Source organism: Oncorhynchus kisutch, linkage group LG12, assembly GCF_002021735.2.
Source record: "Oncorhynchus kisutch isolate 150728-3 linkage group LG12, Okis_V2, whole genome shotgun sequence".
In the NCBI taxonomy this organism is placed as follows: Eukaryota; Metazoa; Chordata; class Actinopteri; order Salmoniformes; family Salmonidae; genus Oncorhynchus; species Oncorhynchus kisutch.
The window spans coordinates 43,138,877-43,283,055 of NC_034185.2; the positions used below are offsets into that span (position 1 = coordinate 43,138,877).

Sequence of the window (144,179 nt, forward strand, 5' to 3'; positions counted from 1 at the left end):
CTCATGATCATTGATGCCCCACGAGGTGAGATCTTGCATGGAGCCCCAGACCGAAGGTGATTGACCGTCATCTTGAACTTCTTCCATTTTCTAATAATTGCGCCAACAGTTGTTGCCTTCTCACCAAGCTACCAAGCTGCTTGCCTATTGTCCTGTAGCCCATCCCAGCCTTGTGCAGGTCTACAATTTTATCCCTGATGTCCTTACACAGCTCTCTGGTCTTGGCCATTGTGGAGAGGTTGGAGTCTGTTTGATTGAGTGTGGGGACAGGTGTCTTTTATACAGGTAACAAGTTCAAACCGGTGCAGTTAATACAGGTGATGAGTGGAGAACAGGGGGGATTCTTAAAGAAAAACAAACAGGTCTGTGAGAGCCGGAATTCTTACTGGTTGGTAGGTGATCAAATACTTATGTCATGCAATAAAATGCAAATGAATTACTTAAAAATCATACAATGTGATTTTCTGGATTTTTGCTTTACATTCTGTCTCTCGCAGTTGAAGTGTACCTATGATAAAAAAATCCAGACCTCTACATGCTTTGTAAGTAGAAAACACTGCCGATTTTGCAGGTTATCAAATACTTGTTCTCCCCACTGTATATAGATATATATAGAAAATGATATTTTCCTGCAAAGAGACGGAATCACTTAATCATTTATTCTGGTAATTCCCCTATGTAGCTTGTTTCTGATCACAAGTTCAGGAATAGTTAGAAAATCACAACATTCCCTTAAAATGAACCTTACAAATAGCAGTGGTGGGCAATTTGGAAAGCCAAGTCGGTCAATAATAATACTCGTAGGAAATGTTTTCGTGCAATTAGAATGGTTCAAAATGTATGTAAAACATTTACAGCACAATTAAAAAGTATATGGCACATGGAAACCAACCGAGGGTGGTCTATGGTGATGGGTGGGACTAAAGTGCTTATGTTAGGTAATATATTATTGTAATGTGATTGCTGTATATAAAAGTACCATGTTTGTCAAAATTATATGTCAAATGTACAGTACCAGTCAAGTTTGGACACCTACTCATTCAAGTGTTTTTACTATTTTCTATCTTGAAGAATAATAGTCAAGTCATCAAAACTATGAAATAAAACATAAGGAATCATGTAGTAAACAAATCTTCAAAGTAGCCACCCTTTGCCTTGATGACAGCTTTGCACACAATTGGCATTCTCTCAACCAGCTTCATGAGGTAGTCACCTGGAATGCATTTCAATAACAGGTGTGCCTTGTTAAAAGTTCATTTGTGGAATTTCTTTCCTTAATGGGTTTGAGCCAATCAGTTGTGTGCCTCGCTTCCAGACCCTAGTCAGGACAGCCCAGGGGAGCCTTCACTTGCCTGCTCCAGGGCCAGATGTTATGGTGTAATTCCCACATTTGAGGATCTTATCAGCTGCTAATGATGAGTTACTCTGGAATTCCACTGAAGTAGTTAACTTTAATTAAAACTTATACATCATTTGAGGTAGTCCGAATGACAAAATAAAATAGTGGTCTAATGGAGCAAAAAGAGCGTGGCTCACAGTTCAGCTTCATCCCCGTCACAATTGCATCAAAACCGAAAGTTACCGTACTACGTTACCCATAATGCACTTCAGTGTTTTAAAGCTATAACCCTACTTTACCAACACTACCCCCACTCTGGATGGTGATTAGATCTAACACCACTCCAACACTCATACAAAGGCACAATACCCAATGGTTTTAATTTCAGTTACATGGACATTAGATATGTTACCCCTTTGGTTTCTTGAAAGTTAACATTTTCTCTTCTTCTTTTCAGTCCACAAAGACCTCTGAACTTGTCCTGTTCAGTAATAACTCCACTTGAAGGAGCAAGTAGTCCATTTTCCCTAATTTCCCGAGAGCACATGGAGCGGTGGGTAGCACCATACAAGGGCTGTTGGTTTAAGAGGAGGATACCTAGAGAAAAGGAAGGCAAGTCAGTGGTTCCAGTACCTAGCAGTACATTATGTTGTTCCAGTATCTCTTCTGAAAAAGTAAGAAGGTTAACACTGTTCTATTTCAAGAATGTTACTTTCCGTTTACAGAAATACCTGGCTTTCTTCCCATACAAAATTATGGGAAGAAAGTTCCCAAAACATAAATGGCCCACGTCTCAATGCATAGAATATAAAACTGTCACAATTTACAGTCCCAACTACTTCAGTGTGTTTTGTTCTTTTTTATTTTTTAACACACATATATTTATATATTATATATGGAATTCCAATTCCAGAATTCCAGAATTCCAGTACTTAAAACATCTGCTGCCTGGAGGAATCCGGCAGAGATGGTCGCCTCGCTTCGCGTTCTTAGGAAACGATGCAGTATTTTTTTTTTTTTTTATGTATTATTTCTTACACTGTTACCCCAGGAAATCTTAAGTCTTATTACATACAGCCGGGAAGAACTATTGGATATAAGAGCAATGTCAACTTACCAACATTACGACCGGGAATACGACTTTCCCGAAGCAGATCCTCTGTTTGGACCACCACCCAGAACAATGGATCGGATCCCAGTAGGCGACCCAAAACAAAGGCGCCGCAAAAGGGGCAGACGGAGCGTGGTCTTCTCATATGCCTTATGATTAACGAGTCGTGGTGTGATCATAACAACATACAGGAACTCAAGTCATTTTGTTCACCTGACCTAGAATTCCTTACAATCAAATGCCGGCCGCATTATCTACCAAGAGAATTATCGTTGATCATAATCACAGCCGTGTATATCCCCCCCCAAGCAGCCCCCTCGACGGCCCTGAAAGAACTTCATTGGACTCTATGCAAACTGGAAACCACATATCCTGAGGCTGCATTTATTGTAGCTGGGGATTTTAACGAAGCTAATCTGAAAACAAAGCTCCCTAAATTTTATCAGCATATCAAATGCGCAACCCGGGCTGGCAGCATTTCTGGATCATTGTTACTCTAACTTCCACGATGCATACAAAACCCTCCCTCGCCCTCCTTTCGGCAAATCTGACCACGATCTCCCAGCCTATAGACAGAAACTAAAACGGGAAACTCCCGTGCTCAGGTCTGTTCAACGCTGGTCCGACCAATCTGATTCCACGCTTCAAGATTGTTTCGATCACGTGGACTGGGATATGTTCCGGATAGCCTCAGACATTGATGTATACGCTGATTTGGTGAGTGAGTTTATTTTGATGGCAGCATTAGCACAGAACTGAAAGCGCGAACCCAATGCTTTTAATCATGGCAAGGCGACCGAAAACAACATAACCGAATACAAAGAGTGTAGCTATTCCCTCCGCAAGGCAATCAGACAAGCTAAGCATCAGTATAGAGACAAAGTAGAGTCGTAATTCAACGGCTCAGACACGAGACATATGTTGCAGGGTCTACAGTCAATCACGGATTGCAAAAAGAAAACCATTCCCGTCGCGGACACCGACGTCGTGCTCCCAGACAAAGTAAACAACTTCTTTGCTCGCTTTGAGGACAATACAGTGCCACTGACACAGCCCGCTTCCAAAACCTGTGGGCTCTCCTTCACTGCAGCCAACGTGAGTAAAACATTTAAACATGTTAACCCTCGCAAGGCCGCCGGCCCAGACGGCATCCATAGCTGCGTCCTCAGAGCATGCGCAGACCCAGCTGGCTGGTGTGTTTACGGACATATTCAATCAATCCGTATCCCAGTCTGCTGTTCCCACATGCTTCAAGAAGGCTAAGGTAACTGGGCTAAATGACTATCGCCCCGTAGCACTCACTTCCATCATCATGAAGTGCTTTGAGAGGATCATATCACCTCCACCCTACCTGACACCCTAGACCAGTCCTTCTCAAATAGCCCCCTGGGGGGGCTCGGAGCCATGCCAGGGGGGGGTGATCCCAGGGAACATGCTTTTTTTTGCCGCAGGGAGTAGAGTTTTTTGCACCGAATAAGAACACACAGCAGGAGATATGAAGTGCAGATAACAAACCCTTAAGAGACACCATGGAAAAATATTTAACAGGGATGAAAAGAAAGGCTGAGGGAGACGGAGATAATGAGACAAACGTAAGTCTCCCGAAAGCTAAGACGAGGAAATATGACGAAGCGTATGTAGCACTTGGCTTCACTGTGACTATGGTGGGAGACGAGGAAGGTTTGTAGGTGTGTTTACTGTGTCTAAAAATGTTGACAGCGGACAGCATGAAGCCAAATAAATTAAGGCGTCACTTAAAGATATTACACCCCAATCACGCTGATAAGCCGCTTGAGTTTTTTCAGCGAAAACGTGCCGAATATTGCCAACAATCGTCCCGCTTTGTGAACGCAACTTCAGTAAACCAGCAAGCACTGTTAGCATCATATAAGGTGGCGTACCACCAGTTAATGTTGCTGATCAATTTGAATGTATTAATTGATTATATTTCTTTATTTTATTTTTTTTCAGGCGAATTGATGCACTTTGTTTTTTACAAAGTTAATAAAGTTATTCTTTGTTGTAAGTTGATCTATTTCTTTCTTTATTGTTTTTTTGTTTTCTTTAATGTTAATAAAGATACAATGTTATGCAGAGGTGTACTTTTAACAATTTTATAGACAAATTATACTATTTACAGGAGTGGCGGAGAGTTGGGGGGCGCGAAATGTTCACTTCTTCCTGGGGGGGGGGGGGCGTAACAGAAAATAATTGAGAAGCACTGCCCTAGACCCACTCCAATTTGCTTACTGCCCCAATAGGTCCACAGACGAAGCAACTCGCAATCACACTGCACACTGCCCTAACCCATCTGGACAAGGGGAGTAGCTATGTAAGAATGCTGTTCATCGATTAGAGCTCAGCATTTAACGCCATAGTCCCTCCAAACTCGTCATTAAGTGTGAGACCCTGGGTCTCGACCCCATCCTGTGCAACTGGGTCCTGGACTTTCTGACGGGCCGCCCCCAGGTGGTGAGGGTAGGAAACAACATCTCCACCCCGCTGATCCTCAACACTGGGGCCCCACAAGGGTGCGTTCTTTGAGCCACTTCCTGTTCACCTCGCTATCATCCAGAAGGCGAGGTCAGTACAGGTGCATCAAAGCTGGGACCGAAAGACTGAAAAACAGCTTCTATCTCTTGGCTATCAGACTGTTAAACAGCCATCACTAACATTGAGTGGCTGCTGCCAACATACTGACTCTAATCTAGCCACTTTAATAATAAAAAAATTGGATGTAATACATGTATCAAGTTCAAACAGGTGCCATTAATACATGTAATGAGTGGAGGACAGGAGCCTCTTAACCTGTTGCAACGAGAAATCCCGTATCCAGGATCCTATTTATAGCCTCAAAAGCTCATTACCATAACGCAACGTTAACTATTCATGAAAATCGCAAATGAAATGAAATAAATATATTTGCTCAAGCTTAGCCTTTTGTTAACAACACTGTCATCTCAGATTTTCAAAATATGCTTTTGAACCATAGCTAAACAAGCATTTGTGTAAGAGTATTGATAGCTAGCATAGCATTAAGCCTAGCATTCAGCATGCAACATTTTCACAAAAACAAGAAAAGCATTCAAATAAAATCATTTACCTTTGAAGAACTTCAGATGTTTTCAATGAGGAGACTCTCAGTTAGATAGCAAATGTTCAGTTTTTCCAAAAATATTATTTGTTTAGGACAAATCGCTCCGTTTTGTTCATCGCGTTTGGGTAAGAAAAAAACCCCGAAAATGAAGTCATTACAACGCAAACTTTTTTCCAAATTAACTATAATATCGACAGAAACATGGCAAACGTTGTTTAGAATCAATCCTCAAGGTGTTTTTCACATATCTATCGATGATAAATCATTCGTGGCAGTTGACTTTCTCCTCTGAAGAAAATGGAAACGCACATGGAGCTGGAGATTACGCAATAATTTCGACGGAGGACGGACACCGGGCGGACACCTGGTAAATGTAGTCTCTTATGGTCAATCTTCCAATGATATGCCTACAAATACGTCACAATGCTGCAGACACCTTGGGGAAATGACAGAAAGTGCAGGCTCATTCCTGGCGCATTCACAGCCATATAAGGAGACATTGGAACACAGCGCATTCAAAATCTGGACCATTTCCTGTATGAAATTTCATCTTGGTTTCGCCTGTAGCATTAGTTCTGGGGCACTCACAGATAATATAATTGCAGTTTTGGAAACATCAGAGTTTTTTATTTCCAAAGCTGTCAATTACATGCATAGTCAAGCATCTTTTCGTGACAAAATATCTTGTTTAAAACGGGAACGTTTTTTATCCAAAAATTAAATTAATCTCGAAGAAGTTAAAGAAGTTACAGGTCTGTGAGAGCCAGAAATCTTACTTGTTTGTAGGTGACCAAATACTTATTTTCTACCATAATTTGCAAATAAATTCATAAAAAATCCTACAACGTGATTTTCTGGATTTTCTTTTCTCATTTTGTCTGTCATAGTTGAAGTGTACCTATGATGAAAATTACAGGCCTCTCTCATCTTTTTAAGTGGGAGAACTTGCACAATTGGTGGCTGGCTAAATACTTTTTTGCCCCTCTGTACATATTCTTATTCATTCCTTTGTGTGTATAAGGTAGTTGTTGTGAAATTGTTAGATATTGCACGGTCAGAACTAGAAGCACAAGCATTTCGCTACAATCGCATTAACATCTGCTAACCATGTGTATGTGACCAATCAAATTTGATTTGATATACTGCCCTTTTTTACTTTCACTGACTCAGTTGTAGAGCCTGATTGGGGATTTGATTATTGGTCTGTTCGTCAACCACAAACCTTTTCAATTAATCATTTAGTTGGGTTTAGTACCACGTTGCCTCTGACAGGTTCACGGAAGTGTGCGTTCCCGGGCACAATGTACTCATACCCTGATTAGAGAATGGCTGTGCGTGCTATTCTTATGACATGCACCTTTGGTCTGTTCTTTGCGTTGAAGTAGGGCACCTGTTCATCAAACAGCACAGTCCTCTGGCTCCCGAAATCAAGGCATGCCCGTGACTGCTCCTTCTGAGTAGTTTATTCGTCTTCACTGTCAGATCAGATATCTTAATGTACACGCCTGGGCTGCCTACCACGTAAACTGGATCTTGCTCACTTGGGGCGAGACTGTTTTCTTCATTACCTTCAGTGTGCAGAGCATCACTACGGATACATCCATGGCTGTCCTGCGACTTTGAGCGGTCGTTTTCCACAGGAGGCATGACTGGAGAGGAGGGCAGAGCTGCTGGCATCCTGTGTGGGTAATGGGAGTAAACAGCATCTACGGGGTACTCGCTGCATAGAGTATATGGTTGGCAGAGTTGAAAGGGTTAGTGCATCGAGTATACAGCATTTCAGTAATTGGCTGAAACACATTTCCAGAGATAGCATTTTTAGGTGAGCATCTATCATGCCAGCTGGCATAGTTTTGGTTCTGACTTAGCTGTGATTCGATTCCACTGTCACCCCCAATTCTGTTTTTCACATGAGACTTGAATGGATTCGTTTCTCTCCTTGGCTGTTTAGCTGACGTCTTTGACTCACAGCACGAGTCAGCCATATTAGCTGTGGTGAGCTGCATATTAGCTACATCTGAACTTGGCATACAGTTACTGTTAGCATTTGCAACATCATTCGCTCATCCAGTCGGCAAATGAGATTTGTGATTGCCTTTCATCAGTCGCTGTAATAACAAATTTCCTGTGTGAAGTCACCATTTTACAACTTTAGCTAGAACATCAGCCACCACTCAGACAATGATGATTAACTTTATTAGCCGTTGTCTCGTGAAAGTCAAATTGAATTTTTTTTTTCATTTTGAAAAAATATCAAAGGATATTCCGGAAGAATGTAAATAACTCACCGATGCAGTCAGGATAAATCCCAGATTAATCCCCAATGTTACCTTTCCTGGCTGTCCTCCAGATTGTAGTCGGGGCGGCTCAGAGGAGCCTTCACTTGCTAGCTCCATGGCCAGAGCAACTTACGGATGTTCTGGGGTAATTCTCACATTTGGGGATCTTATCCACTGCTAATGACGAGTTAGTCTGGAATTTCACTGAAGTAGTTAACTTTTATTACAAATTGTACATCATTATGGTGTTCCGAATGACAAAATAAAATAGAGAGCTAACGGAGCAAAAAGAGCGTGGCTCACAGTTCAGCTACAGTCACACACAATTGCATCAAAACCAAAAGTTACCTTATTATCTTACACAAAATGCACTTCAGTGTTTTAAAGCTATTCCCCTATTTTACCAACACAAGGTAGGGTTGGTATACAGAAGATAGCCCTATTTGGTAAAAGACCAAGTTCATATTATGGCAAGAACAGCTCAAATAAGCAAAGAGAAATGACAGTTCATCATTACTTTACGACATGAAGGTCAGTCAATCCGTAAAATGTCAAGAACTTTGAACATTTCTTCAAGTGCAGTCGCAAAAACCATCAAGCACTATGATTACACTGGCTCTCATGAGGACCGCCACAGGAATGGAAGACCCAGAGTTACCTCAGCTGCAGAGGTTAAGTTCATTAGAGTTACCAGCCTCAGAAATTGCAGCCCAAATAAATGCTTCACACAGTTCAAGTATCAGACACATCTCAACATACACTGTTCAGAGGAGACTGTGAATCAGGCCTTCATTGTCGAATTTCTGCAAAGAAACCACTACTAAAGGACACCAATAAGAAGAGACTTGCTTGGGCCAAGAAACAAGAGAAATGGACGTTAGACAGGTGGAAATGTGTCCTTTGGTCTGGAGTCCAAATTGGAGATTTTTGGTTTCACCCGCCGTGTCTTTGGATGATCGGATGATCTCTGCTTGTGTATTTCCCACCGTAATGCATGGAGGTGGTGGTGTTATGGTGTGGGGTTGTTTTGCTGGTGACACTGTCTGTGATTTATTTAGAATTCAAGGCACACTTAACCAGCATGGCTTCCACAGCATTATGCAGCGATACCCCATCCCATCTGGTTTGGGCTTTAGTGGGACTATCATTTGTTTTTCAACAGGACAAAGACCCAATATACACCCCCAGGCTGTGTAAGGGCTATTTTACAAAGAAGGAGAGTGGTGGAGTGCTGCATCAGATGACCTTGATTTGTTTAACACTTATTTGGTTTCTACATGTATCCATATGTGTCATTTCATAGTTTTGATGTCTTCACTATTATTCTACATTGTAGAAAATAGTAAAAAATAAAATAAAAACCTTGAATGAGTAGGTGTTCTAAAACTTTTGACCGGTACTGTCCAATATCATGAAATACATTCAAAATAAATGAAAGGTGGACTCAATAATAAAGGATATGTAAAATGTAGTCTGGATGAACTTGTCCACCTCAAAAGAGCTCTATCAGTTCTCCCCAATTAAGGTGCCACCAACCTCCTGTAATTGAGACACAGACCATTCAAATATCTCTATCTTAAACAGATGCTTTTTTATGGGGATTTTTTTAATACTAATTCGATTTCCGCAGGGGAGTGGACATTGACTCTAGGGGTATCAGACTGTGATACAGTGTCTTGGGAAGTTTTCAGACCCCTTGACTTTTTCCACATTTTGTTAGGTTACAGACTTATTCTAAAATTGATTTAACCTTTATTTAACTTCTTGGTGACAGGGGGCATTTTCACGTCCGGATAAAATATATGCCCAAATTCAACTGCCTGCTACTCATCCCCAGAACTTAAGATATGCATATTATTAGTAGATTTGGATCGAAAACACTGAGGTTTCTAAAGCTGTTTGAATCATGTCTGTGGGTATAACAGAACTTATTTTGCGAGGACAAACCATTCAGAATTTTTTTTTTGAGGTCACTCTCTTTTCAATGGGTTTTCATTTGGAATCCAGATTTCTAAGGGACCTTCTTGCAGTTCCTATCACTTCCACTGGATATCAACAGTTTTTAGAAATTGGTTGAGGTTATTCCTTTGTGTAATGAAGAAGTACGGCCATCTTGAACGAGGGTCACTTGAAGTGTACTGTTAGATAGAGGCGTGTGACCAGAAAGCATGCTTCAGTTTGTTTTCTTCCTGTATTGAACACAGATCATCCCGTCTTCAATTTGATTGATTATTTACGTAAAAAGAAAATACCTAAAGTTGTATTACAAAAGTAGTTTGAAATGTTTTGGCAAAGTTTACAGGTAACCTTTGAGATAACCTCTTGGTTATTACTGCATTGTCGGAACTAGAAGCACAAGCATTTCGCTACACTCGCATGAACATCTGCTAACCATGTGTATGTGACAAATAACATTTGATTTGATATTTTGTAGTCACGTTGAGCAAGTTGGAACCGGTGTTTTTCTGGATCAAACGTGCCAAATTAAATGGACATTTTGGATATATATCGACAGAATTAATTGAACAAAAGGACCATTTGTGATGTTTATGTGACATATTGAAGTGCCAACAAAAGAAGCTCGGTTAAAGGTAAGACATGAATTATAATTTATTTCTGCGTTTTGTGTCGCGTCTGCAGGGTTGAAAAATACTTTTCTCTCTTTGTTTACTATGGTGCTATCCTCAGATAATAGCATCGTTTGCTTTTGCCAAAAAGACTTTTTGAAATCTGACATGTTGGCTGGATTCACAACAAGTGTAGCTTTAATTTGCTATCTTGCATGTGTGATTTAATGAAAGTTCGATTTTTATAGTAATTTATTTGAATTTGGCGCTCTGCATTTTCCCTGGCTTTTGGCCATATCCCAGAGAGGTTAACTTCGCAAGTCAGTTAAGATCAAATTCTTAATTACAATGATTGTGTGCCTCCCTATGGGACTCCCAATCACGGCCGGATGTGATACAAACTGGATTTGAACCAGGTACTATAGTGACGCCTCTTGCACTGAGATTAATTATGTGCCTTAGATCGATGAGCCACTCGGGAGCAAAAACTGGTTTTCAGAAAATTTTGCAAATGAATAAAAAAATTTTTTTTTAAAGATCACATTTACATACAGTTGAAGTAGGAAGTTACATACACTTAGGTTGGAGTCATTAAAACTAGTTTTTCAACCACTCCACACATTTCTTGTTGAAAAACTATAGTTCTGGCAAGTCGGTTAGGACATCTACTTTGTGCATGACAAAAGTAATTTTTACAACAATTGTTTACAGAAAGATTGTTTCACTTATAATTCACTGTATCACAATTCCAGTGGGTCAGAAGTTTATATACACTAAGTTGACTGTGCCTATAAACAGCTGTGATGATGTCATGGCTTTAGAAGCTTCTGATAGGCTAATTGACATAATTTGAGTCAATTGGAGGTGTACCTGTGGATGTATTTCAAGACCTACCATCAAACTCAGTGCCTCTTTGCTTGACATCATGGGGAAATCAAAATAAATCAGCCAATACCTCTGAAAGAAATTGTAGACCTCCACAAGTCTGGTTCATCCTTGGGAGCAATTTCCAAACGCCTGAAAGTACCATCTGTGCAAACAATAGTACACAAGTGTAAACACCATGGGACCACGCAGCCGTCATACTGCTCAGGAAGGAGACCTGTTCGGTCTCCTGTGAATGAATGTATTTTGGTGCGAAAAGTGCAAATCAATCCCAGAACAACAGCAAAGGACCTTGTGAAGATGCTGAAGGAAACATGCACAAAAGTATCTATATCTGTCACGCCCTGACCTGAGTATTCTTTGTTTTCTTTATTGTTTTGGTTAGGTCAGGGTGTGACATGTGACATGTGTGATGTATGTGTTTTTTGTACTGTCTAGGGGTTTTGTAGGTTTTTGGGGTTGTTTACTATCTAGGTGTTTTTATACTGTATGTCTATGGTTGCCTACATTGGTTCTCAATTAGAGGCAGGTGTGTATCGTCTCTGATTGGGAACCATATTTAGGCAGCCATCTGCTTTGGGTATTTTGTGGGTTATTGCCTATGTCTAGTTGCCTGTGTCTGCACTGTTTATATAGAGCGTCACGTTCGTTTGTTGTTTTGTAAGTTTGTTTTAGTGTTCTTTCTTCATTAAATATAGAACATGTATTCATATCACGCTGCGCCTTGGTCTCCTCTTTACGACGATCGTGACAATATCCACACCAAAATGAGTCCTATATCGACATAACCTGAAAGGCCACTCAGCAAGGAAGAAGCCACTGCTACAAAACCTCTATAAAAAAAGTCAGACTATGGTTTGCAACTGCAAATGGGGACAAAGATGGTACTTTTTGGAGAAATGTCCTCTGGTCTGAAACAAAAATAGGACTGTTTGGCCATAAGGACCATCGTTATGTTTGGAGGAAAAAGGGGGAGGCTTGCAAGCCGAAGAACACCATCCCAACCTTGGAGCACAGGGGTGGCAGCATCATGTTGTTGGGGTGCTTTGCTGCAGGAGGGACTTCACAAAATAGATGGCATTATGAGAAGGAAAATTATGTGGATATATTGAAGCAAGACATCAGTCAGGAAGTTAAAGCTTGGTAGCAAATGGGTCTTCCAAAATGGACAATGACCCCAAGCATGCTTCCAAAGTTGTGGCAAAATGGCTTAAGGACGACAAAGTCAAGTTATTGGAGTGGCCATCACAAAGCCCTGACCTCAATCCTATAGAACATTTGTGGGCAGAACTGAAGAAGCGTGTGCGAGCAAGGAGGCCTATGAACCTGACACAGTTACACCAGCTCTGTCAGGAGGAATGGGCCAAAATTCCCACAACTTATTGTGGATGGCTACCCAAAACGTTTGACCGAAGTAAAAACATGTGAAGGCATTGCTACTAAATACTAATTGAGTGTATGTAAATTTCTGACTCACTGGGAATGTGAGGAAAGAAATAAAAGCTGAAATAAATCATTCTCTCTACTATTATTCTGACATTTCACATTCTTAAAATAAAGTGATGATCCTAACTGACAGGGAATTTTTACAAGGATTAAATGTCAGGAATTGTGAAAAACTGTGTTTAAATGTAATTGGCTAAGGTGTATGTAAACTTCCGACTTCAACTATTTAGGTATTTAGACCCTCTTCTCAGTATTTTGTTGAAGCGATTACAGCCTTGAGTCTTCTTGGGCATGATGCTACAAGCTTGACACACCTGTATTTGGGGAGTTTCTCCCATTCTTCTCTGCTGATCCTCTCAAGTTCTGTCAGGTTGCATGGGGAGCTTTGTTACACAGCTATTTTCAGGTCTCTCCAGAGATGTTCGATTGGACTCAATTCTGGGCTCTGGTGGGGCCACTCAAGGTCATTCAGAGACTTGTTCCGAACCCACTCCTGCATTGTGTTGGCTGTGTGCTTAGGGTCATTGTCCTGTTGGAAGGTGAACCTTCACCCTCGTCTGAGGTCCTGAGTGCTCTGGAGCAGGTTTTCATCAAGGATCTCTCTGTACTTTGCTCAGTTCATCTTTCCCTCAATCCTGGCAAGTCCGTTAAGAACAAATTCTTATTTACAATAACGGCCTTCCGGGGAACAGTGGGGCTGCAGGTAGCCTACTGGTTAGAGCGTTGGGTCAGTAACCGAAAGGTTGCTGGATCTAATCCCAGAGCTGACTAGGTAATAATCTGTCGTTCTGACCCTGAACCCACTGTTCCCTGGTAGGCCGTCATTGTAAATAAGAATTTGTTCTTAAATGACTTGCCTAGTTAAATAAAAATCCAGTTCATTCTGCTGAAAGTCCTCCCCACAGCATGATGCTGCCCCCATCATGCTTCACCTTAGGGATGGTGCCATGTTTCCTCTAGATGAGACGCTTCGCATTCAGGCCAAAGAGTTCAATCTTGGTTTCATCAGAACAGAGAATCTTTAGGTGCCTTTTGGCAAACTCCAAGTGGGCTGTCATGTGCCTTTTACTGAGGACTGGCTTCCGACTGGCCACTCTACCATAAAGGCCTGATTGGTGGAATGCTGGAGAGAGATGGTTGCGCTTCTGGAAGTTTCTCCCATCTCCACAGAGTGACCATCGGGTTCTTGGTCACCTCCCTGACCAAGACCCTTCTCCCCAATTGCTCAGTTTGGCCGGGCGGCCAGCTCTAGGATGAGTCTTGGTCGTTCCAAACTACTTCCATTTAAGAATGGAGGCAACTGTTTTCTTGGGGATCTTAAGGTAATAAGGTATTTCAATTATTTATTTTAATAAATTAGCAACATTTTCTAAAAACCTGTTTTAGCATTGTCATTATGGTGTATTGTGTGTAGATTGATGAGGGAAATTTTGGGGGGAATACATTTTAAAATAACGCTAACGTATTTTTGACGGGGAAAAGTAAAGAGGTCTGAATACTGTTTGACAGTGTGCTGTTCTGAACCTATTTATATATTACGGACACAGTATATTTTACATTAGTTATGTTGTTATTTTTAGTCCCACCCTTCAGCTCCACCCAACCCCTCCCATCTATCTCTGAACCATCCATATTGGAAATTAGTTTGACATATATTTTTCATCTGTGCTGTGACGTTTCAGAAAAGTTCTGAACCTTTCTATTCTCATAGTTTCTAAAGATTGTAAATTAAAGATAAATATTTTTACTAAGATTATTATTGATCGATTGACTAGGACTTTTCAAATCACCCAGCAGTTCTATTTGCAGATTTAGCTCCAGGTAAATGTTCCAAGTCTTCAGTCAATCTTGAACCTGTGACCAAAAACAAGCTACATATGGACAGTGCCAAAACAAATTATCTAATGATTCTGTCTCTTCACAGCAAAATCTGCAGAGCTGGGAAGGTTATATCCCCCCATATATGTATATAACATTCTATTGGTTGCAAGATTTTGTATAATCGTTTAAATTGAAAAACTCAAAGTTTTGTGTATCAGTACATTAACCATGTGCCATGAAATCGGTACATCAAAAATCTCTTCCCAACTATTTAGCTATCTATATGCCCCAGCTGTCAATTGTTTTATCCTTAATTAAATGAAACTGGTATACTTTTTTATTCATCACAATTATCTTTAACCAATTTTGGTCTAATGCAGGGCTGACAGACAAGTTGCCTCTTCCATTTTTGCAGTAATGCTGCAATTAGTTGGTTGTAATTTTGGGTGGGGCAGACATTTCCATATATTAATGTTAGCTGCATGTATGAAATAACTCCACCAGTCCTATTTATGATTTTTAAAATTCAATTAGTACATTTGAGTTTAACCATAATTGTCACGCCTGCTCCCGCTCCCCCTCTCTGGCGCTCGAAGGTGCCAGGTGGCCCTTCATTGCGCACACCTGTCACCTTCGTTACACGCATCAACCTTCAGCATTAGTTTTTTGTTTTGGTTGGTGACGTAGGGTCCAGGTGCTGCTGCCGAAGGAACTGGGGGTGCTTCATGCTGGCTCGAGAGGTTTCCTTGCCTCGGTTGGCTCGGCAGGTTCGTACCCCACGTCATGCCTCAGCCAGTTGGTCAGGCTCCCACGCTTCAGCCGGCTTGTCAGGGTTCCATGCCTCGGTCGGCCAGTCAGGCTCGCCCAGGTGGGATGCCGGGTGTCTGTTCCCACTCCCCCTCAAATCCGGATTTCATCAACCTTGTTGTCAAGAGACTGGACATTGGCAAGTAGAATGCTAGGGAGTGGTGCACGATGTGCCCGTCTCCGGAGTCTGACCAGAAGACCGCTTCGTTTCCCTCTTTTTCTGAGTTGTTTTTTGGGTCGCTGCATGTAATCCACTCCGTTACACTGGTTGTAAGGCAGAACACAGGATCCGCATCGCGAAAAACATATTCTTGGTCGTACTGATGGTGAGTTGACGCCGATCTTATATTCAGTAGTTCTTCTCGGCTGTATGTAATGAAACCTAAGATGACCTGGGGTACTAATGTAAGAAATAACACGTAAAAAAACAAAAAACTGCATAGTTTCCTAGGAACGCGAAGCGAGGCGGCCATCTCTGTCGGCGCCGGAAGTACAGTTCCAATTGGTCAGCCACCAATTGTGCAAGTTCTCCCACTTAAAAAGATGAGAGAGGCCTGTAATTTTCATCATAGGTACACTTCAACTATGACAGACAAAATGAGGGGAAAAAATCCAGAAAAATCACATTCTAGGATTTTTAAGGAATTTATTTGCAGATTATGGTGGAAAATAAGAATTTGGTCAATAACAAAAGTTTCTCAACACTTTGTTATATACCCTTTGTTGGCAATGACAGATGTCAAACGTTTTCTGTAAGTCTTCACAAGGTTTTCACACACTGTTGCTGGTATTTTGGCCCATTCCTCCATGCAGATCTCCTCTAGAGAAGTGATGTTTTGGGGGTGTTGCTGGGCAACACGGACTTTCAACTCCCTCCAAAGATTTTCTATGGGGTTGAGATCTGGAGACTGGCTAGGCCATTCCAGGACCTTGAAATGCTTCTTACGAAGCCACTCCTTCGTTGCCCGGGCGGTGTGTTTGGGATCATTGTCATGCTGAAAGACCCAGCCACGTTTCATCTTCAATGCCCTTGCTGATGGAAGGAGGTTTTCACTCAAAATCTCACGATACATGGCCCCATTCATTCTTTCCTTTACATGGATCAGTCGTCCTGGTCCCTTTGTAGAAAAACAGCCCCAAAGCATGATGTTTCAACCCCCATGCTTCACAATAGGTATGGTGTTATTTGGATGCAACTCAGCATTCTTTGTCCTCCAAACACGGCGAGTTGTGTTTTTACCAAAAAGTTATATTTTGGTTTCATCTGACCATATGACATTCTCCCAATCTTCTTCTGGATCATCCAAATGCTCTCTAGCAAACTTCAGACGGGCCTGGATATGTACTGGCTTAAGCAGGGGGACACGTCTGGCACTGCAGGATTTGAGTCCCTGGCGGCGTAGTGTGTTACTGATGGTAGGCTTTGTTACTTTGGTCCCAGCTCTCTGCAGGTCATTCACTAGGTCCCCCCGTGTGGTTCTGGGATTTTTGCTCACCGTTCTTGTGATCATTTTGACCCCACGGGGTGAGATCTTGCGTGGAGCCCTAGATCGTGGCAGATTATTAGTGGTCTTGTATGTCTTCCATTTCCTAATAATTGCTCCCACAGTTGATTTCTTCCAACCAAGCTGCTTACCTATTGCAGATTCAGTCTTCCCAGCCTGGTGCAGGTCTACAATTTTGTTTCTGGTGTCCTTTGACAGATCTTTGGTCTTGGCCATAGTGGAGTGTGACTGTTTGAGGTTGTGGACAGGTGTCTTTTATACTGATAACAAGTTCAAACAGGTGCCATTAATACAAGTAACAAGTGGAGGACAGAGGGGCCTCTTAAAGAAGAAGTTACAGGTCTGTGAGAGCCAGAAATCTTGCTTGTTTGTAGGTGAAATTACTTATTTTCCACCATAATTTGCAAATAAATTCATTAAATGTGATTGTGTGATTTTCTGGATTTGTTTTCTAATTTTGTCTGTCATAGTAGAAGTGTACCTATGATGAAAATTACATACCTTTCTCATCTTTTTAAGTGGGAGAACTTGCACAATTGGTGGCTGACTAAATACTTTTTTGCCCCACTGTAGCGATATTTTGGAGATTATTTCATTTTCAAATAACTGAAAGTGAGAGGTTGTAATCTGAATAAAGGGAAAAAGGCTGTTCTTGAACATGGGGTGAGACATTCTTAATAATCTGCTAGAAAACCAGTTAGGATTTAAGTATAACTTTGTATGACTGAAGCCTTTAATGAGAGGTTTAATGCTTTAATATTTAATAATTTCTGCACTCCGAATTCATATTCATTATATAAATAGGCCCGTTATATTTTGTCTGGCTTGCCGTTCCAATTTAAAAAACAAGTCGCTAGGTTTAGTCAAGGCCATAAGCAAATAGATCACCTGGGATATGACTAAAGCGTTAAGGGCGATTTTTTTTCTTTTCTTCATGGTAGCAAGATATTATCTAGTTGTGTTAACTTTCTATTAAAATGTATTGTTGTGAGAATGTATTTATTTTGGGATATGAATATCGAGTATGTCCACTTCACCGTCAGACCCTTTTATTGGTAAACTAAACGTTAATGTAAAAGTTGTATTTCTTTGTGATCCAATAAGGTAGCGGCTACTCTTCCTGGGGCCCAAACACATTAACTTACACTTAGCACTTACATTACATGTAAAACAAAAGATAAAACAGTACATCATATAACATTATTATACCACCACATATCTACAATACAAAATGTATAATACCACCAGACAACAATATTACAATGTGTGTGTAGAGTGCGAGTGCTAGTGCTTGTGTGCAAATGCGTGTGTCTGTACCCTTGTGTGTGTCTCTTCACAGTCCCCACTGTTCCATAAGGTGTATTTTTCATTTTTTAAAATCTGATTCTACTGCTTGCATCAGTTACCTGATGTGGAATAGAGTTCCATGTAGTCATTGCTCCATGTAGTACTCCCATAGTCTGTTCTGGACGAGCATTGTGAAGAGAGATTGGTGGCATGTCTTGTGGGGTATGCATGTTTGCTCGAGCTGTGTGCTAGTAGTTTAAACAGACAGCTTGGTGCATTCAGCTTGTCAACACTTCTTACAAAAACAAGTATTGATGAAGTCAATCTCTCCTCGACTTTGAGCCATGAGAGATTGACATGCATATCATTGATGTTAGCTCCCTGTGTACTTTTAAGGTCCAGCTGTGCTGCCCTGTTCTGAGCCAATTGTAATTTTCCTCTTTGTGGCACCTGACCACACTACTAAACAGTAGTCCAGGTGTAACAAAACCAGGGCCTGCCTTGTTCATAGTGTTATTAAGAAGGCAGAGCAGCTCTTTATTATGGACAGACTTCTCCCCATCTTAGCTACTGTTTTATGAATGACTATGACAGTTTACAATCCAGGGTTAATCCAAGCAGTTTAGTCACCTAAACTTGCTAAATGTACACATTATTCATTACAAGATTTAGTTCAGGGTTTTAGGGTTTAGAGAATGATTTGTCCCAAATACAATGCTTTTAGTTTTTGAAATATTTAGGACTAACTTATTCCTTGCCACCCATTCTGAAATGAACTGCAGCTCTTTGTTAAGTGTTGCAGTCATTTCAGTCGCTGTAGTAGCTGATGTGTATAGTGTTGAGCCATCCGCATATATAGACACACTAGCTTTGTCTTTAGAAAATATTGAAAAAAGTAAGGGGCCTACACAGCTGCCCTAGGTCATTCCTGAATCTACCTCGATTATGTTGGAGAGGATTCCATTGAAGATCACCCTCTGTGTTCTATTAGACAGGTAACTCTTTATCCACAATATTGCAGGGGGTGTAAAGCCATTGGACATGTTTTTCCAGCAGCAGACTATGATCGACAATGTCAAAAGCCACACTGAAGTCTAACAAAACAACCCCCCCAAAATATGTTATCATCAATCTCTCTTCATTTGTGTAAGTGCTGTGCTTGTTGAATGTCCTTCCCTTGTAAGCGTGCTGAAAGTCTGTTGTGAATTTGTTTTCTGTAAAATAGCATTGTATCTGGTCAAATGCATTTTTTTCTCCAGACGTTTTCTAAGGGTTGGTAACAGGCTGATTGGTCAGCTATTTGAGCCAGTAAATGGGGCTTTACTATTCTTAGATAGCAGAATTACATTTGCTTCCTTCCAGGCCTGAGGGCACACACTTTTTAGTAGTTTTAAATTGAACATGATATGCCATTGATGTTTGGATTTCTAAACTTTAAATATGATTAATCATTAGTTAAGTTAGAGACATGAGGGGTGCCATAGTCTAGGGTCTACACCAGAAGTGAGTGGGTATCTGTAGGAGGAATGTATGTGATCAGTGCAATTAAGTTTGGAATGTACTGAGTGTAGGGAAAATGATCACATGTGGCAGCACTGATAAGGGGAGAGAGCCGTGGATTAGTGATGAAGGGGATCGAGGTCAGTTCAGGTCACATTAAGGGAGAAGGAACAGTGTATTGCCCATATCACTTAATTTACTGCCTAGCAATAAATTGGGATATATGGGTAATTCTGCAACTACGGGAACTTTTATGTCCACAGGGTAAATTTTGTGGATGTTATAAAATTCTTTATTTGTTAAGTTCACACTACAATCACGCCATGTTTTTTTCAACACCTCTCTATCAAGTATTTTAGCTACTTTTCAGATGCATTTTATACCTCAATTTCACTGTTTTGCGCTTGTCCCTGACAGACTTTCGAGCTTCTACTATGTTTTTCTATGAGAAAACATGAATAATTACACATTAATGTAATGTTATCTTCTAGAGAAAGAGTCAATTAAATAAAATCTGTATCAATATTTATTGTGAGTATGCCCTTTATATTGTTATTTACACAAAATATACCCGTCTTTTGGTAGTGGTGTCATTTCCACCACTGAGAGCAAATTCCTCTTTAATAAAGTTTTGTCAAGAGAATGTTAATTGAGTTACCATGGAAACATTGCGACACTGACGCACATGGCTGCAGAGGACAGTTGTTCCAGATATGATGTCCAGAAGTTGAAGAATATTTTAGAGAATATTTTTATTATCAGTCATTTCCAACCGGGCTGTAATTTGTGGTAGAATTTAGATTTTTTTAAATATATCTGATGTATTTAGTCTAAACCATACGCTAGCTGTAATACTGGCCAAAGCATGCTAAGCAGTCTGTCATTTTTCTCCAATAACAGCAGAAGTTTCTTTTCCATCACAAACTTAACTGTGATCGAAATGTCAGAACGTTGTGGAAATGACAAAAATCCATTATTATTATTATTTTTAAACTTTAGGCTTATTTAATCATTTTAAATTACTTTAATCTAGAAAATGCTCCAAGGTGTGCACAATTGCAAACCTTAAGTAGTATTTTTCTTTGTTTTTAGAAGATGCCACAAAAAAACAGCATAGAGGTCACAGACATAAAAACAAAATAAAAAATGATCCTATACGATACCAGAAACATCTGCAAAAAGACGGGGAGAGATACTGGAAGAAAAAAGAGATATCACTTATCCCTTCTATCTATGAACTTACAAAGCGAGAACAAAGAAGCAAGAGAGGGCAATGGAAATGCAACCAACGGAATAGAAGACAGACTTTAAAGAGAACAGCTGATAGAATTAACAGTGTATCTGTGGAAAGAGATCATTGTGCATATTGACTTTGCAGAGAACTCAGGGGTGCAACTTTCACTGGGGATGGGGGGGCATGTCCCCCTCACATTCTGAAATTGTATTTTTGTCCCCTCCAGTTTTATCCTTTGAATGAGATGCAAAATGAGGCAACAGTGTGCTTTAGGACCATACAGACACCTCCGAGTGGTAGGCTGTTTGGAGTGTTTATTCAACTGGATAAAACAAATTCTAATAATTATTTCAACCCCACTTCTAAAACCAAAGTTGTGCCAAAGAGAGAACTACCTGTGTAAATACACCAGTGAAATCCAGGCCGTTCACTTTGGTGATTCTCACATGCAGGTGACCCTACACACCTGTGTTGGTGTCATGCATAGGTGTAATAGGTGCCAGGGAAGTCAGGCGCAGGAGAATCAAATGGAGTGAAAAATTGAGTCTTTTAATAAAGTCCACGGAGTATGCTCCATAACACTAAATGTACATAAACAAACAAACATGGGTACGAGGACCCGACGCGCACCTATACAACAATCACACTACACTGACAATAAAACAATCTCTGACAAAGACATGAGGGGAAACAGAGGGTTAAATACACAACAGGTAATGAATGGGATTGAAAACAGGTGTGTGGGAAGACAAGACAAAACCAATGGAAAATGAAAAAAGGATCAATGATGGCTAGAAGACCGGTGACGTCGAACACCGAGCACCGCCCGAACAAGGGGAGGCAATGACTTCGGCAGAAGTCGTGACAGTTGGACATACCACAAATGATACAGTTTCACTTTGCTCACTGAGCTCTTCTATGCGGATGACCCCTCTGCAATCTGGGCTCATCTCTCAAAAACACTGGCCTACTTCCTTGACCTCTGCCCACGTTTGGAATCTTACTTTTTCTTAAATTAATTAAATGTTCTACAGTGGTTGTTCAAAATGTTTGCAATAAATATTGCTTTCAAATTTTTTTGTGTTTTACATAGATTTCATTTCCTCCACACTTTGTCATTTCTACCACACCCACAATTTTATGTAAATTAGTATATTGTGTATAATTTACATTGATTGATTTGTTTTAGATAGGGAAATCATATGGTTGTTATCATAATCTCACAAAAAGGCTAGGTGGAAATATCTTCTTTTTTAATGATAAATAAACTGTCTCAAAGGCAAGTTTATATATTCAAGCATTGTGTTGAATTATTAATTTGAGGAAAACCTTTTCAAATAATATTCAATGCAAGTTAATGTACAAATGTATAAGAAATGTGTTATAAAATAATTGTATGATATTTCATTTTCAACTAAAATGGATGTTTAATGATGTGATGGAAATTTGTCTATGGCTGTATGAGAAAAATGATTGCAGCCATTATCAGATATTATTTATTTATAGACAAATCAAAGACAATTATAATACTGGTAAAATGGTGTTTCAATACATTTTAATTTCTGAATGCCTGCCGGGCCAAAGTGCCCAAAGTTGCGGAATCACCCATATATATACCACCACTGGTGGAACCAGTGTCTTTGATTGTTCAGCTGTTCGATCCTTTGGGATGAATAATCTTGGTTAAAGATTTCATAGCGTCCGTCGAGTTCTTACTCTGAAATACAGAACAGTTGGCACTGCGAGCAGGGTTCAGCATGATTCATAGTCCAACCAGAGTGTCCAGATCAATAGAGCAGGATCTGGCAACAAACAAGGTAGTCCTACACCTGTTTCCACTAATTTTGACATCTTGGGGAGATGAGAATCGTAGACTGAACAATTATAGGATACGGACCTAGAAAGCCTGAGTTTATTCAGTAGGCCCATTGTGTAACGATCGGTCGTAAATATATGGTGTAGGGTAGGTTCCTTTAAGGACAGGTCCAGAGTGGAGGTTTTCCTCTACGAGATCCAGGTAAAAATATGGTGTAGGGTAGGTTCCTTCAAGGATAGGTCCCGAGTGGAGGTTTTCTTCTGCAAGATCCATGAGTAACAATACAGTGTAGGGTAGTCTAGGATAGATCCCTAGTGGGGGTATTCCCCTGTGAGATCTGTAAGAGGGACGAAAGTCCCAGCCATAGTGGAAGTGAGGCAGCAGAGTGTATGTGGATAGTGATAAAGAGTTGCCTATAAATTCTGAAAGAAAGCCACAGTCATGATTAAAAGAAAGTAGCAATATGGAGAGAGGTTGGTTTATGCCCTATTGCGGATTATGTGGAAATAAGAAGACAAGTGTGAATAATTTTGGTTCCCTCCGCAAGGCAATCAAACAAGCTAAGCGTCAGTATAGAGACAAAGTAGAATCTCAATTCAACGGCTCAGACACAAGAGGTATGTGGCAAGGTCTACAGTCAATCACGGAATACAAAATGAAAACCAGCCCCATCACGGACCAGGATGTCTTGATCCCAGGCAGACTAAATAACTTTTTTGCCCGCTTTGAGGACAATACAGTGCCACTGACACAGCCTGCAACCACAACATGCGGCCTCTCCTTCACTGCAGCCGAGGTGAGTAAAACATTTAAACGCGTTAACCCTCGCAAGGCTGCAGGCCCAGACGGCATCCCCAGCCGCGCCCTCAGAGCATGCGCAGACCAGCTGGCTGGTGTGTTTACGGATATTTGTATATCGTATTCAATCCATCTCTATCCAGTCTGCTGTTCCCACATGCTTCAAGAGGGCCACCATTGTTCCTGTTCCCAAGAAAACTAAGGTAACTGAGCTAAACAACTACCGCCCCGTAGCACTCACTTCCGTCATCATGAAGTGCTTTGAGAGACTAGTCAAGGACCATATCACCTCCACCCTACCTGACACCCTAGACCCACTCCAATTTGCTTACCGCCCAAATAGGTCCACAGACGATGCAATCTCAACCACACTGCACACTGCCCTAACCCATCTGGACAAGAGGAATACCTATGTGAGAATGCTGTTCATCGACTACAGCTCGGCATTTAACATCATAGTGCCCTCCAAGCTCGTCATCATGCTCGAGACCCTGGGTCTCGACCCCGCCCTGTGCAACTGGGTACTGGACTTCCTGACGGGCCGCCCCCAGGTGGTGAGGGTAGGCAACAACATCTCCACCCCGCTGATCCTCAACACTGGGGCACCACAAGGGTGCGTTCTGAGCCCTCTCCTGTACTCCCTGTTCACCCACGACTGCGTGGCCACGCACGCCTCCAACTCAATCATCAAGTTTGCGGACGACACAACAGTGGTAGGCTTGATTACCAACAACGACGAGACGGCCTACAGGGAGGAGGTGAGGGCCCTCGGAGTGTGGTGTCAGGAAAATAACCTCACACTCAACGTCAACAAAACTAAGGAGATGATTGTGTTTCAGACATAAGGAAGTGGATGGCTGCAAACTTTCTACTATTAAACTCGGACAAAACAGAGATGCTTGTTCTAGGTCCCAAGAAACAAAGAGATCTTCTGTTGAATCTGACAATTAATCTTAATGGTTGTACAGTCGTCTCAAATAAAACTGTGAAGGACCTCGGCGTTACTCTGGACCCTGATCTCTCTTTTGAAGAACATATCAAGACCATTTCGAGGACAGCTTTTTTCCATCTACGTAACATTGCAAAAATCAGAAACTTTCTGTCCAAAAATGATGCAGAAAAATTAATCCATGCTTTTGTCACTTCTAGGTTAGACTACTGCAATGCTCTATTTTCCGGCTACCCGGATAAAGCACTAAATAAACTTCAGTTAGTGCTAAATACGGCTGCTAGAATCCTGACTAGAACCAAAAAATTTGATCATATTACTCCAGTGCTAGCCTCTCTACACTGGCTTCCTGTCAAAGCAAGGGCTGATTTCAAGGTTTTACTGCTAACCTACAAAGCATTACATGGGCTTGCTCCTACCTATCTCTCTGATTTGGTCCTGCCGTACATACCTATACGTACGCTACGGTCACAAGACGCAGGCCTCCTAATTGTCCCTAGAATTTCTAAGCAAACAGCTGGAGGCAGGGCTTTCTCCTATAGAGCTCCATTTTTATGGAACGGTCTGCCTACCCATGTCAGAGACGCAAACTCGGTCTCAACCTTTAAGTCTTTACTGAAGACTCATCTCTTCAGTGGGTCATATGATTGAGTGTAGTCTGGCCCAGGAGTGGGAAGGTGAACGGAAAGGCTCTGGAGCAACGAACCGCCCTTGCTGTCTCTGCCTGGCCGGTTCCCCTCTTTCCACTGGGATTCTCTGCCTCTAACCCTATTACAGGGGCTGAGTCACTGGCTTGCTGGGGCTCTCTCATGCCGTCCCTGGAGGGGGTGCGTCACCTGAGTGGGTTGATTCACTGTTGTGGTCATCCTGTCTGGGTTGGCGCCCCCCCCCCCTTGGGTTGTGCCGTGGCGGAGATCTTTGTGGGCTATACTCAGCCTTGTCTCAGGATGGTAAGTTGGTGGTTGAAGATATCCCTCTAGTGGTGTGGGGGCTGTGCTTTGGCAAAGTGGGTGGGGTTATATCCTTCCTGTTTGGCCCTGTCCGGGGGTGTCCTCGGATGGGGCCACAGTGTCTCCTGACCCCTCCTGTCTCAGCCTCCAGTATTTATGCTGCAGTAGTTTATGTGTCGGGGGGCTGGGGTCAGTTTGTTATATCTGGAGTACTTCTCCTGTCCTATTCGGTGTCCTGTGTGAATCTAAGTGTGCGTTCTCTAATTCTCTCCTTCTCTCTTTCTTTCTCTCTCTCGGAGGACCTGAGCCCTAGGACCATGCCCCAGGACTACCTGACATGATGACTCCTTGCTGTCCCCAGTCCACCTGGCCATGCTGCTGTTCCAGTTTCAACTGACCTGAGCCCTAGGACCATGCCCCAGGACTACCTGACATGATGACTCCTTGCTGTCCCCAGTCTACCTGGCCATGCTGCTGCTCCAGTTTCAACTTCCACCTGACTGTGCTGCTGCTCTAGTTTCAACTGTTCTGCCTTATTATTATTCGACCATGCTGGTCATTTATGAACATTGAACATCTTGACCATGTTCTGTTATAATCTCCACCCGGCACAGCCAGAAGAGGACTGGCCACCCCACATAGCCTGGTTCCTCTCTAGGTTTCTTCCTAGGTATTGGCCTTTCTAGGGAGTTTTTCCTAGCCACCGTGCTTCTACACCTGCATTGCTTGCTGTTTGGGGTTTTAGGCTGGGTTTCTGTACAGCACTTTGAGATATCAGCTGATGTACGAAGGGCTATATAAATAAATTTGATTTGATTTGATTTGATGATTGTGGACTTCAGGAAACAGCAGAGGGAACACCCCCCTATCCACATCGATGGAACAGTAGTGGAGAGTGTAGCAAGTTTTAAGTTCCTCGGCATACACATCACAGACAAACTGAATTGGTCCACCCACACAGACAGCATCGTGAAGAAGGCGCAGCAGCGCCTCTTCAACCTCAGGAGGCTGAAGAAATTCGGCTTGTCACCAAAAGCACTCACAAACTTCTACAGATGCACAATCGAGAGCATCCTGGCGGGCTGTATCAACGCCTGGTACGGCAACTGCTCCGCCCACAACCGTAAGGCTCTCCAGAGGGTAGTGAGGTCTGCACAACGCATCACTGGGGGCAAACTACCTGCCCTCCAGGACACCTACACCACCCGATGTTACAGGAAGGCCATAAAGATCATCAAGGACAACAACCACCCGAGCCACTGCCTGTTCACCCCGCTATCATCCAGAAGGCGAGGTCAGTACAGATGCATCAAAGCAGGGACCGAGAGACTGAAAAACAGCTTCTATCTCAAGGCCATCAGACTGTTAAACAGTCACCACTAACATTGAGTGGCTGCTGCCAACACACTGACTCAACTCCAGCCACTTTAATAATGGGAATTGATGGGAAATTATGTAAAATATATCACTAGCCACTTTAAACAATGCTACCTAATATAATGTTTACATACCCTACATTATTCATCTCATATGTATACGTATATACTGTGCTCTATATCATCTACTGCATCTTTATGTAATACATGTATCACTAGCCACTTTAACTATGCCACTTTGTTTACATACTCATCTCATATGTATATACTGTACTCGATACCATCTACTGCATCTTGCCTATGCCGCTCTGTACCATCACTCATTCATATATCTTTATGTACATATTCTTTATCCCCTTACACTTGTGTGTATAAGACAGTAGTTTTGGAATTGTTAGTTAGATTACTTATTACTGCATTGTCGGAACTAGAAGCACAAGCATTTCGCTACACTCGCATTAACATCTGCTAACTATGTGTATGTGACAAATAAAATTTGATTTGATTTGATTTAGCAATTCGGCTCAAATATGGGAACATTTTGCAAACTGGATAAAATTGGTCAGCAATTCCCGGCTAACAGAAAATTCCAATCTAATAGAGAATTCCGGGAGGCAATTGTGACTTGGCACAATGACATAAAACCAGAATCAAAAGCGCAATATACCAGCGTTTTGATGTCAGCGTTCTATCAACAAAAATTACAAACCGATAAACCCGGAATTAGTAGATGTACTCAGCCTCAGAAAGACTGGGTACATGAGTACATTGATGGAATTTGTACGTCGGCTTGATGGTAGGTTTGAAACCTATGATCAAAACTGCAATTGCGAGGATATTTGACCAGCATTCTCACTGGCATGAAATAGTACAAGCTGTGTGGGAGAGAAGCTAATTCCGTTTACTCCGCAGATGTATGAGCTGTTAATGCAGCCACAGTGAAAGTCACTAACAGTGGTTTCAATGGCCCAAGTAAGACAAGGAAACAGGGAGGAAAGGTGTGGGGCTATTGGTCACTGGAAAAGAGAGTGTAAGGTAGGAATTGAGCCCGCTGCATTCAGGGATGCAAGCATTGCATCTTTGTCAAAACAAATCCTTTTGAAAGCAGCGGGACAGGAAAATGTTATATAGCAGTGTATGGCCTCGGTTCATCGATAGTGGTTCATAGATATTACAGTTTCTATGTGAAGGGAGCCCAAGTCTCAAACAACATTTTAGAAAAGATGCCAGGGATCAAATATCATGAGAAACGGGCTGAATTTGCTACGGGAAAAAGTATTTTGGATTGAAGAATCTAGGCGAAATGCCAGGGGGATGAATTCTAAAGGTAACAAATTAAAATGATCTGGCCAAACATTCCTTGCAAACTCAGAAAACCTAATCTCATGAGACATTAAATGTTGTTTTATTATGAAATAGATTTACATTTTATGTAATCTTATTCTGAAATAGATTTATAGAATGGACGAAAAGGGTCACGAAGAATTAGCATTGGGTTTACCAAACCTAAAATTAACTTGACATTTTATGGGGAAAAGAGATCAGTGTATCGTTAGACTCGGTGGCGAGATAATGTCGGCATGTCTAAGGATAGTACATGCTAAATAAACGATGGGGTGAATTAAAACAAACGTTTAATGATTGGAGTATGGGCAGTGGATTTACCATTATCATGTTTGGTTTATAATTAATACTTCTGGATTGCTGATTAAGATTTCGCATAGTTTAATTTCAGTTTTATTTCACCTTTATTTAACCAGGTAGGCCAGTTGAGAACAAGTTCTCATTTACAACTGCGACCTGGCCAAGATAAAGTAAAGCAGTGCGACATAAACAACAACTCAGAGTAACACGTGGAATAAACAAACATACAGTCAATAATACAATAGAAAAAGTCTATACAATGTGTGCATATCGTAGGATAAGGGAGGTAAGGCAATAAATAGGCCAGAGTGGTGAAATAATTGCAATATAACAATTAAACACTGGAGTGATAGATGTGCAGAAGATAAGTGTGCAAGTAGAGATACTGGGGTGCAAAGGAGCAAAATAAATCAAATAAATAACAGTATGGGGATGAGGTAGATGGATGGGCTATTTACAGATGGGCTATGTACAGGTGCAGTGATCTGCTCTGACAGCTGGTGCTTAAAGCTAGTGCAGGAGAAATGAGTCTCCAGCTTCAGTGATTTTTGCAGTTCGTTCCAGTCATTGGCAGCAGAGAACTGAAGGAAAGGCGGCCGAAGGAGGAATTGGTTTTGGGGGTGGCCAGTGAAATATACCTGCTGGAGCTCGTGCTACGGCTGGGTGCTGCTACGGTCACCAGTGAGCTGAGATAAGGCAGGGCTTTGCCTAGCAAAGACTTGCAACCCCTTGGGTTGTGCCGTGGCGGAGATCTTTGTGGGCTATACTCAGCCTTGTCTCAGGATGGTTGGTGGTTGAAGTTGGTGGTTGAAGATATCCCTCTAGTGGTGTGGGGGCTGTGCTTTGGCAAAGTGGGTGGGGTTATATCCTTCCTGTTTGGCCCTGTCCGGGGGTGTCCTCGGATGGGGCCACAGTGTCTCCTGACCCCTCCTGTCTCAGCCTCCAGTATTTATGCTGCAGTAGTTTATGTGTCGGGGGGCTGGGGTCAGTTTGTTATATCTGGAGTACTTCTCCTGTCCTATTCGGTGTCCTGTGTGAATCTAAGTGTGCGTTCTCTAATTCTCTCCTTCTCTCTTTCTTTCTCTCTCTCGGAGGACCTGAGCCCTAGGACCATGCCCCAGGACTACCTGACATGATGACTCCTTGCTGTCCCCAGTCCACCTGGCCATGCTGCTGTTCCAGTTTCAACTGACCTGAGCCCTAGGACCATGCCCCAGGACTACCTGACATGATGACTCCTTGCTGTCCCCAGTCCACCTGGCCATGCTGCTGCTCCAGTTTCAACTGTTCTGCCTTATTATTATTCGACCATGCTGGTCATTTATGAACATTTGAACATCTTGGCCATGTTCTGTTATAATCTCCACCCGGCACAGCCAGAAGAGGACTGGCCACCCCACATAGCCTGGTTCCTCTCTAGGTTTCTTCCTAGGTATTGGCCTTTCTAGGGAGTTTTTCCTAGCCACCGTGCTTCTACACCTGCATTGCTTGCTGTTTGGGGTTTTAGGCTGGGTTTCTGTACAGCACTTTGAGATATCAGCTGATGTACGAAGGGCTATATAAATAAATTTGATTTGATTTGATTTATAGATGACCTGGAGCCAGTGGGTTTGGCGACGAATATGAAGTGAGGGCCAGCCAACGAGAGCACACAGGTCGCAGTGGTGGGTAGTATATGGGGCTTTGGTGACAAAATGGATGGCACTGTGATTGACTGCATCCAATTTGCTGAGTAGAGTGTTCGAGGCTATTTTGTAAATGACATCGCCGAAGTCAAGGATCGGTAATGATAGTCAGTTTTACGAGGGTATGTTTGGATTGGAGATGCTTAATGTGAGTCTGGAAGGAGAGTTTACCGTCTAACCAGACACCTAGGTTTTTGTAGTTGTCCACATATTCTAAGTCAGAACCGTCCAGAGTCGTGATACTGGACAGGCGGGCAGGTGTGGGCAGCGATCGGTTGAAGAGCATTGAAGATTTACTTGCATTTAAGAGCAATTGGAGGCCACGGAAGGAGAGTTGTATGGCATTTAAAGCTTGTCTGGGGGTTAGTTAACACAGTGTCCAAAGAAGGGCCAGAAGTATACAGAATGGTCACATCTGCGTAGAGGTGGTTCAGAGAATCACCAGCAGCAAGAGCAACATCTTTGATGTATACAGAGAAAAGAGTCGACCAGAGGACTGAACCCTGTGGCACCCCTATAGAGACTGCCAGAGGTTCGGACAACTGGCCCTCCGATTTGACACACTGAACTCTATCAGAGAAGTAGTTGGTGAACAAGGCGAGGCAGTCATTTGAGAAACCAAAGCTGTTGAGTCTGCCAATAAGAATGTGGTGATTGACAGAGTCGAAAGCCTTGGCCAGGTCGATGAATACAGCTGCACTCTTATCGATGCCGGTTATGATATCGTTTAGGAGAAATGATCGAAACAGGTGGGATTTAATTATAAAATGAATGAGAAGCACCAGTCACTAGTCTATTTTATCATTATCTTATGGGATACTATTATTTCCTCATGGAGTTATCAAGAGTTGAGATGCCGATCTTTCATTACCATGCCACTCGAGACAGGAAAGCAGGGACAAATGGTGGTTATAATGAGAAGAGTTATTACCGGCAATAAAATTTCCCGTTTATAAATGTGCACTACCGTTCAAAAGTTTGTGGTCACTTAGAAAACTCCTTGTTTTTGAAAGAAAAGCAATTTTTTGTCCATTAAAATAACAAAAAATGTATCAGAAATACAGTGTAGACATTGTTAATGTTGTAACTGACTATTGTAGCTGGAAACGGCACATTTTTTATGGAATATCTACACAGGCATACAGAGGCTCATTATCAGCAACCATCAGTCCTGTGTTCCAATGGCACATTGTGTTAGTTAATCCAAGTTTATCATTTTAAAAGGCTAATCATTAGAAGAAAAGAAAAACAATCACATGTAGCAGCACTGATAAGGGGAGAGAGCCGTGGATTAGTGATGAAGGGGGTCGAGATCAGGTCACATTAAGGAGAAGGAACAGTTTATTGCCCGTATCACTTAATTTCCTGCCTAGCAAAGCAGACGCAATGTTTAGCTAGGAGACTCCACCCCAAATTGAGGTATATATATATACCTCAATTTGGGGTGGAGTCTCCTCGCTAAACATTGCTGGTAGAACCATGTCTGGAGGAACCATGTCTTTGTCTGTTCAGCTGTTCGATCCTTTGGGATTAATAAACTTGGTTTAAGCTTTCATAGTGCCTGTCAAGTTCTTACTCTGATATTTAGAACCTAACACCATCCAGCCCTGGAGTTTTCCCTGACTTAAAGGCTTTAATTGAATCACATGCATCTTTCTGTACAGCTGTTCATTTTACATTATTAGTAGAAAAAAATTATTAGAGCTAACTTCGGTTTATGGAGATTGAGGAGACTGAAACGAAAACAAATTCTTAAAGTACTTTGCTTCCTCTTTTCAAAATATTGTTTGGTGAATCATAGGTAACAAGTTTCAGTAAAAAAAAAATGATAGTCTATGTTGAAGATGAAAAAAGAATTTGGAGCATTTTTTCCCCAAATTCCATCCAGTTCTCTTTATTTAATATATTACACTTAATCTTTGAATAAGTTCCATTTCTTTTTGTTTTTCCTCTAATGTATTCTGTGCCTCTATGGCATATTTTTGTATTACTTTCTATCTGTACCATTAGTCCCTCTATTTACTTTGTTAATATGAACTATTTTGATCTAAAATGTGTACTGAAATGCATGGCCTCTAAAGGCACATTTAAAAGTGTCCCATACCATAAGGGGATCTGCTGTACCTATGTTATGTCGGAAAAAGTCCGTAATAAATTATTCTATCCTGGTTAAAAACAAGGAAAAATTCCAATATCCTCGCCCATGTGGAAATTCTGTAAGAGTAATGTATATGCCAACTATTTGATGGTCCGACCGCATTCTGTCCCCTATCCACATATTTTTTTGTACTTTTGGTGCCATCGAGAATGACAAAGTAGTCAAGACGACTAATTTGACTGAGCATCTGCCATGTATATCTTACTAGGTCAGGATATTTAAGTCTCCATATATCCACTAGTTCCAATATATCCATGATATTTGTGATTACCTTAAGTGCATAAGGGTGATAGTTCGCAGTGTGATTTCCTTTACGGTCCATTTAATAAAAAATTATGATTTAACCAGGCAAGTCAGTTAAGAACAAATTCTTATTTACAATGACAGCCTACCGGGGAACAGTGGATTAACTGCCTTGTTCAGGGGAAGAATGACAGATTTTTACCTTATCAGCTCGGGGACTCGATCCAGCAAGTTTTTGGTTACTGGCCCAACGCTCTGACCACTAGGCTACCTGCTGCCCCAAATTAAGGTATGTAAAACCGCATTATCTCCCACCATAAAAATAGTGTATTGCTTGTAGGCTTGAAACATTATTATATATACTGTAGTTTCAAAGTGGCGCGGATCATCATTATTTGGACCGTATAGATTAATTAGATAAATATGTTTGTGGTCCAATAACATATTTAAAATAATCCATCTACGATCTGTTTGAACAGTTTGCACATTCTGAAAAAAATATTGTTAATTAATATCAACACCCCTTTTGAGTTTCTTTGCCCATCGGAGAAGTTTATTTCGCCCCCAGTCCTTTTTCCACACAACTACATCTAAAATAGTTAAATACATTTCCTGTAAACAATAGATATTATATTCCTTCTCTTTAGCCAGGTAAATACTGATTGTCTTTTCTTATTATCTTATTATCTGCTAAGCCATAACTGGCTATACTTATTTCACCATTAAATAAATCATAATACAGATTTACAAAGCATGTTTCTAGCACTCAAGCACGCTTTGCAATGGTACAACAGCACAGTATTTTTGCATTATTTATTAACTGATTATGCACACTCACGCTTCATTTGCTCACACACACACACACACACACACACACACTCACATACAATCATTTGTGACATACAGCAAGTCAGCCACCAGGGGGAGACTCGTCGAGGCCTGGTGACAGACGGTGTGTACATCACGAGGCGATGGCTCCATCTTCTGGACATGCCAGGTCTCGACAGCTTTTCCAGCCAGGGAGCTGATTGGGAGTTGGTGTGTAATCAAGGGCCCATAAAGCATCACACAGGAAGAGAGTGGGGGGGAAGAAAGGACTCCTGTATAGTTGGGGATGGTTACAGAGGTAACAGGAGTGAGTGCAGTTTTGATCCTGGCAGGATACAGCAAGACCTGGAGCCCAGAAGACGGTATCCTGTAGAGGGTCTCATGGGGGAGACCTATCCTTTTCTTTTTGATTTATTATTTAAATAAACACCATTGAAACTGAGCTAATCCTACTCTGTCCGTGTCTGATCTGTGTAAACATCTTGACCAAACCCCCTGGTCTGCCACATATCATATATCCTGATGCCTAGTCAATTTAGCCCTATACAAAGAGTGAGTTTCAAAAGTATTGGGACAGTTACAAAGTCCTGAATGAATCATGAATAATGATGAGTGAGAAAAATATTTATGCCTCTAACTTTCTCACTCATTATTCACAATTCATTCAGGATTATCCATAAATAGAGTAGCACCCACAGTAATGTAGAAGTGTTTTGAAACATTCTATTGTTATTTACAGTAAAAGTGACCATGCATTTTTTGGGGGACACAAATAATCTGAAACACAACCAAAACAAACAGCAAATGCATCCAACAGAGTCGCAAGCTTGATGTAGTCATTGCGTGCTATAAAAATGGGACCAAATGCTTAACGTTTTACTACTGTAATACACGCAAGTGAATTTGTCCCAATACTTTTGGTCTTCTAAAATGGGGGGGGACTATGTACAAAAAGGGCTGTAATTTCTAAACAGTTCACCTGATATGGGTGACAATACCCTCAGATTTAAACTGACAGTCTGCACTTTAACCTCACAGTCAGTCATTGTATCATTTCAAATCCAAAGTGCTGGAGTACAGAACCAAAACAACATCAAATGTGTCACTGTCCCAATACTTTTGGAGCTCGATGTATCTACTCCTACCACTCCCAACACATTGTAAATATGGCATTGTAGATATCGTACTGGTACTGACCCTGTATATAGCTTACTTGCTTCCTCGTGTTCTAATTTCTATTTCTCGTCATTTTTTATTCTACTTTATACATTTTATAGTACTATTGATATTGATTACTGCATTGTTGGGAAAGAGCTTGCAAGAAAGGCATTTCACTGTATTTATGCACGTGACAATAAAACATGAACATTGAAAACATCAAACAAGAAATGACAAACCGACAATATCTACTGAGATAAGTGAGTAACAGGACGCAGGGGGTAAAAGTTCCGATTGGAATCTGGCCAGAGCATTTTATCCAGAGCTCATGTGTCCCCCTCATCCTCGCTGGAAACGAGCCCAAGCTCCCTGTCCTTGTGCTGGCGTCGCTCTCTACCCAGCTCCCTCTGGATACGCTCTAACTCACTCAACTGTACATGCACACACTGAAGGTGCAGGGCCCGTCTCTGACGGAGCAGCCTGAAAGGAAACGGGTTCATGTCGCAGAATGCAATGGTTGTCAGTCTCCTGTGGAGGGAAGGAAAAAGCAGTGTGTGATTTGTGTGTATCAGTTGTATATTTTGACGCTTATGTTGTCCAGTCACACACTATAAGTATATAGAAGTATTTTCAGTCCTGTTGACAAGTTTTGACAAATTAATGGGAATTGTATTCAAATCGTTTTGGGGAGAAGAACAGTCTCTATAACCAGGTTTCATTCCAACCATTTAATGCGGATTAATTACCTGAGGCATACTTGAGAGAATGGCACAGAAGGAGATGGCTGCTGTTTGATGATCCCGTATTCCAATTGTGCTACTGTGTATGTTTTTTAGCGTTATTCGTAACTTATTTGTACATAATGTTTCTGCCACCGTGTCTTATGACCGAAAAGAGCTTCTAGATAGCAGGACAGCAATACCCACCCATACCGGAGGAACGAGTCGAATGGGAAGGATTTACTTCAGATGCCCGACAAGGCCCTCATCCCCGTCATTCGCAGGAAAAAGAGACGGCGGTATCGAGGACGAAGTTCCAGGTAAGGTCCAGGTCTTGTAAGGATCTGTCGCCGAGAGGGTAATCTACCTTTACCATCAGTCCTATTAGCCAACGATAATAAAATAGACAAACTACCATTCACGTATATCCTACCTACCATCTTAAAAACTGTAATATTTTATGTTTCACCGAGTCGTGGCTTAACGACGACATGAATAACATACAACTGGCGGGTATAAAGCTTTTTCAGCAGGATAGAACAGCGGCCTCTGGTAAGACAAGGGGTGGCAGTTTATCTATATTTGTAAACAACAGCTGGTGCACAAAATCTAAGGAAGTCTCAAGGTTTTGCTCAACTGAGGTAGAGTATCTCATGATAAGCTGTAGCAAGAGAGGATTACAGGCAACATCCGCACTGAGCAAAAGGGTAGAGCTGCCGCTTTCAAGTAGCCCTGAAGTTTATAATCCTGTTATGCCCTCCGACGAACCATTAACTTTTTATGGCTGCAGGGGCAGTACTGAGTAGCTTGGATGAAAGGTGCCCATATCAAACGGCCTGCTCCTCAGTCATAGTTGCTAATATTTGCATATTATTATTAGTATTGGATAGAAAACACTCTGACGTTTCTAAAACTGTTTGAATGATGTTTGTGAGTATAACAGAACTCATATTGGCAGGCAAAATCCTGAGTTGAAATCAAAACAGGAAGTCAGAAATCTGAGTTTGTATGTATTCACCAGAGTCCCCAATGAAATCCCCTTGAGATATGAATGTTGTTGCACTGCCTAGGGGTTCCACTAGATGTCAACCATCAATAGAAATTATAATGAGGCTTTTATATTGTTGTGGGAGTGAATGAGAGCAGAATATATCAGATGTCCATCAAGCAGCCATTTTGTGATCGCGCTTTTTCCTCATGGTAGTCACTTGCGTTCCATTGCTCACGAAGACAAGAAGGAATACTCCGGTTGAAACTTTACTGAAGCTATATGTTAAAAACATCCTAATGATTGATTCTGTACTTAGTTTGAAATGTTTCTTTAACCCGATAATATATATTTTTGAATTTTTTATCAAATATAACGTTGACCAGAATTAGCGTTTGGATATGTATACCAAACGCGCTAACAAAAGAAGGTATTTGGACATAAATAACGGACATTTTCGAACAAAACAAACATTTATTGTGGATCTGGGATTCCTGTAGTGCTTTCTGATGTAGATCATCAAAGGTAAAGGAGCCATCTTTGCGGCTGTGGTGGTTTTACTTTTGAGCGCCGTCTCAGATTATTGCATGCATGTCTTTTTCCATAAAGTTTTTAGAAAATCTGACACAGCGGTTGCATTAAGGAGAGGTATATCTATAATTCCATGTGTATATCATCATTCCATGTGTATTATCATCTCAATTTATGATGAGTATTTCTGTTGAATGATGTGGCTATGCAAAATCACTTGATGTTTTTGGAACTAGTGAATCTAACGCGCCAATGTAAACTCAGATTTTTTTATATAAATATGAACTTTATCAAACAAAACAAGCATGTATTGTGTAACATGAAGTCCTATGAGTCATCTGAAGATAATTCAAGGTTAGTGATTCATTTTATCTTTATTTCTGGTTTTTGTGAATGCTATATTTTGCTGGAAAATGGCTGTGTTTATTGTGGTTTGGTGGAGACGTAACAATCGTTTGTAGTGCTTTCGCTGAAAAGCCTATTTGAAATCGTACACTTTGGTGGGATTAACAACGAGAATAGCTGTAAAATGATATAAGACACATGTATGTTTTAGGAATTGTAATTATGATATTTCTGTGGTTTGAATTTGGCGCCCTCTATTTTCACTGGTAGTTGTCATATCGATCCCGGTATCGGGATTGCAGCAGTAACAGGTTTTTAAACAGGCAAATTGCCAATACAGGACTAAGATTTCATCGTACTACACCGGCTCTGATGCTCGTCGGATGTGGCAGGACTTGCAAACTATTACAGATACAAAGGGAAGCACAGCCACGAGCTGCCCAGTGACACGAGCCTACCAGACGAGCTAAATTAATGCTATGCTCGCTTCGAGGCAAGTAACACTGAAGCATGCATGAGAGCATCAGCTGTTCCCGGACGACTGTGTGATCACGCTTGCTGTAGCCCATTTGAGTAAGACCTTAAAGGTCAACATTCACAAGGCCGCAGGGCCAGACGGAATATCAGGACGTGTACTCCGAGCATGCGCTGACCAACTGGCAAGTGTCTTCACTGACATTTTCTGTCCCTGACTGAGTCTGTAATACCAACATGTTTCAAGCAGACCACCATAGTCCCTGTGCCCAAGAACACTAAGGTAACCTGCCTAAATGACTACAGACCCATAGCACTCACGTCTGTAGCCATGAAGTGCTTCGAAAGGCTGAGAAAGACTCAGTCATGGCTCACATCAACACCATTGTCCCGGAAACCCTAGACCCACCCCAATTTGCACAGATCCACAGATGATCCACAGATGATGCAATCTCTATTGCACTCCAAACTGCCCTTTCCCACCTGGACAAAAGAAACACCTATGTAAGAATACTATTCATTGATTACAGCTCAGCTTTCAACACCATGATGCCCTCAAAGCTCATCACTAAGCAAAGGACACTGGAAATAAACACCTCCCTCTGCAACTGGATCCTGGACTTCCTGATGGGCCGGCTCCAGGTGGTAAGGGTAGGTAACAACACATCCACCACGCTGATCCTCAACACGGGAGCCTCTCAGAGGTGCGTGCCCAGTCCCCTCCTGTACTCCCTGTTCACTCATGACTGCTTGGCCAGGCACGACTCCAACACCATCATCAAGTTTTCCGATGACACAACAGTGTAAAGCCTGATCACCAACAACGATGAGACAGCCTACAGGGAGGAGGTCAGAGACCTGGCCATGTGGAGCCAGGACAACAACCTCTCCCTCAACGTGATCAAGACAAAGGAGAGGATTGTGGACTACAGGAAAAGGAGGACCGAGCTCGCCCCCATTCTCATCGACGGGGCTGCAGTGGAGCAGGTTGAGAGCTTCAAGTAAGACAGTCGTGAAGAGGGCACGACAAGATTTGTCATGAGACTGAAAAGATTTGGCGTGGGTCCTCAGATCCTCAAAAGGTTCTACAGCTTCACCATCAAGAGCATCCTGACTGTTTGCTTCACTGCCTGGTATGGCAACTGCTCGGCCCCTGACCGCAAGGTACTACACAGGGTAGTGCGTACGGCCCAGTACATGCCATCCAGGACCTCTACACCAGGCAGTGTCAGAGGAAGGCCATAAAAATTGTCAAAGACTCCAGCCACCCTAATCATGGACTGTTCTCTCTGCTACCACATGGCAAGTGGTACAGGAATGCCAAGTCTAGGTCCAAAAGGCTTCTTAACAGCTTTTACCCCCTGCTGAACAGCTAATCAAAGGGCTACCCAGACCCCTCTTTTACGTTGCTGCTACTCTGTTTATTATTTATGCATAGTCATTTTAACTCTACCTACATGTACATATTACCTCAATTACCTTGACTAACCGGTGCCCCCGCACATTGACTCTGTAAACGTAGGTAGAGTGACCCTGTATATATCCTCACTATTGTTATTTTACTTCTGCTGTTAAATATTTGTTACTTTTATTTTCTATTTTTTACTTAACACTTTTTTTCTTCACTTCTTAAAGCATTGTTGGTTAAGGACTTGTAAGTAAGCATTTCACTGGAAGGTCTATACCTGTTTTATTCGGCACATGTGACAAATAAAATTTGATTTGATTTAAAAATAAGTCATGACAGGCCTGAAGGAATTAGTACATTTGTGGGTAAAATGTCCTAATGTTGACAAAACAAAATACGCTACACAAGGGTGGATCATTTTTAGGTCTGTGAAATTGATTGTGACAATTGCTGTGGAAACACCTTTATGCGCAAATATTGATATAATAACCATCATATCGAAGTAAGCGTAGAGTCATGCGTTTATATGTAACATTGTTTGTAGGCCTACCATCACCATGTGGAAAAGCATCAAGAGTATATAGGCAGATTAAATAAGTTATGAACTTCACATGGTGGTTAAGTGCACATAATCATGCACATTTCCAATAAATATATTTTTTATATTTTTTATGCTGATGACATGATCGTTGCTTGGCTGCGCAATTAGATAAAATGATCTTTCGCTTACATATATTGTACTGTTCTAACTCTAAGCTGTACTCCCAAGGAGTACATGTTGAGTTAAACAGTCAGCTAAACTCTTACCAGCACGTATGCCCTTCAAGGACAGGCAGGTGTTGTCTTTTGACAGGTTTAATGCAAAAAAGTGTGAAACTGCAAATACATATATAACAATCTATGCACAGCAAATCAACAAAAAAAGTTCACTTTTAAGCTAAGCTAGACTGAGCGAATGAAACTAAACACAATGCTAATACCTGTAATGGCTATGCTAGATGTCCATTAAATTATTTTGAATGAGGGCCATGCTACAATTGCTAGCGATTTCCAAACACATACAAAAGTTGTATGGAGTTACACATTTCTCAAAATAATGATACACATGTACAGATAATATTAGAATTATGTTTACTTGCTGATAGTGCCACTATAAGGGCCAAAAACTAAGGGATGGAAATGGATAAATAGCAGTTAGCCTGAACACTGCAAGGTATTGTGTACAACTGAGCTCACTGTCACATTCTTCTTCTATGGTAAAAACAGGAAGTGAAATGATGACAACCAACACTAGGTGGGGACAAACTGAAATGAATCTATTGAAAGGTTCCTATACATTCCCCGCCTGGCATCTTTTAAGATACCACTTCTAACATATTTACATAAACTTTTCTCCAGGGAACAAGAGAAGGACGATATCTGAGATGGGTGTTGAGAAGGTCTTGTGTCGGGTTACTTTAAATTCCACCTTCCTGACCATTAAATCTTTTACACAATTACTCCCATTGGCCATTCAATATTTCTTGCCTGATTGTCCATCATCAGAACAATGTCTCCTTCCTTGAGGTTGGGTCGCTTGCTTTCTGATGGCTTTGTAGCGTGTTGAGGTATTCATTGCACCATCTGGCCCAGAATGTGTCCACCAGTACCTGAACTCTTCCACAATTGCTCAAACAGGTTTCTATTTCTTTTTTAAATTTTTTACATGTACATTCTACAGTACAGACTGTTGGTCACAGATACCTTGTTGGTCACAGATACCTGTATCTGTTGGTCACAGATACCTTGAAAAAATACCTTTTTAAAAAGTTGGGGGCGTGGATCAGAAAAACAGTTAGTATCTGAGCAGCCCGACATCTCCTTTGCATAGAATTGATCAGGCTGTTGATTGTGGCCTGTGGAATGTTGTCCCACTCCTCTTCAATGGCTGTGCAAAGTTGCTGGATATTGGTGGGAACTGGAACACACTGTCGTACAAGTTGATCCAGAGTATCCCAAACATGCTCAATGGGTGACTGTCTGATGAGTATGCAGGCCATGGAAGAATTCTGACATTTTTAGCTTCCAGGAATTGTGAACAAATCCTTGCGACATGGGGCCGTGCATTATCATGATGAAACATGAGGTGATGGTGGCCAATGAATGGCACAACAATGGGGCTCAGGATCTCGTCACAATATCTCTGCGCATTCAAATTTCCATCGATAAAATGCTGACGATATTGCCACTTCTATTTGCCACATCTTCACTTTGAGCCTACTAGAAAGTGTGTGCCCTCAGGCCTGGAGAGAAGCTAAAGTCATTCCACTTCCCAAGAATAGTAAAGGCCACTTTACTGTCTCAAATAGCCGACCAATCAGCCCGTTACCAACCCTTTGTGTTTGATGCTATTTGTGTTTGATGCTATCACTGTAAACAAATTGACAACAGACTTTCAGCACGCTTATAGGAAAGGACAGTCAACAAGCACACCACTTACACAAATGACTGATGATTGGCTAAGAGAAATTCATTATAAAATGATTGTGGGGGCTGTCTTGTTAGACTTTTATGGCTTTACACCAACCCTGGTATAATGTGGATAAAGAGTTGCTTGTCTAACAGAACACAGAGGGTGTTCTTTAATGGAAGCCTCTCAAACATAATTCAGGTACAATTAGGAAATCCCCAGGGTAGCTGTTTAGGCCCCTTGCTTTTTGACATTTTTACTAACGACATGCCACTGACTTTGAGAAAATCAGTGTCTATGTATGTGGAAGACTCAACACTATGCACGTCAGCTACTACAGCGACTGAAATGACTGCAACACTTAACAAAGAGTTTCAGTTAGTTTCAGAGTGGGTGGCAAGGAATAATTTAGCCGTAAATATTTCTAAAACTAAAAGCATTGTATTTGGGACAACACATTCACTAAACCCTAAACCTCAACTAAATATTGTAATAGATAATGTGGAAATTGAGCAAGATGAGATTACTAAACTGCTTGGAGTAACCCTGGATTGGCCACGTAGTCATGGGTGAACAGGGAGTACAGGAGAGGGCTGAGAACGCACCCTTGTGGGGCCCCAGTGTTGAGGATCAGCAGGGTGGAGATGTTTCCTACCCTCACCACCTGGGGACGGCCCGTCAAAGTCCAGGACCCAGTTGCACAGGGCGGGGCCGAGACCTAGGGTCTCGAGCATAATGACGAGTTCGGAGGGAACTATCAGCAAACTTGTCATTAAGCTCGAGACCCTGGGTCTCGACCCCGCCCTGTGCAACTGGGTCCTGGACTTTCTGACGGGCCGTTCCCAAATTCAAAAACCATGTGCACATCTAAAATTTTGCAACCTGTATTGGCGCCGCGGTCAACATTTGGTCCTCAAGTAAAAAACTTTATAAATAGTGTTGTCAATTTTTCTATTTTATAAAGGGCAAACAAGTTACCTCCTCCCTACCTTCTCCCCCTTCTACTTGACCCCTCCATTTTTGTGCTAACGCTGAAATCAGTTGGTTGTAATTTTGGATATAGAAAACATTTCCATATACTGTATGTTTGTTAATAACCTCTTACAGCCACTGAGACGCTAGCGTCTCACCTAGCCAATAGCCTGGGGAAATGCGTAGCGCCAAATGCGAATAGTACTCGATAAAACTCAAACTTTCATTAAATCACACATGCAGGGTACTCAATTAAAGCTACACTCGTTGTGAATCTAGCCAACATGTCAAATTTTAAAAATGCTTTTCGGCGAAAGCATGAAGCTATTATCTGATAGCATGCACCCCCCGAAATACCTGAAGGAGGCTTAAACAAAATAATTAGTATAGCCGGCGCTACACAAAACGCAGAAATAAAATATAAAACATGCATTACCTTTGACGAGCTTCTTTGTTGGCACTCCAATATGTCCCATAAACATCACAATTGGTTCTTTTCTTCGATTAAATCTGTCCATGTATACCCAAAATGTCCATTTATAAAGCCCGTCTGATCCAGAAAAAAACTGCTTTCCAAAACGCAACGTCATTACAAAAAATTTAAAAAGTTGCCTATAAACTTTGCCAAAATACTTCAAACTACTTTTGTAATCCAACTTTAGGTATTTGTAAACGTTAATAATCGATCAAATTGATGACGGGGCGATCTGTATTCAATAGCAGCAAGTCAACATATCATGGACGATTTTCTCTCTTTCATAACTATCCACAGTGTACCCTCTGACAGGAAGTGCCTATTCATTTCACCAAGGATTAACTTCAAACCAATTCCCAAGACTGGCGACATCGTGTGGAAGCTGTAGGAACTGTAAACTGGGCGCTATCTAATTTCCCTTGACATAGACAATAGAGGGAACTGGCGGAGGGATATATATTATTTTTTTCTGAACAGTTTTTCCTTGGGGTTTTGCCTGCTACACAAGTTCTGTTATAGTCACAGACATGATATAACCAGTTTTATAAACTTCAGAGTGTTTTCTATCCACACATACTAATCATATGCATATACTATATTCCTGGCATGAGTAGCAGGACATTGAAATTTTGCACGCTTTTTATCAAAAAGTTGAAAAAATGCACCCTAACCTCTAAGAGCTTTCCTATAATACCATTAAAGATAATTCCTTTTTTATTGTTTCAAATACTTGTCTTATATTATTTCTAATGTACCTTCCATGTAAGGAAACCTGTCTGATCAGGATGAATAATATCTGACAAAATCTTTTCATATCTATTGTGCTATGCGTTTTGTTAGGATTTTTGCATCTCAATACTGAAGTGTAAGTGACCTCAAGTTTTTAAGACTGGATTTTTATCCTTACCATACACTTACTTATCTTTCCTGTTTCAGTAATAGTGAAATCAAATCTTCTAGGTTAGTAGCTGACAAATTACAATTTTTGTAGGAGTGATTAAAATATGATAATAGTAGATCTTTGAGTAGATAAAAAAATTATATAACATTCAACTGGTATGCCATCCAGCCCTGGAGTTTTCCCTGGCCTAAAGGCTTTAATTGCATCAAGTTCCTCCTCTGCAATTTAGCCCTCACTGTCACGTCCTGAACATAGAGCCCTTATTTTCCTATGCCTGCTCCTCGCACTCTCCCTGAAGTGCGTGTTCCCAGTCAGGTACGTCCTGTGCCTGCTCCTCACACTCTCCCTGAAGTGCGCCTTCCCAGTGAGGTACGTCCTGTGTCTGCTCCCTGCACTCGCCCTGAAGTGCCTGTCACTGCCATCTGTGCCGGCCCCACGCATCAGGCCTCCAGTGTGCTTCCCCAGTCCAGAGCTTCAGGCGACGGAACCGGGCCAGAGCTTCCGGCGACGGTCCCTGGTCCGGAGCCTCTGGGGACAGTCCCCGGTCCGGAGCCTCCAGAGGAAGGCTCTAAGTTAACTTAGTTAACTTAGACAAATACATTTAAACTCAGTTTTTCACAATTCCTGACATTTAAGCCTAGTTAAAATGCCCTGTCTTAGGTCAGTTAGGATCACCACTTTATTTTAAGAATGTGAAATGTCAGAATAACCGCTGTTATTTCTTTCATCACATTCCCAGTGGGTCTGAAGTTTGCATACACTCATAGTGTTTGGTAGCATTGCCTTTAATTGTTTATCTGGCTCAAGCATTTTGTGTAGCCTTCCAAAAGCTTCCCACAATAAGTTGGGTGAATTTTGGCCCATTCCTCCTGACAGAGCTGGTGTCAGGTTTGTAGGCCTCCTTTCTCGCACACACTTTTTCAGGTCTAACCACAAATGTTCTATAGGATTGAGGTCAGGGCTTTGTGATGGCCACTCCAATACCTTGACTTTGTTGTCCTTAAGCAATTTTGCAATAACTTTGGAAGTATGAGTGGGGTCATTGTCCATTTGGAAGACACATTTGTGACCAAGCTTTAACTTTCTGACTGGTGTCTTGGGATGTTGCTGAAATATATCCACATAATTTTCCTACCTTATGATGCCATCTATTTTGTGAAGTGCACCAGTCCCTCTGCAAGCAAAGCATCCCCACAACATGATGCTTCCACCCCTGTGCTTCACAGTTGGGATGGTGTTTGTCGGCTTGCAAGCCTCCCCCTTTTTCCTCCAAACATAACGATGGTCATCATGGCCAAACAGTTCTATTTTTGTTTCAACAGTCCAGAGGACATTTCTCCAAAAAGTACCATCTTTGTCCCCATGTGCAGTTGCAAACCCTAGTCTGGCTTTTCTATGGCGGTTTTGAAGCAGTGGCTTCTTCCTTGCTGAGCGGCCTTTCAGGTTATGTCGACATAGGACTTGTGTTGCTGTGGACATAGATACTTTTGTACATGTTTCCTTCAGCATCTTCACAAGGTCTTTTGCTATTGTTCTGGGATTGATTTGCACTTTTTGCACCAAAGTACGTTCATCTCTACGAGACAGAACGCGTCTCCTTCCTGAGCGGTATGACGGCTGAGTGGTCCCATGGTGTTTATACTTGCATACAATTGTTTGTACAGATGAACGTGGTAACTTCAGGCATTTGGATATTGCTCCCAAGGATGAACCAGACCACAATTTCTTCTGACTCCTTGGCTGATTTCGGTAGATTTTCCCATGATGTGAAGCAAAGAGGCACTGAGTTTGAAGGTAGACCTTGAAATACATCCACAGGTTTTCCTCCAATTGACTCAAATTTTGTCAATTAGCCTATCAAAAGCTTTTAAAGCCATGACATAATTTTCTGAACATTTCGAAGCTGTTTAAAGGCACAGTCAACTTTGTATGTAAACTTCTGACCCACCGGAATTGTTATACAGTGAGTTAAAAGTGAAATAATCTGTCTGCAAACAATTGTTGGAAAAATTGTGTCATGCACAAAGTAGATGTCCTAACCGACTTTCCAAAACTATAGTGTGTTAACAAGAAATGTGTGGTATGGTTGAAAAATGTGTATTATTATTGACTCCAACCCAAGCTTGTAGTAATTGCTGCCAAAGATGCTTCAACAATGTACAATGTAACAATGTAAAGGGTCTGAATACTTACGTAAATGTGACATTTCAGTTTCATTTTTTTTGCAACAATGTCTAAAAATGTGTTTTTGCTTTGTCATTATGGGGTATTGTGTGTAGATTGATGAGGGGAAAAAATATTTAATACATTTTAGAATAAGGCTGAATACTTTTTGAATGCACTGTATGTTATTCTTAGGGCTAGGAGTCCCACTAGCTGGACAACATCCGGTGAAACTGGAGGGGGCGCAATTCAAATAAATAAACATACAAATTGTGGATATTAAATATTTAGGTACATACAAGTGTCTTATTTCAGTTGAAAGCTTAAATTAATGTTAATCTAACTGCACTGTCCAATTTAGCTATTACAGCGAAAGCATGCAATGTGATTGATTGAGGAAGGTGCCCCTCATCAAAATATTTTTACACTGGCACAGGTTTCACAAATTCTCAACTTCAAGACGGCGTCTCTCTATTTTGAAATCTATTTATCTTTGGGAGTAGGCTAATCTGGCTTTAGCTGCCTCAGCTCTTGCTCTAGCTTTGGCTGTGGCAGTACTTGCATGTGAGTTCACAGATGAGCAGGATTGCTTGCTGGAGCGAGAGGAGATGGACCCAGGGTCGATACCCTCTGTGAAATTGTTGTCAGACGGAACATCTCTATTCTTAGCAGGATCCATTGTTGTAGTGAGAACAATGGGAAGTGTCTGGCTACTGTAGTCATTTTGGCACTCTTGCAGCCACAGATGATGCAGTGGTAAGTATCCAAGTTCCATCTTCATAGAACCTGGTGTGTGGTTATCGTTTCACTGTACTGTTCTCATTCTACTCCCAAGGAGTGCATGTTGAGTTAAACAGCTAGCTAAACTCTTAATGTCCTCCAATGAACTGGCAGGTGTTTTGGTAGGTTTAATGCAGTTAAGAAAATAGAGTTAAGAAAATACTTACTAAATAAACTAAAGTTTAAAAAATAACAATAATGAGGCTATATACAGAGGGTACCGGTACTGAGTCAATGTATGGGGGTACAGGTCAGTTGAGGTAATGTGTACATGTAGGTAGTGGTAAAAGTGACTAAACAGGAAGTAGCAGCAGTGTAAAAACAAAGTGCAGGGTTGTCAATGTAAATAGTCCGGGTGGCCATTTGATTAATTGTTCAGCAGTCTTATGGCTTGGGGGTAGAAGCTGTTAAGGTGCCTATTGGACCTAGACAATACTGCTTGCCGTGCTGTAGCAGAGAGAACAGTCTGACTTGGGTGACTGGAGCCTTTGACAATTTTTTGGGCCTTCCTTTGACACCGCCTAGTAAATAGGGTCGTACGCACTACCCTCTAGCGTCTTACGGTCAGATGCCGAGCAGTTGCCAGGCAGGGATGCAGCCAGTGCTCTCAATGGTGCAGCTGTAGAACGTTGAGGATCTGGCGACCCAACCCAAATCGTTTCAGTCTCCTGAGGAGAAAAGCTGTTGTCGTGCCCTCTTTATGACTATCTTGTTGTGTTTGGACCATGATATTTTATTGGTGATGTGGACACCAAGGAACTTAACTCTCAACCCACTCCACTACAGCAACTGAGGTGATATAATCCGCAATGACATTAGATGAATCCCTGAACATATTCCAGTCAGTGCTAGTAAAACAAAGTTTTTGCTTATAAGCAGGAATCAGCAGGATAGAATTATGGTCATATTTGCCAAATGGAGGGTGCACGTGACGTGTTGGTAGAAATGAGGTAAAACGGATTTAAGTCTGTCTGCATTATCGTCCCCGTCAACTATAAGTACCGCTTCTGTATGAGCATTTTCTTGTTTGCTAATGGCCTTATACAGCTCGTTGAGTGTGGTATTAGTGCCAGCATCGGTTTGTGGTGGTAAATCGACGGCTACGAAAAATATAGATGAAAACTCTTGGTAGATGGTGTGGTCTACAGCTTATCATGAGGTACTCTACCTCAGGCGAGCAATACCTCGATACTACCTTAATATTAGACATCGCGCACCAGCTGTTATTGACAACTAGATGCACACCTCCACCCCTCATCTTATCGGATGTAGTTATTCTGCCAATGCACGGAAAACCTAGCCAACTGTAGGTTATCCGTTAAAGCTTCTTAAGGCTAGAGGGCAATATTTTGACGTCCGGATTAAAAGCGTGCCCAATGTAATCTGCCTGCTACTCAGGCCCAGAAGCTAGGATATGCATATAGGTGGAGGTAGATTTGGATAGAAAACACAAGTTTCTAAAACTGTTAGAATAATGTCAGTGAATACAACAAAACTGATTTGACAGGCAAAACCCATCCAGGGAAAAAATAATTTGAGGTCATTGTGTTTCCCAATGGTTTTCTATTGAAAGCCCTATTATGAGGAACCTGGTTGCAGTTCCTATGGCTTCCACTAGATGTCAACAGTCTTGGCATGATCTGCTTTCGCCGTAAAGCCTTTTTGACATCTGAAACAGCAGCTGGATTAACAAGAAGTTAAGCTTTATTTTGATGTATGACACATATATTTTCAAGAATGTTGAATATTGATATTCCTGTAGTTTGAATTTGGCACACTGCCATTTCACTGGATGTTGTCAAATCAATCCCGCTAAAGGGATTGGCGAGTGAAGGGTTTCATAAGAGGTTTTAATGCCACCATAATGGTCAAAAATGAAAGAATGGATGTGTATAGATAGCAGTTAGACACTGCAAGATACAGTGGGGCAAAAAAGTATTTAGTCAGCCACCAATTGTGCAAGTTGTCACACTTAAAAAGTTGAGAGAGGCCTGTAATTTTCATCATAGGTACACTTCAACTATGACAGACAAAGTGAGAAAAAAAATCCAGAAAATCACATTGTAGGATTTTTTATGAATTTATTTGCAAATTATGGTGGAAAATAAGTATTTGGTCAATAACAAAAGTTTATCTCAATACTTTGTTATATACCCTTTGTTGGCAATGACAGAGGTCAAACGTTTCTGTAAGTCTTCACAAGGTTAGTCATAAATAGAATTATAAATATTAACTTACCTTTGATGATCTTCATCAGAATGCACTCCCAGGAATCCTAGTTCCACAATAAATGCTTATTTTGTTCGATAATGTCCATCATTTATGTTCATTTATGTCCAATAGCTTCTTTTGTTAGGGCGTTTGGTAAACAAATCCAAAATCGCGTTCAGGTCCAGTCGGACGAAAAGTTCAAAAAGTTATATTACAGGTCGAAGAAACTTGTCAAACTAAGTATAGAATCAATCTTTAGGATGTTATTATCATAACTGTTCAATAATGTTCCAACCGGAGAATTCCATTGTCTGTAGAAAAGCAATGGAACAAGAGATACCTCTCATGTGAAATGTGCGTTACTGAGAACGAGGCTGCTGGCAGACCTCTTAGTCAAACAGCTTCCATCCGGCCCCCCTTCACACGAGAAGCCTGAAACAACGTTCTAAAGACAGTTGACATCTAGTGGAAGCCTTAGGAAGTGCAAAATAACACATATCCCACTGTGAATTTGATAGGGGCTGAGTTCAAAAACTACAAACCTCAGATTTCCCACTTCCTGTTTGGATTTTTTCTTAGGTTTTTGCCTGCCATATGAGTTCTGTTATACTCACAGACATAATTCAAACAATTTTAGAAACGTCAGAGTGTTTTCTATCCAATACTAATAATAATATGCATATGTTAGCATTTGGGACTGAGTAGGAACGATATTCATCCAAAAGTGAAAAAAATCCCAAAGAAGATTTATCTGTACCAATTCAGTTTGATGGAAACACACCTCTGGTGGGAAAATGTGCATATTATTTTAAGAATAGTCGCACAGAAATCTGCCGCCAAATGGATGGTAACCTAGCTACTGAGATCACAAATAAAAGAAAAATGACTGCCAAATAAATTTGTCATCACAAGGCAATAAATATTGTATATTGTTGCACTACTGCAGTTGGTTTAATTGCCATCAATCAGATTGTCCTTCATTAGATCTATAGAAGAGCTTAGGGGATAACATATCTACCTGCTGTCTGTGATGGTTCTGGTGATGAAACGGAGGTACTGGTAGATATCCACACTATGATGAATCTTCAGAACGTCCTCTTCTGTGTATTTGAAGAGCGCCAATGCATAGCGAAATATCACCTGTAAAAATATGTGATAAAATATTATGTCCATTAAGTAGTATTGTTTCTTGCTACTATGACAATAGTGAATGTGTACAGGATAGTCAAGGTCATTTGTAAAGTGACTATGCATAGATAATAAACAGTGAGTAGCAGCAGTGTAAAAACAAAGGAGGGGGGTTTCAATGTAAATAGCCCGTGTGGCCATTTTATTAATTGTTCAGCAGTCTTATGGCTTGGGGGTAGAAGCTTTAGGAGCCTTTTAGACCTAGATTTGGTCGCTCCGGTATCGCTTGCTGTGCGTTAGCAGAGAAGAACAGTCTATGATTTGGGTGACTGGAGTCATTGACAATTTTTTGGGGCCTTCCCCTGACACTGCCTAGTATATAGGTCCTGGATGTCAGGAAGCTTGACCCCAGTGAATTACATCATCCTTTTTGTTTTTTGGATATAAGTGCTTCCTTTATTACTGATAAATAAACTAAACACTTGAGTAAATGAGGGGTACAAAGTATATTGAAAGCAGGTGTGGTTCCAAAGTGAACTAAGCAATTAAAACATCCCATCATGTATAAAAATGCCCAGTTGCCCATTATTTTGCCTACTATAGCTAGAAGAGTTCTTAGTGACTTTGAAAGAGGGGTCTCAAAGGAGCATAGGGGGTTTAAAGTGTGTGTGTGTGTGTGTGTGTGTGTGTGTGTCAGTCACCAGATCTCAAACCAATTAAACACATGGGAGATTTTGGAGTGGCACCTGAGACAGCGTTTTTCACCATTATCAACAAAACACCAAATTATGGAATTTATCGTGGAAGAATGGAGTCGCATCGCTCAAATAGAGTTCCAGTTGTAGAATCTCTGCCAAGATACATTGAAACGGTTCTGATGGCTTGTGGTGACCCAATGCCATATTAAGACACTTTATGTCCGTGTTTCCTTTAGTTTGGCAGTTGCCTGTATATTTAAATTACTTTTTGTCATTTCTCAGTACTACCATAGAGACCCATTCTGGAAATATGTCTAAAACACCAAACAACCACTCTCATCTGACTATTATTGCAATGGTGTTCCTCTCTGAAGAATTTGTCTCAATTACTTTTATGAAAAGTAACTTTAATATGGTACAATCCACATATCAAAACATCAATATCACTGAAATATACGTCCAAAACCTGTCATCTGTAACCTGTAGCCTAAAAACCCTAACCCCTTCCTCAAGCCCCATTGACCTTGGTGCCCTCGTACAGGAAGGCGTCCCAAATTCTGAGCAGGACGTCACTGGTCAGCCTCTCCACAAACGCAGCTAGGAACCAGTCGGAGGTGACCAGGGACACGTCCACTCCGTGACAGTGGAAATGGGCTGTTAGTCTCGGCATCTTCTCTGCTATGAAGTCCTTGAGCACGCGCTGCTCCACCTGAGATTAAGACACAAGATGGGTTAAAAAAACTTTCTGTCCCACCACAGTCTAAACCCAGTTTAGTGGGTGAACAACCAACACAGGGTTCTACACTAACTTTTTCCACTGGTGGCACCAGAACATTATTTGGTCACACCATTTTTGCTCTATATTTTTGTTGTCCTGCATTCCATACAGAACCAGGCTAATAATTTAAATGAGTATGCCCTTGTGTTCTTACATTGATTTGGATAGATTTACTGTAACTGCAAAGAAAATAGTTAAAATAAAGTGCAAAATGTATTTTTTGCCATGTTCTTTTCTGCAAAATCCTTTAGAGGGCAGAATAAAAAATAAAATAAAGATTATTGATACCAAAACGATACCATGACAAAAAATATATATACTGTAAATATAGCGGAGGACTGGACTGATTTTCATTTTTTCTCTCACCAAAATGACACTTTTTAAAATAGGAAACAACAAAATTGGATGTTCCAAGTCCACCAGTATGTTTAAACTACATCTGGTGACCATTATAGTTATAGTTATAGTTACCCTATAATTCAGGTGAGAACCAGCCAAGACAGTTTGGTTTTCTGTGTTTCTGTAGCCCACTTGTGATGGAGTTTTAAAAACAAAATGGGCACTGGATTGATGCAAATAATCATGATTCTGCTACTTTGTAGTTACCTTTTAATTGACTTTCCATCTACCCAAAAACAGTGGTAGTGGTAAAAGAATAATGCATTTTTTAATAGGCCTACCCAATGGCATTATGCATTGACATTCACATCATTTTTTACATTCTAAAATATGACAGAATAATGTGGGCATTAACTGGCTAAATAGACAGCATGCTCCCGACACAAACACACTAATGAAGTCTGTCCATGTGTAGCTAGTCAGTCTCGACATTTGAGATGTTGAAGAGTTAAGCCGGGTGTACATTACACGACTACTGATTCCAAGATGGCATAGCAGTAGGACGTCTGTTTGTCTTGTCCCCATCCGTCCCATGTTTATATACTTTTCTTCGTATATATTTCCGTCTACGGACTGAACCTTCTCTCCTCCTTCTCGCCTCATCCAATGTGGTACCGATCTGCTATTGTTTACACTTGTGGTTTACACTAGAACCTATTGTTTACACTAGAACCGGAACCCCCATCAGAAGCTAGCCAGCTAACTAGCTACTAGCCAGTTAACCACTTTTAGCGGTCATCACGATTAACTCGGACATCAGCCAGCCTTAGCCCGGGCAATTCCTGCCAGTCTGCACAGGCGATATCAACCCAGAGCACATCACACTGCTTTTTCTGTACCGCATCTCCAGATTCCTACAGCAAGCTCTGAACCTTTACACCGGATCATCACAGTTAGCTAGCTGCTATCCGAGTGGCTACTCCTGGCTAATGTCTCTGTCCCAAAGAAAGCACCAGTTAGGCCTAGCTTGAGGCTAACTCCAGGCTATCTCCCGGTTAGCTGAAGAGGTCCAACAGCCAATTCTTGGGCTACAATAGCTGTTTGCCAATTGGCCTGGACCCTTTTACTGCCGACACGGAGCCCCGCCGATCCATCACGACTGGTGTGCCGACTGGTAACCATCTGAAGGGGTTTCAACAGGCTGTCCCGTTGCAACGTCCCCCAAAGGCCCATCTGCTAGCCTGCTAGCTGTCTGAATCGCCGTGTTTCCAGCTCGCCTAGCTACACACTGGACACTATGATCACTCAGCTACACATGCCTCTCCCTAATGTCAATATGCCTTGTCTATTGCTGTTTTGGTAAGTGATTATTGTCACATGTGGTGACCTCACCTGGCTTAAATGGTGCCTCTAGAGACAAAACCTCTCTCATCATCACTCAATGAGGTTTACCTCCACTGTATTCACATCCTACCATACCCTTGTCTGTACATTATGCCTTAAATCTATTCTTCCGCACCCAGAAATCTGCTTCTTTTACTCTCTGCTCGGAACGCACTAGACGACCAGTTCTTATAGCGTTTAGCCCTTATCTTACTCCTCCTCTGTTCCTCTGGTGATGTAGAGGTTAACCCAGGCCCTGTAGTGCCTACAGTATGATTTTTAAGTAATTAATTTATATTTTATTGCATGACATAAGTATTTGATCACCTACCAACCAGTAAGAATTCCGGCTCTCACAGACCTGTTAGTTTTTCTTTGAGAAGCCCTCCTGTTCTCCACTCATTACCTGTATTAACTGCACCTGCACCTGTCCACACACTCAATCAAACAGACTCCAACCTCTCCACAATGGCCAAAGACCAGAGAGCTGTTTAAGGACATCGGGGATAAATAGTAGACCTGCACAAGGCTGGGATGGGCTACAGGACAATAGGCAAGCAGCTTGGTGAGAAGGCAACAACTGTTGGCACAATTATTAGAAAATGGAAGAAGTTCAAGATGACGGTCAATCACCCTCAGTCTGGGGCTCCATGCAAGATCTCACCTTGTGGGGCATCAATGATCATGAGGAAGGTGAGGGTTCAGCCCAGAACTATGCTGCAGGACCTGGTCAATGACCTGAAGACAGCTGGGACCACAGTCTCAAAGAAAACCAACACACTACGGTGTCATGGATTAAAATCCTGCAGCGCACGCAAGGTCCCCCTGCTCAAGCCAGTGCATGTCCAGGCCCATCTGAAGTTTGCCAATGACCATCTGGATGATCCAGAGGAGGAATGGGAGAAGGTCATGTGGTCTGATGAGACAAAAATAGAGCTTTTTGGTCTAAACTCCACTCACCGTGTTTGGAGGAAGAAGGATGAGTACAACCCCAAGAACACCATCCCAACCGTGAAGCATGGAGGTGGAAACATCATTCTTTGGGGATGCTTTTCTGCAAAGGGGACAGGACGACTGCACCGTATTGAGGGGAGGATGGATGGGGCCATGTATCACGAGATCTTGGCCAACAACCTCCTTCTCTCAGTAAGAGCATTGAAGATGGGTCATGGCTGGGTCTTCCAGCATGACAACGACCCGAAACACACAGCCAGGGCAACTAAGGAGTGGCTCTGTAAGAAGCATCTCAAGGTCCTGGAGTGGCCTAGCCAGTCTCCAGGCCTGAACCCAATAGAAAATCTTTGGAGGGAGCTGAAAGTCCGTATTGCCCAGCGACAGCCCCGAAACCCGAAGGATCTGGAGAAGGTCTGTATGGAGGAGTGGGCCAAAATCCCTGCTGCAGTGTGTGCAAACCTGGTCAGGAACTACAGGAAACGTATGATCTCTGTAATTGCAAACAAAGGTTTCTGTACCAAATATTAAATTCTGCTTGAAAGTATCAAATACTTATGTCATGCAATAAAATGCTAATTAATTACTTAAAAATCATACCATTTGATTTTCTGGATTTTTGTTTTAGATTCCGTCTCTCACAGTTGAAGTGTACCTATGATAAAACATTACAGACTTTCCTACTTACTTGTAAGTAGGAAAACCTGCAAAATTGGCAGTGTATCAAATACTTCTCCCCACTGTAGCTCCACTCCCATTCCCCAGGCACTCTAATTAGTTGACTTCTGTAACCGTAAAAGCCTTGGTTTCATGAATGTTAACATTAGAGCCTACTCCCTAAGTTTGTTTCATTCACTGCTTTAGCACACTCCGCCAACCTGGATGTCCTAGCCATGTCTGAATCCTAGATTAGGAAGGCCACGAAAAATCCTGAAATTTCCATCCCTAACTATAACATTTTCCGACAAGATAGAACTGCCAAAGGGGGCGGAGTTTCAATTTACTGCAGAGATAGCCTGCAGAGTTCTGTCATACTATCCAGGTCTGTGCCCAAACAATTCAAGCTTCTACGTTTTAAAACCCACCTTTCCAGAAAAAAGTCTGTCACTGTTGCCGCTTGTTATAGACCCCCTTCAGCCCCCAGCTGTGCCCTGGACACCATATGTGAATTGATTGTCCCCATCTATCTTCAGAGTTCGTACTGTTAGGTGACCTAAACTGGAACATGCTTAACACCCCAGCCGTCCTACAATCTAAGCTAGATGCCCTCAATCTCATACAAATTATCAAGGAACCTACTAGGTACAACCCTAAATCCATAGCCATGGGCATCATCTTAGATATCATCCTGACCAACTTGCCCTCTAAATACACCTGTCTACAACCAGGATCTCAGCGATCATTGCCTCATTTTCTGTGTGCGAAATAGGGCTGCGATCAAACAACCACCCGTCATCACTGTCAAACGCTCCCTAAAACACTTCAGCGAGCAGGCCTTTCTAGTTGATCTGGCCCGGGTATCCTGGAAGGATATAGACTTCATCCCATCAGGATTCCTGGTTGCTCTTTCAAAGTGCATTCCCCACCATCTTAAATAAGCATGCGCCATTACAAAAATGGATATAGAACAGATATAGCCCTTCGTTCACCCCAGACTTGACTGCCCTTGACCAGCACAAAAACATCCTGTGGCGTTCTGCATTAACATCGAAAAGCCCCCGCGATATGCACATTTTCAGGGAAGTCAGGAACCAATTTACTCACTCTGTTAGGAAAGCTAAGCTTTTTCAAAACATACATTTTCATTCTGTAGCACTAATTCCAAAAGTTTTTGGGACACTGTAAAGTCCATGGAAAATAAGAGCACCTCCTCCCAGCTGCCCACTGCCCTGAGGAGAGGAAACATTGTCACCACCGATAAATCTATGAAAATCGATCATTTCAATTAGCATTTTTCTATGGCTGGCCATGCTTTCCACCTGGCTACCCCTACCCTGGCCAACATCTCAGCACCCCCCGCAGCAAGGTTCTAAATTATATCATAACCGCCATCGATAAAAGACAGTACTGTGCAGCCGTCTTCATTGACCTGGCCAAGGCTTTCGACTCTGCCGATAAGAATGCAGTGATTGACAGACTCAATAGCCTTGGCTTCTCAAATGACTGCTTCGCCTGGTTCACCGACTACTTCTCAGCCAGAGTTCAGTGTGTCAAATCGGAGGGGCTGTTGTCCGGACCTCTGGCAGTTTCTATGGGGCACACAGGGTTTAATTCTCAGGCCGAGTCTTTTCTCTGTATGCTGGTGGAGATTCTCTGATCCACCTCTTCACAGACGACACCATTCTGTATACATCTGGCCCTTCTTTGGACACTGTGCTAACAAACCTCCAAACGAGCTTCAATGCCATATAACAGTCCTTCCGTGGCCTCCAACTGCTTTTAAATGCAAGTAAAACTAAGTGCATGCTCTTCAACCGATCGCTGCCCGCACCCTCCTGCCCGACTAGCATCACTACTCTGGACGGTTCTGACTTAGAATACGTGGACATCTACAAATACCTAGGTGACGGTAAACTCTCCTTCCAGACTCACATTAAGCATCTCCAATCCAAAATTAAATATAGAATCGGCTTCCTATTTCGCAAACAAAACCTCCTTCACTCATGCTGCCAATCAAACCCTCGTAAAACTGACTATCCTACCAATCCTCGACTTCGGTGATGTTATTTACAAAATAGCCTCCAACGTTCTACTCAGAAAACTGGATGTAGTCTATCACAATGCCATCCGTTTTGTCACCAAAGCCCCATATACTACCCACCAATGGGACCTGTATGCTCTCGTTTGCTGGACCTCACTACATATTCGTCGCCAAACCCACTGGCTCCAGGTCATCTATAAGTCTATGCTAGGTAAAGCCCCGCCTTATCTCAGCTCACTGGTCACATAGCGGCAACCACCTGTAGCACGCGCTACAGCAGGTATATTTCACTGGTCATCCCCAAAGCCAAAACTTATTTTGGCCGCCTTTCCTTCCAGTTCTCTGCTGCCAATGACTGGAATGAATTGCAAAAAATATCTCCCTCTCTAACTTTTAAGCATCAGCTGTCAGAGCACCTTATCGATCACTGTACCTGTACAATACCAATCTGTAAATAGCACACCCAACTACCTCACCCCCATATTGTTACTTATCCTCTTGCTCTTTAGCACCCCAGTATCTCTACGTGCACTTCATCATCTGCACATCTATCACTCCAGTGTTAATGCTAAATTGTAATTATTTCGCGTCCATGGGCTATTTATTGCATTTCCTCCCTACTCTTCTACATTTGCACACACTGTACATAGATTTTTCTATTGTGTTATTGACTGTACGTTTGTTTATGTGTAACTCTGTGTTGTTGTTTTAGTCGCACTGCTTTGCTTTATCTTGGGCAGGTTGCAGTTGTAAATGAGAACTTGTTCTCAACTGGCCTACCTGGTTAAATAAAGGTGAAATTAAACATTTAAAACAACTTTCAAAATTGCTGAGCCTCTCACATTAAACCACCACCTTTCCTGTAGTTTTTTTGTCTTTCCAACGTAGTGGTGTGCACACTTAACGATGTGGCACAGACGGGGGTCACACACTACAAAGATTCTTCACTTCGTGAGGATTGTCGATACCACACTGTCTAGCAAAAACAATGATGTGATTAGATTTAACATACTGTAGCTACAACAAGCTGCAAGCTTATAAACGTTTTCAGTCAGACATTCACGCTTGCCATAGAGTTGAAATGTCTACCCAACATTTTGAATTGAATAACATTGCTTGTTCAAATCAGAGCTGCAACTATTTGACACTTTGGCTTGGGTTAAAGGCAAGTACAAATGCATACTAGTAGTAGTCATCGCTCCTGCGTGATGAAAAACAATGTCATCTCACTTGCTTCTTCTCTGGCGACCTCTCAAAAGCTATTTGTTAGGAATTTTATGAATAATTTACTAAACAATATCCCCATTATAAATAGAACTGTAACTAAGTAAACTTATACTCTGTTTTGTTATATCTGATTAACAATATGAATTCATAAGTGAGGGATTGTGGAGCCTGAAACAGGGGGCAATTCAAATTAAATAAATACTATTCCAGACAGTTTGGAGAAGATTGGAAGTGGGGTTTTTTTTTAAGTAACCTGAAAGGTTAATTAACCTATGGTTGAACCGACTCAACTTAGCACTGGAATGTTCAGATAAAGACTGTTTTCTTAGGTTTTCCGTTAACTGGAACTGTCAGCTAAGTGGTTAGGGGTCAAGAGTTAATTCAGTTATATTATGTGTTGTGTGTGTGCTAGTAGGTCGGAATGAACTTTTAAACCTGCTTTGTCTTGGTCGAGAGGAGGAGATTCATTCTAGAACCAATGACGTCATATTTTGTATATAAACTGTTGTTCGTGGTTACATGGCAGCGCGCTCCGAGAATAAATACTATTATCTATTTTTGATAAGACTGGTCTCCGTCTATTCTATGCAAATAAGAATCTTACAAATTCTCATAAAATAGACTAAGTGAATTCAATTAATGAAAACATATTGGAATAATGAAATTATATCAACACCATTCTTAAAACATCTCACACTAAAAGAGCTTTGCAGATTTTGATCCAAGTATCGGGAGGTCAGGGACTACTCTAAGACGAGATCCGTAGGCCTTCGATTGCGTCTCTGATGCACTCACACTAGGCAAGCGATGGTGACGGCTGCGTGTCCAGAGTAGGCAACGACATGGGGATTTTGTTTCCGATCTCAAAAACCTGTTTGGAACAGCAAAATCGGGGCCAAAATCTGTAGTGTACTGTTTCATGTTTTTAAAATGAGAAAGTGACAAAGGTTTATTTGTAGTGGAATGCTTTGTATGGAAAACCAAGTTGAAACCAACATTCAATGTCATCTAGCTCATAATAATGAACTGAAACGGCGGGAAACAAACAATAGCGCCTGCATCTCTCATAAAAATGGATCATAAATAAAATCACGGAACTAACGTGACCAGGTAAATTGTTTTCACTGGCACCCTTGTGACTGATAAAAAATGACAGATTTGGTAACAGTATCGAACCCTGAACCAATGCTTGAATCTTTATGCTTCACTAGCTGCTCCATTCGAGTGTTTTTTGTTGTTTTTGTTTTTTTTTACATTAAAGTACATTACAAGTACATTAATGGATATCCACCCACATTGCAACTTCAGCAAAACATATATTAAAAACTATCAAAGGAATCGTTTCACATACCTGAGATGCTGTTAGAGTCTTGCCATAGAAGTCCTGAGGCATGATGGTCTCGACAATGGCCACCAGACACCAGAAAGCATCTTCCTCGCTCTGCAACACTAGCAAGGCCATTGCAGCCAATCTGACAGAAAAAAAGAAGGCAGATAAAGCAATGACAAGAGTAATACAGTTACTGTGTACGAATACACATACTAGCATACAACATACTTAAACTGCATGTTATGTACCTACCTCGCATAATATTTAGAACGTACTGCTTACTAAAAAGTATGCAGTATGCCACGGCTCCTGACTGGCTGAGTAGGTGGGGCGGGGCCGAGTGCGGGTGGATTTTCCAAATTCAACAGACACTAACCAGCCTGATAATAGCTCATTTCCAATTCTATTGATTTCTCTATTCTCGGAATAGAATAGAAATGGAGTTATAGGCCTACTCAGGTTGGTTAGAAGCAGACTACCAAATTCGAGCTATAGCCTACCGTAGCCCATATAAACCATCTATCCTATTTAAAAAGCACTGAAGATAGAAACAGATCATTTGGTTCCATTTTAACATACAGTATTTTTTTGTGAAACAAAAGTGCTGTAACATAAATACATTAAATTAAATAGCCTAGTACACACACCAAAACTTATCAAAATGTTTAAATCAAAAAGGGTATTGCGCAGCAAAACGTGGACAGCATCGCATATTCAGAACCACTGTACAGCAACATAATAAACTAGAGCACTGATCATTGGGAACAAGATCAGAATGACTGCTAGGCTTGATCCATAAATTAAATAATTCAATAGGTAACAATCCATATGTTCAAATCAAAAGGCATGGCTAACATGACATCAATAATGCATCCACATCCCGAGTCCCGGTGCCGACACACTCACAAATAGAAAGATGTTCAGTATTTTGTTTAAAGGCTCCGACGAAGGCCAAGACAACAAGAAACAGTTTTCAATGAGAAAACAGAAATCCACTTTGGGTAAAAATACTTCTTATTTCAAAGATGTAGCTTACGATAAAATAATTGTTATCATTTTAAGGAGGACAAAAACTACTTAGGTAACATTTGAACACCACTGCAGAAGCTTCGCTTCCCAGTGAAGTAACCTAGGGCCTAGGTTACCTAGGAACTAGGGCCTAATGCATTGTGGAAAAGTGTGCATCAAATTCTACTAAATAAAGAGCCATACTCGATGTTCAAAAATTCACATACTATAAAACATTATATTTTTGCTTACTGAGAATTTATCATGAACAATTTTCATTGTTTCCATGTATTGGTTGATTTCGGTGTGAAATTAACCGAAATTAGTATGACATCTGGGCATTTAAACTATACTTCAAAAGGCTACTATTTAGGATGGAAGTATGTGTATTCGGGCACGGTCAATGCCTCCTCATAGTGAGTACAAACCCAAAATTGTATCCCATACATAAAGTTTCCATCCACAGTTTTTATGGGAGTAAAGTCATGCCATATATTTTTTATAAATCACGGTACAATTTTATGAATACAGTTTGTTCGACATGGTAGGATCTTTTTGGAACTGGAAGCGCATTTATGTGTAAATATTGATATAATAACCATCATATCAAAGTTAACTTGGAGTCAAGTGAGGGTATGGTGAAGTAAGTTATGATGAACTTCACAGGGTGGTGAAAGTGCATGGTGATGATTCTGATAAATATTGAGGGGCTTATTCTGCTGACATGATGATCAATGCTTGACTGCAGTTTGACAAAAATATTCTCGCTAATTATCCATAATAATCTCATCATGTAGACTAGCCTACCCGCACTGTGTATGCAAGTTGTTGGCTGGACTGCACATGCCAAGACCAGAGTTGGCACATTTGCTATTCAACACAACAGTTTGTGACAAAACTATCGGTAGAGTTGAAAATGTGTTGGAAACACATTGAAAGTCACCACCCAAGTCCGTTTGGTGGAAACACACAACTGAATGGGAAAATGCACATGTTTTCTTTAAGCAGATTTTTATAATACAGTAAATTTGGAAAGCATTCAGACCCCTTGATGTTTCATAATTTTGTTACGTTCAAAAGTTAATTTCAGGTTGATTGGGGAGTGTCACTAAACAGCTATTTTCGGGTCTCTCCAGAGATGTTCATTCGGGTTCAAACCCGGACTCTGGCTGGGCCACTCAAGGACATTCAGAAACTTGTCCCGAAGCCACTCCTACTTTGTCTTGGCTGTGTGCTTAGGGTCATTGTCCTGTTGGAAGATTAACCTTCGCCCCAGTCTGAGGACCTGAGCACTCTGGAGCTGGTTTTCATCAAGGATCTCTCTGTACTTTGCTCTGTTCATATTTCCCTGGATCCTGACTAGTCTCCCAGTCCCTGCCACTGAAAAACATCCCCAAAGCCAACACCATGCTTCACCGTAGGGATGGTGCCAGGTTTCCTCCAGACCTGACGCTGGGCATTCATGCCAAAGAGTTCAATCTTGGATTCATCAGACCAGCGAATCTTGTTTCTCATGGTCTGATATCTTTAGGTGCCTTTTGGCAAACTCCAAGCGGGCTTTCATCTGCCTTTTACTGAGGTGTGGCTTCCGTGTGGCCACTCTACTATAAAGGCTTGATTGGTGGAGTGCTGCAGAGATGGTTGTCCTTCTGGAAGGTTCTCCCATCTCCACAGAGGAACGCTGGAGCTCTTTTAGAGTGGTCATCGGGTTCTTGGTCTCTCCCTGACCAAGGCCCTTCTCCCCTGATTGCTCAGTTTGACCGGGTGGACGGTCGTTCCAAACTTCTTCCATTTAAGAACGATGAAGGCCACTGTGTTCTTGGGGACCTTCAATGCTGCAGAAATGTTTTGGTACACTTCCCCAGATCTGTGCCTTGACACAATCCTGTCTCAGAGCTCTACGGACAATTCCTTCGACCTCATGGTTTGGTTTTTGCTCTGACATGCACTGTCAACTGGACCTTATATAGACAGGTGTGTGCCTTTCCAAATCATGTCCAATCAATTGAATTTACCACAGGTGGACTCCAATCAAGTTGTAGAAACATCTCAAGGATGATCAATGGAAACAGGATACTTGTACCTGAGCTCAATTTCGAGTCTCATAGCAAAGGGTCTTAATACTTATGTAAATAAGGTATCTGTTTTTTAACATTTCTAAAAACCTGTTTTCGCTTTGTATTGGGTGTGTGTAGATTTCTGGGAAAAAAAGATTGAATACATTTTAGAAAAAGGCTTTAACTGTATTAAGTCAAGTGGTCTGAATACTTTCCAAAGGCACTGTATATCTATAATATCTGTTGCCAATTGCATGGAACCCTACATGGAACAAAAATATAAACGCAACATGTGAAGTGTTGGTCCCATGTTTCATGAGCTAAAATAAAAGATCCCAGAAATGTTCCATACGCACAAAAATGTATTTCTCTAAAATGTTGTGCAGACATTTGTTTATTGTTAGTTTACTGTTAGTGAGCATTTCTCCTTCGCCAAGGTAATCCATCCACCTGACAGGTGTGGCATATCAAGAAGATGACAGCATGATCATTACATAACAGCATGATCATTACACAGTTGCACCTTGTGATGAAAGAAACATACAGGAACTCAAATCCTTCTGTTCACCTGATTTAGAATTCCTCACAATCAAATGTAGACCGCATTATCTACCAAGAGAATTCTCTTCGATTATAATCACAGCCGTATATATCCCCCCCCAAGCAGACACATCGATGGCTCTGAACGAACTTTATTTAACTCTCTGCAAACTGGAAACGATTTATCCGGAGGCTGCATTCATTGTAGCTGGGGATTTTAACAAGGCTAATCTGAAAACAAGACTCCCTAAATTTTATCAGCATATCGATTGCGCAACCAGGGGTGGAAAGACCCTGGATCATTGTTACTCTAACTTCCGCGATGCATATAAGGCCCTGCCCCGCCCCCCTTTCGGAAAAGCTGACCACGACTCCATTTTGTTGATCCCTGCCTACAGACAGAAACTAAAACAAGAAGCTCCCACGCTGAGGTCTGTCCAACGCTGGTCCGACCAAGCTGACTCCACACTCCAAGACTGCTTCCATCACGTGGACTGGGAGATGTTTCGTATTGCGTCAGCCAACAACATTGACGAATACGCTGATTCGGTGTGCGAGTTCATTAGAACGTGCATTGAAGATGTCGTTCCCATAGCAACGATTAAAACATTCCCCAACCAGAAACCGTGGATTGATGGCAGCATTCGTGTGGAACTGAAGGCGCGAACCACTGCTTTTAATCAGGGCAAGGTGTCTGGTAACATGACTGAATACAAACAGTGCAGCTATTCCCTCCGCAAGGCTATCAAACAAGCTAAGCGCCAGTACAGAGACAAAGTAGAATCTCAATTCAACGGCTCAGACACAAGAGGCATGTGGCAGGGTCTACAGTCAATCACGGACTACAGGAAGAAACCCAGCCCAGTCACGGACCAGGATGTCTTGCTCCCAGGCAGACTAAACAACTTTTTTGCCCGCTTTGAGGACAATACAGTGCCACTGACACGGCCTGCAACGAAAACATGCGGCCTCTCCTTCACTGCAGCCGAAGTGAGTAAGACATTTAAACGTGTTAACCCTCGCAAGGCTGCAGGCCCAGACGGCATCCCCAGCCGCGCCCTCAGAGCATGCGCAGACCAGCTGGCCTGTGTGTTTACGGACATATTCAACCAATCCCTATACCAGTCTGCTGTTCCCACATGCTTCAAGAGGGCCACCATTGTTCCTGTTCCCAAGAAAGCTAAGGTAACTGAGCTAAACGACTACCGCCCCGTAGCACTCACATCCGTCATCATGAAGTGCTTTGAGAGACTAGTCAAGGACCATATCACCTCCACCCTACCTGACACCCTTGACCCACTCCAATTTGCTTACCGCCCAAATAGGTCCACAGACGATGCAATCTCAACCACACTGCACACTGCCCTAACCCATCTGGACAAGAGGAATCCCTATGTGAGAATGCTGTTCATCGACTACAGCTCGGCATTCAACACCATAGTACCCTCCAAGCTCGTCATCAAGCTCGAGACCCTGGGTCTCGACCCCGCCCTGTGCAACTGGGTACTGGACTTCCCGACGGGCCGCCCCCAGGTGGTGAGGGTAGGCAACAACATCTCCTCCCCGCTGATCCTCAACACTGGGGCCCCACAAGGGTGCGTTCTGAGCCCTCTCCTGTACTCCCTGTTCACCCACGACTGCGTGGCCACGCACGCCTCCAACTCAATCATCAAGTTTGCGGACGACACAACAGTGGTAGGCTTGATTACCAACAACGACGAGACGGCCTACAGGGAGGAGGTGAGGGCCCTCTGAGTGTGGTGTCAGGAAAATAACCTCACACTCAACGTCAACAAAACTAAGGAGATGATTGTGGACTTCAGGAAACAGCAGAGGGAACACCCCCCCATCCACATCGATGGAACAGTAGTGGAGAGGGTAGCAAGTTTTAAGTTCCTCGGCATACACATCACAGACAAACTGAATTGGTCCACTCACACAGACAGCATCGTGAAGAAGGCGCAGCAGCGCCTCTTCAACCTCAGGAGGCTGAAGAAATTCGGCTTGTCACCAAAAGCACTCACAAACTTCTACAGATGCACAATCGAGAGCATCCTGGCGGGCTGTATCACCGCCTGGTATGGCAACTGCACCGCCCTCAACCGTAAGGCTCTCCAGAGGGTAGTGAGGTCTGCACAACGCATCACCGGGGGCAAACTACCTGCCCTCCAGGACACCTACACCACCCGATGCTACAGGAAGGCCATAAAGATCATCAAGGACATCAACCACCCGAGCCACTGCCTGTTCACCCCGCTGTCATCCAGAAGGCGAGGTCAGTACAGGTGCATCAAAGCTGGGACCGAGAGACTGAAAAACAGCTTCTATCTCAAGGCCATCAGACTGTTAAACAGCCATCACTAACATTGAGTGGCTACTGCCAACACACTGTCAATGCCACTGACTCTACTCCAGCCACTTTAATCATGGGAATTGATGGGAAATGATGTAAATATATCACTAGCCACTTTAAACAATGCTACCTTATATAATGTTACTTACCCTACATTATTCATCTCATATGCATACGTAGATACTGTACTCTATATCATCGACTGCATCCTTGTAATACATGTATCACTAGCCACTTTAACTATGCCACTTGGTTTACATACTCATCTCATATGTATATACTGTACTCGATATCATCTACTGTATCTTGCCTATGCTGCTCTGTACCATCACTCACTCATTCATATATCCTTATGTACATATTCTTTATCCCCTTACACTGTGTATAAGACAGTAGTTTTTTGGGGGAATTGTTAGTTAGATTACTTGTTCGTTATTACTGCATTGTCGGAACTAGAAGCACAAGCATTTCGCTACACTCGCATTAACATCTGCTAACCATGTGTATGTGACAAATCAATTTGATTTGATTTGATTTGATTTTGAATAAAAGGCCATTCAAATGTGCAGTTTTGTCACACAACACAATCTCACAGATGTCTCAAGTTTTGAGGGAGAGTGCAATTGGCATGTTGACTGCAGGAGTGTCTACCAGGACTATTGAATGTTAATTTCTCTACCATAAGCCATCTCCAACGAATTTTAGAGAATTTGGCACCCCCTATCCACTTCGACAGGACAGTAGTGGAGAAGGTGGAAAGTGTTTAGTTCCTCGGCGTTCACATCACGGACAAACTGAAATGGTCCACCCACACAGACTGCATGGTGAAGAAGGCGCAACAGCGCCTCTTCAACCTCAGGACGCTGAAGAAATTTGTCTTGTCACCAACCAAACTCACAAACTTTGACAGATGCACAATCGAGAGCATCCTGTCAGGCTGTATCACCGCCTGGTACGGCAACTGTTCCGCCCACAACCATAAGGCTCTCCAGAGGGTGGTGAGGTCTGCACAACGCATCACCGGGGGCAAACTACCTGCCCTCCAGGACACCTACACCACCCACCTACACCAGGCCAAAAAGATCATCAAGGACAACAACCACCCGAGCCACTGCCTGTTCACCCCGCTATCATCCAGAAGGCGAGGTCAGTACAGGTGCATCAAAGCTGGGATCGAGAGACTGAAAAACAGCTTCTATCTCAAGGCCATCAGTCTGTTGAACAACCATCACTAACATTGAGTGGTTGCTGCCAACATACTGACTCAAATCTCTAGCCACTTTAATAATTAAAAATTGGATGGAATAAATGTATTACTAGTCACCTTAAACAATGCCACTTTATATAATGTTTACATACCCTACATTACTCATCTCACATGTATATACTGTACTCTATACCGTCTACTGCATCTTGCCTATGCCATTCGGCCATCGCTCATCCATATATTTATATGTACATATTCTTATTCATTACTTTACACTTGTGTGTAAAAGGTAGTTGTTGTGAAATTGTTAGATTACTTGTTAGATATTACTGCATGGTCAGAACTAGAAGCACAAGCATTTCGATACACTCGCATTAACATCTGCTAACCATGTGTATGTGACCAATAAAATCTAACCGGCCTCAACTGGAGACCATGTGTATGGAGCTGTGTGTGCAAGCAGTTTGCTGATGTCAACGTTGTGAACAGAGTGCCCTATGGTGGCGGTGGGATTATGGTATGGGCAGGCTTAAACTACAGACAACAAACACAGTTGCATTTTATCATTGACAATTTGAATGCACAAAAGTACCGTGACGAGATCCTGAGGCCCATTCTTAGGCAAATTTTTTTAAGGCATCTGTGACTAACAGATACATATCTGTCTTCCCAGTTATGTGAAATCCATAGATTAAGGCCTAATGAATTTATTTAAATTGACAGATTTCCTCATATGGAACTCAGTAAAATCTTTGAGATTGCTGCATGTTGCATTTATATTTTTGTTCAGTTCAGTTACTGACACAGTACTGAAGTGTACAATTGTTTTACTCCACGAAGTTAGTTAAACAATGGAAGTTTTTTATATATTTTCTATATTACAGAAGATATCAACAAAAAAAATAGGATTTTTTTTAAAGTCTTTGAATGTACCTGTTGAGGCCCTGGCAGTAGCCGACAGACCGGTTATGACAAGAAAAGGCTAGGAGGATACGATGTAGCTGCCGGACGGCACGCTTGGCGGGGAAGGAGAAGTGGCGGTTCCCTGTCAGAGTGGTCTCCAGGTCCAACCAGATCTGCTGCGAGACCCGGTGGGCCGAAGCAGCCTGGCTCCTAAAGCATATCTGTTGGTACCAGTGGGGCTGGCGCTCTCTCAGGGAGCGGGTGCGGCTCCACACTATCCAGCGCCACACACGACGCCTGTAGTGGTACGGCACGCCCTTTCTCAGAAGCCCCTTCAGCTTCGGAGAGGCCACCGCCTTGTCTGATCGTCTGCCATCAAAGTGCTGTGCCCAGCGGCCCCAAAGACGCTCGCTGTCCCTCTCCTCTTCCCCATCATTCTGTTGTTGTGGGGGATCGTGGGAATGAATCCCTAATGCTTGCAGTTTGGCCAGCAGCTTCATATCATCCATTTGGATGTCAGTGGAGATTCTAAACCCATACTCATCATATTCCCTACACAACACACAAATGACAACAGCTCATTAACTCTGCTAGGAAGTTCTTTGTATTTTCTCATGATTAGCATCACTTAACTTTACCAACAAGTACTCACAAGAAATGATAGGAATCATAAGTGTGATTACAATGAACACTCTTACTGAGGTTAACTTACCTGAACATTTTTCAATTAATGCTACACACACACACACACACACACACACACACACCTGGCAGGGTTCAGTTCCAGAATGTCCCTCCCGCCCTCCCGAAGAGTGTCGGTGATCAGGGTCTTTATGGCTTCCCTGTGTCTCTCCAAACCTCTGCTCTCCTGTAGCTTGAAGAGTACTGTCAGAGACCTGCTCTCCATCCGGAACACCTTGGCCTCCAGATGGGCACACTGACACATTCACATACACAAGAGGAAGAAGGAATGTAACAATTTACAAGGTACACTGCTACTCATCTGGATTTAAGCATACTACAAATACATACAGTACTTATTGTCTCAAAAAAAGAAATGCTTTTGGGGATTTTTTAGACACCATGCTTTTACCATTATTTCTAGCATGATCCACTAGGTTTGCTGCATGTAGAAAATCCTAGGATTCAATCAATCAATGTCTGGTTGTGCGTGTGTGTTTGGTGGGGGGGTGTAGAATCACTGATCTCCAAATAGTATTCAAATCAAGTCAAATCAAAATCAAATCAAAATCAAATCAAAATCAAATCAAATCAATGCCAAATACGCTTAGTGCGATTATGATTAGCAGACCAAAACCAAAGATGGTGGATAGATGATGTTCACTCAGGCTGTTTACCATTGGAAAAAAATGCCAGTTCCGCTTCAAATTATGTAGACAACGCCACACACATTTACATAGAAAAATCCTAAACGTTTCTTGTCTGTCACGAATGTTGAATAAAATAAAATGTCAACTTTGCCAATTGTCTGTGGTGTTGGTAGAAATTTGAGACAAAATATCCCAAGGAAATTATTATTAAACCAACTTCAATACGCAGGTCTATGTGTGTGGTAGTCAATATGTGCTTTACCAAAGGTACATGTTAGTATATAATGCGAACCATGCATACTAACTAAAGTCTTTCAGGTGTTTACATGGTTGTGCGCATGTGTCAGGTGAAATGTCAACTTCAGTACGGTGATCTAAAAAGTTGGGTAAACAATACTTTCCTGTGGATATTTTTTCTCAAATGATGAGCAGCTGAAGGACCAACACCATTGACAATCGACAGAGTAAGTTCAAATATAATTGTTTTCAAAATTCCGGCTTGTAGAAGACCATTTCTAGAATCATGTTCCAGACAGTGTATTTAGACATTCACTGTCTGGTCCCCAGGCAAAGTTCCGGTCTACTTAACTGGGTTTGTCTCCCATAGACACCAATGCAATAGGGTTTTCCACTAGTTACCACAGCCACAAAGTCAAAATGGCCAATATTGTATATATTCATGAAAACTAAAATATTTGGTCATAATTTAAGGTTAGGGTTAGGCATAAGGTTAGCAGTGTGGTTAGGTATAGATTTTAAGAAGATAAATTGTAGAAATAGGCAGGGTTTAGACTTTGTGGCTGTGGTAACTAGTGACGACAATGCAATAGCAGCTGGGTCTGGTCTAATCGCTTCCTCTTCCGTCTCTGCCTACATCTCCCCTGGCTTAAAGACGCTGCAGGGTCAAGCTGATGTCTGCATTGGCTGTGCAACATTTACTGTGATACAGTCTCTGCAGAAGTCAGGACAATCATACCTCCTGCTCTTCGCGCAGCAGCACAGAGCTTCTGAGCAGAGCTGTTGTGAAGGAAGAGTGTCTGTTTATGCTGGACCTACGGTCAATCAATCATGTCAATGCAGAACTATACAAAGCCCTCCGCATTGTTACAAAATTTGGGAGGCACACGACGATGTGGTACAGAGCTCAATTTAGCCTCTGCATGCCTCCAGAGGCTCCGCAAATGCATCACACCCTCAATATGGAGCCTCGGACCACAATTCCGGATCAAGCATAAATTGGCTTTTAGGTGATCCCCCCTACCAAAGACACACCCAACCAGACATTGATTGATTGATTGATTGATTGATTGATTGGAGATGGCTTGCATCAAATAAAGAACATTTCTTAGAATGTTCTACCTGCAGCAAACCTAGTGAATCATGCTGGAAATACCAATAAAAGAAAAATGCCTCAATAAAAGCCACAAAAGTATACTACACATTCTACAATGCAACATCAAAGTCAGGTCTTGTAAATGTCATGCAGCAGCAGGTACCTTTATCATCAAGCACTTCTCTTGTTCTGTACTCTTCCTCCATTCTTTGGTTAACTTGTAGATCTCTGCGTTCAAGTAAGTATTCTGAGTCTTGTAGGCCTCAATGTTGTCCTTGGGGAGGGAAGAGAGCATTTAAACTTAATGCCTTCAGTACATTTATAAAGTGTATTTCAAGTTTACAGAGGTTGCTCCTGAATTATTGTTTGATATACTGTTATTGTTGTAGGAACTATTTCACAACTGAAAAAACATCAGAGACTCCCCTCCATCTTCCAGAATGTGAGTTAGTGAGTGGGTGTGTGCTTGCAATAGTTCTTTGATGCTGCATAAATATTGCAACGGCAGGTTTGATTGAATACGGGCTTCACTCTACTAAGATATGTCCATCTTGATCCTCCCAATACTGGTAATTTAAGTGGAAGCCTTCAACTAAAGTGACTTACAGCCCCATGCTCTAGCTAGCTAGTCCACTAAGCCATTGAAACCTTCCCCACCTTAAGATTCCTAATCTCCTGTCTCAGCTGCTCCTGCGTTTCAAGGACAGTCCAACCGCGGACGAGGCTTCGCTGGGGGTCGGCCAAACTCTCAGCCACTTGTTGGGACAGACGGAGGACCAACTCTCTCTCAGCCTGGTTCCTCTCAGCCAGTAGCCGGAGGTGATCCTGAGATTCGGCCACACAGTCGTGCCTCAGCAGTGGCGCAACCTGCAGGCCATACGAATGATCTGTGTTGCACTCGCCTTGATTCCATGGTTGTGAGTTGGAACTCTTCCATTCACACTCCGACCTCGGGGACTCTACTGCAGGAGTCAATTTCTCCTGCTGGGCCAACTCCAGGGCCTTCTGCAACAGGGATACTAGATCCTAAAAAGGATGTGACATCAGAGATTACAGGGACAGTCTTTGATGTGACACCCAGCAGGTGGTCGCTATAGTACAATGTGTCAACAGTTGTCAACAGTTGTCTAATTAACATGATCTTGGGTAAAATGTTTGACATGTACCTCAGAGAAATATAGGGCTATATAGACACTTTCGATGTATAGCTGAGTTTAGCTTTTTTTACTGATACAGAAATATTCCAGGACTGAGTCGTTATGTTATTCCAGACCTCACCTTCTGGGCCTTGACCTGGCCTGCCAGACTGAGCACTTCCTGTTGAAGACTGGCGGTGTCTGGAGGCTCTTCCTGCTGTGGACTAGCAGTCTTGTCTGCGGGGTTAGAAGAGGAGCCCTCACTGCTTAGGGAGCTCTGGTGTCCCTTTGGTGCCTCTATCTCCTGGACCCACTGTGTTTTTGGCCCAGAGGGCTCAATATTTGTTTTTGGAGCTGTGCAAAGAGAAAAATGGTTTTCAATTACTTAAAAAAATCACTGTTAATTACAAAGGTGGCATTGGTGGTTAATATAATAGTGAAAATCTTTCCCACGGGCACCATCCACTCAGCATTCACAGGTCTAAACAGACTGGATTGATGGCAGCAAAACGGCCATTCCTCAGTCTTGCGCGCAATGAAGCTGCTGTCATATTGCTTTCTACTATCCAGCCCTTTCATATCCGCGAACATCCAAAAAGGGGGATCAGGTGGTCTAGGAGTGACCTACGTGATTTGTCCTGGTCAAAATATGGAGGGGCCTGGATGTCTTTGAGTGGCAGGAATGGATCCCAGAGTTCCTCCCAGCTGAGGCTGTGGCTGAGCTCCTGGGAGGAGCGGCTCCGGAGTAAGTATTCCTTACTACAACCACAGATGGACATAAACACAGTAAATAATCACACACTAACTATTTTTATGTAAAACATTTAAACTATACATTTGTTTACAAAGACTCAAATTACAGTTAAGCAAGCTTATATTTTGGGTTATGATAGGGTAAGACAGTTGTACTTTGCTCATGAGGTATTTCTAAGTTATATTCTTCAAGAATCAATGAGTAAATATAATTACTTTTATGTAGTTCTGTCCTTGAGCTGTTCTCTAGTCTTTTAAAACATGTATTATGCCATGTTTTATGTTGTGTGTGGATCCCAGGAAGAGTAGCTGCTGCATTAGCAACAGCCAATGGGGATCTTAATAAAATACAAAATTCTGATATTTCCTCCCAGTCTAAAAAGCTATGTCAAATTTCTAGAGTGAACCAAGACCATTTCTGTTTAATGTGTGAGTGTGTGTTTGCAGATGTATGAATAGGGTTCATATTTGTGTATACTGACTGAATTCCTGTCGGAGTGTGTCTGAGGAGGACGTCACTCAGCGTGGCGTATCGTCGTAGTGCATGGTGACTGGTGACCATTCCCAGCTTTCCAGAAATGTTCCCATGATGCCACCTCTTCAACTGGAGCTGCTTCAGCCAGTATATCATAGACTCGCAATTCACAGCCTGAAATTCAAGACAGGTTTTGAGAATGACCTGAAGTAGGACCTCAGGGGAACATTTTACTTCCAAATAAATAACTTTTCTAAGCACATTTGGAGTGAGGAAAAAAACAGAAATAGCCCCAAAACGGTATACCACGGGATGCCTACCTAATACAGCATTAAAGGTTTAATGGAGCTGAGGTCCTTTGATTCTCTTTACTGTTTCAGAGCATGCTTCTCTGCAGTGTTTGTATAGAATCTATTGAAAAATGTATACTTTAAAGAGGTTGGGGGAATGATGCCTATGTAAAGTCCAAATTTAACTCCTTTGTCCTGCTGTGGGTGATTTGCATTAAACTTGGTCAGTCCACTTTCTTCTTGTCATTGGTTGAACATATATAGACAGCTGTGACCTTAGACTTCCTCAATGCACTTCCCTCTTTCCCACAGATGAAACACCACTTGAAGCACCAACAGCTATAACCACAACCCTCTGTACACTGTACTCCACCAGACCTACTTCATGGGACTGCTGAGCTGCACTTTATCAGACTTTGCACACTCAATGGAAAGACTTCATATTCCTTATTTATTTATTTCTATGTATGTCACTATATTGAAATGTGCAAAGCCTGTTGTCATGCCCTGACCATAGAGAGCCCTTGGTTCAGGGCGTGACTAGGGGGTTTTCTAGTTAAATATTTCTATGTTAGTGTTTTGTATGGTTCCCAATTAGAAACAGCTGGTAACCGTTGCCTCTAATTGGGGATTATATTTAGGTGGCCACATTTCCCACCTGTGTTTGTGGGATATTGTTTTGAGCGAGTGCATTCAGCACCACGTAGTTCACGGTCGTTGTTTGTTTATTGTTTGAAAGCTATATAAAAGATGTGGAACTCAACACACTCTGCGCCTTGGTCCGTCCAGTTCAACAACTGTGACACCTGTTGTGTCGTTATTTCTTTGTAATCATCATTAAACCATTCACAAAAATGTCTCCTTTTAGTTTTAATGCACCGTATTGCTGGAAATGCACACAATGTGTCAAAGTGGAATTATGTTTTTAGAAATGTTTACAAATTTATTCAAAATGTTTAAAAAAATGTGCTTAACAAATGTGCTTTAACAAGTCACATAAAAAGATGCATGGATTCACTCTGTGTACAATAATAATGTTAAACTTTTTTTTTTTTATAACTACCTTTATAACTAGGTTCCTCAGTCAACCACAAAGACCAGGGAGGTTTTCTAATGCCTCGCAAAGGCCATGGGTAAAACAAAAAAAATACAGACATTCAATATCCCTTTGAGCATGATGAAGTTAAGCATTACACTATCCAATGTGTATCAACATACCCATTAGTGCATCAATACACACAAAGATACAGGCGCCCTTCCAAACTCAGTTGCCGTATGGTAACTTTAAAACAGTTACAGAGTTTAATGGCTGTGATAGTAGAAAACTGAGGATGGATCAACAACATTGTAGTTACTACACAATACTAACCTAAATGGCAAAGTGAAAAGAAGGAAGCCTATACAGAATACAAATATTCTAGAACATGCATCCTGTTTGCAATAAGGCACTAAAGTAAAACCGCAAAAACATGAATTTTTTATTTTTATAAGGGTACATGGTCATTATTAAGGCCAGATTGTTCTTCAAGATGTTCAAATGTTCATAAATGACCAGCAGGGTCAAATATAATCACAGTGGTTGTAGAGGGTGCAACAGGTCAGTACCTAAGGGAGTAAATGTCAGTTGGCTTTTCATAGCAGAGCATTCAGGTCGAGACAGCAGATGCCGTAGAGTGAGAGAGAGATGATAACAAAAACTTTGGCAGCCACGCCATTCTAAAGAGGTTAATTCTATCTGTACGATTTATTGGAAGATTATTCAATTTAATTAGATCTGCTTTCTTATTGTTGAGTAAATGGAATAAGTTATGAGTTATATTTATATATTTATATATTTGTTTGTTGTAACTTATCCTAAGTATTTAATATTTTTTTGTGGTCCACTTAAAGGATTGCTGTAGATTGTGAGTAATTTATTTTTATTTTTTCTATTGTCATATATGAATACTTTCTGAAGGCACATGTTGCGCTTGGACAAGTTTACCTTGAGGGTGAAGGTGCGCTCGGGTGTTTGAATGTAGAAGGTCCCCTGGTCTGCCTGTGGTATGTCTCCCAGTATGGCATTGGACAGGTCAATCCATCCCAGTGGATTCACATCCTGGGCACACTTGTAGTAGACCAGCTGACACTCCTTCTCTTCGTATATGAACCAGAGGGACCTCCAGACCTTCAGTGGCCCGCTCAGCTTGTCCAGATACCCGCATAACGTGGCGGCAGCAGATACCACTGGGCTCTGCTTTCTGGACTCAGTAGGAAAACTGTCCCCGTCTTTGTTTAGAAAGGCAATGTCATTCATTCCGTCTCTGCCTGCTTTCTCCACCACAAATCAAATCAAATATTATTTGTCACATGCGCTGAATACAACAGGTAGACCTTACCGTGATATAATGCTTACTTTACAAGCCCTTAAGAAAACTAAGAGTTAAGAAAATATTTACTAAATAAAGTAATATATTTAAATACATTTTTAAAAGTAACACAATAAAATAACGGCACAATGACACCAATGTCCAATCAATGTTCAAGTTTCATAGGTTTGTTCAAGTTTAAGCTACCCCTAGGCACAAAAAGTGCACAGAAGGAAAGTTTTCAAAAATAACTTCAATTAAACACAGAAAAATACATAAGAGAATGTACAAATTTGTTACAATTTATACATTACTACTCACTTGATCAAAGAAGACAAATTAACACTTCCACAGATAAACATACAGTATCATACTTGACAAAGGTCAGCAAAACCTTTTTTAAACTGCTAGTGGAGTCCAACTGAAGTCTTCGTGCATGGAAACTCTTCCTAGTCAAGTCTCTTGTAAGAAGCTACAGGGTGTGAGGTTATTTTTAAAAGGTTGCATCCAGAGTTTTAGGTTACAAAACTGTAGTGCACATGTACAAATCTAAACATTGCTACTATATATACACCATTCCACCACTGCCATATGCCTACTACCAATATGCTGTTACTGTGAAAAGTATATTTCTAGTAGGGTTAATTAAATAAGGTAAAATACTTACTCAATTCCTTTTGGCACGAGACATTGAAAAATCTTCTCATACTTCTGGGAGGAACCAAGTTGACCCCAAATGTGGACAAAGCCAGCATACTACTGCATCTGATGCACATACAGTGGGTTCCATAACTATTGGCACCCTTGATAAAGATGAGCAAAAAATACTTTATAAAATAAATAATACAAATAATCAGCTATATTGTATGCAAAAAAAGGGGACATTATATTATTTTATACTAATACAATAGCTCAGAGGAAGATATTTTGTTTAGCAAGTAAAAAAGAAAAAAAATATAGGAGTAAACATTATTATTATTATTCATTGTTTCTTTTATTTATTAAGACACTCACTCCCTGAACTTGCTTCCGGACTCTCAGCGCACTCGTTACAGAATAACACCTCACCTAACAGAAGCATCAGGGAGTGTTTTATTATTTTATTTTTTGTGTCTCTACTGCACCTGCTGTCTCTAACTCTGAATGATTGGCTATGAAAAGCCAACTGAAATTTACTCCTGAGGTGCTGACCTGTTGCTCCCTCTACAACCACTGTGACTCTTATTATTTGACCCTGCTGGTTATCTATGAATGTTTGAACACCTTGGCCATGTACTGTTATAATCTCCACCCGGCACAGCCAGAAGAGGACTGGACACCCCTCAGAGCCTGGTTCCTCTCTAGGTTTCTTCCGAGGTTCCTGCCTTTCTAGGGAGTTTTTCCTAGCCACCGTGCTTCTACATCTGCATTGCTTGCTGTTTGGGGTTTTAGGCTGGGTTTCTGTATAGCCCTTTGTGACATCGGCTGATGTAAAAACGGCTTTAAAAATAAATTTGATTTGGGTTTATACAGATTTTTTTCTTTAACCTAAAAATGAGCTTTTTCAAAATATAACTTCACAGACATATGAAGAACCATCAGGAAGCTAGGCACATTGGGAGCACCCTATCAACCAACAGAGGAGACAGCAGGGAGATTGCTACCACCTGGTTGCTGAACTTTGTCTAGATGGAGCACGCCATCACCAGTAATGAGCCAAGAGCAAATTAACAATATTCTGTCTACAATTGGGCCAGAGCTCAGAAGGCAGATTACAAGGTACAAGGAGCCACAGAAAAGTCATTTTTTTAGGTAAGTAAATCGTCCGTGTCTGTATATGAACCTGTTTTTCTTTTCTTGTTGGGTTAAAGTTATTTTGTGAGGTGTTCGGATCTTTCCATGAAGGAGTATGTTGTTCCTTCATAGCGTAAAGCTGTTGGTACTCGTCGATTTCCCTCAGGATCTCCTTAGTGTCCAGATTGGCTCTTTACTCCAGCCAGTTTTTTTTATGAAAAGATAACAATGAGTCTTTCCCACGACGACCAGGTGGCTGTAGTACAGCCAGTTAGCACTCGCGGAATACACGCAAAAAAAAGGAACGCAAACTTGCAATCCCAGCCGTAAAGGCTAACCGCGTCGTGGAATCCTTAGAAACAAAACTTTAGTTTGGATTAAAATCGATTTAATGAAAATGTTTTGATGTTAACAGCAACCCGACAGTACAGAGTCCTGTTGCGCACTCTGATGACGTGTCTCTGTGACGTATCTCTGTATTAAAACAATATTAACTTATTCAATATATCTATACTTGGTATAAATATCTATACTTGGTATAAATACTTAGTATCTATATGATGTTCAATCTCAAGTTTTTGCATCACTCTTTTACTTTACATTACAAATTGAAATAGAAAAACAACATTCATTGTCTGAAATTGGGGGTGCAAAAAACAATGAATGAATTAAACATTTAAAAATATTTGTTTGTTTTTAATAACTATTTCCTGCAATTCTACACTGTTTCTTCACAGGGGGAATCCATATTTTATGAACAGAACACAACAGTTTTTCTTAGCTACTGCCACAATAAATTATATTGAACTCAAGTACTTGAATGAAAAAAATGTGATATTTTTAGAACACAAGACCTTAAGAAAATATGTCCACATTTATCTAGGCCTATATGCCAACAGTTCGCAATAATGTCTAATTTATGATAACCATTACAGATAACAATTCTTAACTGCTAAATTGCCCCATATATATTCAGTCAGTATAAATGGCAGTAGCAGATCACAAAGTAGCCTGTGGAAAATGGAAAATAGACTGGACGCAATTATTCGAAAACTGCAGCTCGTTGGTGGAACAAGTATTTCCATACTTTAATTAACCAGTCCATTTAGAATGTTATAAAACTGTCTTAATTTGGCAAGGAATGTAGCTTGTGTATCCCACCAGTTAGATATGTTTTTATTTGTGACTCGTTTCAGGAAACTAGGCATATGTCACAGGAGAGGCATTTTAACATAACATTTTTTGGGGGGGCAGAAATGCCTTCTGGAATATGTGTTCTTTCATGTGCCTTAGTAACAAACTTGTATTGTATCCGTGAATACAATTCTTAAATTATGTGCCCATCTGGTTTAGTCACAGAAAAAGTCAGGAACCTTCCCGCTAGCCATGATCTACAAACAAAACTGAGTTAAATGGTTCCAGTCTGCAGTGGAGCATTCATCCATGTAAGAGTCTAGATACATTTTCAGATATTATGCGTTTCAAATTCATTTTTATTGCAAGTTAAAGCATACTGTTCAGTAGCTAGCGATGATTTGTGTAGTAATATTATTCGAATCCAAAATACATTTGCATTGATAGTTATAGCCTATTGTTAGCTAGCTAACATTGGACCTAGTTGTTAGCTTTAGCGACCTGCAGATTCATACTACAGCTATGACAATGTTTTATTGGTAGCTAATTTTCCCCCCAACATTGGACACCCCCTAACTTCGGACACTCTCTAGTGGTTAGAGGATAAAATCACCTCGAGCTCAACATTTAAATGGCCTGGAAAATAACGGTACGTTTGCGACTAAAGACACCCTTCTAGCTATCTGTTTTCAAAAAAGTAATATATATACACATTTTGTGGGACACACTGTATATTGTAAAATTCTAAAAGTTGACAGGCAAGTCATTTTTTTTTACTGGAAGGTTAGCCAACTAGTCAACTATCTAGTAAACACTTTGGATACGAGGTTGGTGTCTCTTTTTTTAACAGAATTAAACGGATATACCTTGTAATTTAAAAAATAGTAAGTTGGCCAATAACTGGGGACCGTATGCCGATAATACGGGACATATTTATTTTGCAAAACCGCTTATCAAAAAGCTGATAGTATTAGTATTTCCTATTAATTGCTAACCCATTAGCTAACATTTTTACGACACCAATAATCACAAAACATTGATGGCTTGATCACAAGATAACACTGTTGGAGGTAATATATTTTTTTAAACGCTGTTGAATATGCCAATAATACGGGGTGCTACACTAGTAGTATGACTTGGGATTATCCCGGTTCATTGTTTAGCTACTCAACTTTGCCAGATGATTACATGATCCATCAAGTTAGCCAGGTGTTTCTGGGGGTGATTACGGCCATCAATTGTATTTCATGAACATGAGTACACTACCGGTTAAAGGTTTTAGAACACCAACTCATTCAAGGGTTGTTGTTTTTTAAACTATTTTCTACATTGTAAAATAATATTGAAGACATCAAAACTATGGAATCATGTAGTAACCAAAAAAGTGTTAAATAAATAAAAATATATTTTATATTTGAGGTTCTTCAAATAGCCACCCTTTGCCTTGATGATAGCTTTGCACACTCTTGGTATTCTCTCAAATGGCTTCACCTGGAATGCTTTTCCAACAGTCTTGAAGAAGCTCCCACATATGCTGAGCACTTGTTGGCGGCTTTTCCTTCAATCTGCAGTCCGACTCATCCCAAACCATCTCAATTTGGTTGAGGTTGGAGGATTGTGGCGGCCAGGTCATCTGATGCAGCACTTCATCACTCTAATTATTGGTAAAATAGCCCTTACACAGCCTGGAGGTGTGTTGGGTTATTGTTATTGTCCTGTTGAAAAACAGGTAGTCCCACCAAGCCCAAACCAGATGGAATGACATATTGCTGCAGAATGCTATGGTAGCCATGCTGGTTAAGTGTGCCTTGAATTTTAAAAAAATACACAGACAGTGTCACCAGAAAAGCACACCGACACTATAACACCTCCTCCGCCATGCTTTACAGTGGGAAATACACATGTGGAGATCATCCGTTCACCTACACCGCATCTCACAAATGCGGTGTAGTGGTTGGAACCAAAAATCTCCAATTTGGATTCCAGACCAAAGGACAAATTTCCACCGGTCTAATGTCCATTACTCGTGTTTCTTGTCCTTTATAAGTGGTTTCTTTTCAGTAATTTGACCATGAAGACCTGACTCACACAGTCTCCTCTGAACAGTTGATGCTGAGATGTGTCTGTTACTTGAACTCTGTGAAGCATTTATTCAGCCTGCAATTTCTGAGGCTGGTAACTCTAATGAACTCTTAGACATCGTACACACTCTCACTATATCACATCCAATATCATACACATCAACCTACTCAGATTTGCTACACACATAATATCTTGTCTCAATGTTCTAACATCTGTGGCATTGGCTCACAGGCAAACAGGCAAGGGGAAAAAAACGAATATTGCGGGAACCTATTTCTTCAATTCTAAATATCAGACATTTGAAAGCTCTAGTTTTGACCTTCATAATACCTCTGATGGCAGTAACTTTACAAGCACTAATTATGGTCAATTTAGACTGAGAATAGTATCTAGTTATGGTAAGGGGTGAAATAAATATAGCCAGTTATAATTGTAACGGTTTAGCAGATTATAAAAAAAAATCAGTCTTTACATGGCTAAAGGAAAAGGAATATAACATATACTGTTTACAGGAAACTCACTCTAATTGTGTGGAAAAGGAATGGGGTGGATAAATAAGTTTCTGTCATGGACAAAGGAACTCAAAGGGTGTGATGATATTAATTAACAAAAATGTTGATCTGACTGTGAAAATAGTCAGGAGTGATTCGCAAGGAAGGTGGATCCTTTTGAATATGAAAGTGGACGAAAAATACATTTGGCTCATCAATCTACATGATCCAAATCAGGAATATCCAGACTTCTTTCAAAACATTTATACCAATTTATTGAACTTACAGACAACAAATGATCTAATTGTTATGGTAGGAGACTATAACAGTGTTGAGTACCTCAATGGACCGTAAAGGTAATCACTCTACAAACTATCATCACCATAAGGAAATCACAAATATTATGGACACATTAGAAATGGTGGATATTTGGAGACTAAAAATCCTAGTGAGTGAGATATACATAGTATATCTGATATACATAGCCTAGTGAGATATACATGGAGAATTAATCAAGCTAGTCGTCTTGACTACTTTCTTGTCTCTTTCTCTCTTGCATCAAAGGTTAAAAATGTTTTAATAGGAGACAGAATGCGGTCGGATCATCATCTAATTGGCATTCACATAACACTTATAGATTTTCCACATGGACGGGGATATTGGAAATTTAATCAAAGTTTACTAGAGGACTTAGGGGTGTACTCACTTTTGTTGCCAGCGGTTTAGACATGAATGGCTGTGTGTTGAGTTATTTTGAGGGGACAGCAAATTTACACTGTTATACAAGCTGTACACTCACTACTTTACATTGTAGCAAAGTGTCATTTCTTCAGTGTTGTCACATGAAAAGATTTACTCAAAAATTTACAAAAATGTGAGGGTGTACTCACTTTTGTGATATACTGAACATGTAATAGTGCCAGACATGCACACAAACATATACAGTTGGCATTGCTGTTATGATTTTAGTTGTCCTTGATGTCCTTTGTTTTAAATGTATTGTTTAGTTTTATTTTTTATTTTTTGCATTGTTGTTTGCTGTTTTCTTCTGTCTTTTCCTTTTTTTCTTTAGTTCATTCTCTTGGTTGTTGGTACATGGAATTAATTGTATTTTTTATTTATATTTTTTCTTCCTGGTGGGACTGTGGCAGGGGTCTCGATTGGTTGAGAAAGAAAGAGAGAATTAGAGAGAGAGTACTTAAATTCACACAGGACACCGGATAAGACAGGAGAAGTACTCCAGATATAACAAACTGACCCTAGCCCCCCGACACATAAACTACTGCAGCATAAATACTGGAGGCTGAGACAGGAGGGGTCAGGAGACACTGTGGCCCCATCCGATGATACCCCCGGACAGGGCCAAACAGGAAGGATATAACCCGACCCACTTTGCCAAAGCACAGCCCCCACACCACTAGAGGGATATCTTCAACCACCAACTTACCATCCTGAGACAAGGCCGAGTATAGCCCACAAGATCTCCGCCACGGCATAACCGAAGAGGGGGCGCCAACCCAGACTGGAAGATCACATCAGTGACTCAACCCACTCAAGTGAAGCACCCCTCCTAGGGACGGCATGAAAAAGCACCAGTAAGCCAGTGACTCAGCCCCTGTAATAGGGTTAGAGGCAGAGAATCCCAGTGGAAAGAGGGGAACCGGCCATCATATGAGTCAATTGGAGGTGTACCTGTGGATGTATTTCAAGGCCTACCTTTCATCTCAGTGCCTCTTTGCTTAACATCATGGGAAAATCAAAAGAAATCAGCCAAGACCTCCGAAAAAAATGTGGACCTCCACAAGGTCTGGTTCATCCTTGGGAGCAATTTCCAAACGCCTCAAGGTACCACGTTCATCTGTACAAACAATAGTACCCAAGTATAAACACCATGGGACCACGCAGCCGCCATACCGCTCTGGAAGGAGACACGTTCTATCTCCTAGAGATGAACGTACTTTGGTGTGAAAAGTGCAAATCAATCCCAGAACAACAGCAAAGGACCTTGTGAAGATGCTGGAGGTACAAAAGTACAGGTACAAAAGTATCTATATCCACAGTAAAACGAGTCCAATATCAACATAACCTGAAAGGTCGCTCAGCAAGGAAGAAGCCGCTGCTCCAAACCCACCATAAAAAAGCCAGACTATGGTTTGCAACTGCACATGGTGACAAAGATCATACTTTTTGGAGAAATGTCCTCTGCTCTGATGAAACAAAAATAGAACTGTTTGGCCATAATGACCATCGTTATGTTTGGAGGGAAAAGGGGGAGGCTTGCAAGCCGAAGAACACCATCCCAACCGTGAGCACGTGGATGGCAGCATCATGTTGTGGGGGTGCTTTGCTGCAGGAGGGACTGGTGCACTTCACAAAATAGATGGCATCATGAGGGAGGAACATTATGTGGATATATTCAAGACATCAGTCAGGAAGTTAAAGCTTGGGTCTTCCAAATGGACAATGACCCCAAGCATACTTCCAAAGTTGTGGCAAAATGGCTTAAGGATAGCAAAGTCAAGGTACTGGAGTGTCCATCACAAAACCCTGACCTCAATCCTATAGAACATTTGTGAGCAGAACTGAAAAAAGTGTGTGCGAGCAAGGAAGCCTTCAAACCTGCCTGAGTTACACCAGCTCTGTCAGAAGTAATGGGCCAAAATTCACCCAATTTATTGTGGGAAGCTTATGGAAGGCTCCCTGTAACTTTGACCCAAGTTAAACAATTTAAAGGCAATGCTACCAAATACTAATTGAGTGTATGTAAACATCTGACCCACTGGGAATGTGATGAAATAAATTAAAGCTGAAATAAATAATTCTCTCTACTATTATTCTGACATTCCACATTCTTAAATAAAGTGGTGATCCTAACTGACCTAAGACAGGAATTTTTACAAGTATTAAATGTCAGGAATTGTGAAAAACTGTGTTTAAATGTATTTGGCTAAGGTGTATGTAAATTTCCGACTTCAACGGTTCATACTTGAAATCATCGGCCACTTTATTAAATGGATCACTAATCACTTTAATAATGTCACTTTAATAATGTTTACATATCTTGCATTACTCGTCTCAAATGTATATACTGTATTTCATACTTGCCTATGCCGCTCTGTCATTGCTCAACCATACATTCATATACTCAAATTCCATTCCTTACTTAGATTTGTGTGTATTAGGTAGTTATTGTGGAATTGTTAGACTACATGATAGATGTTGCTGCACTGTCAGAACTAGAAGCACAAGCATTTCGCTGCACTCACATTAACATCTGCTAACCATGTGTATGTAACCAATAAAAATAAATTGATTTGGTTTTGATTTAATATGGGACAATACATTCAAATTCCAATGGCTCCAAATTGAAATGACTTAAAAACCTCAAACCAACTGTAAATTGTATAAATGTATAAACAAATATTGAAAGTATTTAATGAGACCTAAAATGTGTGCAACATGAAAATATTGTTTTATTTACAGTGTGTAATTTATTGACGGTCCCTAACTTGCCCCGGAAATAGGCTTTCCTAACTCAAACTAATTTTTCCATGGTCGCACCCCAGCTGGCTGAAGCTTATTGGCTAAATCATTTTGCTAACTCTTCCCGCCTGAGAACACATACACGAGGCAAGGTCATGGCTAGAATAGATCTAGCTTTTGTCAAATTAATGTCAGAATTTAATTTTCTTAGCAGGCTAGGAGAATTTACACAGGTTAAGATTATTAAGTTATGGTTAGGAAAAAGGGTTAGGGTTAGCTAAAATGCAATACATGTCAACTTTTGAGGTAAATTTGACAAAAGCTGGATCCTTTCTAGCCATGACCATGAGACCCCCACATCAAACCACACCCAGAAAACAAATTGACGGTTGAATTCAGTATGCCGCTGGAATTTCTCAATGAAACAAATCTAAACCGAGGCATAATCAGTAAGTACAGTTGCCCTTTAAGATTAAATCATCAACCCTGTTACAATCAATCCTGTCACTTTTATAGGTGGGTGGGTTGAAACATCACAACAAAAATGTGCACACAACTCCAAGGTGAAAGGCTATAAATATCTTTGGGCAATCTTGCCTAGGCAGGACATTGATTTTAAGTCAATCAAATCAGTCCAACTCACCTTCACCACATTTTCATTAGTAGCAATCTACAGGCATGTTGAGTTATATAACCATTGCCACTAATAAACCTAAGGGCACAACAGCATCTAGTGGTTTAAGTGTAGATACTGCTACATGCATATACAGTCAAAAAATTAGGGGTTCAACAAGGGTTCTTCTAAGATCCTAAAAGTTATTCAAAGGGTTCTTGGCACTGAAAATGGTCCCCAAAAGGTTATTCCAAGAACCCCATAGGAAGTGGGGTTCATTTAGGAACCGACTTGCCTAGTTAAATAAAGTTTTTTTTTTAAAGTTTTTAAAAGGAACCTCCTTAGTTCTTCTTCCTTAGTTATGCCCAACTGAAACATTTGGACTTGAATTTGAAAGGACAGCAGGTGCAGGCACATAACTGAAAAATGTAAAGATATCCTCAATTTAAGGTAAGGTTTGTCCCTTGTAGTATCTAAATTGGTATTGTTTTATGATGATACCATCTATCTTTTCATATTTGGCTCAGAACAGGGCAGCACGGCTGGCCCTTGGATGTACACAGAGAGCTAATATTAATACTATGCATGTCAATCTCTCATGGCTCAATGTGGAGATTGACTTCATCACGACTTGTTTTTGTAAGAAGTGTTGACAAGCTGAATGTACCAAGCTTTTTGTTTAAACTACTGGCACACAGCTCGGACACCCATGCATACCCCACAAGACATGCCACTTCACAGTCCCCAAGTCCAGAACAGACTATGGGAGATGCACAGTACTACATAGAGCCATGACTACATGGAACTCTATTCCACATCAAGTAAGCAGTAAAAATATATTTAAAGAACACCTTGTGGAACAGCGGGGACTGTGAAGCCACACAAACATTGGCACAGACACATGCATACACACACACACACACACACACACACACACACATGATAACATACACACTATACATACACATGATAACATAACGCACTATACATACACATGGATTTAATACTGTAGATATGTGGTAGTGGTGTAGTAGGTGCCTGAGGGCAGTCTGTGAATGTCTGTGACGTCTGTGAATGTATTGTAATGTTTTAAAATTGTATAAACTGCTTTAATGTTTCTGGACCCCAGGAAGAGTAATGGGGATCCATAATAAATACAAATACAAAACACGCCAGAGGATATATCCATTGGAGTTTACCTCATATTTGGATTTGTTTAATTATGCTTTGATAATAAACACTGAGAACAAAAATATTGTGTTATTGTTATGTGTATTATCACTATTAATAATAATAGGGGAGGGGGGTGTAGTTAAATAAATCAACCCAAAAGGTTCTTCAAAGGGTTCTTCGAGGAGCCATTAAAAGGGATTATTGACATAACCCCCAAAGGGTTCTTCAAAGAACTTACAGGGCCCACAGGTTCAATTTGAAGAACCCGTATAGGATACTCCAGGTACTTTTTCTTTTTAGAGTGTAGATAATATCCTCATAGTCTGACTTGCTTTGTTTCTGTAAAATAACTTCAACTTCTTTACCAGCTCAGTGACATGTTTTTTGAATGACAGTTTGTCATCAAGCCAGATACCAAGATATTTGTAGGAAGGAACTCAATTTGTGTACCGTTCAAACTAGTCATTACAAATTAATTTAAATTTGGGTTGTGGGCCTTTGCATTTAGCACTAACTTTAGATACAATAATAGTGCTTGACAATAATAGGCTTGAAAATTAGACTTCAAATGTGAAAAGGCTTGGCCAACCAATGGAGCAATGGAATACAACACTATTGTCTGCATACAAATAAATATATTTTTTACACCATTACCAATGTTATTTATATAGATTGTAAACAGTAGTGTGCCTCGTATCGAACCTTGGGGCACCACTTTATGTAACTCAAGGAACTCAGATTTGACCCCATCGACCTTGATGGCCTGAGTTCTGTCATTGAGATAATTATGAAAACATCGGCAAGCATCACTACCCAACCCTATCGAGGGCCGCTTATTCAACAGAATAACACTGTCTACAGCAGGGGTGTCAAACTCAAATACCCAGTGGGCCAAAATGTAAAACCTGAACAAAGTCACGGGCCAACATTGAACAAATTAACCTTTTAATATGGACCCAAACAAGTTTTGCTTTAACATTGAATATGGAACAAGCATCGCTTATTACCATACAATATATAATTTAATAGTGGAGACATGCAAAATCGAATTTCAAATGAAAAAACACATCAATGGCATTCATTTATTAAATAAATCAAATTTAAATAAAAATTGTATGCCTCTTTTCTATTTGCAGCCTTCTGATTTAAATACCAAAATAAACTTTTCCACTTACAAATAAAATGATAATAAATCAATCAACCATTCAAGCCCATGCCTTGTAGCAAGATAAAGTGCATAAAGAAAACATTAATTATTGCACACTGGTCTAATCTGATGTGCCCAAGCCAGATACCTGGCATCTCTTCTTGGATGCTAGTTCATCAATGTCTGGGCTCAAGCTCTGAGCTGAAGAAATCCTCAGTATCGAGCGAAGATGTTCATCAGTCAGACGTCTCCTGTGAGTTGTTTTGGTCATCTTCATCGAGGAGAAAAGTTGCTCACATAGATAAGTGCTGCCGAACATGGAGAGCATCTGAGCAGCTTGGGTGCGGAGCTGAGCCATTGTGTCAGGGATGAACCGTGGAAACTGTGCGGTGCCCACAGCATCATACTTTGACTTCAGCGTGTCGTTGCACTGGAGTTCAATCAGCTCCATTTGGATGTTGGTTGGTGCATTTTCCACATCAACTGCGAAGGGATTACTAAGCAGTTCAAACTTGCATTTCTGGGCATCGAAGTCGGCAAATCGCCGGCTAAACTCAGCGGCGAGAACACTGAGTTTTTCAGCAAACTGTGCGCATGGGAACACGGCGGTAGAGATCTGCGCTTTTATGGATTGGCAGCAGGGAAAATGGCAAGGGTTTCCTTGCAGCATCTGATTCTCCCACAGGCACAGTTTAGTTTTGAAGGCCCTCACTGCAGCGTACATGTCTGTGATGATGCGCCCCCGCCCCTGAAGCTGCAGGTTCAGCGCATCGAGATGGCTCAAGATGTCACAGAGAAAGGCCAGCTCACACAGGAACTTTTGCTCCCGGAGCTCTGCTGTATCCTTCCCTTTGGTTTCCAGGAATTGACATATTTCCTCACGCAGCTCGAAACATCTGTTCAGTACTTTTCCTCTGCTTAGCCATCTCACCTCTGTGTGATATGGCACGTCTGCGTATTCCGAACCACACTCCTCCAGAAAAGATTTAAACTGGCGGTGATTTAGACCTTTGGCTCTTATAAAGTTAACTACCTGTGTTACTGTGGTCATAACATGTTCCATCTTTAGGGCTTTGGCACACAGTGCTTCCTGATGTATGATGCAGTGGTAAACAGTTAGCTCACCTGCACAGTTCTCTTCCCGCATCTTCTCCCGAACCATGCCCACCAGTCCACTCTTTTTACCGCACATCGCTGGCGCACCATCTGTTGTTAATCCAACGAGTTTATCCCACGGCAGCTTTATTTCAGTTACACATTTGGAAACCTCCTCAAAGATTTAATTTCCTGTGGTTGTGCCATGCATTGATTTGAATCCTAATAGCTCCTCCGTAACACACAGATTTGAGTCCACTCCACGGATGAAGACTGACAGCTGAGCAGTATCAGATGCGTCGCAGCTCTCATCCACAGCGAGGGAGAACGCAACAAAATCTTTTCCCTTTTCCATCAGCTGGTCATACAGATTGGTGGCAAGATCACATGTGCGATCAGCTACTGTGTTCCTGCTCAGGCTCACGTTTGAAAATGCTTGTTTTTTCTCTGGGCATACGAGGTCACAAACCTTCATCATGCACTTTTTCATGAACTCTCCCTCATTAAAGGGCCGGGCTGATTTTGCGATCTCTGCTGCCACTATATAACTAGCCTTTACAGCAGCCTCGCTTTGTGATGTGGCTTTTTTAAACATATTCTGTTGTGAAACCAAACTTCTTTTCATCTCCTCTACTTTCTGGCTCCTTTGAGTCATGTCCAGGTCCTTGTATTTGTCATGGTGTTTCGTTTCATAGTGTCGTCTAATGTTGTACTCCTTACTTACAGCCACGTTGACTCCACAAACAAGACAAACAGGTTTGTCTTTTACATATGTAAACAGATATTCTGCCTCCCACTTGTCCAGAAAGCTCCTGTTTTCTGCCTTTCTTTTCGCCATTTTTGGGAATGGTTAGCTCGCTGACAGTTGTAGCGTCTATGTTGCTATGACTACTGTCACAGAGGAGAGAGCGTTTCTGGGTCCTGTCCTGATTGGCGCGCGAAAACAGCAGAGCATTATGGGATTCGTAGTATTAGTGGTGAATGCGCTATATAATACCGGCGGGCCCAGCTCTAGTAGTAATTTGGTATTGTCTCGCGGGCCAAATATAATTACCCCGTGGGCCAAATTTGGCCCACGGGCCAGAGTTTGACACCCATGATCTAAGGCATTTGTAATATATGTTTGCTAAGGACTGTGGCTGTTTTTCTTGATTGTGCTGTATTTTTGATTTGTCTATGAATTGTATGTGCAGGGGTCCCTTGCGAAAGAGACCCTGGTCTAAATGGTGACTTCCTGTTTAAATAAAGGTAAAACAAATACAATTTTAATACATTCAGACCATTTTAAATTGCCCAAGTTGCATCAGAGCGTCCAATTGCAGTGTATTTTGCAGTTGGTTCCGGCAATGAGGTGCATTAAAACTAAAAGCGGAGTTACCTAATTCGGTAGAGATCCAAGGAGACATTAAGAATACCATTTACAGATGTGTTACTGGTCCTTGACCCTCATCCCGTGCTGCTCCATACCCATCAAACCTGACACCACAGGTCCTGGGTTTCATCATTACGCATGCCTGGCACTCATCATTACGCGCACCTCACAACTCCTCACAACTATAGACGTTGTGTGGTTGAGAGGTTTTCTGTTGTCAACCTTGTGAACAGAGTGCCCCATGGTGGCGGTGAGGTTATGGTATGGGCAGGCATAAGCTCCAGACAATGAACAGAATTGCATTTTATCGATGGCAATTTGAATGCACAGAGATACCGTGACAAGATCCTGAGGCCCATTGTCGTGCCATTCATCCGCCGCCATCACCTGATGTGTCAGCATGATAATGCATGTTTCATTGCCCCACGTTGCAAGGATCTGTACACAATTCCTGCAAGCTGAAAATGTCCCAGTTCTAGCATGGCCTTCATACTCACCAGACATGTCAGTCATTGAGCATGTTAGAATGCTCTGGATCAACATGTACGACAGCGTGTTCCAGTTTCCGCCAACATCCAGCAGCTTCACACAGCCATTGAAGAGTAGTGGGACAACATTCCACAGGCCCCAATCAACAGTCTGATCAACTCTATGCGAAGGAGATGTGTCGTGCTGCATGAGGCATATATATGGTGGTCACACCAGATACTGACTGGTTTTCTGATCCACACCCCTACTTTTTTTTAAAGATACAATATCTGTGACCAACAGATTTGTATCTGTATTGCCAGTCATGTGAACTCCATAGATTAGGGCCTAATGAATGTATTTTAATTAACTGATTTGCTTATATGAACTGTAACTCAGTCAAATATTTGAAATTGTTGCATATTTTTGTTCGGTATAAATGACTATCGCCCCATAGCACTCACTTCTGTCATCATGAAGTGCTTTAAGAGGTTAGTTAAGGATCATATTACCTCCACCTTACCTGACACCCTAGACCTATTACAATTTGTATATCGCCCCAACAGATCCACGGATGACATAATCCACAGCATTGCACTGCACACTGCCCTATCCCACCTAAACAAGATAAATACCTATGGTGAAGGTAGGCAACAACACCTCCGTCACGCTGATCTTCAACACGGGGGCCCCACAGGGGTGCGTGCTCAGCCCCCTCCTGTACTCTGTGTTCAGCCATGACTGCGTGGCCATGCAAGGAGTTGCAGAGAATTTTGGAATGGGTGGCCAGTAATAAACTGGCCCTGAACATGTCTAAAACTAAGAGCATTGTATTTGGTACAAATCATTCCCTAAGTTCTAGACCTCACCTGGATCTGGTAATGCATGGTGTGGCTGTTGAACAAGTTGAGGAGACTAAATTACTTGATTCTAAACTGTTATGGTAAAAACATATAGATTCAATGGTTATACAGATGGGGAGAGGTCTGTCCATAATAAAGAGATGCTCTGCTTTTTTTTGACACCACACTCCAAAAAGCAAGTCATGTGTCATGTATCAAGTCATGTGTGGTCAAGTGCTGCAAAGAAAAACCTAGTTAGCTGCAGCTGGCCCAGAACAGAGAAGCACATCTTGCTCTTCATTGTAATCAGAGAGCTATTTTAAATACTATGAATGCTAGTCTCTCTTGGCCAAGAGTTGAGGAGAGACTGACTGCATCAGGTATTTTTCTAAGAAACATTAATGTGTTGAAAATTCCAAATGGTTTGCATAGTCAACTTACACACAGCTTTGACACGACACTTACCCCACCAGACATTCCACCAGGGTTTTTTTCACAGTCCCCAAATTCAAGAAAGCGTACAGTAATATAGAGCCATTATTGCATGGAACTGCCTTCTATCTCATATTCCTCAAATGAACACCAAACCTGGTTTAAAAAAATAGATGACGTAACATCTCAAGGCACAACGCCTCTCCCCTATTTGGCCTAGATATTTTGTGTGTATGTATTGATTTGTAGGCTTCAGTATGTGTGCCATTTTAAAAAATGATGTAGTTCTGTCCTCAAGCTGTTCTTGTTTATAAATGTTCTGTATTATGTCATGTTTCATGTTTTGTGTGGACCTTAGCAAGAGTAGCTGCTGCTTTCGCAACAGCTAATGGGGGTCCTAATAAAATAGAGATTGACTTCATCACTACTTGTTTTTGTAAGAAGTGTTGACATGCCAAATGCACCAAATGCACATGCCAAGATGCCTGTTTGAGCTACTAAAACATGATGTATTGTTTTTCCATATCTCCATCCATGGCTAATTTAGGAAAGGGCCAACTTTAGCTAGCCAGCCACCTGAGGACAACAACACAAAATGCAACAAGTCAAGTTGTTTCTGTCAATGAAGTATGCTCTCAATACGATTTGATAGGAGTGAGGACAAATCCAAACTGGCTTCCCCCTTGACACTTTTTTTTGGTGTGTCAGGACCATTCACATTTGAGCTCATTCAGTTCAGCTCAGCTCAAGACTGATTGGCTATTATTTTACACCTGTTTCTTTTTAAAGAAAGGCCAAATGTTTGCTGGCTTCTGTTACATTCAATGCTAGGGGTGGCAACAATGTCATAGTCTTTTGGACCAGACAGCATCAGATAGATGGCCTACACATACAGAGGGGCTCTTGTGAATGTAAGGAAAATTATGAAACCCAGAGAGACAAAAGATAAATAATTGTATATTTTTTTCTTGGTCATTTTTGGGGGAGGCCAGCTTCCCTTGGCAACCATGAATACATGCCACTGTCAATAATGCCACGTTCAAAACAACTCGGAATTCTGAATTGGGAAATCTCTGACTTCAGTGCGTTCTCTGGAGAAAAAATCGCGTTCCGACTAAACACATTTTTGAAAGTCCATCAAACTCGGAATCCCAAGTCGGAAACTCGGGCATCTTTCTATAGCCCCCGACTTCCCGACCTGAAAATCACCGACGTCATGGTTTGACCTCGTTTTTTCCGAGTTGTCTTGAAAGCACCATTAAAGTAGGCGGTGCAAGTAGTAGAAGGTTCTGGAAGTTCATCGCCAGGACGGGTGTGTTATAAGTTAAACAAGGTCCTTTCTCTCAACGGCCGTCTATTGTAACAGGTAGCTAACCACAATTTAATGGTGTTTTCATTCTGCAAAAAAAGTAATGTTCCTAATTGGAATAGTAATAAACTACTAGCTAAGCTACTACTATCAGTTAGCTAGGTCGTGGATAGCTGGCCAGCTAACGTTAGCCTAGCTAGCTACCAAACCAAGGTAAGTTACCTAGCTGGCTAGCTAACTTAACTTTATCATGTTGGCTACGGGAAACTAGCTAGATGGGTCTCTTTTGTTTTGTTAGTAATAATGTAACGTTAGCTAGCCAGCGTTAATGACGTGGCTAACGTTCGACGCTAGCTAGCGCTTCTAGTATTGGCAAAGACCGTAACGTTAACGTAGAACCATGACTTTATATTTCATATCAGAGAAATAACGCTAATAGTAAAACATTAATGTTAAATTGATACACACCATTTTATAGAGTTCCCATAAGCCCATGTTACAGCGCTTATTTACAGACAGAAGACAGTAGACTAACGTTATCTGTGCTAATTAATGTTAGCTATCTGCGTCTGCGTGAACACCGAACGTTTACCTGTGTGTAAACTGAAGACAAACGCCACAAATGTGTCACTGAAAAATACTATCCTCTGCAACTGTTAAACCCGGTTAAAACAGTATACAGTAATGGTGTATTTAACATTTGAAGTTGATATGAGAGTACAGGGATTTATATTTCTAGAACCGTACCGCAATTGAGAATCGATTCACGTTTATTTGGTTGTTTTGGCTTCCAGAGCCCTTTAAACCTAACATAATTTAGTCCAATATTGGGCTCCCATAGCTATGTGGATCTGTGCAAAATTACTACAGTAAGTATCTCTTTATTTAAAGATTTCTTGCTGATGAAAGAAGAGTCATATGTTTTGAAAGCCGTATCCCAAGCGATGAATATTGATGCTAAAACACAGCGTCAGGATTGTAGTTCACATAAACCCGTCGTGGGCGAAGCTGAAAACAAGGGAGAAAGCAAATGTTTGTTAAAGAGTAGTGTTAGTATCACATTGCACATTTATTAATGACAGAATGCATTTTAAAATTCACGCACAGAAATACTTTTGTTTTGACAAAACAATTATTTTATCGATAGGAGTGGGGGGGAAGATACTTGTTGTGCTCGGAATTAAGGATAAGAAAGATGACACTTCTATTTCACACCATAGCCTGCCGAATTTGCAAGAGAATTTCTCATATTTTTATTTGTGGCATGGAGTTTGACTAGCCATGTACATTTACAAGCCTGCTAGAGTTGGTGGCATTTGGCCAAGCAATAAATACTGTTGTATGATGGAAGCTTCACATTCCAGATCAGGCTTCTATCTGAAGCTGATTTTCTGTAGATACCCTGAGTAGATCTAGCTTGCCTTGTAGTAGGACACCCCTCTGGTCTGTTAAGCATGTGCTCACAGACGTCTCACGCTGTTGAGCTTCTGGGTTCAGAAACTCAGATGTTAAGCGCTAACCCCTCATGTTGAAAATATATGTTGCTATTCACCAACTTTGTTTCTAATGCTATCTGATTGGGATATTTCTATCATGAAGTTGCAGTGGTGGGGAACTTGTCATACCAATAAGTGGTTTCAAATGCAAATAGAATGGCATTAGTGCTGAGCGATTTAACTAATTGACCAACTTCGGTTAAATGATTTGATTTCCATTAGATTTGATTTTTTTTCTGAGTGCAATGCTCAGTTTCTTTTAGATCAGATCAAGCCCGAACTCTTCCCAACAGGCCAATATTCTACATTAACTGCACTGAACATAATCCATTGAACGCCTAGTTGCTTCGTGGGCTATCTACATAAATGCATCATCTAAGATTTGATAGTTGGTGTTCAGCAGTCGTAAAGTATGCCATATTTACTTTGAAGAACTACTAAGATAATGATTTTGTAAGACTGCATAGCCCCCCCCCCCCCAAAAAAAAATATCAATCAACGTTTTTATATATTTTGTATATATTTTTTAACCAACCTCAAAGCACATCGCTCAGCACTATATGTCATACAGGAAGAGAAACTGACACTTGTGTGATTTTTTTTTCTTCTTTTGCAGACTGTAACCAACAACAATGGTGAAGGAAACCGGCTTTTATGATATGTTGGGTGTTAAGCCCAATGCCACACCAGATGAGCTGAAAAAGGCTTATCGTAAGCTGGCCTTGAAATACCACCCTGACAAGAACCCTACGGAGGGGGAGAAAGTGAGTGGAAGTATTCAGGAAACCACTTTGCGTCCATGATGGTCAGAGTTTATTTTTGTCGTACCACCTTTATCTTTGTGAGCTGTGTATGTTATAAACAATGTAAAACTCCTATGAATAGGTTCTGATTTATGACTAGTGGTTGAGTGGAGTTAAGTTATTCATGCCAGTGTAGCAGAGTTAAGAGGTACAGTAACTCCACAGCTAGCTTGACATTTCGTAGATGGATCTATACAATTGGTTCCTATTGTATAGACATTTCGTAGATGGATCTATACAATTGGTTCCTATTGTATAGCTCAAGTTTTTTTCACATTATCGAGCGGGTGGTCACGTGTGTTGGCAAGGTAGAGGACTCTGGTTCAAGCCCAGTCAGAGGCAAGTTCAGAGCGGGAGCGATGTATGCTAATCCAGCACATTGATGCCGGTTATGCCAGGTTCTTTTTAAAAGATGAATATGGAAAATACATAAATTGTTTCTACAGTTGTCAGAAAATTCTAGTAAGTTTAATATTTTTGAGTACTAGTTGAGATTTCTATTAGTAGTTTGCACTCTGAGAATTGATCGCGTTTGGGCGAGTAACCGAAAGGTTGCTTGATTGAATCCCCGAGCTGACAAGGTAAAAATCTGTCGTTCTGCACCTGAGCAAGGCAGTTAACCCACTGTTCCCCGGCCGCCGAAGATGTGGATGTCGATTAAGGCAGCCCCCCGCTCCTCTCTGATTCATAGGTGTTGGGTTAAATGCGGAAGACACATTTCAGTTGTACAACTGACTAGGTATCCCCCTTTCATTCAGTTTTTTTCTTCCCAGTTTAAGCAGATATCTCAGGCATATGAGGTGCTGTCAGACTCCCAGAAGAGAGAGGTGTACGACCGGGGAGGGGAGAAGGCAATAAAAGGAGGGGGCAGCGGAGGTGGTGGAGGTTTTGGATCCCCCATGGACATATTTGACATGTTCTTTGGAGGAGGTGGCCGACTGCACCGGGAGAGAAGAGGTAAAAACCAAATCAAGTACAGAGACAAATATTACTTTCCACAGAAGACTTCAAATTCTGGCCTTTGTTTTCTGTGGTTCTTCTTAACTTCTCTAGCTAATGCTTTGCCCCAATGTGCTCTCAACCTAGGAAAGAATGTGGTTCATCAGCTCACAGTCTCTTTGGAAGACCTCTTCAATGGCGCCACGAGGAAACTTGCTGTCCAGAAGAATGTTATTTGCGAGCGATGTGAAGGTGCTACGTTACTACACATGTTACATTGTTGGTTAACATTGGTCTTGATCAGTCCCTTATTAAAAGGGATGGATGAAAATGACCAGTGTGGTAACCCTAAAGTCATCAGGTTGAATAGCCCTGTGTGTTCATGCATGGATTGGATGTCATTTTAACTTTTTTTTACATATCACATTATGAACAATTAACTGTTAGAGGTAAATGCCTCGGCTAGGGCAAAACACTTAAGATTATCATCGTACAATGCCCAAACTGTATTGTTTGGTTCCATTTTTGTTGCTCTGACTATAAAATGCATACATAGATGTTTCTTACTCCAAGTACATTTATACAGCGGATCATTAATCCACAGAATCGCTATCTGTTGACTAGCATTTACCGCCCTGTCAAACACAGCATGTGGGGTTCTGTTTAACAGTGATGTAATGAGAGTTACTGCTGCAAACGACTGGGGTGATGTGGACTGACATGGCTATGGTTTGGGGTAGGTCGCGGAGGAAGGAAGGGTGCGGTGGAGATGTGTATGTCCTGTCACGGCACGGGCATGCAGGTGCGCCTCCACCAGCTGGGGCCGGGCATGGTGCAGCAGGTGTCCACCGTGTGCGGGGGTTGCCAGGGCCAGGGCCAGCGCATCAGCCACAAGGACCGCTGCAAGGCCTGCAGTGGACGGAAGATTCTGCGGCAGAAAAAGATCCTGGAGGTCCACATTGGCAAAGGTGAGGTGGTTGATTAGTTGTCCATCAATTGAAGTCTTTCCACAGCTCACAATTGACAAACATATTATAGTTAATATATACAATAAATTAAAATGTTCTACCCTGAATGTTTTTTTTGTTGCTATAAGGTCCAACAGTTCTTTGACTCCTTTGATGTGTGGAGTACAAATTGTCAAGAGCATAGACTCTGCCTAAATTGTTCACTATGTTTGTGTAGCGACGTGGGGGGTTGGGGGTGGGTTAAGCATGTTGACACGGGATGCGCCATGGCCCTGTTGACACCGTTACCTGACAGACCAAGCTGCCTGTGGATGGGAATGCAAGCCGAGTGACTGCCAATTTAACAGGTAAAAGTGTGAAGATTTTCTTTCTCCATTTTGAGGATGTAGGAGGTTTTAGATGTTTGTCCATTTAACCAGATTTTTGGATGTCTGTAATGTGATGTAACCTACATTTTCTTCACTTCTGGTCCTGGAGAGCTACACCGCTAATACATCTGATTCATGTAGTCAAAATCTTGATTAATTGGGTCTAGAGGTCGACCGATTATGATTTTTCAACGCCGATACCGATTATTGGAGGACCCAAAAAAAGCTGCATTTTTTAATTTATTTGTAATAATGACAATTACAACACTATTGAATTAACTTATTTTAACTTAATATAATATAATTTAGCCTCAAATAAATAATAAAAAATGTTCAATTTGGTTTAAATAATGCAAAAACAAAGTGTTGGAGAAGTAAAAGTGCAACATGTGCCATGTAAAAAAGCTAGCGTTTGATTTCCTTGCTCAGAACATGAGAACATATGAAAGTTGGTGGTTCCGTTTAACATGAGACTTCAATATTCCAAGGTAAGAGGTTTTAGGTTGTGGTTAATAGTATTTATAGGGCTATTTCTCTCTCTACCATTTGTATTTCATATACCTTTGACTATTGGATGTTCTTATAGCCACTTTAGTATTGCCAGTGTAACAGTATAGCTTTCCTTTCCTCGGCTCAAACCAGGAACACATCGACAACAGCCACCCTCGAAGCAGCGTTACCCATGCAGAGCAAGGGGAATAACTACTCCAAGTCTCAGCGCGAGTGACGTTTGAAACGCTAATAGCGTGCACCCCGCTAACTAGCTAGCCATTTCACGTCGGTTACACCAGCCATTAGGCTGATAGGCTTGAAGTCATAAACAGCGCTGTGCTTGCGAAGAGCTGCTGGCAAATGCACGAAAGTGCTGTTTGAATGCTTACGAGTCTGCTGCTGCCTACCATCGCTCAGACTGCTCTATCAAATCATAGACTTAGTTATAACATAATAACACACAGAAATACGAGCCTTTGGTCATTATTATGGTAGAATCTGGAAACTATCATTTCGAAAACAAAACGTTTGTTCTTTCAGTGAAATACGGAACTGTTCGGTATTTTATCTAACGGGTGGCATCCCTAAGTCAAAATATTCCTGTTACATTGTACAACCTTCAACGTTATTACGTAATATTCTGGCAAATGAGTTCGCAATGAGCCAGGCTGCCCAAACTGTTGCATATACCCTGATTGCGTGCAATCTGAAAACCAACGCAAGAGAAGTAACACAATTTCACCTGGTTAATATTGCCTGGATTTCTTTTAGCTAAATATGCAGGTTTAAAAATATATACTTCTGTGTATTGATTTTAAGGCATTGTTTATGGTTAGGTACAGTCGTGCAACGATAGTTTTTTTCCGCAAATGCGCTTATTACCCCTCTGGGATATGTGGGACGGTAGCGTCCCACTTTGCCAAAAGCCAGAGAAAATGCAGAGCGCCAAATTCAAATAAATTCCTATAAAAATCTAACTTTCATGAAATCGCATAATTTGCAAGATAACAAATTTAAAGCTGCACGTGTTGTGAATCCAGCCAACATGTCAGATTTCATAAAGGCTTTTCGGCGAAAGCAAACGATGCTATTATCTGAGGATACCACCATAGTAAACAAAAGAGAACATATTTCAACCTTGCAGGCGCGACACAACGCAGAAATAAAAATGTAAATCATGCCTTAACTTTGACGAGCTTCTTCTGTTGGCACTCCAATATGTCCCATAAATGGTCCTTTTGTTCTATTAATTCCGTCCATATATATCCAAAATGTCCATTTATTTGGTGCGTTTGATCCAGAAAACACCGGTTCCAACTTGCTCAACGTGACTACAAAATATCTCAAGTTACCTGTAAAATTTGCCAAAACATTTCAAACTACTTTTGTCATACAACTTTAGGTATTTTTTAATGTAAATAATCGATAAAATTGAAGACTGGATGATCTGTGTTCAATAGGGGAAGACAACAAACTGACACTAGCTTTCTGGTCATGCGCCTCTATCAAACCAAGTGACCCTGGTTCAAGATGGCCGTACTTCATTACACAAAGGAATAACCTCAACCAATTTTCTAAAGACTGGTGACATCCAGTGGAAGCGGTAGGAACTGCAATGAAGTCCCTTAGAAATCTGGATTCCCAATAAACTCTTTTGAAAAGAGTGACCTCAACAACAAAATTCTGAATGGTTTGTCCTCGGTTTTGCCTGCAACATAAATTCTGTTATACTCAAAGATGTGATTCAAACAGTTTTAGGAACTTCAAAGTGTTTTGTATCCAAATCCACTAATAATATGCTTATCTTAGCTTCTGGGCCTGAGTAGCAGGCAGTTTACTCTGGGCACCTTATTCATCCAAGCTACTCAATACTGCCCCCCAGCCATAAGAAGTTAAACCTGTCTCATCCCCATCTACACTGATTTTAGCATCTGACATCAATAAGGGATCATAATTTTCACCTGGGCAGTCTGTTACGGAAATGTAGACTGTTTTGTCCACTGTGTATGCATGCAGTGCTTTCGGAAGGTGTTCAGACCCCTTGACTTTTTGTTACGTTACAGCCTTATTCTAAAATGGACTAAATTAAACATTTTCCTTAATCTGCACACAATACCACAATGACAAAGCGGATACACATTTTTAGATTTGTCTTTATTTTTTATATATTTGGGGGGAAAAATACTATTTACCTAACTATTCAGAATCTTTGCTATGACTTTAAGCTCAGGTACATCCTGTTTCCATTGATCATCCTTGATGTTTCTACAACTTCATTGGAGTCCACCTTGGTAAATTCAATTGATTGGACATGATTAGGAAAGGATCACACCTGTCTATATAAGGTCCCATAGTTGACAGTGCATGTCAGAGCAAAAACCAAGCCATGAGGTCGACGGAATTGTCTGTAGAGCTCCGAGACAGGATTGTGTCCTGCAACAAGTTGCAACAAGTTTCTATCCAGAAGGAGGGTAATTTTCTTGCTCCCCGTGAATCTGTTTTGAAAAAGAACCCCTTTATTTATTTTCTACTAAATGTTGTGGCTGCTGTTTTCACATGTAGACACTGGTATTGTGCTGGAGATGATTGATAAGGGGTGGACTTGCCCATTTAAAAAAATAATGCTCACTCAGCAAGATCACTAGGTGTAACCTTGAGTTACTAAAGCCTTTGTGAATTTATCCAATGGACAGCCAGAGTGAAATCCCTATACTGAAGCAAACTGTAGTGTGTTATTTTACCTGAAATGCACAAGGTCCTCTACTCCGCCAATTAATTCACACAACACAATGGTCAACCGACTTGTTTTTCGTCATCTCTCTTCCTTCTAGGCTTTCTCTTCTTGACTTTATATTTCGATTGGCAACTTTCATAAATTAGGTGCATCTGGTTGCCAAGGGATAAACTAGAAGTCGGTTCTATTTGTGACGCAGATCACGCTGCAAGTCCTGCCCCTCCCATCTCCTCATTGGTTTATAGAAGTTGGTACCCACGTGCCATCTCCTCCTTGGTTATACCGACGTGGGTTTTTTTATTTCTATTTTATCCCTTGGCAACCAGATGCTCGTTAGCGTGCAATAATTGAATAATATAGATTTCAAAATTTATTTTTCAGCGCACGCAACGCGAGCGGTGTCGTCAGCCTGTTAACATGTAAATATTTGTATGAACATAAGATTCAACAACTGAGACAAACTGAACAAGTTACACAGATGTGACGAACAGAAATGGAATAATATGTCCCTGAACAAAGGTGGTGGGGGGGGGCGGTCAAGTCAAAATCAAACGTAACAGCCAGTATCTGGTGTGGCCACTAGCTGTATTAAGTACTGCAGTGCATCTCCTCCTCATGGACTGCACCAGATTTGCCTGTTCTTGCTCCATTCTTCCACCAAGGCACCTGCAAGTTCAGACATTTCTGGGGGGAATGGCCCTCACTCTCTGATCCAACAGGTTCCAGATGTGCTTAATGGGATTGAGATCCGGGCTCTTTCCTGGCCATGGCAGAACACTGACATTCCTGTCTTGTAGGAAATCATGCACGGAACGAGCAGTATGGCTGGTGGTATTGTCATGCTGGAGGGTCATGTCAGGATGAGCCTGCAGGAAGGGTACAACATGAGGGAGGAGGATGTCTTCCCTGTAATGCACAGTGTTGAGATCGCCTGCAATGACAACCAGCTCAGTCAGATGATGCTGTGACACACCGACCCAGACCATGACGGACCATCTACCTCCAAATCGATCCCGCTCCAGAGTACAGGCCTCAGTGTAACACTCATTCCTTTGACGATAAACGCGAATCCGACCATCGCCCCTTGTGAGACAAAACCGCGACTCGTAAGTGAAGAGCACTTTTTGCCAGTCCTGTCTGGTCCAGCGATGGTGGGTTTGTTCGGTTAGGCAGGTCCTTGTCTGGAGAGGACCTGCCTTACAACAGTTCTACAAGCCCTCAGTCCAGCCTCTCTCAGCCTATTGCGGACAGTCTGAGCACTGGAGGGATTATGCGTTCCTGGTGAGACTTGGGCAGTTGTCATCCTGTACCTGTCCCGCAGTTGTGAGGTTCGGATGTACCGATCCTGTGCAGGTGTTCTTACACGTGGTCTGCCACTGCAAGGACGATCAGCTCTCTATCCTGTCTCCCTGTAGCGCTGTTTTAGGCGTCTCACAGTACGGACATTGCAATTTATTGCCCTGGCCACATCTGCAGTCCTCATGCCTCCTTGCAACATGCCTAAGGCACGTTCACGCAGATGACAGGGCGTCTTTTGGTGTTTTTCAGAGTCGGTAGAAAATCCTCTTTAGTGTCCTAAGTTTTCATAACTGTGACCTTAATTGCCTACCATCTGTAAGCTGTTAGTGTATTAACGACCGTTCCACAGTTCATTGTTTATGGTTCATTGAACAAGCATGGGGAAACGGTGTTTAAACCCTTTACAATGAAGATCTGAGGTTATTTGGATTTTTACGAATTATCTTTGGTCCTGAAAAAGGGGCTCTTTTTTTTTTGGATGAGTTTATGAATTTGGTACCCTGGAGCGTTTTCTTGAATTCTACAAATGCTTTGACAAGAATGGAAATGAACTGAACTGGATATAATTTCTAACTAAATTTCATGCGACTAGTACTAATGGATCACATCTCTGGACCATGATAGTGTGGATCTGGTTACCAAACGCTCTAGGATCCAAATCATCTAGGGATATGTGAATGCGCCCTAAATGTTCCCTATGTCATGGTTGCGTGTGAACGCCATTACCAGAATTCTGATCAGTCTTTTCTTAATGCAGTTAAATACGGGCCAGTTGAGTTAAATTAATCCTAAATTGTTGCAGGTATGAAGGATGGGCAGAAGCTAGTTTTCCGCGGGGAGGGAGATCAGGAGCCAGGACTAGAGCCTGGTGACATCATCATTGTCCTGGATCAGAGAGTCCATCCCGTCTTCACCAGGTAAAAGATTAAACCTCTCATGCCAGTTCTTATTCACTACCTACCTCTCTACCCTATGTCTATATCACATTGTCTGATTGGACCAACAAATGTGTTTGTGCACATATTTGGCAGTTCCAATGTTCCACATGAGACCTTTTGTATTCTTCAGTGTTGTATTGGTCTGTATTCTGTACTCGCCTATAGACTCCTTTCTGTGTTTGCAAACATTGCTTTTGAGGGCGACACACGGAAGTTGGTGGGAGTTGTTATAGAAGTCCAGCAAAAAAAGGCTCTTTACATGTTGCTTATGAGTGCTTTTCACACTACTTTTGGATTATAATCAGGTTTTAAGGCTCGTATGAATGTCCTGCTTAATGCAAATCAACAGCATTATAAGTAAACATTTCAACCAGTAAAATGGCTATATCAATGAGCGTTCACATTCTAGCTAAAAACTGCTGCATCAAAGTTATTTAGCAAAAACCAAATATAATCTTAGCAACTGTTCACGCAATAATGAAAATATCATTGTAAACGTATGAGAACCCAAAAAGGTAATACAAGTTGTATGTTACTGTGTGACATCAGTGTGTCGTGTACTGGAAAAAGGTCTAACTAGGCTTGTAACAAAATTAAAATTTGGCCAATTTCAAGAACTGAATGGAAATTTTCAGCAACAAAAAATCCCCATTTGAGAGTCAGTCACTTCTCAGTTCTTGATTTTCACTTCCTGAATTGAAATGCAATTGATCGCAGTCCGGTTGGTATTGACTATGCTCTATTCTACAGGCAAGGGGACAATCTGATCATGACTATGGAGCTGCAGCTGGTGGAGGCCCTGTGTGGTTTCCAGAAGCCTTGTCAAACTCTGGACAACCGAAGCCTCCTCATCACCTGCCACCCAGGTATTTCACTTAACAGAAACCTTGTACAACATTGTGCACATTTTTTTTATGCATTTAAAAAAAACTATTGTGGTGTTGCACGGTATACTGGTACCATCGTAACGGTATCTAAATGTCATGATACTTATACCGTAGTACCGTTTCATATGATGCTTCCAAATTTGTCAGTCCTACCAATCTAAAGAACCTGCTGGCACCTGTCATAAAAAGTAAAATTTTAAGCAACAGCAACTAGGCTCTTGTATGTTCAATGTCCACTTCACTTTCATGCGCATCTCTCGTGTGGCAGCTGTGATCAGCCAGCCATCACCTACTTCTTTCTGTCCACTCTTTCTGCGCATCTATTCCTCCATCAGTTTTAAAAATATAGGTTAGTGGTGATAGCGAGTGGGTACACAGACCCTGATGACTCTTCTGTTACATTTGGTACATTGGAGCATTTTATTGCCTGGTATAACCAAGAGCACAGGCCAGTCTAAGTAGACTTTGCACGTGCAAGTTTGCGGTCATGCAGCCTCTGAGTGACCGGAAATGCACAACTTAATGACAGGCATTTTTGCAGCATACAGCCAAGAAAACGGCGTGTCTCTAGCTCAAATGGTTAAAGATATGACCCATATTACCAGCGCTACTTTTTTCTTCCTGCATCATTTTGCGCGCATTTGATATGAGTTCACAACCATGTTGTGGGCCATTTTAAACTAATCCCGGGTCGTTAATTATTGGTTTGATAACAAAAAACATTGTCATGTTGCCTACTAGCTAGCTAACAACCTGCTCACTTGACAGTACAGTGGTTCCTCCTTTAACAATTACGAGCTTACACCGCAGTAGGTACCCAGCATCACGGCTTCATTGTTCCAGACCACCAAGGAGGAGTTAGTGCACTCATTATGCATTTGGGTCCCAAGGTTTTTATAGGACCAATCATATCGAATGACGAATTTGACGCGAGCCACCAGTTCCTGGTGACTTTCTTCAGCAAAGATGGCTGACAAAACAATACAGCGGAAGCTAATTTAAGGAATTAGAACGTCATAACAGGTCAAGCAAAAAAATGTACAATTTGAGAGGAAATGTTAGTTAATGTAGACAATTGTACATGTTTTTTTGTCAAAGTTAATTCACAAATCATTATTTGGCAAGTTATTTTTCTCAGTATTATCCAGAACCAGGTGTATCAAAAGCCATTCTTTGAATGATGCTGTGTCTGCATGCATGTATGTATTAAAATTATACACCGCTCCTGGGACATCAATGGTTACACATTGTAACTATGCAATAGACTAGAAACATGATTTAAGTGAAGGCTGATTTTGTCATTCATATATACAGAATAAAAAAACAGTACATCCTGCCAGCACGCCCACAAGCGATCCACTCAGGCGGAGAATGGCGTGTGGAAGAGAGCAGGAGTGAGATGGGAGTAACAATCCAGGTTATTTGCGCTGAGACCAGCATAATAATCTAATGAAACAAGCAGGGAGCAGGTTTTGAACTCAACATTCTCGCCCGAAGTCCAGCACGCTTTCGACTATGCCCAAATTTGTTGGTTAGGGACAATTGTGGCTAAACACGCTTTATCAATTGGAACCTTTAATACTTAGCGGAACAATAGATTATTCAACCTTCACTAAAGAATTGTCTAATAGCCAAGCTAGGTGGGAACCCCCCTCCCCAACTTGCATCTTTCCACATCTACCTACACCCGGTTAAGGTTCTGAAGAGAAAAATATATACGTGTGTGTTGTTCATGGCTCTCTAAGGCACTGCATCTTGGTGCAAGAGGCTTTACTACAGTCCTTGGTTCGAATTCAGGGCGGCGCACAATTGGCCCATAGTCAGTCATCTGGGTTTGCCGGTAAGCCTTCATTGTAAATAAGAATTTGTTCTTACCTGACTTGCCTAGTTAAATAAAGGTTCAATTTAAACTGGCGACAACTGCAGTGCAATCAATATTAGGTGAACAGTGACTGGTGCTAAAAATATAACTAACTTGTTATGCAAGTGTTGACACACCAACAGATGGCGAGAACCTACACCAGACGAGCAATTCATTTCAACAATGTTCATTTTAATTTGACTTTACAGACAAGAGGGCTTAATTGGAGTCTTTCTTCGACGCCTAAACCTATATAAAATAGTAGTTAAAAAAATAAATAAAATAGGCCTACTTACAATTACAACCGGCCTCCCGTCCGCACAACACAGGGATTCTTTAGCTAAATAGCCAAGTACTGTACTGCTGACCATCACTTTGTACAGCGCCTGTTAATTTGTCATTGAATCACAGCCTACTTCAGCAAACGGGTGATTTAACAAGCACATTCGTGAAAAAAGCGCTGTCGTTGTACCAAAGCATAAACATCAATGCCTTTCTTAAAATCAATACACAAGTATATAATTTTAAAACTGCATATTTAGTTAATATTGCCTGCTAACATTAATTTCTTTTAACTAAGGAAATTGTCACTTTTCTTGCATTCTGTGCAAGCAAAGTCGGGGTATAGTCAGCAGTTTAGGCCGCCTGGCTCGTTGCGAACTGTGTGAACCATTTCTTCCTAACAAAGACCGTAATTAATTTGACAATTTTTCATAATTATGACATAACATTGAAGGTTGTGCAATGTAACAGCAATATTTAGACACTGAAAGAATAAACTTTTGTTTTTGAAATTATAGTTTCTGGATTTACCTTATTAATGATCTAAGGCTCATATTTCTGTGTTATTATATTATAATTAAGTCTATGATTTGATAGAGCAGTCTGACTGAGCGGTGGTAGACAACAGCAGGCTCATAAGCATTCATTCATACAGCACTTTCGTGCATTTGCCAGCAGCTCTTCGCTGTGCTTCAAGCATTGTGCTGTTTGACTTCAAGCCTATCAACTCCCGAGATTAGGCTGGCAATACTAAAGTACCTATTAGAACATCCAATAGTCAAAGATATATGAAATACAAATGGTATAGAGATAAATAGTCCTATAATAACTACACCCTAAAACTTCTTACCTGGGAATATTGAAGACTCATGTCGACATCATGTTTTTCAACACCGATGCCGATTTATTGGAGGACCAAAATAGCCGATACCGATGAATCAGACTTTTTTTTGTTGTTGTAATAATGACAATTACAACAATACTGAATTAACACTTAATATAAAACATCAATAAAATCAATTTAGCCTCAAATAAATAATGAAACATGTTCAATTTGGTTTAAATAATGCAAAAACTAAGTTTTGGAGAAGAAAGTCATATGTGCCATGTAAAAAAGCTAACATTTAAGTTCCTTGCTCAGAAAGTTGGTGTTTCCTTTTAACATGAGACTTCAATATTCCAAGGTAAGAGATTTTAGGTTGTAGTTAATATAGTATTTATAGGACTATTTATCTCTACTATTGGTATTTCATATACCTTTGACTATTGGATGTTCTTATAGGCACTATAGTATTGCCAGTGTAACAGTATAGCTTCCGTCCCCCTCGCCCCTACCTGGGCTCGAACCAGGAACACATCGACAACAGCCACACTCGAAGCATCGTTACCCATCGCTACGAATAACTACTCCAAATCTAAAAGCGAGTGACGTTTGAAACAGTATTAGCGCACACCCAGCTAACTAGCTAGCCATTTCACATTGGTTACACCAGCCATTAGGCTGATGGGCTTGAAGTCATAAACAGCGCTGTGCTTGCGACGAGCTGCTGGCAAAACGCACGAAAGTGCTGTTTGAATGAATTATTACGGGCCTGCTGCTGCTCAGACTGCTATCAAATCAGACTTAATTATAACATAACACACAGAAATACGAGCCTTTGGTCATTATTATGGTAGAATCTGGAAACTATCATTTCGAAAACAAAACGTTTATTTCAGTGAAATACGGAACCGTTCGGTATTTTATCTAACTGGTGGCATCCCTAAGTCTAAATATTCTTGTTACATTGCACAACCTACAATGTATGTCATAATTACGTAAAATTTTGGCAAATTAGTTCGCAATGAGCCAGGCAGCCCAAACTGTTGCATATACCCTGATTCTGCGTGCAATGAACGCAAGAGAAATGACACAATTTCACCTGGTTAATATTTCCTGCTAAACTGGATTAGTAGTTATAACTAGTAATTATGATTGATTGTTTTTTATAAGATAAGTTTAATGCTAGCAATTTACCTTGGCTTCTACTGCGTTCGCGTAACAGGCAGGCTGCTCGTGGAGTGCAATGGTTAGAGCGTTGGACTAGCAACCCCCGAGCTGACAAGGTGAAAATCACCTTTCTGACATAGGGTCCAGCATATCGCTTTATGATTTCTTCAATGAAATCTCGAGCCATGATATCTGAAAAAGGAGGCAACAGGGAATTATTGTGGAACAAATAACAGTCCGTCAGGGGTAGGCTGCAATATTTTATGTAACTTTTGCTTTGTAAATGGTCAAACTTACCATCAAATATAGGCCTGGTCCCTGGCGAAAAATTGCCCCCCACACATGGAGTTTGAGTGGATGCTCGGGACTCTGCTTACTTGATCTTCCTCCTTTTTCTTTAGCAATTTTGAGCAAATTTACATTATTGAATGTCTCGCCAGCTTTGAGCCATGCCTGGGCCTGCAGGACGCAAAGCTTTGTCAGATGAATCATTGGGTCGAAACTACAGAACAGTACAAAACAAGCGAACACACATGGTTAATGTTCTGATAATTAAAAGTAAATATGAAACATTTCTTACAGAGCCTTTCTAGAAGTCCACGCAAGTTTCTTCAACTGTCTGACTGTAATTAGAGCGACGTTGATGACGTGCCATGATGCCAGCAGATTAGTTTGCCTTTGTCTATCGCACATCCTCTTCATGAATATAAGCAAAAGTTTTTTATCATTTTTTTATCACGAGGGACATAAACAATAACTAGTAATGCTGCATACTCAACAAAAAAAAGTTAATCTCACCTTTCTGGTAAAATATTGCTATAAATTGCTGAGGTGTAACTTTTTTTAAATTTTACCTTTTAACTAGGCAAGTCAGTTAAGAACACTTATTTTCAATGACTGCCTAGGAACAGTAGGTTAACTGCCTTGTTCAGGGACAGAACGACAGATTTTTACCTTGTTAGCTCAGGGATTCGATCTTGAAACCTTTCAGTTACTAGTCCAACTCTCTAACCACTAGGTTACCTGCTGCCCCAAAAGAGAACAAAATTATAAAAGTATGAAAATATGAAATATTTTGACGTAGTTTTGACAACTGTGACATTAGGCTTGAAATTACTTATTGTTTCTAAATATAGTGTAATCAATTTATAAAATGCCTATGAGATTTCTCCTTCCTTATAACTGTAAAATGGGGCGCATGAGTGGCGCAGTGGTCTAAGGCACTGCATCTCAGTGCTAGAGGCGTCACCTAAAGACACAGCCTGGATTCGAACCAGGGTATCACAACCGGCCGTGATAGGGAGTTCTATAGGGCGGCGCGCAATTGGCTCAGCAATCGTCCGGATTTGGTCGCTGTAGGCCGTCATTGTAAATAAGATTTTGTTCTTAACTGACTTGCCTAGAATAAAATAAATACACATTTGTATATTTAGTGTTAGAATGTAGAAAATATGCAAAGGTCTCGATCAAAATGTCTGCCCCCATCGCTGTGAACGTCTGGCTAGGAACTCGCCTTTCATCTCATATTAATCTTGTCTGACTGTTTTTTTGTTTAAAATCTAAAATTTTAGATGACTGGCTATAAATCGCTCTGAATGTGCTACAGCAATTAAACCATTCTCCTGCTGTGTTACGATTTCAGGCATAGGGGTTTAGCCACTAACATTAAACGCTATGACGTAGGGTTCAGCCATGAGTTGATGGACAGTCTGAAGAGCGAATTAAATCATAGGAGGGACATCCCAGCTTCAAGTGGTGTCAGATTTCACATCCTTCTTCACACAGGCAACAGGCATACTCCTTCCTGTGTCCGTAAGAATGCTCAATGCTTGCCATTTCGATCTATGGTGTCCACCGATCGATTTCAACGAAAATGACGGTCGGAACCCTTACCAGAACCACGTAGGTCCCCTAAACAGGGGACTTTACAACGTTTGTTGCCTAATGTTTTTAAAGTTGGGAGTCGTGTGCGTATGTGTTTTGGGGGAGAGAGGTGTGTGTTTGAGAGGGGGATCAGGGGGGAGGGAGAGTGTTAACTGAAGCGTAAAGATTTCATGCAGTGTTTTCCCCTTACTGCCACAATGACATTGTAATGGTGCCGGAGGGGATGGCTGCCGTTTTTATGGGCTCCTAACCAGCTGTGCTATTTTGTTTTTTCCCCCTCATTTTTGTACATAAAGTTGCTACTGCCATCTCTTATGACTGAACATATCTTCTGGACATCAGAACAGCGATTACTCACCTTGTACTGGACGAAGATTTTTATTTTAATGAGTCAGACGCAAAGGATATACTGCTCTCCGCAGACCAGGCCCAAATCCCCGTCATTTGCGTGAAGAAAAGGCTACAGAGATACAGGGGGAGAAAGAAGGTTGGGGTGCCTCGTTAGGATTCGTATGCGAGTGAGTAAATCGTCATTACCATCGGTTTTATTGGCCAACGTACAATCGCTGGAAAACAAACTTGATGGTCTGGACGGTAGATCATCTTACCAATGGGCCATTAACTGTAAAATCTTTTTCACCGAGTTGTGGCTGAATGACAACACGGATAATATAGAGCTGGCTGGGTTTTCCGTGCATCGGCAGGACCAAGCCGCTACGTCTGGTAAGACGAGGGGTGGGGTTGTGTATATTTGTCAATAACAGCAGGTGCACGAGGTCTTAATATTAAAGAAGTCTTGAGGTATTACTTGCCTGAGGTAGGGTACCTAAGCGGTAGACCACACTTTCAACCAAGAGTTCTCATCTATATTCATAGCCGTCTTTGATACTTGGCTTAGTAAAATGTTGGTATCATGACAGCACTAGTTTATAGTCTCTTGAAATATTTTTTACCTTCGCAGGGGAATTGATCAAACCTGGCGACAAGAAGTGTGTCATGAATGAGGGGATGCCCATGCACCGCCGGCCATTTGAAAATGGACGCCTCATTATCCTCTTTTCGGTATGTTCTGTGAAACACACACCTTTCAATGTGTTCCACCATTCAGGACTTGATACTGCAGTTCAATATCTATCTTTATATTTATTCTGAACAAAAATATAAACACAACATATAAAGTGTTGGTCCCATGTTTCATGAGCTGAAATAAAAGTTCCCAGAAATGTTCCTAATGCACAAAAAGCTTGATTCTCTCACATGTGCACAAATGTGTTTACATTCCTGTTAGTGAGCATTTCTCCTTTGCCATGATAATCCATCCATCCTGACAGGTGTGACATATCAAGAAGCCTGATCATTACACAGGTGCACCTTGTGCTGGGGACAATATAAGGCCACTAAAATATGCAGTTTTGTCACAACACAATGCCACAGATTGGCATGGTGACTGCAGGGATGTCCACCAAAGCTGTTGCCAGAGAATTTAAAGTTATTTTCACTACCATAAGCAACCCCCCAACGTCATCGTAGAGTGTGGCAGTACTTCTGACTGGCCTAACAACCGCAGACCAGGTGTAACCACGCCAGCCCAGGACCGCCTCATCTGGCTTCTTCACATGTGGGATTGTCTGATAACAGCTACCCGGACAGCTGATGAAACTGGGTTTGCACAACTGAAGAATTTCTGCACACACTGTCAGAAACCATCTCGGGGAAGCTCATTTGCATGCTCGTCGTTCTCACTGGGGTCTTGACCTGACTACAGTTCGACGTCGTAACTGACTTCAGTGGGCAAATGTTCACCTTCAATCACCACTGGCACGCTGGAGATATGTGCTCTTCACAGATTAATCCCGGTTTCAACTGTTCCGGGCAGATGGCAGACAGTGTGTATGTATTGTGTGGGCAAGGGGTTTGCTGATGTCAACCTTGTGAACATAGTGCCCCATGGTGGCGGTAGGGTTATGGGATGTGAAGTCATAAGCTATGTACAACGAACACAATTGCATTTTATCACTCACAATTTGAATGCACAGAGATACTGTGAGATCCTGAGGCCCATTGTCCTACCATTAATTTGCCGCAATCACCTCATGTTTCAGCATGATAATGCATGGACCCATGTTGCAAGAATTTGTACACAATTCCTGAAAGCTGAAAATGTCCGTTCTTCCATGGCCTGCATACTCACCGGCCATGTCAAACATTGAGCATATTTGAATGCTCCGGATCAACGTTTACGACAGCGCGTTCCAGTTCCTGCCAACATCCAGCAACTTCACACAGCCATTGAAGAGGAGTGGGACTACATTCCACAGCCTGATCAACTGTATGCGGAGATGTCATGCGGCAAGTGGTCACACCAGATACTGACTGGTTTTCTGATCCACGCCCCTACTTTAAAAAATTAAGTTATTTGTATTTACAGTCATGTGAAATTCTATATTTCTATGGACTGATTTCCTTGTGAAATGTAACTCAGTAAAATCTTTGAAATTGTTGCGTTCATATTTTTGTGCCGTGTGAATATATTGGGAACTGGTGTCCTAATTCGCCCGCGACCCCCACAGGACGGCGCACAATTGGCCCGACGCAGTCCGGGGGAGGATTTGGATGGTGGGGCTTGCCTTGGCTCATCGTGTCTTAGCAAATCCTTGCGCTTGCAAGCTGACTCCGGGCAGTCAAACGGTGTTACCTCCGACACATTGGTGTGGCTGACATTTGGGTCAAGCAAACAGTGTGATAAGTAGGTGGCCAGGTGGGACATATTTTGGAGGATGCATGATTCGACCTTCACTTCTCCCAATCACATTGAGGAGTTGCAGAGATAGCCAAGGGACCTAATTCTGGGAGAAAACAGGGTCTGGTTAGTATTGGGATGGGAGACCATCTGGGAATACCAGGTGCCGTAAGCTAAAAAAATATATATTTAAAAAGTAAATGGTGTCATTCATTCCCTCAGTTAAAATGTATTAAATTGCTTGACTAACTACTGCTGCAGACTACTGCTGTTTTATTAAACCACTGGAGACTTAGTCAACCATACCAACCTTGTGGCCATTTTGTAGTATAACTTTTATTGTGATTATGTAATTGACACAAGTCTGCACTGTGTAACTCGTAACGTGGTTGCTCTACTGTTTCAGTTGGTTCTTAATTTCATGACGTTTTTTAAAGAAAAGGTTACGACGTAGAAATGAAACCCATTTTCTTTTTGCCCAAGGTGGTATTCCCCGAGGCCAACTTCCTCCCCAAGCACAAGCTGAAGGAGCTAGAGCACTACCTTCCTGCCAAGAGGGAAGCGGAGCAGCCTGAGAGCATGGACGACGACCTCTACATATACACCGACCTGGAGGACTGCGACCCGGCCAGAGTAAGACGCAGCCAATACCATTACATGGAAGAGGATGACAACCCGTCCGCTGGCGGGGTCCAGTGCCAGACCTCATAAGACCCCGTCACATCACTCCAACCTCAACCCAGCCCCCTCTGGAAACGTGCACAAACCGCATCTTACATTTTATTCTCTTAACTTACAATGCTAACTGTGGTGCCGAAGCAGTCCTTTGGGCTGGATACCCGGATCTACGTTCCAAGGTGACTTGGCTGTCTTTTAGTTGGATCGTGTGCCTGAGTGGAGGAAATGGATTTCTGGTTAAGTTCCTTAGATGACCAGAAATGAAGATTCTGAGATTTTGGAAGTGCTATGGATGCTGTCACTGACTTTTTTTTATATATATATATATATATAAGTTTGATTTTTATGGTGTTTTGATTTGTAAATTAGCAGGTTTTGAGCACCCTCTGTCTGCTTTGATGTCACGGTTAGTACCGTTTGGGATTTTGTGGTGTCCAAAGGTCACGAGAAGATGGTTGGAAGCTATAATTCATGTTGCCAAATTGAATCCTCACAGCGAAGAACCATAGGCCTATTTCCATTTTAGAATAAATGTTTTTGTATACCACATCAGCATAGTTTAGAAGATACTTGCCAATTATTACACCAATGTTTTCGTTTAATTAATTTTGAATGATGTAATATGTTATCTACATTTCATAATGCATATTGACCTTTTTGTGGTTCTTCATCTGTAGGATTCAATTGAATCCTATCTGCTGTAATATGGTCTAATTCGTTATGTTCAACTGATGATGAAGAAAGTTATTTACCCCATTTTTACTATCAAGAGTTGTCTGTTTAATTCCTCCATTCTTCATGGGAATTAGTCAAACTAAATAAACTTTCCATAGACTTCTCAAGAAGTTCTGCTACTGGTATCTATGTGCTGTGACTGTCATAATTGTCTTGGGATTAAAATAAACTTAATGGCTAGTCTTCTACTGCCAAATTGAAATGATTAAACTCTTGAAGTCTCATACCTTTTACCTCAGTGAATGGTGTGCTTGTTGTGAAGCCAAAAAGCGCAATGTTCCTGCGTTCGGAGACTAAATTCACAGTAAACGCTGCATACAGTTCATTTGGAAAGTATTCAGACCCCTTGACTTCTACATTTTGTTACATTAGCCTTATTCTGAAATATTTTAAGTCATCAATCTACACACAATAGCCCATAATGACCAAGCAAAAACAGGTTTAGACAAAACATTTTGAAATATCACGTTTACATAAGTATTCAGACCCTTTTACTCAGTACTTTGTTGAAGCACCTTTGGCAGCAATTACAGCCTCGAGCCTTCTTGGGTATGACGCTACAAGCTTGGCACACCTGTCTTTGGGGAGTTCCTCCCATTCCTCATTGCAGATCCTCTCAAGCTCTGTCTGGTTGGATGGAGAGCGTTTCTGCACAGTTAATTTCAGGTCTCTCCAGAGAAGTTAGGTTGCGTTCAAGTCCGGGCTCTGGCTGGGCTACTCAAGGACCGAGACTTGTCCCGAAGTCACTCCTGCATTGTCTTGACTGTGTGCTTAGGGTTGTCCTGTTGGAAGGTGAGCCTTCATCCCAGTCTGAGGTCCTGAGCACTCTTGAGCAGGTTTTCATCAAGGATCTCTCAGTACTTTTCTCCGTTCATCTTTCCCTCGATCCTGACTAGTCTCCCAGTCCCTGCCACTGAAAAACATCCCCCACAACATGACGCTGTTACTACCATGCTTCACAATAGGGATGGAGCCTTTTTATTGAGGAGTGGCTTCCGTCTTGCCGCTAGCATAAAGGCCTGATTGGTGGAGTGCTGCAGAGATGGTTGTCCTTCTTGAACTCTGGAGCTCTGTCAGAGTGACCATGGGGTTCTTGATCACCTCCCTGACCAAGGCCCATCTCCCCCGATTGTTCAGTTTGGCCGGGCGGCCAGCTCTAGAAAGAGTCTTGGTGGTTCCAAACTTCTTCCATTTTAGAATGGAGGCCTCTGTGATATTCAATGCTGCAGACATTTTTGGTACCCTTCCCCAGATCTGTGCCTCGACACTCCTGTCTTGTAGCTCTACAGATAATTAATTTGACCTCATGGCTTGGTTTTTGTTCTGACATGCACTGTCAACTGTGGGACCTTTTACATAGACAGGTGTGTGCCTTTCCAAATCAGGTCCAATTAATTGAATTTACCACAGGTGGACTCGAAGTTGTAGAAACATCTCAAGGATGATCAATGGAAACGAGGCACCTGAGCTCAATTTCGAGTTTCATAGCAAAGGGTCTGAATACTTAAGGTATTTTTGGTTTTCAATACATTTGCAAACATTTCTGAACTTTTTTTGCTTTGTCAATATGGGGTGTTGTGTGTAGATTGAGATGTGTTTAATCCATTTTAGAATAAGGCTGTAACTGGGAAAAAAGGTAAAGGGTCTGAATACTTTCCAAATGCACTGTCATCAGTCGGGCATGTTACATGTCAATCGCATTATAATGTGGTCCAGATTTAATCTAGGCCTTACTATCTATGACTACTGTTGGAACAATATTGTGAATATAATTATTCAGTACGTTAAGTTTTGTCTGGTCCTAATACAACCGATCCAATAATTCCCCATGTTTGTCTATGGTCATATTTATAATTAAATGCTAGGATGTTTCTCAGGTGTTAGTGGTGAACTTTTTGGTGTAGTTGAAGCACTGGTGCGTGTAACAATTAAATTTCCAACAGCCTTCGAGCCATTATAGGAAAATGTATTCATTGTATACACAGGGTACAGCGGGGTGTAAACTATGCAATGAAATGCTTACCTCAAAAGTGCTGTGAAATATCAAGAAAGTACACATTAAAGTTACTGATGCCCAAATACACGGAATTGAACAGGAGTGAGTAGTAGTGAGCACTAATAGCACAACTTTTCAAGGTACTTGTATCACTCTACTCATTAGTTTACATATATAGCAGTCATACACATCTGTCTGTATATAAGTGTCCTTGTACACATAAATACAGGACGGAATACATAACATTAAGCAAGGTTACAAAATTAAATTGGGAAATTTGTTCCCAAGTATTCCCATGCATAATAGAGAGCTGTGATCGTATACAAATGTAAGCAAGGTTTGAAATTCTTTGTTTTAGTCAAACATACAGTGGGGGGAAAAAAGTACTTGATCCCCTGCTGATTTTGTACGTTTGCCCACTGACAAAGAAATGATCCGTCTATAATTTTAATGGTAGGTTTATTTGAACAGTGAGAGACAATAACAACAAAAATAATCCAGAAAAATTCATGTCAAAAATGTTATAAATTGATTTGCATTATAAGGGAAATAAGTATTTGACCCCCTCTCAGTCAGAAAGATTTCTGGCTCCCAGGTGTCTTTTATACAGGTAACGAGCTGAGATTAGGAGCACACTCTTAAAGGGAGTGCTCCTAATCTCAGTTTGTTACTTGTATAAAAGACACCTGTCCACAGAAGCAATCAATCAATCAGATTCCAAACTCTCCACCGTGGCCAAGTCCAAAGAGCTCTCCAAGGATGTCAGGGACAAGATTGTAGACCTACACAAGGCTGGAATGGGCTACAAGACCATCACCAAGCAGTTTGGTGAGAAGGTGACAACAGTTGGTGCGATTATTTGCAAATGGAAGAAACACAAAAGAGCTGTCAATCTCCCTGCAAGGTCTCACCTCGTGGAGTTGCAATGATCATGAGAACGGTGAGGAATCAGCCCAGGAATCAGCCCAGAACTACACAGGAGGATCTTGTCAATGATCTCAAGGCAGCTGGGACAATAGTCACCAAGAAAACAATTGATAACACACTACGCCGTGAAGGACTGAAATCCTGCAGCGCCCGCAAGGTCCCCCTGCTCAAGAAAGCACATATACATGCCCGTCTGAAGTTTGCCAATGAACATCTGAATGATTCAGTGGACAACTGGGTGAAAGTGTTGTGGTCAGATGAGACCAAAATGGAGACATAATGATGGAAAACGGAGACGGAGAGGATAACTTAAGGGTATTGGGAGCCGCTCGTGCCACACCACAATCACAGCGAACCTGGCTTAGCTAGTTAACATGCTACATGGCAAAAGAGCTAAGCTTACTCTCAAAAGTTTATCTTCAGCTTTCCTGTGACAGTTACATTCCCCAGCAAGAAAACCAAAGAATTTTGCTAGGCCTTATGTGTGATGCACTTCAAGAACTATCTGAATTGTCACTTGAGCTCCAAAAGAGAGACTGAAAAATTATTACTGCACACAGGGCAGTCACCAGGGAAGCGAGGGAATTCAGTGCAATGGCAGAGCAGCCAGGCCGACACACAACTCACCTAGAGAGGGATTCAGGAGAACTCTTTCCAAGGCGTCAAACCTAATGGTGGAAGTCCAAGCGACAGAGTCCTTAATCAGAGGGAATTTTTCAAGAGTTTGGCAAGGAACATGGAGGCTAGAGTGTTCTCTCAAGGAGGACGAGCAGTGGACAATACAGGACACAGCCAGTTCATAGAGAAGCTGAAGGTGCTTTGCCTGCAATACTGGCCGGAGGAAGCAGGAGCCCTGTATGGAGAAACCGATAGAATCTCTCTACCAGCGGTTTGGCATTGACAGTCCACGTATGGTCATTCTCATACGGGCCTACAGGCAGTACAGGGACACTAATGGTAATGATAAAGGATACATTCCAGATGGACGTAAAGAGCTGTTAATGACGGTCAGCACCATCCCCATCTCCAGTGCAGAATGCGAGCAGGGATTTTCTCAAATTAATCTGATTTGCACCTCAACCTGCGCCTCTCTGCATACCTCCACCATATCAGGGCTACACATTCTGAAGCTAATTGGCCCACCCCTGACCCAATTCATCCCAGTCCTCTATGTGAGGTCATGGATTGCTAAAGGACACAGATGTGTCACAGACACCAGGAGCAAAACAAGAAATATGGAGGAGAAGACACACGAGAAAATGGCTGTGTTCTGGGAGGTAGGAACATCTTTTTCCCTTACAAACTTGTTCTGTACTGTGACGTTAATCTGAATATGCGCTTCAAATCAAATTATTGTGATGTTTGTTCTTCTGCTACATTGATGTCTTGAAAAGTATATGAAATTCGAGTCTTGTAAGCCCCACAACTATGTGTGCATATGCATGGCAGGGGTTTCTGCAGTGATGCCTAAAAATGTTGCTGGACATTGATGTCTTTAAAATTAGGCTATAAGAAATTCAGACTTGTAAAAGCCCCACAGCTAAGTTAGAGTGTGTGGGCATAGTATATGTTTGAGACCGGTGGCTGCGTGAGAAGTGCGCCAGTATCTCTCACATAACTAGAATGAGATTCACTTTCTATGATCTCTTTCTCTCTGCTCCAATAGACATGAGCCTGAACTCTCATCTCTCAAGCGTTGCACTTAACATTTATTTAGTCTCTGTCAAAGTAGCCTGCCATTTCAATAATTTGCGCGGTATTGACAAAGATTCTTCCAAAGTCTCCAGTCATGTAAATTGACGTAGAATTGCATGAAATGCATTTATAAAAGGCCAACATTTTCTGAATGTTATGCTACTAAAAATGTACCCCATGTGTGCAACTTCTGTGTGTCTACTCTACTGCTCTATGGCACTACGCAAATGCGATGATATGAATGCAATGCTTCATTATAAAGTATTGTTTATTTCATGTATTCCGTTATCTCAGAACTCCCCAGGTAACCCCCCTCTCATAAGAGCTGTACATATAGAAGTGGCACATTCATTGGACACTGACTCAAAGATGCTATCAGAAGGTTTGTTGTCAGGAGAGGACAAGTGAAGGTCATACCTGCTCGGATAAATCAAATCAAATTAAATGTATTTGTCACATACACATGGTTTGCAGATGTTAATGCGAGTGTAGCGAAATGCTTGTGCTTCTAGTTCCGACAATGCAGTAATAACCAATGAGTAATCTAACCTAACAATTCCAAAACTACTACCTTATACACACAAGTGTAAAGGGATAAAGAATATGTACATAAAGATATATGAATGAGTGATGGTACAGAACGGCATAGGCAAGATGCAGTAGATGGTATCGAGTACAGTATATACATATGAGATGAGTAATGTAGGGTATGTAAACAAAGTGGCATAGTTTAAAGTGGCTAGTGATACATGTATTACATAAAGATGCAGTAGATGATAGAGTACAGTATATACATATACATATGAGATGAATAATGTAGGGTATGTAAACATTATATTAAGTAGCATTGTTTAAAGTGGCTAGTGATATAATTTCCATCAATTTCCATCAATTCCCATTATTAAAGTGGATGGAGTTGAGTCAGTGTGTTGGCAGCATCCACTCAATCTTAGTGGTGGCTGTTTAACAGTCTGATGGCCTTGAGATGGAAGCTGTTTTTCATTCTCTCGGTCCCTGCTTTGATGCACCTGTACTGACCTCGCCTTCTGGATGATAGCAGGGTGAACAGGCAGTGGCTCGGGTGGTTGTTGTCCTTGATGATCTTTATGGCCTTCCTGTGACATTGGGTGGTGTAGGTGTCCTGGAGGGCAGGTAGTTTGACCCCGGTGATGCGTTGTGCAGACCTTACTACCCTCTGGAGAGCCTTACGGTTGTGGGTGGAGCAGTTGCCGTACCAGGCGGTGATACAGCCCGACAGGATGCTCTCGATTGTGCATCTGTAGAAGTTTGTGAGTGCTTTTGGTGACAAGCCGAATTTCTTCAGCCTCCTGAGCTTGAAGAGGCGCTACTGTGCCTTCTTCACAACGCTGTCTGTGTGGGTGGACCAATTCAGTTTGTCCGTGATGTGTACGCCGAGGAACTTAAAACTTACTACCCTCTCCACTACTGGTACCAACCTTGTCAGAGCAGAGCATGAGCCTAAGGAGGTGATTCAGGGCCTGGATAATGCTCAGATACAGGACAACCCTCTCAAAAAAGGTATCACATGGATATTTAACCCTCCCAATGGATCGCACCATGGTGGTATTTGGGAGAGACAGATAAGTACAATCAGAAAAGTTCTTAGTGCCATAATGCTTCAGCAGGCACTGGATGATGACCCCTGTCCTGTGAAGTAGAGTCAATCAATCAAATGTATTTATAAAGCCCTTCTTACATCAGCTGACGTCACAAAGTGCTGTACAGAAACCCAGCCTAAAACCCAAAACCGCAAGCAATGCAGGTGTAGAAGCACGGTGGCTAGGAAAAACTCCTTAGAAAGGCCAGAACCTAGGAAGAAACCTAGAGAGGAACCAGGTTATGAGGGGTGACCAGTCCTCTTCTGGCTGTGCCGGGTGGAGATTATAACAGAACATGTTCAAATGTTTATAGATGACCAGCAGAGTCAAATAATAATAATCACAGTGGTTGTCGAGGGTGCAACAAGTCAGCACCTCAGGTGTAAATGTCAGTTGGCTTTTTATAGCATCTCTACCGCTCCTTCTGTCTCTCTCTCTATCTATATCTATATATATATATATATATATATATATATATATATATATATATATATATATATATATATATATACACAGTGCCTTGCGAAAGTATTCGGCCCCCTTGAACTTTGCGACCTTTTGCCACATTTCAGGCTTCAAACATAAAGATATAAAACTGTATTTTTTTGTGAAGAATCAACAACAAGTGGGACACAATCATGAAGTGGAACGACATTGTATTTATCATGATTAGTCATTTAGGTCAACATTGGATAATTCAGAGATCCTCACTGAACTTCTGGAGAGAGTTTGCTGCACTGAAAGTAAAAGGGGCTGAATAATTTTGCACGCCCAATTTTTCTGTTTTTGATTTGTTAAAAAAGTTTGAAATATCCAATAAATGTCGTTCCACTTCATGATTGTGTCCCACTTGTTGTTGATTCTTCACAAACAAATACAGTTTTATATCTTTGTTTGAAGCCTGAAATGTGGCAAAAGGTCGCAAAGTTCAAGGGGGCCGAATACTTTCGCAAGGCACTGTATATATTAAAATTAAAAAACACAGTCATTGGCAAGCACAAATAAAACATCTTAAATCACCCAGAAATACAGTGTATTCGGAAAGTATTCAGACCCCAGCCTAATTCTGAAATGGATATTAAATAGTTTTTTTCCCCCTCATCTATCTACACACACCCCATAATGATTAAGCAAAAACAGATTTTTCAAATTTTTTGCCATTTTATTTGAAATAAAAACCAGAAATATCACATTTACATAAGTATTCAGACCCTTTACTCAGTACTTTGTTGAAGCAATCACAGCCTCAAGTCTTCTTAGGTATGATGCTACAAGCTTGGCATAACTGTATTTGGGGAGCCACTCAAAGATATTCAGAAACTTGTCCCAAAACAACTCCTGCATTGTCTTGGCTGTGTGCTTAGGGTCGTTGTCCTGTTGGAGGATGAACCTTCGCCCCAGTCTGAGGTCCTGAGGATCTTCCTGAGCTATTCAAGATACAACATTTGGCGACGAGGAAAAATCAGAAGAAGTTTTCGGTGAGACTACAGAGTTTTATGAGTTATGAATGGTGAAACTACCGTGAGTGAATATTAGCATGCTAGTTAGCTAGGAAAGGCTAAGCTAAGTAAGTGAGAGCTATCGACGTGGGGAAGCTAGCAAATACTTCACCCTCTCTTTGGCAGCAGTGACCAGATGACAGACAGGATGGCAGGCACAGGTAGGATCGGTGGCACCATCTGAAAACAAGACACAGTTGTGGGAAGAATATAGCGAAATTTTCAACCATTTTTTTGTTGCAAATGAGATCGCCGATGCGACACAGAAAAGGGCCATTCTACTGAGCTGTGTGGGTGTGCAAACCTCCATCTTGATGAGGAATTTACTGAGCCAGGCAAAGCCAGGAGATAAATTATTTGAGGACTTGGTGAGTCTACTGAAAACACATTTCAATCCTAAACCAAGTGAAATAGTACAAAGGTGAAAATTAAACTCAAGACATAGGAAACCAGAGGACTGTAACTATGGAGACACCCTCACAGTGATGCTACGTGACAGATTAGTATGTGGGGTAGATGATAAGATACAGCGGAGCCTTTTATCTGAGGAGTTTTTGACATTTGAAACAGCGCTAAGTAAAGCGCAGGCCATTGAAGCAGCCAAAAAGAACATGAAGGATTTGAACTGCCTGAGCAACCTCTACAGGAACTGTTAAAGAAACATGAGGAAGTGTTCAAGGATGAGTTGGGCACGTTGAAAGGATTCACAGCAAAGATACATGTATCAAGTGATGCCACACCCCGTTTCTTCAAACCAAGGTTAGTACCATTTGCAATGACAACTAAGAGAGGCTGAGTTAGCTCGTTGCCAGGACAACAAAATCATGGAACCAGACTGGGCAGCACCGTTAGTTCCAGTGTTATAACCAGACGGTACAGTGAGATTGTGTGGTGACTATAAAGTAACTGTAAACAGAGTGTCATCACTAGAACAGTACCACATTCCTAAAATGGAGGACATGTTCACGTCCTTAGCTGGAGGAGAAAAATTCAGCAAACTAGACATGAGTCATGCTTACCAGCAGATTGTGCTAGATGAAGATTCAAAGAAATATGTCACAGTGAACGCACAAGGGACTGTTCACCTATGCCAGGTTACCCTTCTGCATCAGCTCCAGTCCTGCTATCTTCCAGTGCACTATGGAGGAGATTCTACAGGGGATTGCGCAGTGTATCTCAATGATATTCTCCTAACAGGAAGAAATGATCAGGACCACATCTGAACACTGGACAGAGTGTTACAGTGACTGGAGGAGGCTGTTCTACGCTTGAAATGGAGTAAGTGCAGCTTCATGGAGAAGGAAGTGACATTTTTAGGACACAGCGTGGATGCTACTGGACAGCACAGCGTGGATGCTACTGGTATTGTCTCATCGCATGCCCGATGGGGGGGGCAATAGGGTTTGTATCATGCACTCTCACCGTTAGAGAAGAACTATTCACAACTTGATAAGGAGGGGTTACCTATCATATTCGGGTGCAGATGTTTCATAAGTATCTATATGGGAGAATGTTTGAAATCTGTACAGACCATAAGCCTCTTATCAGTCTGTTGAATGAAATGAAAGCAGTGCCACAGATGGTATCTCCTAGAATATTGACATGGGCAGTAACACTACGAGCATATGAGTATGTTATTACTTACAGAGCAGAGCAGGCAAGGACAATGGTAATGCAGATGCTCTCAGGCGCCTCCCTCTCCCAGAGTGTCCAAGCAGCCCACTGATGACCTCCCAGCAAATCCAGAGCTGGACAGAGAAAGATTCAGTCCTGTCGAGGGTCCGTGAGTACACACTGAGGAGGTGGCCAGATCACAATGTGGGACCAGAGTTTGCTCCATACTTACAGAGACAGAACGAGCTCAGTGTTCAGGACGGCTGTGTGCTGTGGGGAGCCCATATCATCGTTCCAGAGAGAGGACATACAGCAATGATAGAGCAACTACATCAGAGTCATCCCGGCATGACCAGAATGAAAGGCTTTGCCAGGAGCTACATGTGGTGGACTAATATGGACTTTGACATTGAAAGGATGGTAAAGTCATGCACCACATGTCAAGAGCAAAGGAAAGCACCTGCTAGTGCACCACTACATCCATGGGAGTGGCCCAGTATAAGCCCTGGAAGAGGCTACACATAGATTATGCATGTCCTTTCACGGGGAAGATGTTTTTGGTGATAGTAGACGCTCACTCAAAATGGCTGGATGTATATTCAGTGAGCTCAGCTACATCTGCTGCTACCGTGGACTGCCTCAGGAACAGTTTCAGTATTCATGGCATTCCAGAGATTATTGTTTCAGACAATGCTCAGTGTTTTCTTTGTGAGAACAGTAAGGAGCTCATGACAAAGAATGGAATCACACGTCACTTCGGCACCACACCATCCTGCATCGAATGGTTTGGCAGAGAGAGCCATTCAGACGTTCAAAGAGCTAATGAAAAAGAGTGCAGGCGACTCGTTGGAGACAAAACCGAGTAGAGCGTTGGTTAGCTATCTTGTCACACCACAGTCAACCACCAGACCTTCACCGGCTGAGATGATGATGGGGAGGAAGTTGAGGTGGACGTTAAGACTTTTTACACCCAGACCTAAAGAGTAAGGTGCAGGCTAAGCAAGCAGGGCAGAACATTTACCATGACAAACATGCAAAAGTTCACCGTTTTGTAGTTGGAGACTCAGTGTATACCAAGAACTTTGTGTATAGACCTAAATGGATACCAGGGCTGGTTCAAGAAATCACAGGGCCCGTGTCGTACACTGTGCAAGTGGTGATGGTAGAGGAGTACGTAGGTACGTTGATCAGCTGTTCAGCAGACAGGAAACAGATTATGCAGAGCCAGTGACAAGACAACAGAGACGAGGAAAGCAGACAGGAACAGGACTATGCAGAGCCAGTGACAGATAACAGAGACGAGGACAGCAGACAGGAACATGACTATGCAGAGCCAGTGACATGCAACCCAGAGCTCAGTCCAGCAGGCGAGGAGTTACCACAGGACACAGGTACTCCGCGGCCACCAATGGACAATGCACTTGTTAAGGAAACCAACAAAGGTTCACCCGGAGGGGAATTGCAATGCTCTCAAAGAGTTAGAAAACCTTTTAAACGGGGGAGATCCAACTCTTTAAAAAAATTATAGGCCAATCTCAAAGCTGTCACCCCTGGTGAAAATACTTGAACCCTTGTAAGTGAACAGCTAAAAGAGTTTTTATTTACTAACTCTATTTTATCAATGTACCAATCGGGCTTCAGGAAGAAACATAGCACAATTACAACAGCCACGAAGGATTTAAATGATATCACTGAAGCCATTGACAAAAAACAGCACTGTGTCTCACTTTTTCTTGATCTCTCTAAGGCTTTTGATACAGTTGATCATGCAATACTAAGGCAGAGATTGTCGAGTGTAGTTCTTTCGGAGCATGCAGTTGCATGGTTTGCTAACTATCTGTCTGATAGAACTCAGTGCACTCAATTTGATGGGCTTATGTCTGTTAAATTGTCTGTATTGAATGGTGTGCCCCAAGGCTCTGTACTTGGTCCTCTCTTATTCACTATTTATATAAATGATTTAGACACAAATGTCCAAAATGCACAACTTCATTTTTATGCTGATGATACTGTTATTTACTGTTGTGCCTCGTCTCTTACAAAATCTTTCCAGAACATGCAAACTGCTTTTTCAGCTACATTTATGCCTTTACTAGACTATGGGGATATTTTATATACGAATGCTTCCGCTCAGTGTTTGAGATCAATTGACACTCTTTACCATGTCACTTTGAGATTTATTTTAAACTGCAAAACCCTTACGCACCACTGCACTTTGTATACCATGGTTGCCTGGCCTTCTCTAGTCACTCGTAGGCTTAGTCACTGGTATTATTTTATTTACAAAGCCATTTTGGGTTTATTACCATTTTATTTGTGCATTTTTATTGTTCAGAAATGTGGTGGGTACTCTCTTCGTTCGCTTGACTTTATCCTGCTAACTGTTCCAAATGTCCGAACTGAATTTGGTAAAAGGGCTTTTATGTATTCTGCGCCATCGTCTTGTAACACCTTACAAAATACTTTTTATCTGGAAGAACTTGTCCCGATTGGTGATTTTTAAATCACTGATGAAGGATTTTGAGGCTGATTCCCTGACCTGTCAATGTTTTTAATTTGCTCTTTTATACTCTTGTGAATTCAATGGTTTTTACTAGATTACAGGCTGTTTTTCATGTTGTCTGTCTGTAAAAAAAAAAAATATGACTTGGTGCTGCCTATCTTGGCCAGGGCGCTCTTGAAAAAGAGATTTTAATCTCAATGAGCCCTTCCTGGTTAAATAAAGGCTAAATAAAATAATAATAAAAGTTCATTTTGGAGAGTTTGGAAAGTAAAGGAGATATTGTTTTTCTCATGTGCCCTTATCTCTTTGGCATCATTAAAGTGAAGACTTATTTTATCAAATCAATTCTCTGTCATTATTACATGATTAAAACTAATCATGTAAATGTAATTAACTAGGAAGTCGGGGCACCAAGGAAAATCTTCAGATTACAGTTGTAATTTTCCTAATATAACTTTTCAGATATTTTAATATCTGATCAATTAGTCTTCTAATTAATGAATTGTTCTTTACCTCACCTTAGTCTCAATCCAAACGTCGTAAATTGTTGGTTATCTGCAACGAACCCAGTCTTTGCTATGAATCATCCACACATCAATTGTCTTAATCATTTATTTACTAACTAACTAAATAATCACAGAAATGCATAACAAACAAACAAACAGTAGGTATGGTTACAAGGAAATGATAGGGAATGTTCCCTAGTGGCTAAACCGATATGGCAGCTTGGTGGACAAAAGGAGAAGTGGGTGTGGCTGAGAAGGCTGGGAAAGACTAAATACACTACACAGTTGATCATTATAATAATTGAAATGCTAATCCTTTGCACATGAACGCTCACTCATTCGGGAATAATTGCAATCAATATATATATTTACGCTCAGTGTGTCGTCATGATCTCTGTTGGAACCGTCCGTCTGTCCCTGGAGTCTTTGGTTAGGATGGATACTTCAGAGTAACATTCAGAAATGTTGTTATAGGATAGTTGTTTCGGCGGTTGTCGGTCAACGTCAACCTAAATTCTAGCTGCAGACGAGTATTGACTAATTTGCTGTTAAAAGGGTTGGAGGTCTTTTATTTAATCCTTTTTTTTAAAGCATTTTTTTATTCTCATTATTAGCCCTAGAGTACAGTATTGTCCCTGATCATTCTCCTGGGCTTTCGCGTTCGGCGTAACACAGGCATCTGATGATAGTGCTTGCGAATAGCGCTGTCTGTGACCATAATCCCCAAAACAGTAATTCAGTATTTTACAAAATAAACCTTCCAACCTTGATGGGCTATCAGCAGGACAATAGACTCTTACCGAGTCCACCAAATGCACTGTTTTCTAACCATATCTGGATGGATCCATAACTAATTACTATGGGAATAAATATCACTGAATAACAGAAACATTTGAATAAAGTAGGCTAATGAAGGCAACATATTGTTGCTTACTGAAACTACCGAAGTCATCCATTTGTTATAATAGGATTTGAAGCAATAGCCTACCCACGCGTGGTCAACTATTTCAGCAAACGTTTTGTGCTGCTCTGAGACAAGCATGGGGACTGGTCTTGGAGATTCAGTGAAAATAATTATTTCATTGATTTATCGTTTGGGTATTAGTTAGCCTACAATTGCAGTGTGGAAATGTTAGGATTATTTTGCTCTACAGTGCCATATTTTCCTAATATTAAAAAGAGTCAAATGCATTCCTGAATTCAATTGCTTTAGCTGACATGTTGAGGTTTATTCACTCTCTCCCTCTCTATCTCTCTCCCTTACTCTCTGTGCTGGCTGACACCTCGTCAGTAGCCCCAATGCTTTCATACCGATGCGCCTCCTACATGATCAGCCATACATACTGTACAAATACTGTACATGCGTTTGTCCCAGGAGAATCTAGAACAGCCCACTGTGTTTTACCATTGGATTTCATGAACTATGTCAAATGTAGATGACAGCCCGCAATGATTGAAACGGTTACACGTTGATAGTCACAGTCATATGTAAAACATATTTATGCAGCGTTTGGCGACGTGCATCTCCGACATCTACTAAAGATTAATTTGTCAACTGAATAATGAGGAAATTAGCAAATGAAGGTGCACTGCACCCAGACCTCTTACAGAAATGCCCTAAACTGTTTTTCTGGTCTGTCCTCTCTCGAGGTTATGGCAATATTGACTCCAGATGGTATCTAGATGCAGGGAAAATTTGACTGAGAACAGAGAACAACCTCCTCTAACCGGCTGAAGTAATGTAATGGCAACAATGGCATTCACTATGGCCCTGTTCTTCACCACTTCTACCTGAAACCTGAGTCCGAGCCAGCAACCTGTGTACAGCTTCCAGTTGAAGTTATCAACTGCCTTTTCTCTCAGGAGTGTGGCATGAGTCCTGAGACAGTACACGTGGAGTGACCATCACGTCCAAACGTTTCTAATGCTGCTGGTGCACTGGTCGGAAAATGGACTAGACAGAATGGACCGTAAAGGATGGTGGTGGCAGCTCAGGTGAGACGTTTGTCTGCGTGGGAAAATCGGATTATTCCCCAGATATTGAAATCGAAATATTATCGAGGGCCATCCACTTTGACAGGCATGAGTTACATGTGTGCCATAGGGAGGATTAACTGTAAAGCTATCTGAAGAAGAAAATGAAGAGACGCCAGAAGAATGAGTGCAGAGAGGGGGGTGGTTAACCATGCCAGTAATTGAAAGGGTTGCCCAAAATAGTTTATTTGTTGTATCAGGTTGACTTTTGGGGTCAGCACACTGGGAAATAAATAATAATTTAGTCAACAAATGCATTGAGATACCGATCTGTCATTAACATGCCACTTGCGACAGTGTAAGACAGGGAAAAAACAGGGGCCGTGCTGAGAAATGTTACTGCTGGAAATACAAGATAAATATACTGTATGTCAACGTTAGTAGCACATACTGTATATATATGTCCCCCTGTCTGCAAATGTACATTTTGCTCGTGCCAGTGTGTGTTAAGTTAAGAGTCTTAAATTATTTGAGTGACAGACTCAACGTGAAGTACTAGGGACTGTCATTCTAATTTTCGGGTTGGATAATTTATCAATAGTTGTAATTATGATTTTGGATAGGCGAGAAGGAGAGACAGAGGTTTGTCTCGAAACTGTGAGAGCACAAAGTGAGGGGACGGTGCACTGCTCATCCTGCATGTGATTTCTGAAACGTATTAAATATTTCAACGGCCTTGTTGTAGCCTGTAGATTAGTTACAATACCTTCTCAAATGCTACTACCGCCTCATCTAGAACATGGGGTTTGTACATGTGCACAGTTATAGTGCGGAAGTTTATTTTTCTAAAGCCATGTCACAGTAAGAAGTGACAGCGGCCTTGCATTTCCCTGGCATACAGTCCATTGCAGTGTGACACTTTGCCTACATGTAAAACGTTACATCATCGGACTCAAGTGAGTTGCCTTGCAGGCTAAAGCTTCCACCGACCTGGCAAATATGTCTCTGGGCATGATCATTGGACTCCTTGTCCTTCCAAGAAAAACTAACCGTGTTGTTGGCCATACACCCAGCATCTCTTGTAGAAAGGTGGCTGCCAGGAGTAGAAATGGGTACCTCGGTAGCAATTACCTGATCGACTCGTCACACTAATGTCTCTAAGGCCTGGTATTGAAAGTGTGTGGACGAGTGGACACATGAGATCTGCTGTCATAACTGTTATTCTGACACCAATTCAGAAATTCACAACTCTACTGCCGAGGTAATTGCCTAACGATGTCCTGAAAAGTGCATATATTTTCTGTAAAAGGGTCCTGTTTGAAGAGTATTACCTCCTCCAGACACCTTGAGCTAGCTGGAAGTTAGCCAAATGGCTACGCATGCATAATTGTGTGAAACCATATCGAAGCCAATCAAAAACCTTGGCTCCCCATTCCTCTTTTCTTCTTCTGTGGGTGTTTTGACAATTTGCAAACTAGGAGACAGGGTTTTCAAATGGCTTTACTGATTGACATAAATCCACTTTGCATAAGAGGAGATTACCATGACATCACATAGAATTTGACTCTGGTCATGACCCATGACTGCCGGTGTGGCGGTAATACTGTCACCGCAACAGCCCTAGAAGCCATGCTACTAGCATCATCCCATGATTATGCATTGCCATCTCGAGACATAACGTTTATTTATTTGTGTCCTACTTATATCAATATACTCTTAGCAACTTAACTTCTTTTCGATCAAATAAACCTCACAAACAAGCCATACATTTTTTGTTGACCAAATTAAACACTCTCTCATTGACTTTCATACAAAAACTCCTTGCCTGGTCGGCAAAACAACGAAAAATGCCATCTTCTGCATCTTCTTTAACAGCGGTTGACATCCAATATGTTGCATTGCCGCCCCCAACTGGACTTTCATATAAATTCATTATACTTTGATACATTGTTTTTTAAATAATAATAATAATTTTAAAATGTAACAAAAAAAGTATACAAAAAATCACCCAACTAACCCTACACTCATTAAAAACCCACTACCCCATCCCACTACTTTGACTCTATCTGCTCCTGTGGCCTCGGAGGATGGGACACCACCACTCAACACGTCTAAACACTTATCTGCAGCTGCCACCACAACATCTATTTTCTGTGATTTACACATTCCATTTCTGCGGTACAACCATTGCTATGAACGCTAAGAAGCCAACCTTACTGAAGCATATATCACTCGTTGGCCTATCTCTGTGGGATGGCACAGATATACTACTCACACTTTGACCCATCATCCTCTACTTTCTTCACTGACGACAACACCTTCTGCACTACTCTGACTCTAGCCACCTCCACCTGCCTCTGTCGCACCGGACACTCCCGAACCCCAGCAACATGGGCACCCCTACAGTTGACTCACAGAACTTTATCCACGGAAGCTACACAATCCTCTATCCCATGCCCTCCTGCACACTTCCCACATCTTGGAATCTCCATCCTATAAACTGCTGCGACATGACCATAAAGTTTCTCTTGAAACAGAGCAGTGGATTCAGCACAAAAGCTCTAACAGGATAAAAACGCTACCTACTGAAGGGAGACAAGTCCCAAGTTGGGACTCTCTTCCTCTCTGTCCTCTTGAAAATAAACCAGCAAATGGACCTCCCCCCATACAATTGTAGAATTTCAATTACATTCTCCTCGCATCCTCTCTCATCACCTCCTTCTCAAAACCCATTGGATGAGAAAGCCAGAGGTTCCACCCCTCTGACCTTCTCCTTCAATGGGTTTGAGAAGGAGGCGAGGAGAGCAGAGAAAGGACTTGAGAAGTAAACTCATCAACAAAAGAAACGTCCTCTAACTGTCAACTGCGTTTATTTTCAGCAAACTTAACATGTCTAAATATTTGTATGAACATAACAGATTCAACAACTGAGACATAAACTGAACAAGTTCCACAGACATGTGACTAACAAAAATGGAATAATGTGTCCCTGAACAAAGGGGGGTTCAAAATCAAAAATAACAGTCAGTATCTGATGTGGCCACCAGCTGCAATAAGTACTGCAGTGCATCTCCTCCTCATGGACTGCACCAGATTCGACAGTTCTTGCTGTGAGATGTTACCCCACTCTTCCACCAAGGCACCTGCAAGTTTCCTGACATTTCTGGGGGGAATAGCCCTAGCCCTCACCCTCCGATCCAACAGGTCCCAGATGTGCTCAATGAGATTGAGATCCAGGCTCTTTGTTGGCCATGGCAGAACACTGAATTTCCTGTCTTGCAGGAAATCACGCATGGATGCTGGAGGGTCATGTCAGGATGAGCCTGCAGGAAAGGTACCACATGAGGGAGGAGGATGTCTTCCCTGTAATGCACAGCTTTGAGATTGCCTGCAATGACAACATGCTCAGTCCGATGATGCTGTAACACACCGCCCCAGTCCATGACGGACCATCCCCCTCCAAATCGATCCCGCTCCAGAGTACAGGCCTCGGTGTAACGCTCATTCCTTCGATGATACACATGAATCCGACCATCACCCCTGGTGAGACAAAACCGCGACTCGTCAGTGAAGAGCACTTTTTTGCCAGTCCTGTCTAGTCCAGCAACGGTGGGTTTGTGCCCATAGGCGATGTTGTTGACGATGATGTCTGGTGAGGACCTGCCTTACAACAGGCCTACAGGCCCTCAGTCCAGCCTCTCTCAGCCTATTGCAGACAGTCTGAGCACTGATGGAGGGATTGTGTGTTCCTGGTGTAACTTGGGGTGTTGTTGTTGCCATTCTGTACCTGTCCCGCAGGTGTGATGTTCGGATGTACCGATCCTGTGCAGGTGTAGTTACACAGGGTCTGCCACTGCGAGGACGATCAGCTGTCTATCCTGTCTCCCTGTAGCGCTGTCTTAGACGTCTCACAGTACAGACATTGCGATTTATTGCCCTGGCCACATCTGCAGTCCTCATGCCTCCTTGCAGCATGCCTAAGGCACGTTCACACAGATGAGCAGGGACCCTGGGCATCTTTCTTTTGGTGTTTTTCAGAGTCAGTAGAAATTCCTCTTTAGTGTCCTAAGTTTTCATAACTGTGACCTTAATTGCCTACCATCTGTAAGCTGTTAGTGTCTTAACGATCGTTCCACAGGTGAATGTTCATTAATTGTTTATGGTTTTTTGAACAAGCATGGGAAAAAGTGTTTAAACCCTTTACAATGAAGATCTGTGAAGTTATTTGGATTTTTATGTAATTGAGATTCTCCCAATGAAATGTTGGCGATACACTAGGCAGGTTTCCAATGACATATGAGTTATTAGAACATGGCAAATATTTGTAAATTATTGTATTTTATCCATGCTGGCTTTTGCGGGCTACCTGAGACATTAAACAGTCAATTTATTAATGCCAATTTGCCTAAATGGGTAATGGAAACACTTCACCCACCACATTTTTATTTGACACTTTAGGTGTAACGTCATTTAGTCCAGCTGTTATTATCGACACAAGATAGTTAAAAAAAAGTTTGCATAGAAAATAGATGCAACAATTTCCTTTATTAGGGTGCATTTCAGAGGAGGATGGTGACAGGAGCTGTAGGAGGACAGACACATTGTAATGGGTGGAGTGGAATATATGGCACACATGGAGACACATGTCTCCATTACATTTATTCCATTCTAAACATTACAATGAGCCAATTCTCCTGTAGCTCCTCCCACCAGCCTCCTCTGAAATGCACCCTAGAAGGCAATTGTCGCAACTATTTTCTATGCCAACTTTATAAATGTCGACAATAAAATCACTGGACAAATTAATGGAAACGTAGATATTGTTGCAAGGTTGCCCCCAAACACCCATATTCGTATCACAGTCCCAATCCTCTATTGGCTGTCCTTTGTGACAAATATATTTTTATATTATTGTAAGAACTATTTCTGTTTATCATTATCACCCAGATTGTTTCAGATGTGAAGAATATAATGATGGAGGCCAAAGATGCTGTAGTCATTGCTGTCTACGGAGCAAAGAACTGCATGTATTACACCCTGACTGGCATGGTTGCGATGACAAAAGGAGCAAGTGGTGGGAGAGCCAACATTGTGTCCCTGGAACCTGCTGTCCAGCTGGTTAGTATGGGACTGAAAAATGCACTGAGCCTGTCAGTTATACTTTGAACCATCTCCTTTTCTCATGTAAATTTGAAATGAAATGTATTGTAAAATTATATACATTTAAATCACCTAATCTAATAGGGCCAAATATGATGCCTGGGAATCTTAACTCGAGTCAGGTTGGTTAAATTTACATTCTTGTCCCCAGCCACTAGGCCTAGACAGCACATGTTCCCTATGCTTTGTATTCCTACTACTCAACCATGTTCTAGCTATATTAATTGCTTGCTTAATGTTAGTGAGAGCACTGACGATTTAAAGTAGCCATACCCAGTGAAAGTGTTTTTTGCATTGGTCATAGGTATTTTTATTAGTCATGACTTGTGGTTACAATTTTTGGTTTGTTCCTTGACAGAATGTGGTCTTTCGTTTGGCTAACCTCCCCATAGTTAGTTCAGCGTGTGCACTCGTATCTGTCTTGTATTGTGACACCAAGCACAACCACCCCTACATCCGATCGTTGTGTAAAGTGGTGGAGATTAGTGTGACGACCTTATCCTCCGTAGCCTGTAACAGTGCCACCCCCATCATCATTAAGCTGGAGCCCCAAAGTAAGTACTTTGATGCTCTGTCACCTTTCAAGTTTTTCCACTTATGGAATCACTTTGGGCCAAACCAGGGCTTGAACTGTGACAATTCTCTCACCAAATCCAACCCCTATGCTGTGCTCCCACAGTTTCTGTTGTGAATGATCTTGCATGCAAAGGCCTGGATAAGCTTGAGAGTACTTTGCCAGTGCTTCAACAGCCTTCACAGCAGGTGAATTCAATCTTCAAATATGTCCCAATCCTCTATTGGCTGTCCTTTGTGACAAATATATTTTTATATTATTGTAAGAACTATTTCTGTTTATCATTATCACCCAGATTGTTTCAGATGTGAAGAATATAATGATGGAGGCCAAAGATGCTGTAGTCATTGCTGTCTACGGAGCAAAGAACTGCATGTATTACACCCTGACTGGCATGGTTGCGATGACAAAAGGAGCAAGTGGTGGGAGAGCCAACATTGTGTCCCTGGAACCTGCTGTCCAGCTGGTTAGTATGGGACTGAAAAATGCACTGAGCCTGTCAGAAACCCTGGTGGACCAAGCCCTTCCTCCGACCGATGAAGAGATGGGTGAGTGATGCTAATGCTGGGGTGTATGCATTAGTGGCACACCATAGCGAAATGTAGCGAAATATTTCGTAATGGAAATGAGGGGCTATTTACACCAGCATATCAAAGTGTACTCAACAATGTTTTGCATCTTAACTATGGTTTTCCAAGGCCTCTGGAAACTTATACTGACACAAATGAAAGGCAACTGAAAGCTGTGTTCTCTTCTAATCTCTCATCACACTTACTCTTCTGTCTTTAGAAGACGAGGTCAAGACTGTGAAGGGCTTTGACGTTGTTGCCGCCGCCAGGCCCAGCTCTCCTGTCCGACTGGTTTCCCTCACGGTCAAGCTGTGTAGACGAGCATACCACCAGGCAGAGGAGAAGATGCGCTTTGTCAAAGTCTGCTGTCAGAAATCCCTCAACTTGCTTCAGCACACCATGCACTTGGTAATAAGCCTGGTAGATGCTTAAACCAGTTTCTCTAGAAGTCCATTTGGGAGAGGGACCCACTGATAGGATTTGGTAGCCTAATAGTTTCAGGTCAGTTTGGGGTCCTGGTTTGATTTGGTTTGCTGGTATCAATGTTGTGAACAGTGCGTCCCATGGTGGCTGTGGGGTTATGGTATGAGCAGGCATAAGTTACAGAAAACGAACGCAATTTCGTTTTATTGATGGCAACTTGAATGCAGATACATGACGAGATCCCGAGGCCCACCGCCATCACCTCATGATACTGCACGGCCCCATGTCGCAAGGCTCTGTACACTTCCTGGAAGCTAAATGTCCCAGTTCTTCCATGGCCTGCATACTCACCAGACATGTCACCCATTGAGCATGTTTGGATGCTCTGGATCAACGTGTATGGCAGCATGCTCCAGTTCCCGCCAATATCCAGCAACTTCGCACAGCCATTGAAGTGGGGCAACATTCCACAGGCCACAAACTATTTGATCAACTCTGTGAAGGAGATGTTGTGCTGCATAAGGCTGGTGGTCACTAGATACTGACTGGTTTTCTGTTACACCCCCTACCTGTTTAAGATATCTGTGCCCAACAGATGCATATGTCATGGATTAGGGAATAATGAATTTATATCAATTGACTGACTACCTTTATATTAACTCTGTTATCTTTGAAATTGTGTTCAGTATAATCCATGTTCTTGGAATAGAAATGCTACTTTGAGTCCAATGTCCATTATGCTTCTGATGGAATTAATGTGTGCAGGACAATCTTGGCGCCTTGGTGGAATGGACTAGTAACGTTCAAGAGAAGGAAGACAAGGAGACCGAGGTATTATCAAATCTATTTACTAATGTACTGTTGGTGGAAGTGGGTCTTAAAAGCTGTTAAGATTATTACTGTTACAAGCTTGCTCTAGGGGTTCTCAAATTCTTTCCCTAGAAATTGGCTCATATTCAAGTGGCTAATTGAGAAATCCTTACTGAAAACATTTCAGTACCTGAATTAACATGTTAAATAAAACAGAATTGTGCTCAACCATGCTGTTGCTTTTCCCAGACCAAGCATTGGTTGTGTTTGCTTGCATGGTTCAGCAGAGTACCATATATAAAGCAGTACATAACCTCTGTTTCTCCAGCGGGTGGTTATCCACTGCCTGAATGTCTCTCCCAGTGTGAGTCACCAGCTGCAGAGAAACTGTCTGACCCTGGCCTGCAGCCTACAAAATCTCCCCCACTACCTCCAGCAGCAGGCTGTGTGTGTGCTGCTTTCTGCCTCACAGATCTTAAACAACTTTAGTTCCACTGACCCCCACCTGGGCATCAGACCTCAGGGCAAAGTGAGTGGTTCTCTGGATGCCATCCTGGACTACCTGGTCCACAACATGTCCCTCAATTGTCTGGTGGGGCCCTGGTGTCCTCAGATGCCCCCCATTACTCCAAGGGCCCAGACCAATGGTCAGAGGAAGAGGCCTGCCAAGAAAACAGGTGTTTTTGACCTTGGGTGTACTGTCACACCCTATGAACAATATTGATGTGGTTTGTGTTGGGAGTCGGTCATCTCAGATATGCGTAGGCTTCTGAAATGCAGTGGTCGGTTTTTATTAATATTGGCCTAACACAGCATGTCAATGCATTTGACTTGTGGGCATATAATGTTTAATGGACTTGGGTCAATAGACTGTTTGGGGTTTCTGTCACTGCCATACTGCAAATCGATGTGTGAATGGCCCTAGAATTTTGTATGCTTCATGCTGTGGAAAGAATCTGTTAAACCACAATAAATTACAATGCAAGTTACTTCCTTTGGCCTTGTCATTCATGGTTGGGTGATGTTCCTAAATGTTATATCAAGATTACATATAGCAACTAAATTAACAAAGAAATGCCCTGGTCTAGGTTGACAGCAAAGACATGACCCAATGTGAGTGCCCCAGTGTAATAGAGCACAATTTGTTTGCCTTTTTGTCATTGCTAAACCTGTTTTGCTTGACAATGGCAAAAGTGCAAAGATCTGGGAACAAATCTGTAGGTTTCTTGTGCATCTTAAGGAAAAAACAAAATAGGCCTTGATCAAGGTCATTTAGGAACTTTCCTCACCTGGTTGTAGAGGTCTTTATTGGCTACTAATTGAAAGGAAATTACAACCAGCAGACTCATGCCTTCCAATTCAGTTTTACACCCCTGCCTTAATGCCACAGTGGCCCTTCCAGTAAAGTATACTGTATTAAACCTTATACTGCTACCTGGGTAATATTCTGAGTCTTACTCGGCGCTCCCAGAATGTGAAGTGTTGATGGGGTACTGTGACTGTAAACATGAATTTGAGTTCACAACAGTTAACCATATGATCATCGGAGAGAAATGTGAAACTTCTGACAAGTTTGAGGATCTTCCTTGTCCAGATTAATTAGTGCCAGAGCTGGTCTGAGATGGAGACTGAATGTGGTACAGATGGGAAGAGTGATGGCTGAGACCCCAGTTGCGATAGTCTTACCGTCAATGAGATATCCGTTAAGTCATGATGGCAGGTTCTAATAAACTTACATATGGAATTGGTTTTAAGATGGTCATACCAAGGATCATTTAGCTTGTGATTTGAGTTTACGACCCCTTTAGGGATCAAAAACAATTATTTGATGAAACATTGAATTTGGCCTTGTGTGCAGGTGGTCACCCCTACAAATTTGGCTATTTCGCCTACACCCTTTTCTGACAGGTGTAAAATACACACATTGGCAGTAGAATGGCCTTTACTGAAGAGTTCAGTGACTTCCAATGTGCCACCTTTCCAACAAGTCAAATTTCTGCCCTGCTACAGCTGCCCCGGTCAACTTAAGTGCTCTTATTGTGAAGTGGAATGGTGTTTCCATGGCCGCATACAAGTCTAAGATAACCATGCGCAATGCCAAGCGTTGGCTGGAGTGGTGTAAAGCTTTCCTCCATTGGACTCTGGAGCAGTGGAAACACGTTCTCTGGAGTAATGAATCGCTCTTCATCTGGAAGTCTGACGGACGAATGGGCTTGGCGGATGCCAGGAGGATGGGGCTCTTTTTCATGGTTGGGCTAGGCCCCTTAGTTCCAGTTTAGGGAAATCTTACCGCTACAGCATTCACTGACATTCTAGACAATTCTGTGCTTCCAACTTTGTGGCAACAGTTTGGGGAAGGCCCTTTCCTGTTTCAGCATGAAAACAGCCCCTGTGCACAAAGCGAGGTCCATACAGCAATGGTTTGTCAAGATTGGTGTGGAAGAACTTGACTGGCCTGCAGAGAGCCCAGACCTCAACCCCATCGAACACATTTGGGATGAATTGGAATGCTGACTGCGAGCCAGTCCTAATTTCCCAACATCCGTGCCCAACTAATGGTCTTGTGGCTGAATGGAAGCAAGTCCCCGCAGCAATGTTGCAACATCTAGTGGAATGCCTTCCCAGAAGAGTGAAAGCTATTATAGCAGCAAAGGGAGGACCAACTCCATATCAATGCCCATGATTTTAGAATGAGATGTTAGATGAGCAGGTGTACACATACTCTTGGTCATGTAGTGTATTAGCCCATAGAAATTAATTGAACAACCGATTCATACATGGAAAAACAGAGAAATTAATCAAGAGATAAGAAAATGTAAACTACCGGTCAAAAGTTTTAGAACACCTACTCATTCAAAGGTTTTTATTTTGACTGTTTTCTACATTGTAGAATAATAGTGAAGAAATCGACTGAAATAACACACATGGAATCATGTAGTAACCAAAAAAGTGTTAAACAAATCTACATCTATTTTATATTAGAAATTCTTTCAAATAGCCTTTGACAGCTTTCCACACTCTTGGCATTCTCTCCAACCAGCTTAATCTGGAATGCTTTTCCATGGTCTTGAAAGAGTTCCCACATATGCTGAGCACTTGTTGGCTGCTTTTCCTTTACTCTGCGGTCCAACTCATCCCAAACCATCTCAATTTGGTTGGGGGGTTGTGGAGGCCAGGTCATTTGATGCAGCACGCCACTCTCCTCCTTGGTAAAATAGCCCTTACACAGCCTGGAGGTGAAAATGAAATGATAGTCCCACTAAGTCCAAACCAGATGGGATGGTGTGTCGCTGCAGAATGCTGTGGTAGCCATGCTGGTTAAGTATACTTTGAATTCTAAATAAATCACAGACTGCATCACCAGCAAAACCCCCCCACACCATAACACCACCTCCATGCTTTATGGTGGGAAATACACATGCGGGGATCATCCGTTCACCCACACTGCATCTCACAAAGACACGGCAGAACAAAAAATCTCAAATTTGGACTCCAGACCAAAGGACAAATTTCCACCGGTCTAATGTCCATTGCTTGTGTTTCTTGGCCCAAGCAGGTCTCTTATTGGTGTGCTTTTAGTAATGGTTTCTTTGCAGTAATTTGACCATGAAGGCCTGATTCACATGGTCTCTGAACAGTTGATGTTGAGATTTGTCTGTTACTTGAACTCTGTGAGGCATTTATTTGGGCTGCAATTTCAGAGGCTGGCAACTCTAAAGAACGTATCCTCTCCAGCACAGGTAACTCTGAGTCTTCCATTCCTGTGGTGGTCCTCATGAGAGCCAGTTTCATCATAGCGCTTGATGGTTTTGACTGACTTTCATGACAAAGTAATGATGGACTGTCGTTTCTCTATGCTTATTTGAGCTGTTCTTGCCATAATATGGACTTAGCCCTATTTGCTAAAAGACGTTCTTCTGTATACCCCCCTACCTTGTCACAACACAACTGATTGGATCAAATACATTAAGAAGGAAAGAAATTCCACAAATTAACTTTTAACAAGGCACACCTGCTAATGTAAATGCATTCCAGGTGACTACCTCATGAAGCTGGTTGAGAGAATGCCAAGAGTGTTCAAAGCTGTCATCCGGCAAAGGGTGGCTATTTGAAGAATCTCAAATATAAAATATGTTTAGATTTGTTTAACACTTAAATTCTTTAATACATGATCCCATATGTGTTATTTCAGTTCTGATGTCTTCACTATTATTCTACAATGTAGAAAATTGTCAAAATAAAGACAAATCCTTGAATGAATAGGAGTTCTAAAATGTTTGAATGGTAGAGTATATTTTTTTAACCTATATTTAACCACTTTTTTTGGGGCACTAAACTACTTCCATATACTTTTTTTAGTTTTTTACTAGTACCGGGCTACTTTCAGATGAGTTGTGAGGCTTGTGGGTGTCCTAGAGCAAAACACCCAATGTGTTCATGAGTCTCGCCTTTCCGTAGAGGTATGTGTGTAGCCTAAACCTTTGGACACTACAGACAGAAGTTGGCAGATTGACAGTACCATGCGGCTAGGCTGTGTGAGTTGTCTGGTCTACATGACGAGATAATTATGGATAAGAGCCAGAACATTTGTATTTGTCAAGCATCGGTCAGCATGTCACCAGGATGAGACCCTAAAATATTAATTGGAAATTAGCATCTAGCTCATCACTGTGCACTTTCACCACCCTGTGAAGTTCATAATTTATTTACTCTTTGGCCTAATAAACTGCATGGTTTCCCCAGTCATAGTGGGAGGATCACACCATATCATCGCTCCAAATTTACTTCGATATGATAGTCGTCTCCACCGCCATTTCCCGCATAATTATACCGAACAAAAATATAAATGCAACATGCAATAATTTCTATTTTACCGAGTTACCGTTCCTATAAGAATCAGTTAATTGAAATAAATTCATTAAGCCCTAATCTATGAATTTCACATGACTGGGCAAGGGCACAGCCATGCAAAATGAGTTTTTTCCCCACCCAAAGGGCTTTATTACAGACAAAAATACTCCTCAGTTTCATCAGCTGTCCGGGTGATTGGCCTCAGACGATCCCGCAGGTGAAGAAGCCAGATGTGGAGGTCCTGGGCTGGCATGGTTACACGTGGTCTGCGGTTGTGGGGCCGGTTGGATGTACTGTCCAATTCTCTAAAATGATGTTGGATGTGGCTTATGGTAGAGAAATGAACATTCAATTCTCTGGCAACAGCTCTGGGGGACAATCCTACAGTCAGCATGTCAATTACATGCTCCCTCAACTTTAGACATCTCTGGCGTTGTTGTTGCACATTTGAGTGGGCCCCAGGTGCACCTGTGTAATGCTTACTAACATGGATGTAAACAAATTTGTACACAACATTTGAGAGAAATAAGTTGTAACATTTCAGGGATCTTTTATTTCAGCTCATGAACCATGGGACCAACACTTTACATGTTATATTTTTGTTCAGTACCATAACAAACATCCCACCATGTTGAATGGACAAATGATCTGTCGGGAAATTATAAAATTACACCGAAACTTCCTGTTTCTATCACAGCTGTTGTGATAAAAAAAAAATACGATAAGACTTTATTCTCATAACTGTGGATGGAAATGTGGTCAGTTGATTTGGTGCTTCAGAAGTGTCCTTTTTGCTGACAGAATTCACAGGATGGATCTTCCTTTAAAAAAAAAAGTAAACAGCCATGACTCCAACAACTAAACCACTACTGATCACATCAAATGTATTTATATAGCCCTTCGTACATCAGCTGATATCTCAAAGTGCTATACAGAAACCCAGCCTAAAACCCCAAACAGCAAGCAATGCAGGTGTAGAAGCACGGTGGCTAGGAAAAACTCCCTAGAAAGGCCAAAACCTAGGAAGAAACCTAGAGAGGAACCAGGCTATGTGGGGTGGCCAGTCCTCTTCTGGCTGTGCCGGGTGGAGATTATAACAGAACATGGCCAAGATGTTCAAATGTTCATAAATAACCAGCATGGTCGAATAATAATAAGGCAGAACAGTTGAAACTGGAGCAGCAGCACAGCCAGGTGGACTGGGGACAGCAAGGAGTCATCATGTCAGGTAGTCCTGAGGCATGGTCCTAGGGCTCAGGTCCTCCGAGAGAGAGAAAGAAAGAGAGAATTAGAGAGAGCACACTGAAATTCACACAGGACACCGAATAGGACAGGAGAAGTACTCCAGATATAACAAACTGACCCTAGCCCCCCAACACATAAACTACTGCAGCACAAATACTGGAGGCTGAGACAGGAGAGGTCGGAGACACTGTGGCCCCATCTGAGGACACCCCCGGACAGGGCCAAACAGGAAGGATAACTGACAACTGAACCTGCAACTACTGTACTACTGACAGCTAAACCTACAACCACCACTGCTGACAACTGAACCTACAGCCACTCCAGTACCAACAATAACCTCAACTGAACAAAACCACTGCACTACTGTATTCAGACCCCTTGACTTTTCCAAATGTTGTTTTGTTGCAGCCTTATTCTAAAATTGACATTTTCCATTTTCCTCAGCAAGTAACATTTTCCTCAGCAATCTACAACACTATCCTATAATGACAAAGTGAAAACAGGTTTTTAAATAAACATATACTTATTTACATAAGTGTTCAGACCCTTTGCTATGAGACTCAATTGAGCTCAAGGTGCATGCTGTTTCCATTGATCATCCTTGATGTTTCTACAACTTGATTGGAGTCCATCTGCGGTAAATTCAATTAATTGGACATGATTTGTAAAGGCACACACACCTGCTCTGTAAGGTCCCAGAGTTGAAAGAGCATGTCAGAGCAAAAACCAAGCCATGAGGTTGACGGAATTATCTGTAGAGCTCCGAGACAGGATTGTGTCGAGGCACAGACCTGGGGAAGGGTACCCCAAGAACTGCAGCATTGAAGGTCCACAAGAACACAGTGGCCTCCATCATTCTTAAATGGAAGTTTGGGAACCACCAAGACTCTTCCGAGAGCTGGCCGCCCGGCCAAAATGAACAATCAGGGGAAAGGGGCATTGGTCAGGGAGGTGACCGAGAACCCCATGGTCACTCTGACAGAGCTCCAGAGTTCCTCTGTGGAGATGGGAGAGCCTTCCAGGACAACCATTTCTGCAGCACTCCACCAATCAGGCCTTTATGGTAGAGTGGCCAGATGGAAGCCACTCCTCAGTAAAAGGCACATGACCGCCCGCTTGGAGTTTGTCAAAAGGCACCCAAAGACTCTTAGACCATGAGAAACAAGATTCTCTGGACTGATGACACCAAGATTGTACTCAGCCAAGACAACGCAGGAGCTGCTTCAGGAAAAGTCTTAATGTCCCTCAGGGCTCCAGCCAGAGCCCGGACTTGAACCCAATCGAACATCTCTGAAGAGACCTGAAAATAGCTGTGCAACGATGCTTCCCATCCAACCTGACAGAGCTTACTCATTCTAAAATTGTTTAAATAGTTTTATTCCGTCGTCAATATACATACAATAGCCCATAACAACAGAGCAAAACAGAAGTAGAAATTTGTGCAGAGGATAATGGGAGAAATTCCCCAAATACAGGTGTGCCAAGCTTGTAGTGTCCCACCCAAGAAGACTCGAGGCTGTAAATGCTGCCAAAGATGCGTCAACAAAGTACTGAGTAAAGGGTCTGAATTCTTATGTAAATGTAATATATCAGTGTTTTTGGGGGGGGGGGGGGGGGTTTGCACAAATTTCTACTTCTGTTTTGCTCTGTTGTTATGGGCTATTGTATGTATATTGACGACGGAATAAAACTATTTAAACCATTTTAGAATGAGTCTGTAATGAACAAAATGTGGAAAATGTCAAGGGGTCTGAATACTTTCCCAAGTGCACCGTATAACAACAGCCATGTTCCCAACAACTGAACCTACAACCACTCAAGATGGAACAACTGCACCTTCATCTTCAAGTGGTGAATATGTATTTTCTACATTATTGCCTTGAATCAGCACTGTCACACTTCAATACAATAAACAGTCTTATCAGTATTACACTGAACTGCAATGACAGTTTCCCTTTTGTCTGCTACAGTGGTGAGTTGATATTGTGTCTATGATGGTGGTCAGCAGGGTAATAAGTTGTATGTTGAGCACAAGACAAAGTCTGTGGTCCAAACAAGTAAAGATAGCGCCGACAGACATGGCAGCTCTGCCTCTAGCTCCTAAGCAACTTTGCTGGATTTAGTTTTTTTTCTGTGTTATTTCTTACATTAGCCCAGAAGGTTTTTTGTTATTACATACAGCTGGAACATAACCTCTGTTTCTCCAGCGGGTGGTTATCCACTGCCTGAATGTCTCTCCCAGTGTGAGTCACCAGCTGCAGAGAAACTGTCTGACCCTGGCCTGCAGCCTACAAAATCTCCCCCGCTACCTCCAGCAGCAGGCTGTGTGTGTGCTGCTTTCTGCCTCACAGATCTTAAACAACTTTAGTTCCACTGACCCCCACCTGGGCATCAGACCTCAGGGCAAAGTGAGTGGTTCTCTGGATGCCATCCTGGACTACCTGGTCCACAACATGTCCCTCAATTGTCTGGTGGGGCCCTGGTGTCCTCAGATGCCCCCCATTACTCCAAGGGCCCAGACCAATGGTCAGAGGAAGA

The 144,179-nt window shown here is 41.6% G+C and overlaps 4 protein-coding genes across 19 annotated transcripts; 2 read left to right on the forward strand and 2 right to left on the reverse strand.

Moving 5' to 3' along the window:
* Positions 1 to 1,478: 1,478 nt before the first annotated feature.
* On the reverse strand, positions 1,479 to 77,406 carry LOC109901019 (TBC1 domain family member 2A). Of its 10 annotated transcripts, XR_004211958.1 has the most exons (15): positions 76,991 to 77,406; positions 75,836 to 75,971; positions 74,805 to 75,130; positions 72,538 to 72,704; positions 71,931 to 72,061; positions 71,445 to 71,656; positions 70,824 to 71,192; positions 70,330 to 70,440; positions 68,270 to 68,439; positions 67,533 to 68,054; positions 59,456 to 59,576; positions 51,249 to 51,434; positions 49,918 to 50,039; positions 35,410 to 35,546; positions 33,294 to 35,011 (listed from the first exon to the last, which is right to left on the reverse strand). XR_004211958.1 is itself a non-coding variant. In XM_031837575.1 (14 exons), the coding sequence occupies exons 1-14, from the start codon at positions 77,069 to 77,071 to the stop codon at positions 1,867 to 1,869; spliced, it is 2,724 nt and encodes a 907-aa protein (XP_031693435.1). In that variant the 5' UTR covers positions 77,072 to 77,406; the 3' UTR covers positions 1,479 to 1,866. The 10 variants fall into 10 exon arrangements, 9 of the variants coding, with proteins under 9 accessions (XP_031693435.1, XP_031693432.1, XP_031693434.1 ...); XM_031837575.1 differs by lacking the exons at positions 33,294 to 35,011; positions 35,410 to 35,546 and adding an exon at positions 1,479 to 1,936; XM_031837572.1 differs by lacking the exon at positions 35,410 to 35,546.
* On the forward strand, positions 76,940 to 113,881 carry LOC109901021 (dnaJ homolog subfamily A member 1-like). 6 transcript variants are annotated; one of them, XM_031837578.1, is made up of 9 exons: positions 76,940 to 76,959; positions 94,695 to 94,842; positions 95,655 to 95,838; positions 95,968 to 96,072; positions 96,561 to 96,788; positions 102,484 to 102,598; positions 103,370 to 103,485; positions 110,485 to 110,585; positions 112,747 to 113,881. In XM_031837578.1, exons 2-9 carry the CDS (start codon positions 94,711 to 94,713, stop codon positions 112,972 to 112,974), a joined length of 1,209 nt encoding a protein of 402 aa, XP_031693438.1. In that variant the 5' UTR covers positions 76,940 to 76,959; positions 94,695 to 94,710; the 3' UTR covers positions 112,975 to 113,881. The 6 variants fall into 6 exon arrangements, with proteins under 6 accessions (XP_031693438.1, XP_031693437.1, XP_031693440.1 ...); XM_031837577.1 differs by lacking the exon at positions 76,940 to 76,959 and adding an exon at positions 92,075 to 92,184; XM_020496995.2 differs by lacking the exon at positions 76,940 to 76,959 and adding an exon at positions 92,368 to 92,639.
* LOC109900326 (general transcription factor II-I repeat domain-containing protein 2-like) lies at positions 87,099 to 89,012 on the reverse strand. The gene has a single exon (XM_031837581.1). The coding sequence runs from the start codon at positions 88,254 to 88,256 to the stop codon at positions 87,186 to 87,188; it is 1,071 nt and encodes a 356-aa protein (XP_031693441.1). The 5' UTR covers positions 88,257 to 89,012; the 3' UTR covers positions 87,099 to 87,185.
* Positions 113,882 to 121,249: 7,368 nt separating the features above from the next.
* Positions 121,250 to 136,534, forward strand: LOC109901022 (perilipin-2). 2 transcript variants are annotated; one of them, XM_020496998.2, is made up of 7 exons: positions 133,188 to 133,291; positions 133,528 to 133,723; positions 133,849 to 133,931; positions 134,039 to 134,291; positions 134,533 to 134,720; positions 135,501 to 135,566; positions 135,874 to 136,534. In XM_020496998.2, exons 1-7 carry the CDS (start codon positions 133,205 to 133,207, stop codon positions 136,267 to 136,269), a joined length of 1,269 nt encoding a protein of 422 aa, XP_020352587.2. In that variant the 5' UTR covers positions 133,188 to 133,204; the 3' UTR covers positions 136,270 to 136,534. The 2 variants fall into 2 exon arrangements, with proteins under 2 accessions (XP_031693442.1, XP_020352587.2); XM_031837582.1 differs by adding an exon at positions 121,250 to 122,171 and having other exon boundaries at positions 132,957 to 134,291.
* Positions 136,535 to 144,179: the final 7,645 nt, after the last annotated feature.

What these genes read in the sequence shown, in the direction of transcription:
- LOC109901019 (XM_031837572.1), bottom strand. Translation starts at nt 77,071, where the DNA reads ATGAAGGAACAACATACTCCTTCATGGAAAGATCCGAACACCTCACAA. An exon ending in TACTGCCAGGGCCTCAACAG is followed by an intron (nt 59,577 to 67,532) that starts GTACATTCAAAG and finishes TTTTTCTGTCAG; the next exon opens with ATTGGCTGCAATGGCCTTGC. An exon ending in TCCTGTACGAGGGCACCAAG is followed by an intron (nt 50,040 to 51,248) that starts GTCAATGGGGCT and finishes ATATTTTTACAG; the next exon opens with GTGATATTTCGCTATGCATT.
- LOC109900326 (XM_031837581.1), bottom strand. Translation starts at nt 88,256, where the DNA reads ATGTGCGGTAAAAAGAGTGGACTGGTGGGCATGGTTCGGGAGAAGATG.
- LOC109901021 (XM_031837578.1), top strand. Translation starts at nt 94,711, where the DNA reads ATGGTGAAGGAAACCGGCTTTTATGATATGTTGGGTGTTAAGCCCAAT. An exon ending in ACTGCACCGGGAGAGAAGAG is followed by an intron (nt 95,839 to 95,967) that starts GTAAAAACCAAA and finishes CTCTCAACCTAG; the next exon opens with GAAAGAATGTGGTTCATCAG. An exon ending in GTCCATCCCGTCTTCACCAG is followed by an intron (nt 102,599 to 103,369) that starts GTAAAAGATTAA and finishes TCTATTCTACAG; the next exon opens with GCAAGGGGACAATCTGATCA.
- LOC109901022 (XM_020496998.2), top strand. Translation starts at nt 133,205, where the DNA reads ATGAAATGTATTGTAAAATTATATACATTTAAATCACCTAATCTAATA. An exon ending in GGAATCTTAACTCGAGTCAG is followed by an intron (nt 133,292 to 133,527) that starts GTTGGTTAAATT and finishes GTTCCTTGACAG; the next exon opens with AATGTGGTCTTTCGTTTGGC. An exon ending in TTCAGCACACCATGCACTTG is followed by an intron (nt 134,721 to 135,500) that starts GTAATAAGCCTG and finishes TAATGTGTGCAG; the next exon opens with GACAATCTTGGCGCCTTGGT.